The following is a 144,179-nucleotide window of genomic DNA, read 5'->3' on the forward strand; positions in this document are numbered from 1 at the left end:
GAGCCAAGAAGTATAAGAAATGAGAAAAACCTTTGAATTTAGCAGTTAAAAGATCATTATTAACCTTACAGAAATTTTGGATTATTAGTGGGGTTAGAAAATATTTTAAATATTTGAGAAGTGAGTAGGAAGTGATAAAGTGGAAGTAACTAATGTAGATAAATGGCTTTTTTTCCTATGAGTTTTTTCAGAAAATAAAAAAGAGTTTTAGAATGATAGCTTGACTGTGGTCAACAGTCAACCATGTTGTGATGGAATATTATTGTTATAAGAAATAAAAAGCACGATGCTTTCTTTCTTTTTTTAAAAATATTTTATTTTATTTAATAATAATTTTATATTGACAGAATCCATGCCAGGGCAATTTTTTTACAACATTATCCCTTGCACTCATTTCTGTTCCGATTTTTCCCCTCCCTCCCTCCACCCCATCCCATAGATGGCAAGCAGTCCTATTTATGTTAGATATGTTGCAGTATATCCTAGATACAATATATGTTTGCAGAACTGAACAGTTCTCTTGTTGCATAGGGAGAATTGGATTCAGAAGGTAAAAATAACCCAGGAAGAAAAACAAAAATGCAGATAGTTCACATTCATTTCCCAGTGTTCTTTCTTTGGGTGTAGCTGCTTCTGTCTATCATTTATCAATTGAAACTCAGTTAGGTCTCTTTGTCAAAGAAATCCACTTCCATCAGAATACATCCTCATATAATATCGTTGTCGAAGTGTATAATGATCTCCTGGTTCTGCTTATTTCACTTAGCATCAGTTCATGTAAGTCTCGCCAGTCCTCTCTGTATTCATCCAAAGCAGGATGCTTTCATAAAAACTTGGAAACACTTACATGAACTCATATAAAATAAAGTGAGCATAACCAGGAGAATGTTGTACATAGGGTTGTACATAGTAGCAGCAACATTGTATGATGAAGAATTGTAAATAACTTAGCTATTCTCAGCAATACAATGATCCAAGACAATTCCAAAGGACTCATGATGAAGTATGTTACCCATCTCCAGAGAAAAAACTGTTATTGTTTGCATGCAAACTGGAAGCATAATATTTCACTTTCTTATTTATTTCTATTTATTTTTTATTTCATGTTTGTTTTTATTTATTCTATTTGTTTATTTCCTTTTATTTTATTTGCTTTTATTTTATTTTTTATTATTTTTATTTTATTTATTTATTTATTTATTTTTTATTATTTTTATTTTATTTATTTCTTATATTTTTTCATTGTTCTATTTTATTTATTTTTTATTATTTTTATTTTATTTATTTCTTATATTTTTTCATTGTTCTATTTTATTTATTTATTTCTTATATTTTTTTCATTGTTCTATTTATTTATTTTTATTATTTTTATTTATTTATTGTACAAAATGACTTTTATATAATATTTTTTACATTAACAAAATATTTTATATAATTGCACATGTATAATTTATATTTGATTTCTTACCTTCTCAGGAGGGAAGGAAGGGAGGGAGAGAGGGAGGAGAGAGAGGAAAAGAAGGAGAATTTGGAACTCAGAAATTTTTTAAATGTTTAAAATTGTTTTTAACAAATAATTTGGGGGAAATAAAATGTTGTTTAAAAAAAGAATAATAGCTTAAGGGGACGGCAAAGAAAAGTGGTTTTGTTCTTTATTATTATTATTAAATAAGTAGAGATCTAAGGACCTGTATAGGTTTTAAGGATAGAAGAGCAGATAAAAAAGAGATTGAAGATGAGAAAGGCAAGTGGTAGTTAAAGGGGCAAACTTTTGGAGGAGTTGGAATAAGATGGAAACCAGGGCAAAAGTAGAATAGTTGTCCTTGGCAAAGAAAAAAAAAAACTTCTTCAGATTAGAGTGTATTGAATGATGAACAGATAAAGAGATGATAACAGAACTACCTGCTTAGTCAGTCCCAGTCCTAATAATAATATTAATATGATACTTTAAGGTTCTCAAGTATCCCTCTTCCCAATAAGTCTGTGATGTAATTTGTACAAGTATTACTATCACCATTTCATCAATGAGGAAATTGAGGCTCATGCCATTCAACCAACATATTCAAGTATTTTATAGCTTCTAATCTGCTGAACCTTTTTGATTAGCTGCTGAACAAAGAGAGTGGCTCCTAGGACCTAGGATGTATGCAAATGTTTGTTTGATGTTCCTGCTCAAAGAGAACCAGTGATATCAGAAGGATGATGTCTTGACTTGTTCTTGAATTGGATTTAAGTGAAGCAGTTTAATTTCTGATTTGGCTGCATTCAAGTGAGGAGGACAAACTGCTGTTGTTCTCTACATTCAATAGGGTCCCTTGGACTTTTCTCATCTATGACTTTGATCCCTGAGTACAAAGGTTTAATATTGTTTCACTCTCTGTTACGTCTATACCCAACAGAGGAAAGGATATTGTAGGGGGTTGCACTGTGTGAGATTTAGAATGTTGGGAGATCATCTAGATCAGGTCTTCCACTTGGTGATTTCTTATTGCCCCCCAAAATTTTACATGCCCCTAGGGAAAATAGGTATGTAAAATCAAACATTTACAGATAACAAATTGTAATTGTGCAACCACTACATTTTGAGACTCCTACTGGATCATGACCCACAGTTTAAGGAGCTTTGATCTAAAAGGACCAGGAACTGGTTCTACTAAGTTAATTATATCAGCAAAAATTTTAGGAGTGACCTATTTGACTCAGACCAACTGAATCCACTTGAAGAGGGGACTCCTGAACTTGGAAAATCCTGGAAGGAGAAAATCTTCAATTCTCTGTCTCAATAAGAGACTTTGCCCTATTTCTTTTTCCTTAAATGAATTTAAGTTCCAACTGCTTGAGGAGGGAATGATGCGGGAAAGCTTCCTTTCTAGATTCCCACCCTCTCCTAGTTAATAATGTAAATTGCTCTTTAACTCACACATCCTGGTCCTTTTGAATTCCAATAGAAGATTTGGCCTGTTCCCAGCCCCACCCGGATATAAGCCAACTTTGGGGCTACACCCGAAAGCCCCTCGAGCTAAGTCTCCTATTATAAAAAGGCCACGCTGGGAACCCCTCTTTGCAGAGATTCCAAACATGGCTACCATGTGAGGACCCTCTGTCCACTGGACCCTCTGTCCAGTGCCCTCCTTATCTCTACCTTCGCCTATACTTTACCTTTGCTTATCTAATAATAAACCTCTTTTATCAATCTAGCTCTCTGGGCCAATAAATGCTTTTATTGGGAACTCACGCCGCTATTAGACCCCCTTGCGTCGAATCTGTACCCCAAACCTGCCACTAGACCTTAACCCTAATTTCATTTAGGTACCCCAAAGCTAGACCTCAACACACTGATTAGTTACAGCAAAGGATAGTTTCTACCTATCATATTTGGAAATGAACTTATAGATCTCAGTCTACTATCGCCAAAGACCTAGGCAGTATATGGAAGGGTAAAACTCCCAGTTGAAGAAAACAGGGGAATAAAAGGAAGGAAAGGGGTATATTTGTATTTCTGTCCTTGTTATATCTTCTTGGTAAATATCCTTTTGTAAAAACTAATTGATGTTTGTTTATTGGTTAAATAGTACTGGGTCAATCAATAAAGGAAATACTAGCTGTAAATGATGATTGATATTAGTGAGGACAAACCAGAATGGGAGTTTGACCTGATACAATTGCAAGGTTATTCCCAATCCTTCAAAGATACATTTAGAATCCTGAAAGGGAGAGAGAACTAAATCTCTAGGGATCCTGACTCATCAATGCCACAGTGAGCTAATATCAGAGGCTATATAGTCAACTTGCCCATGGCCACACAACTAGTAATAGTTCACACAGCATTTCTTAAATCATGAATCAATTCACATAAATTTATTAGACACTTGTACCAGGTAGTGTGCTAGGTTTTGGAGAACCACATATAAAAATACAACTTCCTCTAATCTCAAAGAACTTTCATTCTTTTGGGAGAAACAATACATACATATATAAATACAAAATGTATGCAACATAAGTATGAGGCAATTTGGGGGGTGGGTGGGAAGCAAAGCACTAACAGTTGAGGGGTCAGTAAAGGCCAAATATAGCAGGTGGAATTTGAGCTGAGTTTTGAAGGAAGTTTTTTGTTGTTGTTGTTCCTTGTAGTAATGATTTAAAAAAAAAAAAAAGAAAAAGAAAAAAGAAAGAGAAAAGAGAGAAAAAAGATATAGAATAAAATTAACTAATATCTTAACCAAGTTTAAAAATGTATACAATGTATGATTCCCATAATCTCTCACTCTACAAAAATAGAAAAATGTACTTTCTCAACTCTTCCCTGGGGCTAAGCTGGGATATTATAATTGCACAATATTCAGAAACTAGAGATTCTTGGAGATAGAGGTGAAAAGGGAAAGAATTCCAGGCAAAGGAGATGATCGGCATTAAGATTTAAAAAACTAAGTATCCCAGAGGAACCCAGCTTGCTACCCACTCCATAGAGGCTTCCCTCTCATCATGACTTTACTTGGTTATGTATGTTGGTGGGGAAGAAATTGAGAGGATAGAGATAGCATTCTGGTTCTGGATTCCCAAATGCTTAGAAATAATAGTCCCAGAGCAAAGATTTAGGGTGTGGATTTATTGTGAGTAATAAAAAGATAAGGAAAAGGAAAGGATGACAGCCTCAATTTCTAATTCCCTCAATTACCCCAAATGACAAATTGCAATTAGAAGTTAAGGCCACTAGGGGCTCTCCCTGGGCTAGTCTTATAAATAGTAAAACTGAGGCTTAGTGAGATACGTGGTCCAGTCTCCTGCCACTTAAGAGTCTCAATTAGACACAGGGGGGGTTTATTCTTTTTCTGAAGATTCCTACAAGATTTTCAATAATCTTGATCTGTTTGTGTATTTTTTTATTGTGATGACCTCAGAATTATTTTTTATGTCCCAAAGTAGGCTCCCTTGCTTTCATTCAAACTAATGGGTTTCTTCATCTTTAAAATGGAGATAAGACCCAAAGTACCAAATCCATTGATTATCTGTGTTAGGTAAAGTCCTTTTTAAACTCTTTAAATACCACTTAAGCATCATTATTATTCTTGAGTCTTTAGGCAAAAGATTCCAAAAATTCCTCTGTCTGACTTCTCTTAAAGAATGTATTCATCCTTGATCCTGTATCAACAGTGCTGAGGTTGAATCAAGTCTATCTCTTAATAGAATCAGAGGTTGGAGTGAGATAATTCAAGGCAATTCCAATAAACTTGTGACGAAAAGAGCCATCCATATCCAAAGAGAACTATGGAGACTAAATATGGATCAAAGCATAATATTTTCACCTTTTGTCATTGTGTTGTTGTTTGTTTCCTTGATCTTTTTTTATTTTTCCTGTTTTTTTCCCTTTTGGTCTGATTTTTCTTGTATGGCATAATGAATATGGAAATATGTTTAGAAGAATTGCACATATTTAACCTATATTCACCTCTTGCTGTTTTGGGGAGGGAGGAAGGAAGGGAGAGAGGAAGAAAAATTTGGAACAGATTTTACAAAGATAAATATTGAAAACTCTCTTTGCATGTATTTGGAAAAATAAAATACTATTTAACAATTTAAATTAAATTTAAGAAAAGAATCAGAGGTTTGGAGATAGAAGGGATTTCAAAGGCCATCTTTGGTAAATTGAGTGACTTGGCTAAAGTCATACAGGAAGTGTCAGAGTCAGACTTTGAAGCCAAGTTCTCTAATTTCAAATCCAAGATCCTTCCCAATGCAGAGCTATGTTCTTGGGTGACCTCCCTTTACTGCAGTTCTCTCATTTGTAAAATGTAATAAGACAGTGTAGTAATCTTATTAGTACCTATTTCATGAAGTAGTCATGAAGAAAGGGCTTTAAAAGCTATAAAGGTTTCTTGTTCCAGAAGCTGAAATTTGGGGGTTACTATAGGTCTTGATGAATAACCCCCAAACTCCAACTTCTGAAATGAGAACTCACTATTTAACAAAAATTGCTGGGAACTGGAAAATAATGTCAGAAACTCTGCATAGAACTATATCTCATACCTCATACCAAAATAAGGTCAAAATGGGTACGTGATTTGGGCACAAAGGATGATGCCATAAACTAATTAGGAGAGCAAGGGATAACTTATTTATTGGATCTTTGGAGAAGGGAGAAATTTATGATCAAAGAAGAACTAGAGAACATTATGAAAGGCAAAATGAACTGCTTTCATTACATTAAATAAAAAAGTTTTTGCACAAACAAAACCATTAAACAAGATTAAAAGGGAAGTACAAAGCTGAGAAAAAAAAAAAAAAAACCTTTACAACCAGTATTTCTAATAAAGGACTCATTTCTAAAATATATAAAGAACTGTATGTCAAATTTGTAAGAACACAAATCATTCCCCAGTTGATAAATGGTCAAAGGACATGAACAGATAATTTTCAGATGATGAAATTAAAGCCATCTAAAGTTATATGAAAAAAAAATGCTCTAAATCACTATTGATTAGAGAAATGCAAATTTTAAAATTCTGAGGTAATACCTCACACCTCTCAGATAGGCAAAGATGATAGGAAAAGATAATGATAAATTTTGGAGGGGATGTGGGAAAACTGGGACACTAATACATGGTTGGTGGAGTTGTGAAATGATTCAATCATTCTGGAGATCAATTTGGAATTATGCCTAAAGGGCTATAAAACTGTGCATGCCCTTTGACCCAGCAGTTCCATTACTTGGTCTGTATCCCAAAAAAATCTTAAAAGAGGGAAAATGGCACAAAAATGTTTGTAGCAGCTCTTTTTGTTGTAGCAAAGAATTGGAAAATGAGTAGATGCCCATCAATTGGGGAATAGCTGAACAAATTGGTATAGGAAAATAATAAAATATTATTTTTCTATAAAAAATGATGAACAAGTTGATTTTAGAAAGGCCTGAAAAGATTTATATGAACTGATGTTGAGCAAAACAAGAAGAATCAGGAATCCATACAAAAAAACAGCAAGAATATTTGATGATCAACTTTGAAAGACTCAGTTATTCTTAGTGATTCAGTGACTCAAGGCAATCAAAATACACTTTGGACAGAAAATGCTATCTGCATCCCACAAAAGAATTAAGGAGATTGAATGTAAATCAATTATATCAATGAATGTTATCTTCACTTTTTTCTATTTTTTTTTTAATCTTTCCCATGGTTTTTCCCTTTTACTCTGATTTTTCTTTCCCAACATAATTCATAAAGTAATGTGTATTAAAAATAAATAAATTTATTAAGAAAAAACTATTTAATTTTTTATAGCTTTTTATTTACAAAATATATGCATGGGTAATTTTTCAGCATTGACCCTTACAAAACTTTCTGTTCCAATTTTTCCCCTCTCTCCACCCACCCCCTCCCGCAGATGGCAAGCAGACCAATACATGTTAAATATGTTAAAGTATATGTTAAATACAATATATGTATACATATCCATAGTTATTTTGTTGCACAAGAAGAATCGGATTTTGAAATAATGTAAAATTAACTGTGAAGGAAATAAAAAATATAAGCGGAAAAAAACAAAGGGATTAGAAATGCTATGTAGTGATTCACACTCATTTCCCAAAGTTTCTTCAATGGTTGTAGCTGGTTCTATTCATCATTGAACAAATGAAACTAATTTGGTTCATCTCATTTTGAAGAGAGCCACATCCATCAGAATTGATCATCATATAGTATTGTTGTTGAAGTGTATAATGATCTCCTGTTCCTGCTCATTTCACTCAGCATCAGTTCATGTAAGTGTCTCCAGGTCTTTCTGAAGTCCTCCTCCTGGTCATTTCTTACAGAACAATAATATTCTATAATATTCATATACCACAATTTATTCAGCCATTCTCCAATTGATGAGCATCCACTTAGTTTCCAGTTTCTGGCCACTACAAAGAGGGCTGACACACACATTTTTGCACACATAGGTCCCTTTCCCTTCTTTAAGATCTTTTTGGGATAATAAGCACAGCAAACTATTTAATTTTTAAAAATTCTTATGGTTTTTACTCTGAGTTTCTATCCTTTCAATCAGAAAAAAAAAAGTTTCAATTTCACTCCTGTTTTCAAAGATCTCCTTTAACAACCATTTCCTCATGCTCCCATGCTTTGGAGGGCACCAACTCAGCTTTTACACAACCTCTAGAGCTTTTACATCTATCTGCGTCTTTGAAAATTCCAATATCAAAAGAATGTGAGTTGAATTTTTTTTTTCCCTGAGGTTAATAGAAGGAAAGGCTGGCCCAGAGTAAACCATTAATCCTAACTCCGGAAACTGCCCAAACTTCTTTCCATCATCTCCAAAGCTCAGCATTAATGATTAATAGATTTCTTTTCTTCATCCAACCAATTAACAGACAAAGAAAATTTCCCTCCTTTGCTCTAAAGAAATTGATTCTCTCCAGTGATTTTTTATTCTTAGTAGGATCAGTCATTTTGTTTTGCTAAATGAAAATGCAGGTCTAGAGAACTTCGAGACAAAGCAGGAAGCTTGAAATCTCTTCCTAGGCTCCTATATTGTCACTCTTTCCTTTAGTCCTTCCCTATAGTTGTCCAAAGAATGCCTCCCTCCCTCTTCCACTCCCAACAGTTAAGAGTAAGACTACCTTAAAAACCACTTTCAAGATTTATTTTCTAATTCAGACCCACTACACTGCATGTAGGAACTTGTGGATGGGGAGGAACGTCTCGGGAGTCTTAAAGGATTGACTTTTTAACAGAATATTTTTGAACCAATTCCCTCTTGCCATTAGTAAAACAGAGACAGGATGGGAGAGACAGATAGACAGAAATAGAGACAGAGAGAGCAACAGAGGCAGAGAGACAGGGATCCAGGCACCCAAACACACACACACACACACACAGTCAGGCAGAGAGACATATACAGAGACAGAGACAGAGACAAAGAAACAGAGACAGGAACAGAAACTGAAAGACAGGGAGGGAGAAAGAAAAGAGAGAAGAAAAAGAAAGAAGAAAAGGGAAGAAAGGGGAATAAAGAAAAGAGGAGAGAGGAAGGAGGGAGGAAGCCAGAGGAAAGAAGAGAATGAGAGAGAGAAAGCAAGTGTGTGTGTGTGTGTGTGTGTGTGTGTGTGTGTGTGTGTGTGTGTGTTGGTTAAGAGTGGTCACTGATGCACAACAATGTCCAGGAATTCCAGACTGGAGGCCTGCTTATCAAGGAGAGGGGCAGAGGTCAGAGCCAGAGGTCTGGGTATTGGGAGGCCTGGGTACCGGGTTAAGCTTTGCTAAGGGATGTTGTTAAAGGTGGCCTGGCAACTGTGTAGATAAAACCTGATAAATGATGAGTTTCTTGAAGAAGGGATAAAAACAGTGGTAGCCAGCTAAATCCCAGACAAATCCAGTAAACTCTTTCAATCCCCAGACACAGGCAATTCAATTCAGTCTATATTTATCAAGTACCTCTTATCCCTCTGGGAGGAAATAGTGAGCTGGATCTGGAGACAGGTTAATTTAGGCTCCAATTCTCCGTCTGATGCTTATTAGATGTATAACCATGAGTAAGTCAATTAACTTCAACCTCAAAATTCTCTCAGATTTCTTTACTAAGTTAGTTAGTGACTTGTTCTTGAATTATTGAAAATAATTGCATTATTATCCATGAATCCTCATTAATGGATTCTTGAAGTACTGAGGGCACTTTATGCTGAACAACTGTAGTTGTTGTTCAGTCATATCCAACTCTTCCTAACTTTTCTTTCCAAAGATACTGGAGTGGTTTTCCATTTCCTTTTTGAGTTCATTTTTACAGATGAGGAATTGAGACAGAGTTAAATAATTTGCCCAGAGTAAACCTGCTAATATCTAAGGCCAGATTTGAACTCATGAGGAGTCTTCCTGATTCAAAGCCCAGTGTTCCATCCACTTGATTCCTAGCTACTCACAACTATAGTACTATATAGTGTACATTATTACAGATTGGTAGATGAGATTAAAAAAATAAGATCTCCCCTCCTTCCTCACCCCACCCACCTCTTCTCACCTTCATTGAACTTACAATCTAGTAGAATACAACATATGCCCAGTGGACATGGTATAATACACAGCTACAGTGCAAAATGAAACATCATCCTCATTCCCCTCCCACCAGAACCTGGACTCTGCCCCTGGGTCTCTGGGTTCTCCCTGGGAATTTTTACCACATCTTATCCAAAATCAGGCTTCCTCATCACTTTCCTGCCATTTCTAAGCCATGAGATCACCAGTATACCACTTATTGTCTCCTGTCTTTTGAGCTCCTTTTTTTGTGTTCTCATCCCTTATTAGAATAGAAACTCTTCAAAGGCAGAAGATACTTTCTTTGCTTGTTTATATTTTGTATTTTAAGTGCTTGGGATTATGATCAGCACAGAGTAAATGTTTAATAAGTGCTTTAAAGTTGGTTTAAAGGGGAGGTATGAAAAAAAATTATTATTTGGAAAATAAGGAAAAGATAATTTACTACTGACAAAATTATTAATATAAATTAATATAAGGACAGAAATTGTTAATGACATCCCTCAGTGTGCTAGGTTTGCTATCCTGTAATCTCAATTAAAGATGCTTTAATTCCAGAAATGGCCAGCAGGATGATTTCAGAAAGGCTTGGAAAGACTTACATGAACTGATGCTGAGTGAAATGAGCAGAACCAGGAGATCATTATATACTTCAACAACAATACTATATGATGATCAATTCTGATGGACGTGGCCCTCTTCAACAATGAGATGAACCAAATCAGTTCCACTAGAGCAGTAATGAATTGAATCAACTAAACCCAGCTAAAAACTCTGGGAAATGAGTGTGAATCACTACATAGAATTCTCATTCCCTCTATTTTTGTCCACCTGCATTTTTGATTTCCTTCACAGGTTAATTGTACACTATTTCAAAGTCCAATTCTTCGTGTGCAGCAAAATAACTGTGTGGACATGTATACATATATTGTATTTAACATATACTTTAACATATTTAACATGTATTGGTCAACCTGCCCATCTGGGGGAGGGGGAAGGGGGAAGAAGGGGAAAAATTGGAACAAAAGGTTTTGCAACTATCAATGCTGAAAAATCACCCATGCATATATCTTGTAAATAAAAAGTTATAATAAAAAAAATGCTTTATTCCTTGATTCATGTCTGTGATACATTTTAGGATTTGACCCATAAATTGGGGAATGCTTTCTAGAGGAAATGGCATTTAAACTGGGTTTATATTTTATTTGTACATGATTGTTTGCATATTGTCTTCCTCTCATTAGGCTGTTAGAGCAGGAACTGTCTTTTGCCTTTCCTTGAATTCCCATTGCCAAGTACAGTGCCTAGCATGTAGTATGTGATTAATAAATGCTTGTTAACTTGACTGGAAGGAGAGGAGAGATGGGAAAGGGTGTGTTGAGCAAAAGTTTAGAGGCAGAATGTGTATCTGTGGGTAGTGAGAGATGATAGGTCTTCAAGTAATCCATTTTGATTTTAAATATCACTTGTGAAGTGAAATAACATAAGATAAGGTTGGAAAGTTAAGATTGCACCAATCTGAGGCAAACCTTGAATTTTTTTTTTTTACAAGTAAATTGGCTTTTATTGTAATGATCTTCTCTAAAAATATAATGTTCTTTGTGGCCAGGTTTCTTGGGGGGTTTCTGGAGGCAGCTTTAGTTTCAGTTCAAAGTAATAATTACCTCAAATGCAGCCAGGAGTTAAAATCCAAATCCTTTATTTTCTCTTTCAAGTATTGTCTCCTTCCTTGGGATCAGTTAGCTTTCTTAGAGGCCTATCTCTCTCCTTGGTTCCAAGAGTCCTTGCCTCTAGTCCTTTGTCACCGCCAGCTTCAGCCTCTCTTCCTCCAAATCTCCAGCCAGCACAAAGGTAGAAATTGGAATGAATCTGACTCCACCTCCAAGAGTGGGCTTGTGGGCTTCTGTGTGTGGCCCAAAGAGCTTCTTGCTTATATGCTGTGCACTGAGTCCATTCATTACATCACTAGGAAACCATTATTTGTTGTAAGATTAAATCAATGCTAAATTAGATTTAACCATTGTCTCCTCAATTCCACTTAGTACCTTGTTTCAAGTTCTGGCCCATAACATCTCCTTGTAGAATCACCTTTGGGTTGAGGCTCCTAGCTTATATATGCTCTCTTAAAGGTATGAATCTTAAAGGTGTGAAAGGTGTGAATTCTAATAAGTACTAAGTTCATTAGTGAACTAGAGAACTGTTGAGTACCATGCTAAATTAGATAATTATTGTCTATCAATTCCAGTGACTTAGCACCTTATAAGAATTCTAACATCTCCTGCTTTCTTTTGATTTAGAATTTAGATGGTCATGACTTCCCTGACTTCTCAAGGAGGTGAGAACCCCCTCAAAAAAAGGTGATCATGCCTTCCCTGATTGCTCAAAAAAGAAGTGAAAGCACCATAAAAGGAGGTGATCATGTTCTTCCTGACATCTCAGGAAGGGAGATGAAAACACCAAAGGAAATGGGAAATCAAATCAGATTAGCAAGTTTCTGAAAGGGCTCACTTGAAACAGGTATACATAAATCCATTAATATGGGAAGTATTACACATAATTACATAAATTACATAAGCACATAGTAACATAACACAGGCTAGTAGTGATGTAACAAATAACATGAATCAACATGAGAAATTATACATGTCCGTAAGTCCTAGAAATAATCCAAAAGGAATCTATTTTCTATTACTTCATGTGTCAGGAATCCAATAATTCCTGCAAGCTTTGAAGTCCTGAAACAATCTCATCTTGTATTAGGAAATGCAATGATTCCTGCAAATTTTGTTCTTAGGTCTTCTTTGTTTCCATATTTTTCTCTTTTTTTGTCTCTCTCCAGGTGCTCGTTGCCACCCATCTGTTTCCTTCTCCATCTGTAGGAATACAAGCAAATCCTCTCTCCCAGACAGTTAACCTATCTAGTCCCTATCTAGTCTCTTCTATTTACCACTTTGGGGATTTCTCCTCATTACCTGGCAATTATATTGAAGCTGTTTGTATTGGACACTCCCCTGTTGGTTTAAAAAGCCTGCATTCTCCCCAATTGTAATCCCTTTCTGCTATTAGAGTCCTGACCTTCTAAAGATTCTCTGGGTGTAAATTCAGCTGCCACCATGCCCCACCTGTCTTTTGTATGATATCTTGGAGCTTGACCCTATCTCTCATTTCCCTGGATCAATTTATATTCTGAGGCCCAGTGGAAGCCCTTGTGACATTTTGGACATGGGGTTTGGGGTTTTATTCTCTCACCCTGTCCTCTCCCTTTATCTCCTTATCTACAGTGAGCTCTCAGATGTCCAACTTTTCCACATTGAAAGCATCGACAAGTTTCTCTAGAAGTCCCTTGCCAAGAGGGACCCTGTTTTCCCATGTTCATCATAGTTTGGGTATAATAAGCATTTGTGCCCACTGTGGCACAGTGTCTTATGATCTGCTCTAAAGGAACATCTTTGTGTAGTCCCCATATAATTCTTTTGCAAATCTCATTAGCATTTTCCTTAGCCAGATGTCTGGTCATTATTTCTTTGGCTGCATTTTCTCCAGTGGTTCTTGTTACAGCTGTTTGCAAACGTCCCACAAAATCTGCAAAGGGTTCATTGGGACCTTGCTCTATTTTTGTGATGGCTTCCCCTCAATCTTTTCCTGGAAGAGAGCTCCAAGGTTTTATAGCCACAGTTTCGATCTGCTCATAAGCTGTTGTGGGGTAATTAATCTGTTCTAAATTCTCTCCATACTGACTTTCACCTGCTAGTTGGTCAAAAGTGATTTGTATATTAACTCCTGTTTGCCTATTGCATCTGGCTTGAATCCTACATAATTCATGATACTCTGAAAGCCACAACAAGTTTTGTCCAGGTTCTAAACATGTCCTTGCTATGGATTTCCAGTCACCAGGGGTTAGGATTTCATAAGCCAAACTATTTAGTAACATCTTAACATAAGATAATGAAGCCCCATAAAGAGTACAATCTTTTTTCAAATCCTTAATTTTTTCCAAATCAAAAGGAGTGTATCTTCTCCTTTGTTGACCTGAAGAGTCAAGCTTTTCAATCACAGGGTATGCATTTATTTTTAAATCAGATATATCCTGTCCTTCTCTCTTAGCCTTAATCAAAGCCTTTTGTAATCTTGTCATAGGTTGCTTCATAGGAGATGCTGATTGTGTTTCTGCCTCTCCCCCTCCTCCTTGTCCCTCCATCCATGAAGGATTGAGGGAGGGAGATCAGGGGTTGGGAAATACTCTTGTTGTGAAGTGACACTCAGAATTGTACTTAACTCCATTCTTATCTGATTCTTCATCCTTTTCCCCTAGTTTATTTGGCACCTCTCCCTCCTGCTCTTTCTTTTTTTTCCTTATTCTATAACATATAATTTCCAAAGCCAGTTGTATTAAATTATATGTATTAAGTGTGTCTTTGGAAATTGAGTCAGGTCCATTTTTATTGTAGAATTGACAGAGTTGCTTTCCTACTAATTTTTCCACTCCTCTGGATCCAATTCTTTTTCCATAGAGAACCAAGGAGATATGCACTGCATAGTTTCTAAAAATTCAGTGATCTGCTCCCAAATTATAATCAAAGCTTGGCTTTTCATAAGCCTGACAATGCTCTCTACACATTTTCCTTGAACTGGAAAAGAAAGCTGTTTTCTAAACATCTGTCCCATTTTCGCTGAAATTCTACTTTAGCTCTTTAACAAAGTTTCCTTGTTGTACTTACCCTAATTTCTGTGTCACAGATGAAAGTTCTTGGTCCCACATTCAGGCACCAAAATGTAATGTTCTTCTCTAAAAATATAATGTTCTTTTGGAGCAGGTTTCTTAGGGGGCTTCTGGAGGCAGCCTTAGTTTCAGTTCAAAGTAATAATCACCTCAAATGCAGCCAGGGATTAAAGTCCAAATCCTTTATTGTCTCCATCCAAGTCTTGTCCTTCCTTGGGCCCAGTTAGCTTTCTTAGAGGCCTATCTCTCTTCTTGATTCCGAGAGCTCTTGCCTTTAGTCCTTTGTCTCTGCCAGCTTCAGCCTCTCTTCCTCCAAATCTCCAGCCAGCACAAAGTTGGAAGTTGGAATGAATCTGACACAAAGTTGGAAGTTGGAATGAATCTGACTCTGCCTCCGAGAGTGAGCTTGTGGGCTTCTGTGTCTGGCCCTGAGAGCTTTTTGCTTATATGCTGTGTACTGAGTATACTCCAATCATTACACCACTAGGAAACCATTATTTGTTGTAGGATTAAATCAATGCTAAATTAGATTTAATCATTGTCTCCTCAATTCCACTTAGTACCTTGTTTTAAGTTCTGGCCCATAACATTTCCTTATAGAATCACCTGGTTGAGGCTCCTAACTTATATATGCTCTCTTAAAGGTGTGAAAGGTGTGAATTCTAATAAGTACTAAGTTCATTAGTGAACTAGAAAACTGTTAAGTACCATGCTAAATTAGATAATTATTGTCTATCAATTCCAGTGACTTAGCACCTTGTAAGAATGCTAACATTTTATTGAGAGAATCATTGAAGGATTTTGAGTAGAGTGATATGACCACAGTGTGAACAATGGATTAGAAGAGGCTAGAAGATCAGTTAGAAGAGGGCTATAATATCTTCATTCCTAAAACAATTGATCTTTTGGTACTTGTCTCTATAGTTGAACTGTAATTGGTTGCATAATAATTCATAAGTTTCAGCAATATTTCTTTGTTATTTATCTTATCTCCTCTATTAGACTGAGCACTTCTCAGAAATCCTTTCCTAAATATCTCCAGCAGAATCAGGCACAAAGTTATGTACACAAGAGGTGATCAATAAAGAAAATTGACTGACTGGTGAGGTTCATTAAAGTTCCTCAATGCTATATTTTACCATATTTCGAATGGGGAAGACAGTTCCCTGTTCTCCTCATCCCCCCTCCATTTTCTGTTTTTGTTTTAGTGATAGCTTTTGTTTTTACATTATATTCATTTCCTAATTCATCTGGCTTCCTTTCCTGTATTTTGAGCCTACCCTAATAACAAAGATTTAACAAGAAAGAGGGGAAAAGCAGTTCAGTAAAAACAAACAAACAAAACAATTTAGTGAACAAGTCTTACAGTCTCTGAAATATTCCATGCCCATCATCCTCCAGCCCTTCAGTGAAATAAATACATTTTCTCAACCTGTAATTAGGTCAAAGTTTAGTCATTAAAATTACACAACCTTCAGTTTCATTTTAATGGTATTTCCATTTCCATTGTTGTAGTAATTGTGTACTTTCACTTTCTATCAATTCATTTCATGTAAATTTGGGGAAGATTGAGGCTCCATTTAGAATGAGATAGTTTATAATGAGTAGGCTTTAGAATGGAAAAGAACTTCCTCATTTTACAAATTAGAAACTGATGCCCAAAGTGGATAGAGTCTGAAACCTTAGGGTTCAATTAATACTACCAGTTAAACTATCAAACCACATTTATAAATGTCTGTATTCCTAGTCAAGCACTGAGATAACACTATATCTAACAATCTACTAGTTTCTCTAGTAGAAAGGAAAAAAGATAGGGAAGAAAGACAAGAAACAGAAATAGCAGGAAAGGATAAAAAAGAGAGGGGGGAAAGGTAAGGAAAGGAAGGAGAAAAAGAAAAAAAGGGAAGAAAGAGAAGGGGAAGGTAAAGATTCTCACACATGTATACCAATGGCAGTGTGGGGAACCTGTCATGATAAAATTTGTCTTCTCCTACCCCATAAAAACATTATGATAGGGAACCATAGATTTTATTGATAACTTTTGTTTTTACATTATCTACATTTTAGCTTCCTCAACTATAAACTAGAGATAATAATAACACTTACCTCCCGCAATACTTGTGAGAAAAAAATGAGATAATATTTATAAAGTGTTTAGCATAGTGTCTGGAACATAGTAGGTACTTAATAAATGCTTGTTTTCTTCCTTTTTATATTTCCCTATATCCTTCCTATCTCCTCTACCAGATAACTATCTCTTAAGTTGAAAAATGTTTGTAAAAGAAGAAAAGAGGGGAAAAAATTCATCAATAGCTCTCAACACACTGAAAAAAATCTGTCATTATTTGCAATGGAACCAAGGATTCTTAAAGCTGGAACAAATCCTGGAGTCTAACTCCCTTATTTTTTAGATGAGGAATCTGAAGTCCTGAGAATATATGTCTTCCCTAAAATCACACAACTAAGGCAAATTTGGGTCTCAAATCCAGATCTCATGAATCCTAGCCTAGTGAGTGTACAAGCCTTGGAGAAGTTGGGGGGGGGGGGGGAGAGGGAGAAGGAGAGAGTAATTATTAGTAGTTCATTACTTATTGTTGAGCTTAAGGCATGTTCAGAAAGCCCTTCTAGACAAATTCTTTCATCCCTACCCCTAGCCTATCAGATGCTTCAAATTCCATTAGTTTAGTTCTCTTGGGCTGAAAGATTGTCCAATGTTATTAGAAGAGTAATACATTTAAGCCCTTGTCAATCACTTATACCTTAGCATAAATATATTCCCAAGTCATTTTGGGAGTTGGTTTTCCTAAGGAAAGGAAGGGAAGTATATTAGAACTTTAGGCACCTGTGGTTGAAATGAAAACTATCACTGGGGAACAGACTATTACTGAAAGAGGGAAGTGTGGGGAACAGGAGAGACAGGCAAAGGAAGGTTTACTTCAGGTACCCCATAGAAATGAGTACAGCTGGAAGGCATCTTGGGCTTCTTGGAGAAACAATGTGGCACCATGGAGCCATAAAGAACTATGGTTGTATCATTTCTATCCCAGTGAAGTGAGAGAACAGAAATCTTCTGGAATTAATTTTGGTTTTCATTTCTAATGTCTTATTCCTCTAAGCTTGCAATGTGAAACTAGTGTAAAGATGGAAAATACCTTGATTTTCCCCTCTTTGTAATGGTCAAATGAATTCTGAACCTGGCTTTTAAATGAGAAATTTATTTATTTAGCTCCTAAACCCTGCCTCAGACTATTAGTAACTATGTGACCCTGGACAAATTAGCTAATCCCTGGCTACCTCCATTTCCTTATTTGCAAAATGGAGGTAATAACAACACCCACTTCAGAAGGTTATTATAATGATCAAATGAGAAAACATGTAATTTGCTTCATTAAAACACTATACAAATATTACGTAGGGAAATGAGTAGTAGCAGAAGTAGCAGCAGCACCAGAAGCAGCACCAGCACTAGCACAGAAGTAGCAGTAGTAGTGGTGGTGGTGGTGGTGGTGGTGGTAGTGGTAGTGGTGGTAGTAGTAGCAGCAGCAGCAATAGCAGTTGTAAAGTAGCAGCAGCAGTAGCAGTAGTAGTAGCAGCAGCAGCAGCAGCAACAGCAACAGTCATAGTAGCAGCAGCAACAGTAGCAATAGTAGCAGCAGCAGCAGCAACAGCAACAGTCATAGTAGCAGCAGCAACAGTAGCAATAGTAGCAGCAGCAGCAGCAACAGCAACAGTTATAGTAGCAGCAGTAACAGTAGCAATAGTAGCAGCAGCAATAACAGTTGTAAAGTAGCAGTAGCAGTAGCAGTAGCAGTAGCAGTAGTAGTAGCAGCAGCAGCAACAGCAACAGTCATAGTAGCAGCAGCAACAGTAGCAATAGTAGCAGCAGCAGCAGTCATAGTAGCAGCAGTAGTCATAGTACCACCATCAGCAGCAATAGTAATAGCAGTAGCAGCAGCAGCAGCAGCAGCAACAGCAATAGTCATAGGAGCAGCAGCAATAGCAGTTGTAATAGTAGCAGCAGCAATAATAGTAGCATCAGCAGCAGTAACAGTAGCAGCAGTAGCAATAGTAGCAGTAGCCATAGCAGCAACAGCAACAGTAATAGTAGCAGCAGCAGCAGTAATAGTAGCATCAGCAGCAGTAACAGTAGCAGCAGTAGCCATAGCAGCAACAGCAACAGTAATAGTAGCAGCAGCAACAGTAATAGTAGCAGCAGCAGCAGTAATAGTAGCAGCAGCAGCAGTAATAGTAGTGATAGTAGTGATGGTGGTAATGGCGGTGGTAGGTAGTGGGTGATGGTAGTGGTAGCAGTAGCAGTAGCATCAGCATCAGCAGCAGCAGCAAAGCAAGTATTTGAATCAAAATCTTTTCATTTCACTCCAGCGTTTGTTCTACTACACTATTTTTATGCCCTTGCCAGCACAATTTGGATCTCTTCCTTTCTCTTAGATCACTGCTGTTAAAAGTAATAACTAGGGCAGGCTGACTGGGCATTGCCCTAGGGCTTTGAATTTAGAAGGCACCGAAAACCTTATCAGACAGTTACTAGCTTAGAAACAGCAAAGGCCAGCACTTAGGGAAAATTAGGTTAAAAGAAGGCACAGAATAGTTTGCTTGTTTCTTCTCCCAGTACCCTAGTGCATCATTTTTTCCTTCATATTCCACTCTCCTCTCCCAACAAGGGCTTCTCTAAAATTGGGATTTTTTTCTATGAAGGTTGGTGGTTGTTGTTGTTGTTTGTCCTTCCTTCTCAAAAAGGACCAGGACAGCAGGAAGGTGATGTTATAACATACAAGTGAATTGAAGTGAGGAGGGTTGGGTAAAATTATCAGTCTTACTATCTTCTCCGGTGCCATCTGGATCCAATGCTAAAATATAGATTAGGATGACTGGAGATGGCCTGTGAGGATTGGCATCCTCAATTCAAAAGATGATTTAAGTGTATATTGTGTGCTGCTTGTCCCAGTTCAATTTAAGCTGCTTAGGTACAAAATAAATGGCAAGTTATGACTTTACCATACCATAATCAATTCCATGAGAAAAAGAAATGATTAGATCTTAATAGAGAGATAGCCCAGATCCAGAGTCAGTAGGGACTTAGGTAAGAATGTGCCATTTTCTAGTCATGTGTTGGTGGTATGATGTTTAACCTATGTAAATGAGTCTTCTTATTTATAGAACAGGGATTTTTTTATTATAGCTTTTTATTCACAAGATATATGCATGGGTAATTTTTCAGCATTGACAGTTGCAAATCCTTTTGTTCCAACTTTTTCCTTCTTTCCCCCTACCCCTTCCCCCAGATGGCAGGTTGACCAATACATGTTAAATATGTTAAAGTATAAGGTAAATACATTATATGTATACATGTCCAAACAGTTATTTTGCTGCATAAAAAGAGTCAGACTTTGAAATAGTATACACTTAGCCTGTGAAGGAATCAAAAATGCAGGCGGACAAAAATAGGGGGAATTGGGAATTCTATGTAGTGGTTCATAGTCATCTCCCAGTGTTCTTTGGGTGTAGCTGCTTCTGTTCATCGATTGAAACCGAGTTAGATCTTCTCTTTGTCAAAAAAAATCCACTTCCATCAGAATACATCCTCATACAGTATTGTTATTGAAGTATATAATGATCTCCTGGTCCTGCTCATTTCACTCAGCATCAGTTCATGTAAGTCTCTTCAGGCCTTGCTGAAATCATCCTGCTGGTCATTTCTTACAGAACAATAATATTCCATAATATTCATATACCACAATTTATTCAGCCATTCTCCAATTAATGGGTATCCACTCAGTTTCCAGTTCCTGGCCACCACAAAGAGGGCTTCCACAAACATTCTTGCCCATACAGGTCCCTTGCCTTCTTTAAAATCTCTTTGGAATATAAGCCCAGTAGTAACACTGCTGGGTCAAAGGGTATGCACAGTTTGATAGCTTTTTGAGCATAGTTCCAAATTGCTCTCCAGAATGGCTGGATGTATTCATAATTTCACCAACAATGTATCAGAGTCCCAGTTTTCCCACATCCCCTCCAGCATTCCTCATTATCTTTCCCTGTCATTCTAGCCAATCTGACAGGTTAGAATAGAGATTTTTTAAAAAAAGACTAGGGTAAGGAAAATATTCTGTAAACCTCATAAGAAATGAAGGATTATGACAGGGTTACAAATAAGAATTTTGTATTAATCAGGTTCATAGAAAAAGTTATTGAACATATTAAAATGAAGTAGAGGGTATGGACGATTTATCTCACTGAGATCTGCATTGTCCCACATGTCCCATGGCGATTATAACCTTAGTATGTGCCAGAATGGAAAATAATTCTTTGAGATATCATAGAAGGAAAGCTTATACTGAGTAAAAAACCAAAACTAGGGCAAGGAAATAAGGGTTTGTTCAAGGGCACCAAAATTTAGAAATCACTCCTGTAGTATAAAAGCAACTGACCTTAAAACCTAGTAAACAAAAATAATTAAAGAGGAAGACTACAAAGATGCTCTCTCCTTTTCCACAACCTCATGTTCCTGATCCATCTTGTTCTCCTGTTTTCAAACCAAATTGCCCTAGGTGTCAAAATTTCTGTGTTTCTGAATTACTTTGCACAGTATGTGAAACCAAAAAGAAAGAAATCACTCATAACTGCAAATTCTTTTTTTATTAAAATTTCAAAATATAACCAACAAGAATAAAAAACAAAACATTTTTTCATGCATTTGTTAAAAGTCTCCTTAAAAGATACACTAAATGGCCTCTATTTCTTCCCATCTCCTTAGTGATGACTGTTTCTTTCTCTCCTCACAACCTATTGTTATTCTGGGCAGTTTACTGATTAACTCTAGTTCTGTGACGTCTGAGCCTTGTCCAGTCACTGATACAGCCAGCTTTTTCTGATAGCCTAACACCCAACTCAAGAGGAAAAAAGTAAAGCAGATTTGCTTAAGACAAAAGTGAGGTTCCTTGATCCTTTAGGCAATGAACAGATTTTGAAAATACTGCTGGGCAACAGGAAACAGCAACAATATGATGCCTACATTACAAATGATGCACTAACCAGAAATCTCAGCCCAAAGTTAAGGGACTTGATGATAGAAACCTAGGGTTTAGAGCTGAAAAGGGCAGAATTGCTCCAACCCTTTCAAACCACATGAAGAGACTGGGACCTAGAGCTTAAGTGACATTTCTTGGGTCACTCAATAGACCAGTAGACCAACTCAGGTTCTGTGATACCATACCCTAGCCAAGATACAAGAATTCATTTAACCTTTCACAAAAGACTCTCCCAGCATCAATACCAATCAACAGTAATTTAATTTAATGACTGATTTAAATTTCTGGCTAAATGTTTTATACAAATGGGGGCCAAGAAGACTAACTGGGTTCTATTACCAAAGTATAAAATTGTTGGCTTGCCAGTGAACATGAGATGAGCACGTTTTTATTTGAGATGACTGGATTTCATTGAATCATGGGAAGAACTGAGCTGGAAGAGACCTTGAAAATCATATAGTCCAATCTCTTCATTTTACCAGTGGGGAAGCAAGGTAGTACAGTGGATAAAGCACCAGGCCTAGAACCAGGAAGACCTGAATTCAAATTTGCTGTCAATAGCTGTGTGATGCTAGGTTGATCACCTACCTTGCAGGGTTGTTATAAAAATCAAATGACACAATAATTTAAAATTCCCTAGCATATAGTAAGTACTACATAATTGTCAGCTATTATTATTATAAGGAAACTGAGTCTTCAGGAGCTAAACTGACTTATTTGAGATCACCTGGACTTTTAATGACAAAGCCAACATTACAAACTGGACATCCTTCCTCCCAAAAGTCTAATGACTTTTCCTTGCACCATGATGACAACCATCTTTTCCCTCTTTGTAAATCAATGTCCTTCCCTCCATTCTGGACACATTGAAATGCTTTTATCTATAAAAAATAAGATATCATGATACATCCAATTCAAGTATAGTAAGATGTTCTGTTCTAGAAGCCAAAATTTTAAAAATCTTTGATATGGTTGAAAAAGTTCACTCTTTAGGCACTATTGACTTGAGAGATGTTGGTAGTTGAAGTATCTCTTTGATTTGTAGATATATTGTATCTTTACTGCTAACAGAATTGCAGACTTTGAAGTAAATCATTTCTGGTAGTAGTGTTCCTTCAGAATAACGATGAGGGGAATTGACCAAATTAGAACATTCCAATAATTGAAACTAACACAACAAATGAAATGAAACTAACACAACACTTATGTTTATTATTCATTTTCAGTCATATGGTTTATTAGATTGACTGGTTAAGAATATTAGGATAAATAAGATAATATTCCTGTTACAGAAAACTGTAATGATAATATTGAATAAGTTTTAACAATCTGAGGATTTCACAGAAACATCAGAATTTTAACAGTTAGACAGTAACTGGGATACTTTTGACCAAGAGATCTACTCATAATTGCAAACATCCTGGGTTCAAATTTTTTTTTAAAAAAATTGATAATCAAAAAAAATGTATATTATTAATATCACTGTCACTAAATCCTAAATTTCATCAGGCTTTGAACAATGACTGCAGTCAGCAATGAGAAAAGGAAAAGAATATTTGACGGTTCCAGCCCTGGAAGTCACTCACAAGCTAAGTTAATAGCTGAGAAGTCTAATCCTTTGCAGGTTACATGGCTTTTTTTCAAATGTTTTTATAACCATCATAACTGGGTTCACACTAGACTTCTTTTAAATAATACCCATTAGCTTTGCTCATGGTATATTGTCTGTTCAGCAAGAAAAGGGCTTTCTCCTTTGGGGCAAAGCAGCAATCACAGGGCCACTGCCCATTGCGCTAAAATGCTAACTCAGTTACTGAGTGTTTTACAAGAAGATGAAGTTAGGGACAAGTGCCCAAACCCCTCATAATCCCGATCTGAGATGAGTCATAGGAAAATCTGCACAAGTGTTATGAAAAAAAGGGGAGGGGGGAGAAGAGGGAGTAAGTACAATGCTTAGGTTTGAAAACGAAGGCCTCCGAGTACAGTAATTCCTGTAACATATCAGCACATTTGGCTAGAAAGCATATCCCTGGCCACTGCAAAACACTGATAAACCCCACTGTAAGTCTGCTTTACCTATCAGCGGTCAATGGAGGGCAGGCTCAATCCCACCCCCACACCCAGACATACTGCTGACATCTATCACTGAAAGCCAGAGTTCGTATCATCAAAGACAAATACAGGTACTGGACACTAGCAGGACACTAACCCATCTGGAGGGCTTGTCTGCAGCTTCTAGGAACAGCAAAGATGTCAAGTCCTAAAGACCTAGAGTTGGGGGCCCAAGACTTTCTTCCCTTAGACCAAAAGCCAACTCCTTGGATTTGAGAAAGTCACAGCTTAGCTAACAATTCCTTGTGCTTAGCAAGGCCTCCTGGACAGCTCTTGGTTACTAGGATCCTAGAAGTGCAGAGAAAGTTAGATCTCCGATAGCTTCGGGTTTCTTGGTATAGAAGTGAAGTAAAGGAGGTTTCCTCAATCGCCTCCATATCGTGTCTGTTTAACTCTGCAATGTTCCTTCTTTTATCTGTTGGATAAAGAGATTCCTCTCATCTTCAGGTGTCCTCCCATTCTGAGCTCGGACAATACATGTTGGCCGATGGAGGTTGAGCATGTATATCAAATGCTGTTTCTCATTCTTGAGCTCTTCAATCTGGGCTTTCAGCTCAGCATTCACACTTTCCAGCTTTTCTGATTCCTGAGGGAAAGGCACAAATAATAAGGACTTATATTGAAGGCAACTGGCAAAAAGTCAAGTTCAGTGGTCCAGACTATGGACCCAAGCAGCAGTGTCCAGCTCCTCTTGGCCAACTTTGGAAGGAGCTTTATTTGCTTCCTCAATCAAGTTTAATGATTCTTGAACCTGAGACATATTTATTAGATATAGAAACCATGGGTCTTAGAACTTTGGGATCCTCCTCGGGACCTTCTATGGGAATCTCCATAATGGATGGGAGTCTAACCTTTCTGAAATGGAGCTAGTATTCTAGAATTATAACTAGGTTTAGTATTTTTAGGAGGTAGTAGACTCTACAAGGCTCTTTATAATCTTTATATACAGATTCTTAGGACTGTATCTAAGCCAAAGCAAAATGAGGACATGTATTTGGGATGGGGAAAGAAGAGAGAGAGGAAGCAGTAATAACTTAAATCAATAGATTCTTAACTTGGGGTTTGTGAACTCAGTTTTAAAAAAAATATATTTTGACAATTCTACTTCAAGTAAATGGTATCCTTTGTTATCCTATGCACTTATTTTATCATTTGAAAGCATTATTCTGAAAGGGTATTTATAGGTTTAGACAGCTGGCCAGAGATGTCCATGATACAAACAAGTTAAAAACCCCTCTCTTAGAAGGTCTACCTAGAAGCCTGACATCCCCCCAAAAAACAAAAAACAAAAAACAAACAAATAAAAAAAATGTCCAGCCTTGTTTTGGGGGCACTATATGGCTCTTCTCTGTTGAGAAGAAGCAAGAAAGAGGCTCAGACTATATTTGGGATACAAAAGAAATTGAGAGTAAAACACCTGAAAGAACACCCAACTGAGAAGAATTTATTTAATTTTTTTTTAGAAAAATAATTTATTGAGGGAATTTAATCAAAGGGTTACAAAAACATACCAAATTCAAGTTGGCAGATTTCTTTTCTAGGGAAACAACTTGAATGAAACTTCTCTATCTGTACTGACGTGCCAGGTAAGCTGGACGCTTCCAGACTTGTAGAGACTGGTTGGTACTGATTAGGATCAGCAGTGGGGAGAATGCCTTTTTCACTTCTCACACCTGCCTTTTTGGGTTTCCAGATGCATTTTCATTGCACTGACAGCATTATCTTTTCCTAACTCAGAAGCCAACATTTCTATTGTTCCTACAAGAAGCTTACCTAACCATTCTCCCTAGCATAAAGAGACTAATTGGGTTTTTAAATTGATAATATTATTCTGTGTTCTGAAGAAGAAGCATTCTGGGGAAAGGAAGATGAGAAGCCAAAGGCTAAAAGTCAATTACTCACTTTCTGCAAACATTCTGTCTTCTCCTTTTTCTTGTTTCTGCACTTTGCAGCTGCGATTTTATTTCTTTCCCTTCTTCTCTTTTTCCTTTCATCCTCTTCAGGAGCAAACTTAATAAAACCAAAAAATACATCCTTTATTACAAGAAACAAACATTTCTCTGCAAAATTACTACTACTTGAAAACAAAAAGAAAGAAAAATATTCTTAAACTTAATGTTCGAAATATACTTGGTTCTGGGAGTTGGGTGTGTGGGGACAGTCATAAAGGATGATGATGTGTTAAACTTGTGGTTTGGAAGATTGATGTGTGATCTTGAGCAAATCACTTAGTCATACTCAGCCTCAGTTTCCTGAGGGAATATAAGAGTACCTATGTCACCGGATTATTATGAGGATCGAATGGAATAACATATTTAAATGATTGTACATGTATAACCTATATCGGATTGTTTGCTGTCTTGGGGAAGTAGGAGGTAAGGTAAGGTAAGGAAGGGAGAAAAATTTGGAACGCTAATATCTTACCAAAAATGAATGTTGGAAACTATCTTTACATTTAATTGAGAAAATAAAATACTCTGGATTTTTTTTAAAAATGAAATAACGAATGAAATAACCTGCAATCTTTAAAGATTTTATGTATGTATGTATGCATATGTGTATATTCTTCATATCACTGGTGATTAATAATAGTCATACAAGCATTTTGGATAAAGTGGGAAGATCACTTTTGGGATAATTGTATAATCTTTCCGATCATGAGAGGGTGACCTTGAGCTGGGACAATGACATACAAATTGTTTATCCAAGACAAGATTTAAAGGCCACATATCCAGAGGAGTTTTCATTGTGAACAAATTCAACTTATCACAAAATAAGTACTCCTGTGCCATGGCAGAAAGAATTTTTGAGATATAAAAATATGTTTTTGTTTTGCTTTTTCTTCCATTCCTGTGGTTTTTCAATAGTGTAGGAAACTCTGGTTGTGTGAAAACTACTTCCACTGAGGCAGATTTGCTATTCAATCTGTTCCAGAGTCCCTAGGGGATGCTCAGACATTAAAAGATTTCCTAGGGTTACACAGCTAAGAAACTCAGTCTTCCTGTCTATTATTCACTATAACAAGCCGCCTCTATTGTACATTTCTTAACATTTTATATTAAGAAATGCCTTTTCTTGAACTTTGATATAGTGAAAAGGATAATGGATTTGGAATCAATTCAATTCAATGAGTATTTCTTAAGCACCTACTATGTACCAGGTTAATAGAAATATTCAGAGAATCTTGATTCACAACTTGGAAGTAATATTTATTACCAGTGTGACCTCAGGCAACCTGTCTAAGCCTTGGTTATTTCCCCTGAAAAATGAGTGGGTTGAATACTACATATAATTTCTAAGAATTTCATTCTACTTCTAAATCCTATAATCCTCCTATACTGTACCATATAAGGTGACTGCCTAATTTGCCTCCACCTGGCTTTGAGATGCCCAGACTAAATAAACCAAGGCGATTCTGACTCTCACTTAGCCTTACAACAGGGGACAACATTACTGTCCCCTTCTTCTAGAAGATCCCAAAGTCTATTAGAGGGATGTTATCAGGGGCTCCTGGGATAGGCAGCCAATTTCATACTGTGTTTTTATTAACTTCATAGAGATTGGCTTGTTACCTTTGGACCAGAAATCTTAAAGGCCCACAATCAAATTTTGTCCCTAATCTCTATTTAATGACCGCCACCACGGGACCTTATGAAGAAGTCAAGAGAAGTTCTATTAGAGAACTCTCTGGCCCCCTTCAGTTTCTGAACATAGGAAGGTTTCCACATGTAGGTAAAATCTCTTATTTATTATAACTCTTGCCCATTGTTTTAAGGCCTAACTTTATAATCACAGTCGAAAGCTGAGTGGGGCCAAGAGCTCTCCTAGTACAATTTCTCTTCATTTACAGTTGAGGAAATTCAGGTTTGTGTAGTTAAGTGACTTATCCAAGACTATCAAAAATAATATTTGAACCCAGGTTTAAGGACTCAAGAGCCAGTGATCTGCCTCCTGCCTCCTGTATGTGGCAAAGCTACTTGACAAGCACCGATTATGGAATGAATAAAAAACAAGTAAATGAAATGTGTCTTCAGGCAGGGCTCCAAACAAATGATCTTAAAGTCCCTTTCTGCTATTTCATTCAAGATTAAAAAATAAATAAATAATAAAATACCATATTCATATCCTGATATCACCTGAAAGATTTGATAGCAAATAATCCCTTCCTTTTCTTTCTTTCTTCCTTTCCTTTTTCTTTCTTTCTCTTATTTCCTTCTCTTTTTCTTTTCTTTTATTCTTTCTTTTTTCCTTTCTTCTATTTCTTTCTTTCCTTTTTTCCTTCCCATCATTCATTCTCTTTCTTTTATTCTTCCTTCCTTTTCTTTCTTTTCCTTCCCTTCCTTTCTTCCCTCTCTCCTTTCTTTTTTCTTCCTTCCTCCATCCCTCTTTTCCTTCCTTTCTTCCTTCTTCCCTCTCTCCCTTCCTTCCCTCTTTCCTTCCTTCCTTCTTTCCCCTTCTCCTCTCCCTCCTTCCTTCCTTCCAACTTATTTCACCCAGGCTTGAAGTATAAAAGCTACTCATGGATCCAATGAAACTGCTGATCAATCTATCTTTTTTTGGATAACCTGGTGTCCCCTATTACCAGGGACTCAGCGGTACAGTAGATAGAGCCATAATGACATGTCGGACTAAATTTGAGATCTCAGTTCAAATTTAGTCCGACATGTCATTAGTTTTATGACTCTGGGAAAGTCACTTCATCCTGTTTGCCTCAGTTTCCTCATCTGTAAGATAAACTGGAGCTGGAAATGACAAACCACTCCAGTATCTCTGCCAAAAAAAGCCCAAATGAGATCACAAAGAGTCAGACATGACTGAAAACTTAGCTTCAGTTTCCTTATTTGTAAAATGGAGATAACAACATCTCCCATTTAGGGTTATAAGGATCAAATGTTTGTAAAATGCTTTTTACAAGTCTTAAGACACTATATAAATGATGGTATTAATTAATGCTGAACTTAGTGTGAATACTTGATTGGCTTAGACCCCTGCATCTCAGAACTCCCAAGCTTGAGAGATCTATCTCTTTGCCAGCAAGGATGACAGGTGAAATCCATACTTTCATGGCATCCTTTAACTTTTTACATATTAACGAGCTTGGAAGGGAGACAGTGTCAGTGTTTATAGCTCAGAAGCTAAGTGCCTTGCCCAGGACTCTACCAAACTAGTGGTATCCCTGGTTTCAATTCAGAGTATTCTAAGAACAAGGTTCTTTCCACCATAGCCTGCTATCTATCAGAGAAACAGTAGCAGCAGAGGTTCCAGGCAAAGGTCTGGACCCTAAGTCTACACTTCAGAACAAAGGCTAATTGGGCTGAGTCAAGGATAACTGTAGGGCCACTTGCAGGCCATCAATCTGTCACCATTCCTCTAAAATATAGCTTTTGAAGGCTATGAGAAAAGGGGAAAACCATACAGTTTCAAACCAAGAATTCTTAAGCAGCTCTAAATTACATTCTGACTCCAATATAGCTCCAGTCTACCCTTCCAGCCTCATTATATATTTTTACCCTCCACAAACTCTACAGCCTGACCAAATAGGTCTTCTTGCTATTCTTCACACTGTATACTCCATCTCTGGGCCTTTTCCTTGATTGTTGCTCATGCCTGGAATGCAATCTACCTTTTCTTCTAACTCTTGGAATCTTTGAAGGTCAGTTCTAATAGTATCTACAGAGGCTTTTCCTTATGGCCTCCTTCCTAGATGTCTTATTTCTACTCCATTACCTTATTTATATCTTGTACTTACTTATTTTGTATTTATATGTATATATGTTATTTTTTCTATTATAATGTCAGTTCTCTGAAGGCAGGAACAGTTTCATTTTCATCTTTATATACCAAAACCTGGCATAGTGCCTGATCCATAAGTAAACACTTTAACTAAATGCTTGACTGATTGTTCTTTAGAGTTGGATCAAATTGACTTTCCCTCAAAAGAAATAAAATGCCCAGGAATGTCAGACTTAACAACAACAACAACAACAACAACAACAAAAAAAAAAAACTTTCACATAAATATAATTCACAATAAAAATATGATCCTATACCATATCTCAAAATTACATTAAAAGGATCTTCATCTAGAGAAAGGTACTTAAAGAGACTATTCCCAGAAAGAAGATTTCCTTCTCCATGTCATTCTCTCATCTTGTGGGGGAAAAATGGTAGCTAAGTTTTTGTAGGTATAGAAACCAAATGAGTATAGTATTATAACTAAGGAAGGTGCCAAATTGAATATTAATTCACGGAGACCTCAATTATCTGAAAATATTTAATCAGAAATCAAGACAACTATTTTGGCTTAGTCCTGGGTCCCTGCAGGTCAGGGCTTCATTCTTGACAGTAGCAACTATAAGAGGATATGGTAATTTTCTTGTATGATATTCTCAAAGATTTGGGATGGACCCTATATTTCTCTATCTCTCCTGTAATAACCTCCTAGGGCTCTACCAACTTGTAACTTGTTCTAAATTCTTCCAGAGCTCATGTATACTGGTTTTGAGCCTACTTCCTCAGCTAGAAGCCCTATGTATATCAGGGAACTCAAAAGAAAAGAGCCTTGGAATATAGAAGTACCTCTGCTTTCATGATGGACATCTCAATAGGCCTGTCGCTCACTGTGACGGACTCCAATGTAGCAGACATCCTGTGACAGAGATGCTTGTTTTGGATGGCAAACCTCAGCTCTTCCTTGACGAGGGGGGTAAGGGTTGTGAAATCTTCAAACGCCAGAGATGCAGCAGGTGACAGACAGGGAACAATGGCTGTTGCGCTGACTTCCGAGGCAGGGACCTGGCTTGGATGTTGAAGCATCATTTTGCTGAAAAAGACCAAGATCAAAGGAATGCCCTCAGGAAAGAGCCTAAGAACTTCCCCTTCCAAACTATACCAGAAGCTACTAGCATTATACTGGAAAATTTTATCCAGAGGACTTGGGGCTAAAAAAGACCTTAAGGATGATTTAATATACCTCCCTCATTTTTATAGATAAAGAAACTGAGGCCAGAAGAAACCAGCCTCTGAGACTGATTCCATTGCAGAGATTTTATTATAGTTAGCTGTTGCTGCTCTTAATGTTTCTTAACATACTCAGCATAGTAGATAATATAATAAAAATAACCACAACAATAAAAGTAATCATAACTAGAATTCACAAATTCACAAAAGAATGTCATTTTTTCCTCACATCAGTCCTGTAATGCGAATACAGTGATTAATATCCTCATTTTACAGATCAGAAAACTAAGGCGGAGAGAAGTCAAATGATTGGTTGTGTCACACAGCTAGGAAACATTTAAAGTTATATTTGAATTCAGATCTTCCTGATTCCGGGATGTTGCATCATCTAACTTGCAGCACTGATCAGGAGGATTAGAAACTGAAAACTAGGAGCATGGAAACCTGAGGTTGTGCTTCTTACGTTCAAAAGAGCCATCACATATGCACCCACTCTCCAGCGGTTTTTAAAGAGGTAATATATATTTTTCACAGCACAGTGGCCAAATACATAACTGCTTTCAGGATCCCTTTAAAAAAAAAAAAAAAAGAGCATCTGAAATCAAGGAAAACCTTTCAGTGGGTGAAAATAAAAGGGAAAGAATTGTGTGTGGATAGAGGGAGGAATAGGGGGAGGGGTGAAACTTTGGTTTCTTCACATTAAAATTTATAATACAGAATAAATAGCTGCTTAGTGATCTAAATTATTTCATTTCCCTATCTCTTATCTACTTCTTACTTATCTGCTGAGGCATTTCTAAAAGTTAGCCATTGAAACATTGTTACAATAAAGGGAAAATAAGAGGTATTTATTTTTGCTTCCCCAGGTTGGAGAAAAATGCCTGTTATGAGCAAGTTTTATACTTCTGGGAAGACATGCACAGGTTTGCTTAGCCTTAACAAAGAGCCAGACTATCAGGCGACACATCTCTGCCACTAATTCCCCCAATTATTTCACTTCCCTAGATCTCAGTTTCTTCAAATGAGAAAAAGAGGCTTAACCTAGATTCAAAAGTGTGCTGGAACCAGTCAAATTTTCAGTGTGAACATTTATATCTCAGAAATCAGAAAACATTACAAGTTGGTTCTACATTTCTTCTGCTGATGATCATTTAGATTTAGGAAAGTGATGGAAAAAATGTTACTAATAAAGATCACATTTAAATTTTTTTTCTCCAAAAAGATGTTTGTTAAAATATTTTGCTACCACAGTGCTGAAAAAATGAGTTACTTCTAAGATACTTTGCAACTCAAAAATTTATGATTCTATGGCTAAGGCACAAGAATGAAAAATGAGGGGCAAAGTATATAGAGAAATATAGACACAAAAAGGGTTAGAAGAATAAGCACAGAGCCAGAGATGGTAATTCAGGCCCCTCTCTGCCACCCACTTAACAAGATGATTCTTTAGACACAACAAAATGATCTCTAAGGTTCCTTTCAGCTCTAATACTTGATGGTTAGGGGAGGGGGGAAAAAGGCACAGCTAAAAAGAGAACCTAGAAAGAATGGCCAGGACTTAATTGAGAAATTTTCAATCCTAAATCTGACGCCCTGGCTGTTGTTTATCCTCCAAGTGATGCACCAGTGCCCTTGAAAGAATGAAGCCTTCGTTCACACATGCCTGCCCAGGCGTGACTTCCTCCCTGCTGCTGCCTGTGACATTTTGTGGGGATGACTGCAAGGTAACTTTTAGGCTAGGAAGTTACCCCCCTCTTTCAGTCTGGTCAATTGATGGGAGGAGGGGAGATGGTAGTTGAGGTAATTAGAGAAGGAAAATGAATTAAAATTTTGTTGTTCAGTCCTATCTGAGTCTTCATGACCCTTGTTATGGGTATTCTTGGCAAAGATAATGGAGTTTTTGCTATTTTGTACTCCAGCTCATTTTACAGATGGAGAAACTGAGGCATACAGGGTTATATGACTTGTACAAGGTTTTACCGATAATAGTCTGGCGCTCTATCCACTAAACTACATGGCTGTCCAGAGTAAAACCCAGAGACTTCTTTCCTTTGGGACATCCACTTATGTGAATTTAAATTCCCTCTTTTCATCCTTGCTTCATAAGGTCATCTTTTTATTATTATTTTTCTCTCTCTACTTTTTTGCTTTTTGTTGAATGGATTAAGAAAAGGCTGAGGGGTGGGGAAGAGGCAGGTAAGTGGTACAGTGGATAGAGCACCAACCCTGAAGCCAGGAGGACCTGAATTCAAACCTGGCCTCAGACACTTAACACTTCCTAACTGTGTGACCCTGGGCAAGTCACTTAACCCCAATTGCTTCGGGGGGGAGGGGGGAGGAGAGAGAGAGAAAGAGAGAGAGACAGAGAGACAGAGAGACAGAGAGAGACAGAGAGAGAATCCATAAAGAAAAAGAAAAGACTCAGTGGGCTGAACATTAAAAAAAATGTAGGTCTAGAGCTGGGAGGGATCTTAGAAATCATTGAATAATATAATGTTTAATAATGTCTGTTGAATAGCCAGCAATTAACTCAAGATTCCCATAGCTATAAATGTTTAATGGTAGGGGATCTGTTTGCTCTTCTGATAGACCTAAAAAATGTAAACAATTCTGCTCCTGAACCTGGTTTATGAATCAGAAGTGATGTACCTCTATCCTTTAATCCTATAATCTTAGAAAGCTAGAAGGATACTCCTTTCTGACAGGTTATAAACTTCCCTGAGAATCCAGTCTTCCAGAGTCACTATCTGAACATTCTCCCCTGCATTTTCCTTTTCTCCTCCCATCCCCAATGTTATTAAAAACCAAATAGTTCAGTGATGGAATCCAGAGACACCATCAGCTAACTCTTTGTTCCTAGGAATGGCTGCCTTCTAGCAGGGTAGCTCTGTATAATAAATTCTGCCAGATTTGAGAGGCGGTCCATTTTTCCACCCATCCAAGTTTATTAATGAGCACTCATGGCTGGTGGTCTGCCTATTTCAAGCCTTAAGCAAAGTTTCCTTTTTCTTTCTCAGTGGAAAAAGTTGGCATTCCTAATGGAAAAAGGTAAAGGATGTCAGTGTTATGGAATGTTTCAATCAAAAACATAGCTTTAAATGATTTAGGAGTTACAAAAATGTGAACATTGTTTCAAAGAATTCATCAATGAATACATTAGACCATATTTTGGATGTTGGAATGAGGAATTCTTAGGACACATCCAATCTCAGATATTTTTACTAGTTGTATGACCCTGAGTCACTTAATCTCAATGAACCTCAGTTTCTTCATCTAAAAAAAATAAAGATAAGAAATAGGTCTTACTTTACAAGATGATGTAAGAATCATTTGAGATATTGTATAAGTGATCTGTAAACTTTAAAGTACTATATAAATAAATGACTATTATTATTTCTCTTCAAATAGTCTCTTCTAGAAGCTTTTACTTTTTTCTCATAAACCATAATTGTCCTCAGATTTATTAGGCATGTAATCAAAGAGCAGAATAAAAGTTTATTTAATCATTCACATAATTCAGCCCAAGCAAATCAACCCCTTAAAATATCCTACTATAATAAACTTATTTAGGGGAACCATCACAGCACCAGACTATTAATTGAGTTGATAACTGTCCCAAGCTCCTCTTGCTAAGTCATCTTCACTTTGTTAGTAATCAGACTATCTGAAGTATTCTTTCCACCCAATCATAAATGGCATGACTTTCAGTTTCTTCATTTTAAAGAAAATGAAACTCCCCATGGTTTATTCCCTTAACAGATAAACATTTCTGGGAACCTGGCTCCCACATTTTACTTGTTTAGTGGCTACAGTTACACTGAATTTTCACTTTCAATTTTCATGTTTCCCCTATAAACCTTCCCCATGAAATATTATGCTTTATGAGATTATGAATCCAATGAAGGTATTTTATTAACCATTCATTCTACTTCCTTACTCCAGCTATCTTGAAGAAAGGCAAATAAAACCAGATTGGGACTCAGAAAATACGGATTCTAGCTCCAGTACTAAGCAGCTAAGATACCAAAAGCAGGGAGGTCTCAACATCTCTGCACTTCAATTCTTTGATTTATAAAATAAAATCATTAAATTGTGCCCTAAGAGTTGGTGTAGTATGATGTATGGAGAGCTGGCCTTCAGCAAATCCCAAAGTGATTCTCTAAGACTAAATTACACATAATCTGTGTGAGTAGAGAATCTGAAGGCAGTTTAGAAGGAGTTTTTCATACTAAGAGCTCCCTATATCAATAAAATCCTATCTCCAGGCTCTGTCCCTCCAAACTGATCATTGATTATGATCTGATTAATTTTTAACTCACTGGAAGTAAATACCCAAAGTGGGGACCACCTATTCATTTTACAAATGAGGAAACTGGGCCTCAGAAAGATAAGTTGTTTAAAGTTGCACTGCTAATAAGTGGTAATAAATGTAGAAAGCAAAGACATGGATCTCATGAGTTAAGAAACTGAGACAAACAGGGTAAGTGATTTGTCCAGGGGTCACCCAGCTAGCAAATAAATGTCTGAGATTGGATTTGAACTCAGGTCTTTCTGACTCCAAGCCCAGCACTTTCCCACTAGCAACCCTGAAGTGTTATACAAAGAAGCATTACTATAGAGATTGGGTGGCCCCATTTTTTTAGTTTCATATCTCAGGGATTCATTTTTCAGTTCTGTTGGGATTAATCAGAGATTATTCAGTCTGGGTGCTGATGTAATTAAGACCAATTAATTAGAAGTTAATTTTAACCACCAGGCATTCATCCAGGCTTTAAGTTTTTTCTGTACTTTCATTGACCTCTAGGCTTCCTCAACACACCCAATAAATTCTACCTTCACTATTTGCTGGCAGCAGTAATTCCCAACCAGAGTTATGAACTAGTTTCACATACAGGAAGCTGTTTCTCCCCTGAAAACTTTCTGTGGTGTACTCATTGTATCCTTCCTTATATTGATGGTTGGGCAACACTGAAAGCAAATGGCCATTACATAGCCAACATTAAAAAAGAAAAAAAAAAAAAAAAAAAAAAAGAATGTGAGAGAGGTATCCCACATGATGCTATCCTTCGTCTAAGAGGAGATAGAATCAAGGGTTCTTCCACTTCTGTTAATTATAATTTCCTTATTATGAGTCTCTAATCATAATTAACTTAGATGAGCTATTGGCAGCAACCTCAATTGCCCACTGGATCATCAAAGGTCCCAAGGGAAACATTGACAGACTTAGGTCAGAATAAAGAGGAAAATAAAGGGAAATGACCAAGTAGATGAAGATAAAAGGATAAGAGAGAAGCTTATGAGAGGAGGGGAATAGCTACCTCAATAAATTCAGAGTTCCAAGCTACAAGATATTTCCAATCACTGTCTCTTTTATACAAGTATCACAGGATAAATAGCAGGGCAGTTCGCTAGGTGCTACAACAGATAGACCTATGGATCTCTAATCAGAAAGAGCTGAGTTCAAATATGACTTCAGACACTTGCTGTGGGATCCTGTGCAAATTGAAGAACCTGTTTGCAAATTCGTAAAATGGAGATAGTAATGTCATCCCCATAATAATGTGAGGATCAAATGGAATAATAATTGTAAAGAGGTTGACACATAGTAAGCCCTATAGAAATATTAGCTATTATCACAATTTACACAGTGCTTTGGGCTTAACAAAACAGTTTCTTTGGTACAAAAATCCTGTGAGATAGGTAGCACAATTGTTATTTTCATCTTATAGTGGTGAAAGTTTGAGCTCAATTTTTCATCAGTCTTTTTGCTAATAAATCTCAGAGCTTTTTTTTGGACTGTAATTTTTAGATCCAGTAAATTGGATCCTTTTTGGGGTCTGTAATTTATTTGGTTAAGGAAAGTACCAGTGTGGAAATTCCCTCTACCAAAGCAAGCTAGTACATTATCTGACAGTTAAAGTCTTAGGGAGTTAACTAGAAGATTGAGCTATTAAGCAAATTGGCCAGAGCCACAAAATCAGTATATGTCAAAGGAAAGACTGGAACCCATTAGGATGGCACTCTCTCTGCTGGACCACTGCTGCGTTAATTGCTTAATATTTTGTCCCACTTCGTTTTATTTGATGCTATGACATATTTTCCATCTGGGAGGTAGAATGGGACCAAAATGTTTTCTTATTCATTTTATAGATCAAGGGAGATGGAGATCCAAATGAAAGACTATTCCAAAATTATGTAACTATTTGGGGATGGCAATGAAACTGGGATTTGAACCCTAATCATCTAGTTTCAAGCAGTGCCTTTTAAGCTTCCTTATCCCTCTAAACCAATGCAGAAATTAATCGATCTCCATAGGTATTACTGTAACAGAACAGAAGGAAAAGGAGCTAAACAGTAGATGAAGAAGTAGAGTGAAAAAGATGTGAAAAGAGGGGGAGACTAGAAAACAGGAGAAGAAAGGAGAGGAGACAAAGGAAGGAAAAAGAAAAGAGGAGAGGATTCCTTAAATAATTGCATTCGTTGCTAATCAGTGATAGCACTGCCTCAGTTTACCTCATGCCGATACAAATAATCTTTTGGGGCACTTTTTATAATAAAAATAATCAGTAATCACCTTTGTGAACATTTAGTCCAACCCTTTCCAGTTGTTAAAACCCCAAATAATGTCCACGGCTATTATCAAATTTTATCCTTTTGTGAGATAGGAAGGTATATAGTATTCATTTCCCTCTCCTGCTCCCTTCCCTTACTCGCCCCCCTCCCCTCCCCAGAGAATACTGTTGCCTCGGGAAACCAAAAGTATTACTTAAGGACACACCTATATAGCTAAAGTGGGGGGGATGAGGGGGGTGGGAGGAGAGGAAGAGGAGATAAGAATAGGGTAGATTCCACAAAAATAGAAGACTCTTTCATTAGCCTTCCCAACTCTTGATTTTTAGAATGATTACTCCAATTAAGAGACAAAGACTCTTTAGATGTATGAGAAAATAACAATATATTTTTTTAAAATGAGATAAGAAAAAAAGCGAATCAGCAAGAAGAAAAAGAAAAAGCACAGACGAGAAATGCGAGCCCAGACATTTTGCGGTGGCAGACACGACAATAATTTTAAAGGCTCCCTCCTCTTTCGTCCCCAGAGCCAGGAAACTGGTACTAAACTTCAAACTAAGTTTCGCTCCTCATCCCGAGAGGGCCCCCGCAGCCTCTGCGCTCCATTCTCTCCCAGGCACCCTGGGCGCCCCCCCGTGGGCGCGATTTCTCCTCCTGCAGTCCACCCGGTTCCCATTCATCCAAATCTAGTCTCCAGACGCCTGGGAGAGGAGGAATGGGGGGAGTTGCAGGGGGAAGGGAAAAAGAGAGGAGCTGGGGATCGTCCTAGGAGTGGGGAGGGCAGGGGAAGCTGACTTCTAGGAGAGGGCTTAGGAGCAGTCTGAGATACCCCTTTACTTTTCCCCTCCACCCGGCTCACGCTTCCCCACAGTCTCCTCCCAGCCCGGGCAAGTTAGCTAGAAGAAAGCGGAGAGTATCCCAGCTTGAGGGGGGCTGAAGGTGGGGACTCGTGCATCTGGGGGAGTCTCACCTCCTTTCGCACCCTCTCTCCTTCTGTCTTACACACAACACACAGAACTGGCTTCAGGAAACTTTCTAAACTGTTGAGAAATCTCCAGGACTGTGTGAACAAAGTTCCCATTAAGTTCTGTCAGCGCCGATAGGAGTCCTACGATCCCCGGCAGATGAAGGGTTCGAGCCGGGTGTGAATGGGGGAGCTGAACAGGGGGTAGCTGACAGGTATAAAGCCATTCCCCCTTCCCCGGCGCTCACCTACCTTCCTTTCTCTCCCCCCTGCCTCCTCGCTTTCTGACAGTCCGCGCAGGGCGCGGGGCTCGGGCTGTCGGGAGCTGAGAGAAGAAGGCGCCTCTCCCGGAGCTAAGGCTGGAGTTGGGGAGGTGATATCGGAGCCGGACGACTTGGAAGCGGAGGCGGCGCCTACCCTGCTGCTGCCGCTGTTGCTGCCCAGGCGAGCAAAGCTCCTCTCTCCGCCTCGTTGCTTGGGATTCTGACTAGTAGCGAGGTTGCATCACCCCTTTTTATATAGTGGGGAGTGCTGGTATTTACACTGGGTTGCCAGTCTCGGGCTGACGTAATGCTATTAATAGCTTCCCAGAGAGAACTAGCAAGACTGGGCTGGAGAAGAGGAGGACTGGGAGGGGCTAGAGAAAGGCGGGGGGGAGAGGGGGAGGGCGGTGATGCAAGGCCCCCAGGGCGGGGGGGGGTAAGAGGGGAGGAGCAAAGAAGAGAAGCCCTCTCAGGGACACACACACACACATACGCGCACACACGCACACCCTCTCCATAACAGGACTGTAAGTCGCCCGGGCTCGACGCCAGATTTGTTCTCTTTTGCAGCTTCGTGTCCCAGGCATGAGCCAATGATGCCCAAGCCAGCTGTATGACTGAAGAGCCCTGGCATCTCTCCCTCCTGCCGCTACCGCTGAGCTGAGAGGGCTGGGAGGGATGGAAGGCAGGGGGAGGGGAGTAAAGGGGGGGAGGGAGAGAGAGCCAGGGACCAGAGTTTGCTGTCCGGTACTAAGGGAAGAGGACAGGGAAGGACGGGAAGAGATGCGACCTTTATTTAAAATGCTTTGTCATTTTCTATACCTACAGGAAAATGTTCCCTCCTCCTCTCCCTTCCCACTCTCCTTCCTATTCGGGAACTAGTATTATTAAATAGGGGAGACGGTTGGGAGGGCTGTAAGGAGGGGGCTTCGGAAAGTCACAGATAGAATGATCTAAAGAGTTACAAACTCGCAAAAGCTGAAGAATATAAAGAAGTTTAGGCGTGCTAAGATAGAAAGATAAGACCAGAAGCCAGATCTCGTTCATAGAAATTCAGAAGTCTGGTCTACAGCTATTGTTTAAAGGGGCGCCCGGCGAATTCAGTAGATCCACTGGAACAGAGAGTATCTAGAGGTAATTTAGGAATCGGATTCAAAGACTACTAGGGCGAAAACTTGGCCACAACCGACCCAGACTATTCGAAATTCACACGGAAGTCCCAGAATGGGGTGGAGTGAGCAGAATGTTTGCAGAAAGATAAGATATTCTGAGAAATAAAAACTAAAGATGGCTAGAGCTGTGATTAGTTGATGAAACACACACACACACACACACACACACACACACACACAGACATTGAAATACCCCCACAAGGAACACAGATTAAACAAACATAGCTAGAATAAAAGAAGTAATCGACCCTTGAGCAATTTCTTTCAACTATTTGATATTTACAGAGTTGGAATAGGTGGTCGCCAACATCACTCTCCCCAGGAGGGTTGAAGCAGGCTGCTGTTAACCAGAAGCTTCCCAGGTTGGACTGATATCGACTACCACTACACAGGGGATGTCTTTCTCCTCCCCAACCGGACCCCAATAGAGCTCAGCTTTGGAAGCTGGGATTCCCACGGTATTCGCTCTCCCATCTCCCTGCCAAGGTGGGTTCTCTTGGGCTCCTCGGTTCCAGGGCGATCATTATATGAGGGACTTAGCAGAAGACATCTGTGACCTTAAACGCTTCCCTCATTGTCAGTCTATAGTTCCACTATTTGCTCACTGAGATCTACAGATCTAGATTTGTGTTTTATGGACGATTTATTAGGCTGCTGACGAGATTAGTACACATGATATACATATATTATAGACTACATTATTTACCCTGAACATACCAGATTGTTTAAGTACCGTGCAGGGACTGTGTGTAGGTGAGCATGTCAGCGCAAAGGATCCGACGGCTTTCATAAGTCTGTCTGTCTGTCTCTTTTTTTAGGGCAGTTAAATGTTGATTTTTCAAAAATCCCATTGCCCACATCTAATCTCCTATTCCCTATTCCTATGGCTTTGGTTTTGGGTGTCAAGTTGGTAGGAATAGCCGAAAATTCCAGGAATGGGTTGAAAACACATAAACACACACTTCTGTTCTCCTTTTCTTTTTTCCCTTCCTCTCCCCTCTCGAAAAACCAGATTCCCAGGTCCTCTGGAGAGCCGGACCGCATTATGCCATTGACTCTGGACCGATGGATATACCTTTTGCTGACCCCGCATCATAAGTGTGCGAAGTTCCTAGCAGGATTTATTAAGTCCCCGAGCATCTAGAACTGTAGCCGCGCCCGTGGAGAAACCTAGACCCGAAATTACAAAGGATCCAAGATTCTGGGAAGTTTCTCCCAGTTCTTAAAGCACCCTCCCTTACTTCCTTAGCTATTCACTTCCCCCCCAGGGTTGGGAGGCGGGGGAAAAAGCAGCAGTTTAGGTTCCTAATTTACAAAAACTGCTGAAAGTGAATTCTTATTTAGCCCAGACAATTCGTAGTGTGGCAGGTTGTTATTGTCGGTTTGCTTTTTACCTTGGTAACTGTCTTATCACGCCCACACACCCACACTCCCGCCCACTTGCAAAGTAGAGGCAGGTAAATAAAAGGTGTGTCTGCTTACTAGAATAGACAGAGATTCAGATCTCTAGGTTGCTTAAGATATGCAAAGTTAATTCGGGACACCTAAAACCTGGAATAACCAAACACTAAAATGAATAAAAGAGAAAGCTGGAGAAGGAGGCAGGAAGGAAGTAAGTTTGGCTTTCTATTTTTTTTTTCTTTTAGAAATAAGAGAACTTTTATCTAGTTTGTATGAAATGTGGTGTTCTAAATTAGATCCTAAACCACATAAACATAACAATGTTAACTTTCAATGCAAAACTGGGGAGATCTTGTCACAGTTTCTTAAGGAAAATTCCACTCATGAAAGTAAAAATGCATAGCTAAACTGTTACCAAAAACAATACAACATAGGTGTAGTAAAATATGAGGAATAAAATATACTCAGAAGAATTATATTTGCTATCCATTTGCTTTGTGTAAGTGACTATTTCATCTAAACTAGTCTTAGTCACACCTTAAAGCCTCATTTGAAGAGATATATTATACTCAGATGAAAGACATATCTTGCTGTTTCTGTCTCTACTACAGAAACCCCCAAAGTGTTTTAGATAGATAGTCCACCCCTATTTCAAAGTATAATAATTACATTTATATAGTGCTTTAAGGTTTTGCAAAGCATTTTCCTCAGCACACTCCAATGAAGTAGATAGCATTATCATTCCTAGGTTATAAGAGATTAAGTGATTTACCCAGAGTTCAGACAGCTAAAGAACCAGGAATAGAACTTTTAATACAGCACTTTTTTTTTTCTTTACTACCCCATTTGCCTTCTCCTCCAACCCCCTACATCTAGTCTCCTTCAAGGGAGAAAAAAAAAAAAAAAACAAAGAACCCTCTCTGTAAAGATCCAGCAACTGAAATATATTTTTAAAACCAGAAAATATTCAGTAATAACAGACATTTACATAGCTTTTTTTCTCATTTAATCTTCATTACCAGTCTGAGAGTTAGGGACTATTACCCCCATTTATGGAGATAAGGAAACTGAGGCTTTAAAAGATTGTCACACACTAAAATTGTCTGAGATGGGCTTTGAACCTTAGCTTCTTGATACCAATTCCAGCATACCCATCATTGTACCATACACTCTGCCAGATATATAGCTTATCAGTATGGGATCACAACAACCAAATGCCTGTGAGGCAGTAAACTTTCCAAGTAAGAAAAGATGAAATTCCATGGCTAAAATATAATGAGCCTGCCACATAAAAAGCAAGGGAGGAATCCCTGATTGAGTATTACTTGAGTGGAATGAGATTGGGAATAATCAGAAAAGGAAAAGGGGTCTAGCAGACACCAACTAGTGCTGAGATCCTACCCACTATAGATCTATCTGAAGAATCCACATTCAGATCAGCAGCTGGTATGTCTTGCTGAGGGAGATAAGATTTGGAGACTTCATGTCGAGGCATGAGCTAAAGGAAAAAAAAAAGGAGGAAATAAACTAAGCTATCTAAAAACAGCCTACTCGTGGCAACCAAATCTAAACACCCAAACATTACAGGAGTAAAAAATAAAAGCAAAAGATATTTAAATGTGTTTAGTGGTTTGTTCTTGTTTGTTCTTTGCTCCATTTTGTGATATTATTAGGAGGGAGGGAACCTCTCCATGGATTTGGGATCTGGAGTCCTGGGTCCAAATTCCAGCCTTGCCACTTGCTAGCTGTATCTCCTTATACTAACCATTTGTTTTCTCCTCGGTTTCTTTGTCGCCAAAAATGATGGGTTAGACTGGATCTTTTCAGCTCCCTTCCTCTACTCAGCTTTCCTTTTCCCTGATCCCAACACACACACACACACACACACACACACACACACACACAAACACACAAGTGTTTTGCTGTCTCCAAACAGCTCTAAGAGAAACCAACCACTTTCCATTCTTGACCATTAGAAAACTAATAACCTTTTTCAGATGCACTGAGACTCCTCAAATCTGACTTACAACTCTTGTTTTGGCTATACATTCCTCCTAAATTCAAGCTGAGACTTTACAATCCAATTCCTTACCTACCTTCTACTCTATCACAGGTTGAACTTGCTATTGACTAACTTAAAGGGTCTCCAAACTGTTAAGTCAGAAAATGATTTCCTGTTTTTACTCATTATTCCTGAAGTTCTATGCTAAATTTCCATGTGTGCCTTTATTAACATTCTTGAGTTAATGATGACGGTTAAGAAGAATTGAAGAAGAAATACAACAATCAATCAATTAGTAAACAAACACTTAGAAAGCAGTATGATACAATGGTAAAGTCCTGGATTTAGAGCCGGGAGACCTTGGTTTTAATTCTAGCTCTCTCCAGAGGAAAAAAATGAGACTAGAGACTTTGCACTGTCCTCCCTCACTTAGATTTAATTAATTCATTTGCAAATCACAGCATTACCTTCCTGGTATCATGGTTCTCTTGGAGAACAAAGGACAAACAACAATTCTGCCATTTACTAGATATGTGATCCTGGGCAATTACTTCATTTCTGAAACTTCACTTTCCTTATCTGTAAAATGGGGGATTTGAATTAGATTAATTATAAAGACTCTTCCAACCGTATCTATATTCCTAAGCACCTACCACGTGATAAGTACTGTGTTAGATATTGGGAATTCAAAGACAAAAAAAGAGAGAGAGAGAGAAGAAAGAAAAAAAGAAAAGAAATAGTCAGTGCCTTCAAAGAGAATACATTCTATTGATGGAGACATCTATATATGTGCATATACAAGAAATACAAATAAAATTCAAAAGGAGATGCTAGTAGTTGAGTGGAAGAATGAAAATATGGAAAAATCTCTGGTGTATCATGTGATGACAGTCTTTGAAGAATAATAATAATGAGAAATATTTAAACCACAGAAAGATAAGAGGTAGATATTGTGACAATGAAAATATATAAGAAAACTTCACTGGTCATGCAGTCATCATACCTAATTTCCAATTCTATCTCTGTTATTTATCAGCTACCTGAGTTAGGCAAGTATTTAACTTCTTTGTCTCTCAGTTTCCTCATGTGTAAAAGCAGGGAGTTGGATTAGATTATCCCTAAAATTCCTTCTAGCTCTAGATCTATAATCCTATGATCCTTGTTAACTATGCACACTAACCACATATTTTTGTGGTCCCCCACCTTCTTCATATACTGAATGGATATTCTGAACATTCTCTTGGGAATGGATGCCACTACCTGAAGGGACTGTGGCTTGGTATTTAAGAGATCTGGCTTCTGATTTAAACCATGTGCCAAATCAAATTTCCTTCTATAGGCTCCAGTTTTATCTGTAAAATGGAAGGGTTGAATGAGGTGAACATCAGGTCCTCTCCAGTTCTAATGTTTTATGATTTTTCTGCTGAATCAGACATCTCATCTTGACATTTTAATTTTAGTTCCACTGAGAGAAGACATTAAGACATTAAGTGGCTTCCAAACAGAACATTATATAAACCTCTTTCCATGAAAAACCAGGGTTAAAAATATGCTGCTGGACTTGATCTGAAACACAGCCTAGGGCTCCAGTAACCTGTCTGTATTTTCTCTCCATGAACATTTCCAAGAATTTTTATTGTCTGGACTTTGTGCACTGGCCAGAGAGCTGGTTGAGTTAAATACCCAGAGCTGTGGTTGCTTCTTTGGAGACATTCCTGTGTTTAGGGTCAATAATCAACAAAGCCCATTTGTTTCTTAGGAACAGTTAACCAGTTACCCAGGGAAAACCCCACCTTTGATGATAAGGGTAAATCCCAGGTAATAGCAGCCTCAGATTTGAGAGAAGCACTCCCAGGATCCATTGGGCATCAACAATATGTCCTCTGTTCCTCTGTTTGTATGTCAGTGTTGTGATTGGCGTAGGTAACCCTAGTGGAAAGGATGCTAAAATCAGATTTAGGATACCTTGATTCTGTTCTCTACTTTATCAGATGTGATATTCTCAAGAGGGAAAGAGTACTGATCCTGGAGTCCAAGAAGCTGAGTTTGATTTCTGTTTTGGTGCTTTGATACCTGTGTGGCTTTGGCCAAATAGTTTTATCACTTTCATCTTTCATTTCCTCAACTGGAAAATGACATAGCTGGACTAAAAGATCTCTAATATCCTCTATGCTCTAAAACTTCTATAAGCAAGTGGCTCGGATGCTCTATGCCTCAGTTTCCTCATTTGTAAAATGGGGTTAGTGATATCTAACATCACCTACTATGGGAAGCAAATGAAGAGAGAGAAGAAAAATAATTGGGGGAAGGGAACATTAAAACAACAAGCAAATTTAGTAATAAGCTCTTCATAGGTTTTTTTTTGGTTTGTTTGTTTTGTTTTTAGAAAGCACTTCCCTCCCTTTTAAGTAGGGGACAAATTTGACAGCACAGATTTACACAGTACTTTTAGGTCTACCAAGCACTGTCCCCATTAACAAACAAACAAAACTATAACACAGTAATTTTATGCCCATTTTCCATATGGGGATTTTCCATACGAGAAGATTGGAACTTAAAGAGTTAAAGTGAATTGCCTACAACCATATAGGCACTTATTGTGAAACAAACACTTAACCCCAAATCTTTCTGGCTCCAAAGCCAGCATCCTTTTCACTTGACATCTCACAAAATGGCCAAGGCTCAGTTAAAGTAAAATTTAATAAAAAATATTATTACAAAATATCAAGCTGCTTTTCCAAATGCAAAGTATTCATCATCATCATCATTATCTGAAGAAAAAGTGAATACTATATTCCCTGAATGTATTTTAGCAGAATCAAGAAGTTGTTTTTTTTTTTTTTCCAAGTGTTTTGGTTATGGTTGTATTTCCTAAACTGAGTAGAGATAATAGACTTTGGCTTCTTGAGCATTTCTCTTGGACTTACTCATATTTTGTACTGGGTAAACCCCTAAAGACACTTTTTATCCTGGTTCTGATTACTTTCTTCTACCCACTTCATTTTCTAAAACCATTCCTATTAGCACAAGAATTCAACATGTGGCTGTCTTTATAGACATGACTGCCAAATCCTAGCAGATCTGCCTCTCCCCTTCCTCTCTTTACTTGTTCACTGTGGTCCTTTGTGGTTGTTAGTGTAACAGTTCAGATTTGCACAGAGAGTCAAGGTTTGAAAAGGTTTGCATTATTCTTACCCCAAAACCTCCATTTTCAGAAGGACATCCTAGAAAGCAAAGGCTTTGTTCTTCTCAAAGCTGTAGTCCTGATTCAAATTTTTCTACAATGCTCTGGAGTTCCAGATACCTTGCTCTCCTTGACCTTCCTTTTTTCAGCTTACTTTTTTGGGCTGTCTTCTCTACTAAAATGTAAGCTTCTTTGGGGCAGATATGTTTTTGTTTTGAGGGTTTTTTTTTCTGTCCGTATTTGTATTACCAACGCTTAGCACAGTGCCTGGCACACAGTAAGTGCTTAATAACATCACAATTTCATTTGATTTTTACAATGAATTTGTGGAATTATTCTGTTATTACCCTCCTTTTATACATGTGAAGGAATTAAACCTCCATGGGATTAAATAACTTGCTTCAAGTCAACTAGCAAGTAAATGTCTTAGATAATATTTGAACACAGGTCTTCCTGATTCTTAGTTCTATGCTCTATTCTATTCACTCATTTGAAAACTGCCTTACGTCTAATTTTACTACTTACTATGGACAAAGCACTAACCCTAGTTTCCTCATTTGTAAAAATATCTTGTTCTAGGAAATTCATCTCAATTTGATTCAGTTCAATTCAATATGTGCAAAATAAAATACTATGTGCAAGGCAGTGGGCTGAGTGGTGGGGATACAGAAACAAAAAATGAGGGAAGAAAGAGAGAGAAACAGAGACAAAGAGATAGAGAGACTGAGAGAGACAGATAAATAAGGAAAAAAGGAAGAAAGAAAATGAAGAGAAAAAAAGAAAGAGGAAAGGAAAGAAGGAAGAGAGGGCGCAAGAAAGGAAAGGAGAGATGGAGAAAGAGTCCCTGCCTTAAAAGATTTTTTTATTTTAACTGGAGAATGTAACATTATAGATAAATGTTAGCTCAAAACAGCATCATGGGCAAAGTTCCTATTTTTATTTTAACTTTATGATGAAAGCTTGATTTGACCAGTGATCATTCAAACTTTGCACATGTCTTCTCCTGCTCCTAGAATATGCGCTCTCTCTCTCTCTCTCTCTCTCTCTCTCTCTCTCTCTCTCTCTCTCTTCCTCTCTCTTCCTCTCTCTCTCTCTTCCTCTCTCTCTCTCTCTCTCTCTCTCTCTCTCTCTCTCTCTCTCTTCCTCTCTCTCTCTCTCTCTCTCTCTCTCTCTCTCTCTCCTCTCTCTTCCTCTCTCTCTCTCTCTCTCTCTCTCTCTCTCTCTCTCTCTCTCTCTCTCTCTCTATCTCAACATCTTAAAATCCTAAGCTTCCTTCAAGAATGAATTTAGTTATCAATATCTATAGAAAGTCTTACATGATCTCCATATTTTTAGTATTTCTCCCCTCTTCAGATTATCTTGTACTTATTTGCCTATTTATAGGTCCAATCCCTAAGTGGAATGAATGATCTTTGAGGGTAGAGATTATTTTGATTGTTGTCTTTATTTCTTACTGCAAAGAAGATGAAGCAGATCATGTTATCATTAACAGAGAGCAAGTCTTAGAATTGAGATGATGGGTTCAAGTTTCACTTCTGACATATACTGGCTAAATGACCCTGGACAAGTCATTTTATCCCTTGATGACCCTCAGGCAACTCTGAAACTTGAATAATGGTTGAATAATTGTTGAAATCTACATAGATAGAGAGAGTTTTCTCATGTTGGAGTTTCCCTTCATCAATGAAACCACAGCCCATATAAAAACAAAAAAAAATTTCAGTCTCTAAAAATTAATACAGTACCTTGCATGTACCTTGCATATGGTAGACACTTTCTGATGAATGCTGAATGAAATAAAAGATTCTGGAATAGTTTCTGAAATGGCTCCAAATCAGAACATATTTCCCTGCACATAGAATGCAAAATACTATACTAGACTATGAAAGAATCAGCAGCACATATATGCCTGTCGCTCATTATAGAATCATCAGCGATTTTTTTTTCTTTTTTAAAGAACATTTTCTTTAATTTGACTTTCTTCATGTATTCTTATTTGGAAATGGGAAATTTCCACTGTGCCAAGATTTCAGTGACATTTGAATACCATCCTATTCTTCCCTGTCTCAAAAAAAAAAAATTGTTTTAAAAAAGATTATTTCATTTCAAAACTCCAAACTCATGAATTTCATAAAAAAAAACCTCTCAGCTTTGACAAATTCCAGATCCCATCACTCTCTGAGGTATTGTCCCCCCTGCCAAATCTGCAATTATTCCACAATCTGTCATAACCACAATTACAAAAGCCCTGCTATTGACTGAGCAAACAAAACAGAACTATGGGAACCTTTTTAATGTGTCCCAAAATACATTGATGATTTGGTGTCCTTGAAACTGTAATGTAATGATTGGGGGTGGGGGAACTTTGCAGGCAGGGATTGAGTCATCCAGGTGAGTTTATAGATGTCCATCAAAATATATCCTGAGACTCTCTTATGCATCAAGCTCTGCTGGCCTGTGATCTCTGAGATCACAAAAAAAGATCTCAAGTCCTATTGAATCTATCCTCTGAAATAGTAACTTTTCCTGTCCTTTACTTCCTGCTATGGCTCTGGTAGAGGTTCAGTTCCTTCTCACTTGGACTAACTCCCTTCCAACTGATCTTGTTGCTTCAATCTAGTATGCATCTTCTGTAGTCTATCCTTCACAAAACTGCCAAAATAAACCTTTTAACATGCAAGTCTGCCTTCTTCACTTCTGTGTTCAAAATCCTTCAGTGGTTCCCCAACCTAGAAAATGAAATACAAACTTCTTAAGTTTGGCATTCAACATTTTCCATAATCTGGTTCCAACCTACCTTTCCAGATTTATTTTATGGTAACTTCCCTTTATGAATCCTACATTCTATGCATGATGAACTTTTCATTCTTCCAAAATCTTGTCCTGACTTTTCCTATTTTATTTTTGGACCATATCCTGTTTTGAGAAAGATCTCTCTCTTTTCTTTATTCCAATGAGCTCTAGCTTCCGAAATCCTTTATTTCCTTCAAGATCCAATTCAGATGCCAACTCTTCCAGGAAGCTTTTTCAGATCCAAATTTTCCCCACATCATAAATGATATCTCCTTCATTTCTGTCAGGATATTCTGTCATTCTTTTGTCCCGAGGATAGGACCAATATAATACAATGGAGAAGACTGAGGAGCCTTCTTCTGGAAAGACATGATAATGTATAATAGAAGTGTTCTTTTCCTCAATTTGGAGTATGCACAGATGTTCTGTAGTTGATTCCAGTCTGCTAACTATGTGATGAGGCAATAGGCAGATGTGACAAAGATAAAGACAGATTGCACACGCAGAACTGGGATGCATTCAAAAGACACTATTCAGTCAAAGTGAGTCTCTTAGCTCTGGCTTTTTCCTGCCTGACATATTTAAGTTAGGAGACCAAATCTAAGCCCTCGACATGGAGAGAGAGCTCAGACTTTTAACTTTTCAGTGGGGCTGCTATGATGTAAGCTCATAACTTTGCTGTTGCCTCTGTCACTGTTGTATCTAGTCTTCCTCCTCTTCACTGAAGGAGATTGGGTATAATAGCTACAAACTTGAGGCTTTGAAACATCAGGAGAGTGAATCACAGAAATCTGGGTACCTGAGTCAGTGTATGGATGTGCCGAAGGCAGGTGGTGAGCAGTAAAGTCCTGAGTAACCTTCTTTGCTTTACCCAGTAGTAGCAGAGATACAGATTCAATCATCTATCAGCCACACCACATTTGAAGTGAAATCAGTGGAATGAATGGTGTTAAGTATGAGCCTGATTCATAGAGGGACTGTCAAGTGTTTTGCCCCACAGATATTAGAGAGAAATGTTAATAATTTGTTCCTGTTTGTCTTTGAAGTAAATATATTTCTTAAAAAGCTAACTATTCTGCTATATCTTTGAAGTAAAAATCCTTTTAAAACAGCTAATCATAATTGCTTAAGTGGAATTGGGATGCTAATCATTATGGTCTAACAGTGAGGAAAGAATTCATTGGAATGAGGGCTTGAGCTAATAGTATTAGAAAAATACTTTCTTAGTCCTTTAGGACTAATCCCAGAACACTGAAAAGTGGGGATATAGCTGGCTTCTTTTTTGGAAGCTGAATCCAGAGAGCATCACTATACACTTAAAAATTTTAATGTAATTAATCAATATAGCTAAATTGTTGGGTACAGACTATATATGTAGTGAGAGTTCAGCAAAGGGAGTGATTACAGAAGTTTGGAAGGACTAGGAAAAGTTTTTAGAGTCTGAACAATGGACAAGAGGTTGGGTAGATCAGGAAAATAGGGGAAGATATTTCAGATTAGAAACACAGGAATCTAATGTAGCCAGTTCCTAATTATTAAATATCCACCAATAGTTCTAGTTAGTAGGCATATTAATGGTTTTATTTCCTCACCCTCCACTTTTAAATAATTCTTTTTAAAAAAAATTCATACTTCTTCTGTTCACTCTTTTCACAAAGTTGCTACAGAACAATAAAACAGCCTATCATAATCCACAGAATCCACACAGGAAAGAAACTATGATTTTAGGATAGCTATAGACTGGTAAACCAGTCCCTAATTCCTGAAGAGTTGAGTAGAGTGGAGCAGGGGGAATTGTGGGAAGATTTTTGTTGTTGTTGTTGTGACTTTCAAGTACTATATTTCCATTTCATCCTTATCTCATTGTTAAAGAGTATTTAAATCTAAGACTCCATCCACAATGGTTTGAAGATATTAAAATGAAAAATAATAATTATTGACAATTAGAAATTTGAAAATTGAAAATTTAAATGACACTTTGAAATTAGTAAAGCTAAATAGCTACCACAGTTATTTTTATCTCAATTTTGAAGATGAGAAAAGAGAAAGGTTAAGGTATTTGGCAACACTGTAGTAGTTAAGTGATTTGGTCACACGAGTAGTAACATCAGCCAGAAGCAGGATTCAAACCAGGTCTTTCTGGCACTCTCCTCATTAGACTGTGAGCTCCTAGAGGCCAAGGACTATCTTTTGTCTTTTTTTGTAACCCAGAGCTTAGCACCATGTCTGGCACATAGTTGGTGCTTAATAAAACTTTATTTATGGACTGATTGATCTTGCTGAGTGTAATGGAGGAAAGTGGAAAGGAGGCGGGGGAGGTATGACTCTTCCATGATGAAACTAGAAATATGTGTTCACATGGTTCTCTTTCTGTTTTACCTGGAACTGATTGGTATCTGTCAATTGCATAGAAGCCCAAAATGTGCTTATTTATAATCTTCAGAGACTTCTTGCTGCCTTTATGACAAAATACAACCCCTTTATCATTTAAAGCCCTGAATGACTTGGATCCAGCCCATCTTTCCAGACTCATTACTCTCCAGCTCTAGCCAAAATGGACTCTTCACTGTTCCCTGTACATGACATTCCATCTCCTATTTCAGTGCCTTTGTACAATCTGTCCTCCATGACTGGAATGCTCTCCTTCTTCACCTCTAGCCCTTAGAGCCCCTAAATCCTGTCAAAACTTAGCTCGAGTTTCACCTTTTACATGAAGTCTTTCCTGATTCCTCTGTTTGTTAGTGCTCCTACCCCCACCCCTACCATTTTGTATTTTTCTTATATATATTCCATACTTACCTATAAACATCTTAAATCTTTTTAATAGAACGTAAGCTCCATAAAGGCAAAGCTATCCCAATTTTGAATTTATATTCCTAGTGATTAAAAAAGTGCCTGTAAATACTTAATAAACATATAGTACCAGATATATAGTAAATGGGACTTAATAATGCTGGTTGATTGTTACTGTTTTTCGTTGATGTTACTTTTTTTTACTTGTCCATTTGTATAAAAATTATCCCATCTCTTCCCTTATCCTTACCAGTTTTCAGGCAGAAATCTGGAAGAAACTTGGGCATTGGGGAATGATTGAATAAATTGTTGTATAGTAATGTCTAGCCTCTCCTCAGGACTACTTTCTCAAATATTCAAATTAGAGTGCTGGCTGCCCAGCACTACTTAGGTTCTAGCTAGGTTCTTCTAACCTAGAGCTCAAAAGCACCCAGGAAGGAGCTTTCCATTAAGAATCAACTAGTAGATACAATTAGCTCAAAGAAACAGCATTTACTAAAACAGCATAGTAAGAACAGTGAGTACAAAGCATTCTCCCTGAAAACTTGGGGTATATTTTTCCCAAGTTCTACACATCATAGAAAGAACAAACTTAGCATACAATGGTAGTAAGACATATGGTACAGTACAGGCCAAAAAATATTGGCATTGGAGTCAGAAGAGACAGGTTTAACTCCCACCCCTGCCACTTTTGGGGCAAACCACTTGATCTCTCTGGGTCTCAGTTTCCTCATATGTAATATGAGAGTATTAAATTAGTTGGTCTCTTAGGTCTTTTCTAGCTCTAAGTCTATGATATCAGAATTTCCTCCTATTAGGATCCAATTTTTATTGCTAATCAGAAATGCCCTGTTTCTTTTGAAAAGTTCTGGAGAGAATTTAAAAACTAGATCCTTGTTTGAGAGTTTACTCCAGAAGCTAAGAATCATTTCTCTTCCTTGTGACTTGGACCTACAATGTTCGTGAGAAGGAGAGGCTAGTGTTAATTAAGAGACCTTTAGTCCCCTTCCCTTTGTCTCTCTCATATTCCTTTCAGTGGGAACTTGGACTTCAGTGCTAACTCTTACAGTCTAGGACATGAAGAAACAAGAGGTAACCCAAAGTGAAAATGAAAGAAATATGGTATGTGAGTCATTGGTTGTGTTTCCAGTTTATCACCAAGGCAATATGTACCTCCCACACAATCAAGAGCTGTTCTATTTAGGTTCAGCTTTGTATACAAGGTAGGCTATTATTATAATAAAGTGAACAATTGGAAAATACATTCTTAGAAACATCTCGCTGATTCATAAATGTTTGAATGATGTGGTCACAGGGGCTGAACATTGCTAACATGTTAGTGATAGAGATCAGTAAACTATAATGAGGGAAAAAATTGGCTTCACTTATATTGTCTTTGTCTACAGTGGAAAAATGAGGTGGAAAATTGAGCAATTCTCTCCTAACAGTCAATATGAATAACCTAGACCTCTCTCCATCCCTCACAAAGCTCTTCTCTTTCTTCGTGGCATATTTTTAGCCCAAATTATCCATTTAACTGTCTAAATTTTCTGATCATTTGTTCTGCAGGACTGTCATTTTCTGCTTTGCCTTATGGGCAGATAGGGAGGTAATGGAGGCTGTGAGGAGAGCAAGAAGATTTCTCTGTTCCTTTATGTTGTCAGAGAATTCTAGAGGTACAAGAACCCTTATTGATCATGGAGCCAAATCCCTTTGTTTTATAAGGGAGATACTAAAGTTCCAAGATGTGAAGTGATTTGTCTGTCTGAAGTCAGACAAATGGCTGGAAAAGAAGCAGAATTATTCCCAATGGCACTGAGCCTCTCCTCGGAAACTAGCAGTCATTTACTCTAATCACCACAATAAACATTCATTTGACAAACATCTATTAGTTATTTACAATGAATTAAACTGAGAAAATAGAGGTCTAAGACATCAGGCCTGCTCTTGGGGAGGTTGTATACAAATATATACAAAGATAAATAATATGAGATGCCAACAATGCAAATGCTCAGTGCCAGCAAGAATAGGGTATTTTCCTGCAAGTACTCCTGATGCCTGTACTATTGGGGTTATGATGAAAAGAACATGGGATCTGGAAATGGAGGACCACATACTCCAATTTTATCTATGGAACGTGTCTGACCTTGATCAAATAAGGCATTCCCTTTCTTTGGTCTGTTAAAATGAAGGATTTGAATCAAATTTGATTCCTTCTCTAGGACCTATCTGTTATTTTATGAATAGAGAAGATGGAACATTAATGGGAACCTGGGGAGACTAGGGAAGACCTCCTAGAAAAAGTAAGATTTTTCACCTAGGAGGTTAATGAAAATGTAAAATATGAATTCATAAAGAGCAGGAAGAATAGAGGGAGCAAATGTACAGAGTTAGGAAAGTAGTGTGCTACTGTTATTACAGCTTCTATCAATATTTAATCTTCATTCAAGACTGTCTCCTTAGGTCCATAGTAGGGCAGCTAGGTGGAATCAGGAAGAACAGAGTTCAAATCCAGTCTCAGACACTTACTAGCTGTGTGACCCCATTTCTCAATTTCCTCATCTATAATATGAACTAGAGAAGGAAATGGTAACTTACTCCAGTAAATTTGCCAAGAAAGGCCCAAATGAGCCCACAGAGAATCAGACAACTAAAACAACAACAATAATACAAAGGTCCATAGAAGGAGAGGGAGAAGATCTAGTGGTAAACTGGTGGACATTTAATCAATGGTTTTGTGGAAAGGGGAGAGGGAATGTGTGTACTACATACTTTTCAAGTTTATCTGCATCATTAATTAATCAACTAATTAATTAATTAATTTTCTCTATTAAGAAAGTAAAAAGGCTTTTTTAAATCTAGACAATCAATAAAATAGTAAACCATGTCCTGGTTTGTAGCTAATTTCCAAGGTGTATAAGCTTACGCCGATCATCAAATAAGTGGCTCTTGTGAACCAGTACAAATTGACTTCATCACACCTCTGGAGATGGATAGAAAAACAAAGCTGTTCCTTCATGCAATTCAGTTTGATGCAAATTGGATAAATATTTGTTAAATATCAAAGCTCTGAAAGGTTCTAAATATTAACAGATAGACTTAGTGGTTAGAAGGACAAGAAAATATCTTCCCTATTCTTTTGGTTTAATGCACTATTTCCTCCTGATGGCCCCTCTTAAAATGCAAACTGACCTGAGGTATATAAAATATTAGCCCCTTAGCAGATGTTATCACAGTACTGTGGTTAGATTCAGGGAACATGAATTTGAATAGGTTCTGAGACTGTGGTACTTGTATAACTTCTATATTCCTTAATTTTCTCATCTGCAAAATGGGATTAATATTTGTATTAGCAAATACACAAAAAAAAGGTGCTCTATGGAAACACTTTCTAAATCTTAAAATCTATATAAATGTGACTTTGAACCATTGATTTAGAACTGGAATGGACCTGGGGGAGGAAGCCATCCAATTTTTTACTAATCAGGAGAACAGGACCCTGAGAGTTCAGTGACTTACATAATGACACACCCTGTGATAAGTGGTAGAACTTTCCATAGCACCACACATTATTATTGGCAGGGTTTAGTTGCTCGGGTTAGGGGAGCTAGGTAAGATAGTGTAGAGAGGGCTGAGTCTAAAGTCGGGAGGATATGAGTTCAAATTCAGCCTCAAATATGTACTGGCTGTGTGACTCTGGACAAGTCTCTTACTCTTGTTAGCCTCAGTTTCCTCATCTGTAAAAATGAACTGAAAAGCATTCCAGTCTCTTTGCCAAGAAATCCCCGAATGGGGTCATGAAAAGTCAGATACAACTAAATAACAAAATTAGGTAATAATAGCACTTATCTCATCAGTAGTTATGATTATATGAGATAACATATATAAAGCTCTTTACAAACTTTAAAGTGCCAATCCCTCTTAATTCCAGCATCTTTCCTTTGTTAATTATTTCCTATTTAGCATATATATAGCTTGCTATTATATTTGTTTTCATGTTGTCCTCCCATCATTAGATTGTAAATTCCTTGAAGGCAGGAGTTTTTTTTTTTTTTTTTTTTTTGGCCTCTTTTTGCATCATTAGAGTGTAAATTCCTTGAAGGCAGGAGTTTTGTTTCTTGGTTTTTTTTTTTTGTTTTGTTTTGTTTTGTTTTTTGCCTCTTTTTGCATCTCCTCCAGTACTTAGCACAATGGTTGGTATATAGTAGGCACTTAATAAATGTTTATTGAATTATTGTTGTTTTATTATAACTAAGTGGGAAAGGAGCTATCACTGGGATTACCCAGGAATGCTAGTTTAGTGTGAGATCCTTAATAATTTCTGGACACCAGGAAGAAACAAAAAAACCAAAGGCATGAAGGGTGGGATACCACTGTCAAAAAGACTCAGAAAAAAAGATGCTGAAAAAGGAAGAGGTGAAAAGCCACAGAATAAAACCTTATTATGTCATATTTCCTTATTTTAAATTTCCTCAGTTCCATTTTGGAAGAGAAGAAAACATAGTTGCTGCAAGTATAAAATGAAGGTTAGAGCCCAAAGCAAGTAGTTCCCAGATCAGCTATCTAAGTAAGAGAGGATGTGGACACAGTGCTGATGGACTTGGAAAATAAGGACCGAGGTTCAAAACTTACCTCCACCACTCACTGGGTGAGTAACTTTAGGCATCACTTTATTCTACAGGTCTCATCTCAGTTTCTTCATTTCTATAAAATGCTTATTGCCTATAAAAGGAGGTGATTGGACCAAGGACATTTCCAGCCCTAAAGCCTATGACACCATGAGTTGAGAGAATGTAGCATCAACGATGGTCTAGGGAGTTCAGGGAAAGCTTCATAAGAGAAAGATTTCATTGATGTAGAGAACCATGACTCTATTTCCAATCCTGTTTGACAACATGACACACAATTTGGGGACCTGTCTGAGTCACCAAGGAGATCTGATGATTTCACTGGCTTTTCCCTGCAACTGGCTCATCGGGGAAATAGGTCAGCATCTCCCCTCATAGAGTCTTTTGAGAATTCACTTGTTAGTCATCAGACACTTCTGGATATTCTGGTCTAGTGGATAGAGGGGATCTGGAATCCTTTCCTGGATGCTTATTAGCTGTGTGACCCTGACCACTAGTAATAGTAATAATCATATAATCTCTCTGTGCCTCAGTTGCCTGATCTGTAAAATAAGAATAATAATGGCTCTAATATTTGCTTCACTGGCTTATTGTAAGGATGAAATAAGATAATAGATAGAAAATACTTTTTAAATCTTAAGGCACCATATAAATGTGAGTTATTATTATGTTACTAGTATATTTGAACTCATAACAAATTTTAGAGAGGAAAGCTAATTGTAAGGACAAACTGGTTACACACATTTTAAAGCTAGATGCCCTTCATTATATTAATGAGTGTCCCTAAAGTCATATCAGACAGCTAGATGGCTCAGTGGATAACACTGGGCTTGGAATCAGGAAGATTCTTCTTTCTGAGTTTAAATCTACCTTCAGACACTTACTGGTTGAGCAAGTCACTTAACACTATCTGCTTTAGTTTTCTCACCTGTAAAATGAGCTAAAAAAGGAAATGGCAAATCAGTATCTTTGCCATGAAAACTCCAAATGGGGGTCACAAAGAGTTAAACAAGACAAAAAAAAAAAAACAATAACAACAACTGAACAACAACATCAATATGCAGTAAGAGTTTTTAACGATATATCAGGATATCTAAAAAGGCAACAATGCATAATTGAAGCTCCTTTTGGCCTGAGATAATTTCAATTTTGTTTTTGTTTCTCCATTGCCCAGCTTCTATTATTTCCCGCCCCCCTTCCTGTTCCTACTACTCTTATCATCAAAGGCTCTTATCATCTCTCACCTAGGTGACAGTAATAGCCTCCTAACTGTTTTCTCTTGCTTCTCTCCAGCTTGTCCCCTTTTCAAATGATCCTTCAAAGAGCTGCCAAAATTATCTTTCTCTTAGGCTCTGAACATATCACTCTTATGGTCAAATACCTTCAATGGCTACACATTGTCTGAAGGATAAAGAACAAGCTCCTTATCCCTGTACTCAAGGTTCCAAAATCTGGTTCCAATCTATCTTTCCAGCCATATTCCATAGTATAGCCAGTCCTGTTATAACATAATGTAAGCATTCCAAAAATTCACTCTACTGTGCAAGTGCATGCAAAAATGACCCAGGGCTTGTGGGAAAAATAGGATTAGGGGCAAAACTTCCAATCATAGACATTTCTTTTATTTGTATGGTATTGTCTCTGTTGATCCTCAATGTGGATTTCTTATGCACGTTGCTGGGAGATTATCATGTAGCCTCATTTTTTCAAATAAATTTATGCTTTCATGCTTCTCAATACTTAAAGCTTTTCTTTTGTTTGGACTGCTTGGTGTTTTTAAAATAGGATGCTCAGATATGTTTAGGATGTTGAATGAGTGTTTAAATACATATGTATCTAAGTATACATATATAAATTTACACTTATCTGTCCACAAAAGCAAAAGAATAGAAAAATACAACCTTACAGATCACACACAGAATGAATTGAGGCAGCTGTTAGATATTTGAGGTATGTGTGGGTGTATGTTTTGTACATCTCTGTGTGGCTCAGTTCAGCTGGGTGCAGTCTTTTGCATTTACCCATTTCTCACAGATGAAATCATGCATAAGCAAATGTGAAATTCACATTATGTCAAACTGTTCACGAACATATCAATCATTTTGAAACAAACTTTCATTTTCAAAACAAATGATATGGTAAATCTGACTATTTCCCTTTATGTATTCTATGCACTATTCAAACTGGGCTACTCAAATTTCTAAGAACTTGAATTCTTCTTCTCTGTCTTTTTTTTCCAGATTCTATGCCGAGCAAAATCTCTTTTTCTTCCTCTCAGCTCTACCCTTCCATTCATCTCTAGCATCCTTCACTGCTGGCTAGGGTACCACTTCTCTCATGAAGCATTCTCAGAATCCATCCCTTCTCCGTAAGCACCTAAAAATATATAAGACCACTCTGTTTGATCTCTCCTATGCATTTAGGTCTTCTTTTAAGATATTTTTATATGATCACATTGCACTATAAGCATTTTTGAGAACAAAACTATGCTATTTTTCATCTTAGTATGTTTGCCCAGGTCCTTAGCACAGTGCTTCAGAGTTAATTGAATTAAATTGGAGCTCACTAGATTCAGAAAATTTGAATTAGAGCAGAGTCATTAACAAACACATTTTTATACCCTAGGACAAACAAAGTAAATCTTCTGTTCATTTCTTTGAATATAGGGAAAGGAGGTGGGAGTTAAGAAAGCAGAGATTCCAGGGTACTTTGAGGTTGCTACTACCTGGTGAGGGTGTAGCAGGATGAGGCTGACCAAGAATTTTACACAGAATATGTGACTATCATCCAGTAGCTTCCTTATTTTAAACCAGCTTTCTTGCTGCCTAGATGCTAAACTCAATTGTTTCTACACTGTGAGAGACTGCAAATACTGGCAGTGACCCTCAATTTCAGCACCCTAGGGGAAAGTCCTGATTACCCCATCCTAGTTCTGGAATCTGAGTCCTTGCAGTTTCTTGTTGTGAAACTTTATTAGAGTTGAGAAAAGAAAGAAGAATAGTAATTTGTATTTTTCATTTTGAATATGCCCATTGATAAATTTAAAACAGATTGTGCCCCTTTAAATTAGTATTTACCAATAATAATTTTGTTATTATTATTATTATCATTATTATTGTCATTATTGATCAAATCACCAACAAACCATGATTCCAGATGACTTATAATGAAGCTTACTACTCATCTCTTAGAAGAAAGGATATCAACTCAAGATGCAGGATGAGACATAAATCGGGGGGCATGGCCAATATAGGAATTTGCTTTGGTTGACTCTGCATATCTGTTATAAGAGGTTTTCTTTTTGTTTCTTTTATCTAGAGACAGCTAGGTAGTTCAATGGATGGAGCATTGGGCCTGGAATAAGAAAGACCTGAGTTCAAATTCTGACTTCAACACTCGCTAATTAATTTCCTTAGCTCTAAAATGAGAATAATAATAGTATCTACCTCTCAGAGTGATTGGAAGGGTTGAATGAGATAACTTATTTTTTTAAATTATATTTCCACATCAGTCATGTTGTAAAAGAAGACTCAGAACAAAAGGGAAAAATTATGAGAAAAAAAACAAAAAGTGAAAATATTATGCTTTGATCTGTATTCAGACTCCATCAGTTCTTTCTTTGGTTGTGGATAACATTTTCTATCATCAGTCTTTTGGAACTGTCTTGGATTATTGTATTGCTAAGAAGAACTAAATCTGTCATAACTGATCATGGCACAATATTATTCTTATCCTGTGCAATATTTGAATGAGATAATATTTGTAAAGTTTTTTTGTGTAATGCTGAGCACAAAGTAAGTTTTTAATAATTGCTTGTTTTCTTCCTTATTCAATGAAAAGGTGGGAAACAGGAGGTGGGAGAAAGAGAAGATAAATGCTTGATAATTAAAAAAAAATTTAATTATTCATTCTAATAAGATAAAACATAGACAATAAATCACTACTTTATAAATTTGTGGGATTTAAAACTTCTGAGAAGACATGAATAAGAGCAGTTATTAACCAGTACATTTTTATCCCCAGAACAAGAGACACAAAACAAATGCTCCATTCTTTTGTATGAATGTAGGGTTCATAGGGTTTATAGAAATCCTAGGATTTAGAATTAGAAGGGAAATTTAGTATTGTTATAGAGGAGGAAGCTGGGGCTAAAAAAAGGTTTAACAAATTTCCCAAAATTACCCAGGTAAAATGAAATGCCTAATAATAGCAATAACATAATTGAATTTTATCTACTGTATTCAAATTTACAAGAAACTAGATATATGTTCTGCCATTTGATCACCATTCTCCTGCCCTGGGAAGAAGATATCATAGATAACATTTGGAGAAGCTGGCCTCCAAGGGGCTAAATTATTTGCCCAGATTCTTACAGGACAATCAAAAAACTGGACCACTGAGTTTTGTTTTGTTTTAAACAGTAGTGTGTACTTCTTTAGAGAAGGACTAAAAATTGTTAGCATTCAAACCAAAGCCTTTTTGCTTCAACTTGCCATGGGAAATCCCCCAGGGCATAATTCTTATAAATGGTAATATTAGAATGTGGTATTTACATTATCTGGTAAAGCTGTTTTAAAATAACTCAGAGGTCATATAGAAGAGGAACAATTATTATCAAGTACAGTGAGTTCATTTCCCGTTTGGACTAAGGAACTTATGTTTTTTGGGTTGAAAGACAGAAAAGTGTTTTTTCCCACCCTATCTGCTTCTTTAGTGCAGAATATCCTCTTTATCCAGGATAACTTCTTGTGAAAGGGAGAAAGACCCCACTGCCTCATTCTTTTGTTCTTCAACCCAGAGATTCCTTTGCCTTTGGGCCATGGAGCTACAAAGAACATATTTATCAGTGGGACTTTTGGAGAAATAAAAGTATGGTATAAGATTATGAATGCTGAATTTTGAACTGAGTTTGGAAAACCAGGATTTGTCACTTACCAACAGCATAACTTTAGGTATCTTTCTGAGACAGTTTCCTCATCTGAAAAATACTTGCACTATTTATTTCATAGAAAGGTATAGGGGTGTCAAATTAAAAAACTTTCAAATGTGGAAGGAACCAGATTAAAAAATATAATTAGGAAATGTTTAGCAAAATAAATAAATATACAGTAAACAGAGATACTGTTAGTCTTTAGTTTTCTAAGTCAATATGTGGTTCTCAGGGATCTGTTTCTATTTGGATATGACACTACTGGATTATAAAGGATAAAATGCTGAACTTGGAGCCTGAAAGACTTATTTCCTGTTCTATCTCTGACACTTACTAATTGTGTAACGTAGTCAAATCATTTCACCTCTCTGAGATTCAGGGAATTAAAGTTTTGTAATCTGTAGATGGCTGTATTCTGACCTCAGATTATTATGTGAAAATCAGAGATGCTTATATAAAATGCTATAGAAACATGGTCTGTGACTCTGGACTCCTCAAGACAATCTTGCTATTTATTGTTTAGTCATGTCTGATTCTTCTTGACCCTATTTGGGGTTTTCTTGGCAGATATAATAAAGTGATTTGCCATTTCCTTCCCTGGTTTTTTTATAGAGTAGGAAATTAAAGCAAATAGGGTTAAGCAACAATCACAAAGCTAGTAAGTGTCTAGGGGCAGAATTGAACTCAGGAAGATGAATCTTTTTGCCTTTAGGCCTAACACTATATCCACTCAGCCTATTTAAATAAATAAAAATGGGGTCCATTAAACCATAAAGAAGGAATCCTGCAGGTAGCATAATGACTTAGAAGAGCACATTAATATTAGCTATGTCCTATTGTACTTTTATTTGTTTGATTGAATTTTAGCCATTTACATTTTAATCTGTTTCCCTCCCCACTTGAGAATATAGAGTAGTGGGCCAAGGGGCCATGAGTATGGCATCTCATTCTAGCATATCACATTGTAATTATCACAGTTTTGTATGCTACCAGGATTAGAGGCAGACAATTTAGATAAGAATAATAAAATCTAACTTGAGTTTGAGTAAGAAATTCTGAGCCTCTTTTAACTGATTGGTCTGCTAGTGGGGCAACATTAACTTCTTCACCAAAATAAATACTATTTTATGGTGGGTGCTGTGGCTGGCTTTGGAATCAAATTGACTAGTGTTCAAGTTTTCCTTAGCACAACTAGGATATTAGTTGTATGTCCACTGCTGAGCTGTATTCTCAAGGAACTTAGCCAACTCTTTAAAGACTTTTTTTGTTGTCAGTCATTTCAGCTGTTTTGTGATCCCATTTGGAGTTTTCTTGTCAGTGATATTGGAGTCATTTGCCATTTCCTTCTCCAGCTTATTTTACAGGTGAGGAAACTGAGGCAAACTAAGTTTGGGCATTTAGTTTGGCACTAAGTGCCCAAGATCACCCAAGCTAGTAAAAATGTCTGAAGTTAGGTTTGAACTCGGGAAGGGGAGTTTTCTCTGACTCCAGGTCCCTTACTCTATCCACTTTGTCACTTATCAGAGCCCTTTAAGGCTCTAAGTTCAATCAACCAATCATGAGATATTTATTAAGTACCTATTAAAAAACAAGGAATGTGCAAAGTACTGGGATTTCAAAGATAAACATGAAATAGATCTGTATTGGTTTGATGAAATCATAGGTCCAGAAGAAAAAACAAAAATGCAGTTCATCTAATAATAATGATAACTTATGTTTATATGTATTTGATACATTTTAAAAGGATTTTATACTCATTTTCTTATTTGATTTTCACAATCATTTATATGATGAGAAAAGCATAAATTCTATTTCACAAAAAGGGAAACTGAAACCAACAGACCTTCAATCATGTCACAAAATCACATACTTGTATCTTGCCAGCCACCTACACCTGAATAAGACTTCCCTCTATAACTGCCTTACAAAGTGTTTGTCCAGATCTCAAGGGAGGGGACAACCATTACTTTTTTTTTTATTAAAGCTTTTTATTTTTCAAAACATATGTGTGAGCATTTCTTCAACATTAGCCCTTGCAAAATCTTTTGTTCCAATTCCCCCCCTTCCCCTATGCCCTCCCCTAGATGGCAGGTTAAATATGTTAAACATGGTAGAAATATATGTTAAATTCAATATAGGCATACATATTCATACAATTATTGGGGTGCACAAGAAAAATCATATCAAACTAGTAAAAAAAAAGAGAGAGAGAAGCAAAATAAAATGTAAGCAAACAATAACAAAAAGAATGAAAATGCCATGTTGTGATCCACACTCGTTCCCACAGTACTCTCTCTGGGTATAATTGACTCTCTTCATCACAAGATCATTGGAACTGGTCTGAATCATCTCATTGTTGAAAAGAGCCACGTCCATCAGAATTGATTATCATATAATCTTGTTGCCGTGTATAATGATCTCCTGGTTCTGCTCATTTCATTTAGCATCAGTTCATGTACATCTCTCCAGGCTTCTCTGTATCCATCCTGCTGGTCATTTCTTACAGAACAATAATATTCTATAATATTCATATACCATAATTTATTCAGCCATTCTCCAATAGGCATCCACTAATTTTCCAGTTTCTTGCTACTACAAAAAGGACTGCCACAAACATTTTGCACTTTCCGTCCTTTAAGATCTCTTTGGGGTATAAGCCCAGTAAAAACATTTCTGGATCAAAGGGTATGCACAGTTTGATAACTTTTTGAGCATAGTCCAAATCGTTCTCCAGAATGGCAACCAATGACTTTTTGAAGCTGCCCATTCCGCTTTGGCATATGTTTCCTTTTCAGAAGCTTTTATTTTTGTTGTCCTTCACTCTTTTTAGCCAGGAGCCTATTTGGGGTTTTCTTGGAGTATTTTGTTATTTCCTTCTCCAGTTCATTTTACAGAGGAGGAAACTGAGGCAAACAGGTTCAAGTGATTTATCCAGGGTCACACAACTAGTAAGTGTCTGAGGTTGGATTTGAACAGAAAGATGAGTCCTCCTGACTCCAGCCCCATAACTCTAATTGCTGTGCCACCTCACTGTCCAAAAGTTTTTATTTACATTTTGCCTAAGGGAAAACTTGTCCAGAATTATATAGTTAGTGGTGGGGCCAAGACTAGAATCCAGGTCTTTTCACTCTATCATTGCCTTTTTTTTTCTTTTTCAATATGCTCTTGTCTCTCTGCCTTCTAAACCTTTTCCTTTCTTTTTTCTCTCTCACCTTTTCAAGCCTCCTTACCCAGACAAAATACAGAAGGTCAAGGTTGACATACATGCCATTTTAAGTGTGACATTTGTGGGGTTTTACTTGTTTACCAGGGGTACAAAGTAAAAATAGTACTTCTTTTGAGTTCCTACATATGGTTTGCCTTTTTTCAATTTATGTCCTCTGAATACTTATATTAAATACCACAGATCTCATTGATGGGAATATTCTAACTCTTCTTATTCCTTTGTAGCATCATAGGATATGAGGTCTAGACCTGGAAAGATCCTAAGCTACCAGCTAGCCTATTTTACAGATGAAGACAATGAAACTGAAGGAGAGTCAGTGGTTGTTTAGGTTCATACAGAGAGTATTAGAGATGGCATTTGAACCAGACCCAGAAGTGAGACCCTTTTCACACTAGTAAACTGCCAGGACAGATGATATTTCATGAGTTGCTTGACCAAAAATTGTTATTCTTTGCATTTACATTTTTTACAAAATTCTAATGCAAATTAGCAATACTGGTCCCCAGACAAGAGACCCAAAGTCCTTTGTCCTAAGCTCTTAAAAATTGGTAGAGCCTTCAAAAACTTGTGCTTGACAGTCATAGTACAGTCAAAATTGTTTTACTTCAAGAACTCAGGGTCATCTCCCAGCCTTGGAGACAAACTTAGGTAGAGGCCTTCAACCACTGTTTCCTTTAATTTCTCTTGTATCCATTTTTAAATGAACAATAAGGAACTTTTTGGTTTAGGAAACTATGAAAATGCATATTCTTCACTTTGCCAGTCACTCATGAAATTCCGAACATATTTAAGCTATTTGAGATTTATCATAGTATCACACATCATCTATAGAATAAGTTATTTTTGAGCAGCGCTTCTTGATCTCTATCTCCACAGAGGCCAAACATGAAGAAATGGGTTATAACTGCAGAGAAGGGAACTGAAGTTAGACACAAGAAAGGCTTCCTTTTATAGTTACGAGGGATAGAAATGTCATTTCTGTGGCTAGTTCAGACTAAAATATGTGCCCATTTGGAGGACATATGTAGATATTTGTGAAAACAGTCCTGTTTGAAGCAGAGAGCTGTACTAACTGAAACACAACAGCCCAACAACCATTATGTGGTTGAGTCTATCACACACTCAGCATCCTAAGGAGCAGGGCAGAACTCTGCCCAGAAGACAACGTGTTACCTAAAAAAGGTCACAAGTAAATGGGGGATACAACAAACAAATCCCAAACATGACACTTGCAAAGAGACATAAACAACAGAAATCTGACATACAAATTCCTTATTTGGGTGCCAAATACACCTTAGCTCTCTGAAAACCTGAATCTCTGAGCCATGAATGATTCCATTATTGATTATGGATTAACCTGATATCATAGAATTTAGGACCATAAAAGTCACCTATTCCGATCTCATGTTACAAAGGATGAAATGGAGGCTTAGGCAGCTAGGTAGTACAATACCAAGCATGGAGTTAGGAAGACTTGAGTTCTTGAGGAAGAGCTTCAATGAACATAAGTGGACGCTAATTTTTTAAATCCACAAAGTATACATACTAACTGTAAGACCTGGCCAAGTCATTCCCCCTCTGTCTGCCTCAGTTTCCTCTAATGTTGGAAATAATAATAGTACCTTCCTCCCAAGATTGTAAGAGTCAAATGATATGATATTTGTAAAACACTTAGCACATCTTATGGCAACTGTTTCTGCCTCTTTGTTTCTCTTCTTGGCTTCCTGATATGGTGTAGCTATCTTTTAGCTAAAGCTTTTGTTGGCTACTGTGGCTACTTCTTCTTCCTCAAGGAATCAAGTGAGGGTTACAATGAGTCTGGCAATATTCCTTGGAACTAATTATACATTTGAAGGTATTCAAACTAGGTTCTACACTTGGGTCATTCAGACAATGTTCAAGACATTCCTAATTGAGTCAGGGCATTTTTTTTTTGCTCCTTCAAGGGATGTTGCTGGAATATCTTGGTACATAATAGATGTTTGTTTCTATCTCTAACTTTTTTGGGAGGTGTGTGTGTGTGTGTGTGTGTGTGAGAGAGAGAGAGAGAGAGAGAGAGAGAGAGAGAGAGAGAAAGAGAGAGAGAGAGAGAGAGAGAGAGAGAGAGAGAGTGCTGAGAGTGATTCTATTGCTTGATTTCCCTCCCTCTTTGTTATTTATTTTAATAAACTTTCTAAATTAAGTGCTTTGCTATTTGTGCATGGTTTATCAGTAAAGAATGCTCTAGAAAGGAGATAGAGATGTACTTTCATAATTATGGCAATCCTCAAAGACTCCATGAAGAACATATTATAGGCAAAAGTGATTCCAGAATTTAAGACCACTGTCACACTTATGTCATATACAGCCAGCAAAAACTTTTCCAAAGAAATCTTTAATTAACCAGAGATCAAAAAGTTCCCAGTGATCCATCACTGTCTGCCCCCTGAGGACTCTTAGAACAGAGTGTTCATTCAGTGGAATATCATGAAGTATTTTACATTATGCCTTCTATAGTGGGCTGCCATGACTCTGTGTTGAAATTTTCTCTGACAATTTTTAATTTTTCCCCCTTCTCATAAAGTCCCAACTTGACTTGAGTATATTGAGAACTTTAGCACTCCATATATTTCCTTCTCTGAATGGAAATTCCAGCTTGGTCTATAATAGCAGACACAATTTTTAAATTGGAGGGGGCAGGAATTGCAGAGCAAAGAACTTGTTCTCAGGAAGATTTTATGGTGGATGTTTTGTGGATTTAAAAATTGGCATCAAATTGTGTTCCCTGAAGCTCTGCACAGGAATAGCATTTGAGAAAAGATCCTTCATGTCAGCTTATAAACCCTTTAGCTGTCAACAAATGTGACTGTGCCATCCAATCTGTGCTTTTAAGTAAAGAAAGTTTGATGATTTTCTTCCACGTTCTTCTCTTCAAACTTGACCTCTCTGCCCTGTTAGTTTTGATTTAAGCCTTTTCTCTCCTAAAGCTGACATTTTCCTTTCAGGTTTTCTTATGATATACTTTTGGTATTTGGTATGATTTGAAGAAAGGCAATGTGGCACAGTGGAAATAGGACAAGATTTGTAATCAAAGAAGTTGGATTTAAACACTGTTCTTGACAATGACTGTTTGGTGACTCTGGGTTTCTGTTTGCCTCAGTATCCTCAACTGTAAAAAAAAAGGATAATAATAGCACTTACTTCCCAGGGTTCTTAAGAGGATCAAATGAGATGATGTTTATAAAGTAATTAAAACAGTGTCTGGAACATAGTTATTTTTCTTATTATTATTCTAAACTCCTGTTCCTGTGATTGATAGAAAGATGGACGGGATAGAGAAGAAGAAAGAGGTACCAGAAATATGATTAAATGGCTTAAGGAACTTTTTGAAAAGTATTAATAGGAACAGGGGTTATTTAACTTAGAGGAGAAAAAGCTAAAGCACAGAGGGGGACTTAATAATATTCTGTGGACATAGGAAAGGTTTTAATAAAATAAAAAATTTTAAAGAGTTTTAATAAAACATGGAGGAAAAAGATTGGCTATTTCCTGTTTTAAGGCTAAATACTCAAAGAAATTGACTTCAACTGCAAAGGGATTTAAGTGAAACAGAAAAAAAATTCCTGACACTGAGGATTTTAATAAAAACTAGGATGGGTGACTGAAGGAGGCTATAGAACTTTCTTCTTCATAAATCTTTAAAAATAAGGCTAGAAAGATCTTTGAAATCATGTGATCCAACCCTTTATTTGACTCTGAGGCCCAGAAAAGGGAATTAACTTGGTTGAGGTCACATGGGTAAAGATCAGACAGAAATAAATAGCCTGGAAAAGATTTGAATTCTGATTCTCCAAATCAAGAACCAAGGCCTTTTCCCCTTTACCATGTGAATTTCAGACCTTCACTGCTGTCTGGAATAATTTAGGAATGAATCTGGCGATGGCCTGGAGATAGGCAAATGACATTTTAACTTTTTTTTTCTGGAAGAATCTGTGTTTGGGGAGCATTTTTAGCACTATGCCTATCATTAGTGCTTATTAGAGATCACTTTAATTCCCGCTCTGGATGACTGAATTCAAGACTAATACATTGGAAGTCATTCAGGTTCTCCTTTAGACTTGAAAATAATTTTTCCTAGTTGTGCTAGGGCAAAGTTTAGGCTGTGCTCACATTACCTGGATACTTCATTGTTTTGCTGCTAATGTAAGCCTGTTTCAAAAGAAACAATTTATTTCATCTATCTCTGAGAAAGGGTCCCGAATCCCATTCCATACCTCAGTTTATGCTCAGTCCAATAAATGACTCCTTTCGGGTTCGGTTTTCTTTAAGAGATAAATAGGCTGCTCCTTAAATGGGCTCTAAGCTAAGCTCACTATCTTGTGACATGACTGAAGAAGAGTCTCATCACCCAGTAGGTTTTCTTTCCACTGCTAATGACAGTAGCTAAAATAAACTTTCTTGAATGAAGAGCTGGCCAAGACCTCATTCTTTAGAACCGTGAAGGCTCTACGGCTTAGAAAGGGTGGATCTAGGATTTTCAGCTATCTATCTAGTTAATGATTCTTGTTGCTTTCTCAGTCTCAAAATCAGTTACCTGGACTTAAAATTTTAAATAATTTAACCAAGGGCTGTCCAGAAGCATATCTTTACTTTGAATTGAGATAGAGCAAAATAATAGTGTGAATGAGCCTTTAAGAGGAAATGTCTTAAATTATATTTTAGAAAGAATCATTTGCTTACAAATTGAGGTGCTTTTTACAAACCAACTTTTCCTTTTCATTAAAGCAGATATTTTAAGATATCAATAAGGCAACATTTTTTTTGTCAGACTACTTACTTGAATGAAATTGTTTTTTCCTTTACAGACATAAAAAAAAACAATTTTTTTTCTGCAGGTTATCTACATGACAAGTTCATTTTTTGAAGTCATCTATGAGAATCAGGAAGGAAGAAAAAAATGCCTCAGCCGACAGTGGATATCATCAAATCTGTACTTTACAGCTAAAGAATTTCATCTGTTGATGAGATCTTTAAGCCTTTATTCTGAGTTTATTGACTCATTTTAAATACAATTTAATTAATATTTAGATACAATTCAAATAATTTTCACTTTTAGTTTCCTAATCAATAGCAGATGAAACAGCAAATAAAAATGGAATTTGATAGTACTCCAAAGATCTGAATTTAAATCTCTGCCCCAGATACTTGCTTTCTGTGTGACACTGAACAAGACCCTGTGCCTCCATGTCCTTTTCTGAAAAATTGGAGAGTTGACTCAATGACTCCTGAGGTTTTTTCCAGTTCTAAAACTATGATTCCATAAATAATAATAATAATAATGTGTCAGCTTCCATATTAAGTGCTTTATAATTATTATTTCATTTGATCCTCACAATAACCCTGGAAAGTAGATGCTGAGACAACTAAGACAGGCAGAGATTATGTGATATTCTAATTAAATTTGCATTTAATTTGTTGTTATTCATTCATTTTAACCATTTCTGACTCTTCCTAACTCCATTTCATGTTTTCTTGGCAGAGATACTGGAATAATTTGCCATTTCCTTGTTCAGTTCATTCTCCAGATGAAGAAACTGAGGCAAACAGAATTAAATGGCTTGTCCAGGGTCACACAGCTAGTATGAGAGGCTAGATTTAAGCTTAGGTCTTCTTGAACTCAGTACTCTGTGCCACCTAGTTGCCCCTTGTATTTAATAGAGAGCATTTAAAGAACTGTGGTCAAGATTTTTTTTTTAATTTATTTTTTAACCAGTTCCAATTGTTCAGTGATAATGAGAACCATCTACACCCAGAGAAAGGACTATGGGAACTGAGTGTGGTTCACTACATAGTATTTTCACTCTTTTTGTTGTTGTTTGCTTGCATTTTATTTTTCTTCTCTTTTTTTTCTTGTGTGGCACGATAATTGTATAAATATGTATGCATATACTGGATTTAACATATATTTCTACCATGTTTAACATATATTGGACTACTTGCCATCTAGGGGAGGGCATGGGGGAAGGGAGGGAAAATTGGGCTAATGTTGAAGAATTGTCCCTGCATATATTTTGAAAAATAAGAAGCTTTAATAAAAAATTTATTTTTAATACACATTGTTTTATGAATCATGTTGGAAGAGAACTATCAGAGCAAAAGGGAAAAGTCATGGGAGAGAAAAAATAGAAAAAAGAAGTGAACATTGTATATGTCGATTTACAGTCAATCTCCATATTTCTTTTTCTGGATGCATATGACATTTTCTGCAGGACATATCTTAATTATGACTCCAAGTACACATCATTGACATCTCAAATCTTCCCAATTCCATCACCAGTCATTATTCCAGTCTGCTAATTTGCCTACACAGCTAGTAAGTATCTGAGGCTAGTTTTTTCCTGACACCAGTCCTAATGCTCTATCCTCTGAATCATCTAGTTGCTTTGTAAGCCCAATAGTAAAGGAGACATAAAAATTAAACACAGAAGACATAATATAAAAAAATACACCAATATGGGACTGTTTAATAAAGGGCTAAAGAGACATATCCCAAATCCCCCAGGCCATTGGCATTATAGGTCAAGAGCATCAACAATATTAAAACATAATAAATAAGTGGGATGGTGGATCTAAAGTGCAGAATGAGACATATTTTTGAACATGATAAATGTATGAAATTATATATACTTATATCTATGTTTACTTCTTAAAAAGGTTGTGATTTTCTTTTCTTTTTTCATTTTCTTTTTTTTTTATTGGTGAGGATGTGAAATTAAGGGAGAAGAGAGCAAGTAATAGCATTGCCAAAAAAAGAAAAGAAGCAAAAGGAAAACATTAAAATATCTTATAAAATACATGGAAGAAAACAGAAAGAAGTTCAGAAGGAAACACAGATAAGTAGGACAGCTTTGAAAATAACATGTTGAATTTATTACATTCACATTTTTAAAAGCAAGCTATATATAGTAAAGAAATGAAGTTTCACATCTTGCCCCCACCATTCCCTTTTCTGTTCTATTTTGTATGTGGAAATGTTCTCTCTTTTTTGTTGTTCATCAAATCCAGAATGCAATTTTTTGAAATCACAATTATGAAAATTGCTGAAGTTTGACAAGGTCATAAAGATTATCTAATTCAACCTCCAGGTTTTCAAATGAAGAAAATAAACTCGAGAAGTATTTTATTGCTTGCATTAGGTCCCACAGCTAGTTAGTACTAAAGCTGAGACTCAACCTCAAGCTTTCTGGTTTTATATTCTTTCTGTTGGATGACAACTCTGACTAAACAAGAAAATGTAGCAAATACTGAACTTCTTTTTAAGAAGACAGGATAATTTGCAACACATTTTTATCCATTTTATTTTATGGTTAAATTTTTTTTTTAATTGCCACTTAAAAGAATAAGATAAAATTATCTGAGAATAAACTTAAAGAATATCACATCTTTTCTATACAGTATTGTATGAATTAACTGTTACTAAAATACAAGATATCTAGGAAAATATCCTACATAAAAATAACTACTAATATTATTTTAGCTAGCTACCTCTAACTACTTGTCTAGTTAGTCCAAAGTTTTAGTTATATAATTTTTGCTTTCATTATAAGTTTTCTATTACAATGAGTTAAATCAAAATGCCAGTCAAGAAACCTTAAATATTTCATGGTTGCAATACTCCATTTTTGACCATTGATTTTATGACACATATTTTCAAAATATATGCTTATTTAATTCTAAATGTCTTCTTGAAAGTCCTCTGATATCCTGTTGTTGAATAAATAGAAGGCTTAGTTCTCCAAGATGTGTCAGCAGAATGGAAAGTGCCACGTCTTACCAAGTTGGACAAGCTATGACAGACCTTTTAACAGTTTGACAACCGACTAGATTATAGTTTTGTAGGAGAAAAAATAACTATCAGTGTAGTAAAAATAGGGAGTATTCATATAGCACTTAAAGAATTCCAAGTTGTCCAGTTGTTTCATTTGTATCAAATTCTTCATGACCACATTTAGGGTTTTCTTGGCAAAGAATGGTTTATCATTTGCTTTTCCAGCTGATTTTATAGATGAGGAAATTGAGGCAAACAGATATAAGTAACTTGCTTAGAGTCACCCAGCTAGTGTCTAATGCCGTATTTGAACTCAGAAAGATGAATCTTCCTGATTCCAAGCCCTGTACTCTATCTACTGTTCCATCTTGCTGCCCTAATGTTTGTAAAGCACTTTATAAATCTTACCTCATTTTATCCTCAACAAAATCCTAAGAAGTAGATGCTATTATTAATCTCATTTTAATTTTTATTATTATTATGATTTGGCCACGGTCAAACAACTAGTAAGTATCTGAGATTGGATTTCCTGAGTCCGAATCCATTGGTACCATCTAACTGCTTATATAAATATGTTATTTTGTTAACTATAACACATTCAAAAACATTTGTGTGCCTATTACATAGAACTAAATCAGAGGTATTCCATATTTTTCTACTGTGGGCCATATGATCAAAATCCATACGAGTGAGGAATATTTTAATTTTTTATTATTATCAATGAAATGCATATCCTGTTAGGTGTGTGATTATGAGCAAATAACTTTTCTTCTTTGAGCCCCAGTTTCCTCATTTGTAAATGGGGATAATAACATTTGTACTTATTACTTCATACGATTGTTAAGAAGATATTTGTAAATCTTAAAGTTCTATAGAAATATGACTTATCAAAAACATAGATTTCTAAGGCAATAATACAAAAGCAGTTTTAAAAACCACCTAATCAATTTCATTTGAATAAAAAGTATATAGTTATGCACTTAGTGTTTTATATAGTATTTCATTCTGATTAATCAATGAGAACACTGAAATTCAATAGGATGAAGTATTCTGAAGAACTGTGGGACATATTTGGTCAGAGCAAATCTTAATGGTGACTCCAAGTGTACAACACTAGCAGCCCAGGTTTTCCCAACTCTAAGATCTTTAGTTATCATGCCACATTGTTTCTCACCTTGCTTATAGTAGGTGTTTAATAAATTCTTTTGAATTAAATTAAAATTAAATAACTTGCCCCAAATCATACAATTAGTAAAGGGAGATTGCAAACGCAAACCTAAGCTTTTAAAAGATATTTTCCTAGGAACTACACAGCATCAAGCCTTTGCAAGTCAGAATAGGATGTTCTAAACTAGTAAGGAGAAAATATTCCAAAATATTTGCACCTGTCATATGAAGGTATAAGTATTTCAATAAAAAGGATTTTAGGGATAGCTAGATGCTGTAATAGATGGAGCACTGATCCTAGAGTCAGGAGGACCCAAGTTCAAATGTAGCTTCAGACACTAGTCACTTACTAGCTATTTTATCCTGGGCAAGTTGCTTAACCGCAATTGCTTTGTTAAAAATAAAGAAGAATTGTAATAAAAATATAAACTTAATTTTTGAAAGATATTTATTTCAATATCAGATTGCAATTCAACCTGCCATTTTATGGAACTTTTCAAACTGCTAGTTGGCATCTGTGGTGCATCTCATGTAAGTGATCTAACTGCAACACTAGTTTAAAAAAAAAAAAGAAAGAAATTCATAGTGATCTAATCCCATTCCATCTTCGGAGAGCTAAACAATTTCTAGCATCATTAAAAGAATATCCATGGTCACCATTATTCAATATTGTACTGGATAGCAATAAGACAAGAAAAATAAATTGAAGGAATAAGAATAGGCAATAAGGGAACAAAATTATGACTTTTTGCAGATGATATGATGAAATTCTTAAAGAACCCAGATAATCAGCTTTTTAAAAACTAGTTGAAACAATTAACACATTTTAAATTAAGTTGTAGGCTATAAAATAAATCTACATAAATCATCAATATTTCTATATGTTACCAACAAAACCCAGAAGGAAGAGATGGAAATAAAATAACTGCAGACAGTATAAAATAATTTTGAAGGCTACCTATCAACATTTAAATAGGAACTATATGAACACAATTAAAAGTAATATACTTTACTCATAAGGAGTCAAAAATAGATGTCAATAATTCAATGCACTAAAGATCTTGCACATTATTAATAGGAGAATGTATTTATTCTCATTTTTCACACAGTTCTAACAATTTGTCTGTTTTTCAAGCCTATACCATTTAAAAGAGGTAAATCAGGAGGGGGAAGACTGAATGTTACAAGCAGATACATTGACAGCAGCTCAGAGTGCCAACTAATGGCTTGATAGAAAGAAAAGAAAGAGAACAACTATAAAAAGTGGATATAATAGCATTTAAAGAACTTCTGGTACTACTTAGCATAGACACAAACATTTCTTTAACCTTATTTTATGACAGAGTTATAGTTGATGATCAAGGAATATTTATTATTCCTTATGCATGCAATACATTTTATAAAGATCTCAAGCAAAATTATTTGAATTCATTGCTTAAAGGGATAAACCCACATCTCTTTAGAAAAAAGTTAGCTATCCAGAATTACAATTCTTAATAGCAGAAATTTTTTTAATCATAGTAAATACTCTTATTTAAGCTATCTGCATAGGAAAAATACAGGATTTTTATTAAAAATAAGTAAAATAAATTGGAAAAATGGATAAAGAATTGGCCTCCAACCATCTCCAATACACACTAGCTATGTCACTGGATTAATCAGCCTCTCATTGCCTTAGGCAGAAACTGAGATGCAGAATTGTTGGTGCCTCATAAAGGTACAGGGAGAATCACTTATCAATACCAATGAAAATCAGTGTGTGTGTGTGTGTGTGTGTGTGTGTGTGTGTACATATAAAAGTGTTTTAAATCTGAAGATGGGGAGAAACAAATTTCAGTGAAATTATCTGTTCATCTGTATACACATCTTCTCTGGTGAAAGAGTACATCTCTCTGGATGAAAACATATTAATGATTTAGATTTTTCATTTTCATTTCACCCTGTCTATACATATATAAGTTTAAGAAATTAAGATTGATTTTATAAAAACAATATAGATATATGTATAGAAGAGCAGTCTGAGTTTCAAAAAGGCAGAGGAACTAGAAACCAAATTGCTAATATTTGCAAGGGAATTAAAAAAAAAAATCTATTTCTGCTTCATTGACTACATTAAAGCCTTTGTGTGAAACTTAACAAAATGTGACAAGTTCTCAAAGAAATGGAAGTATCAGATCATCTTACTGAAGTCCTGAGGAACCTGTATTCCAGCTAAGAAGTAACAATTTAACAAGGAACAAATAATTGGTCTAAGACTGGAAAAGGAGTATGAATGACAAGGCATCTTACTTACTTAACTGATATACAGAGTAAGTCCATCATGTGAAATACTAGGCTGGATGAATCAAAAATTGAAATTAAGGTTGCAACAATTTCAGATATGTATGTGATACCACTATGATGGCAGAAAGTGAAAAAGAATTAAGCAGCCTCTTGATGAGGGTGAAAGAAGATAGATAATGTAAAATCTGGTTGGAAGCTTAGCTTAAAAAAAAAAAAATCCTAAGATCTTGGCAACTGATTCCATCACTTCCTGGCAAATAGAGGGAGAAGAAATGGAAGCAGTGTCTCATTTTATGTCCTTGGGCTCAAAGATCACTGCAGATGGTGACTGCAGCCATAAAATTTCCTTCCTTTTCTTGGAATAAAAGTTATGACAAATCTGGACTTCGCACAAAAAACAGATAGCTCCTTGCTCACAAAAATCCATATAGTCAAAGATATGTTTTTTTCACTAGCAGTGTATGGCTGTAAGAGTTGGACTATAAAGAAAGTTGAGAGCCACAGAATCAACACTTTCAAATTTTGGTGCTAAAGAAGACTTTTGAGAGTCCCTTGGAAGGAGGGAGACCAAATCAGTCAAAACTTAAATTGGGAGGGAAGTTGTTTTGTTTTGTTTTCTCCATGTAAACTTAATCTTCAAAGTACAAAAAAAAAAATTAATTCAGGCTGTTAACTGGAAGGTTAAACACTTTGATCATATAATGAGAAGACAAGACTCTGGAAAAGCCCCTGGTGTTGGGAAAGGTTGAAAGCAAAAGGAAAAGGAAAAGGGAATGACAGAAGATGAAATAGTATCATGGAAACAATGAATATGAACTTGGACTGACTTTGGGAGGTCGTGGAGAATAGAAGGACCTAGAGTGTTACGGTCAATGTAATAAAGAAGTGGACATGACTCAATGACTGAACAACAGGATTTTAAAGTTTATGAAACATTTTACATACATAATCCTACTTGTGCTTTCCAAAAATCCTCTAAGTTAGGTACCTCAGATATTATCCTCATTTTATGGATGTGGAAACTGAGGCTCAGCAAGATTACAGAACTTGTTCATTATACAGCTAACAAGTGTCAGAGGTAGGGTTTAAAACCAAGATTTGCTTATTTCAGACCTGATAATTTATCCACAATGCCATTTTGCCTGTGACATCAGAATATCAAAAATGCAACATTGTGTCAGAGTCATGTTCTACTTATCCCAAGATTATGTTTTGGTCCATCCAAGGACCAATGCATAATGTTCAAAAAATTGTAGTTATCTCCCATGACATCATCCTTAGAGATAATAAACCTATCTTCAATATCCCCAATTTCCCTTAATTTTCAAATATGGATTTATTATTTATGAACTTATTTCCCTACTTCTCAAATTTGCTCATATTTTTGACCTGAAAACCGCTTGAAGTAATCAAAACAATATACTGTCAGAGGAAAAAATCTATCAGACTGGTTGTTTGGCAGTAAATAAAGCTAAACTTATGATTATATAATTAGAGAGGATAGAAGAAAAGAAGGAAAATAGCAAGAAAAGATGAGATAAGAAGAAAAGAACATAAAGAGGAATGAAAAGAAAATAAAGGAAGGAGACAAAAAGGGGAAGTATGAAAACAAGATGAATGTAAAAGAAATTTGGGACAAGAATTAGGGTTAGAAAAGTAGGGGAGCAGAAAAGAAGCTGCTAGTAGAGGTAAAAGGGAAGAGAGGAGACCAAGGAATTAAAAGAGGCAGAGAAGGAAAACCAGAAATAGAAAAGGTGAAAGGCCAGGAGTACAGATGTGCAGAGAGGGGATTGAAAGCATAAACCCTCAGAGATCCACATTTACACATCAAAGCTTCTGTCATAGGGATAAGGACTGAACCTTTTTTTTTTTTTTTTTTAGTGTAGGGAACTTCCAGTGGAGGAAATTCCCTTTACCAATGCAGGCCTGAACCTTTTCGGCAACTTACAGTCTAGGAGAGTAGCCTAGAACACTGAGAGATTAAATGATTTTTTTTCCAAGTTATATAGTAATTTAAGTCAGAAGTTAGATTTGAATCCAGGCCTTCTAGTCATGGAAGCTACTACTACTACGTGCCCATGTCATTTATCAAGAATATATTTTGGGGGACAGCTAGATTGCACAGTAGATAGAATACCGGCCCTAGAGTCAGGAGAAGCTGAGTTCAAATTCGGCCTCAAGATTCCTAACATTCACTGAGCAAGTCATTTTACCTGAATTGTCTATGTACATATATTCTTGCATACAATCTCAATGTTCCTTTTTTCTTTTAATCCTACAATATATTCTTAACAATGGAATTTTTTTTCTTCTATCTGTCCCAGAGATGTAAAATGACTATTGTTACAAATCTCAAATAATGATTCCAGGCAAAGAACAGTGAGTAAAAGAGAGGTCAGTGGTTCTCATATTCCATAAAAGTCCTTTGCAATAATACTTTTAATTTATTTTTGAAAGTTCATTGTCATCTGTAGAAAGTATGGTTTTCTGGGCTGAATGAGTTGTTCTTTCCTTTTCTCTACCATTTAGTTCTTAAGGGCTTGTGCCATTATTTTCCCAATTAGAGCTAATATTTTAGACTGACATTTACCCAAATCCACTCAGCAAACATTTATCCTGCACCAGGCATCGTACTTTATAGATAAGGGCTAGAAAGATGAAATTCTTTAAATTTTTATTTCAAATAATCTAAGCATCATAAATATTCTCCTAATGTAAGGATATTCTTATTTACTGGAAATATGATTTTGAAAACTTTATCAGCAAGACTTTTCTTGAGTACAACCAAGAGCAAAGATATTATTATTAGACTTTTACCTAACAAGATCTTGATCAATATTTGTAAGCAGCAGTATAACAAATACATTTGGGGGGAAAAAACATGAAAATCTCTCTACCCTAATGAACTTACATTATGCTCAGAGGCTACAGCCAACAAATTAATTTTTAGGAGTTTTATTCATGCCTTTTTCCCTCCTGCCATCATCATTTCCTACGTTCGTTGCTGCTACGTTTCTCCAAAGAAAAAGAGTTAAACAAATATCTGACAGCTTTTGTAACATTCTTTACATGTTTTATAGAAAGGAAATAACTCAGGGTAATTTAAGATGGCAGAGAAAACTAACAAATGGAGCAAATCAGAAAAGGCTAAAGGAAAAAGAGAATGAGAAGGGAAAATACAAGATGGGGCAATAGAATTTAAAAGATTCCCTAGCTTTTGTTTCATTTATTCTTACAATATTTCTCTGTGGTGAGCAAGGTAGGTATTAGTAGCACTTTCATTATACAGATGTGGAAACTGAGGCAGAGAGGTGAAGGAAGTTAGAAGTAAAACCAGGACTCATTCTCATTCTTGGTCTAAGATTACATTCACTTAACAATTAAATTAAAATTTCTTTTTTATTTCTTAATTGATAATCACCAACATTTTAATATACAAAGAAGAAAGGCTTGCATCAAAAATTATAAATAATATAATATAATCATATTTTTATAGATGAATGACAAGCAATCAACAAACAAGGTGCTTAGTGGGTGCCAGGAACTCTCTTAGGTGTTAGAGATACAAAAATCAAATAAAACTGTTTTTGTCAAGGAGTTTATATGAACTAGTCACTGCTTACTTCCCTCTTCTACTTCATTTTAAAAAATAATCGACCAACAACTATGAGGTTAAAATGTGAGAAGGCATTTTGACATTTACAAAGGAAGGTACTATATATAAATTGAAATTGGCATTGTCGCTCTAAAATGGGAAGTTTAAAAATACTCTTTGGACCACTGAAACAATATTTTCTCATGAGTGGGCAAGAGAGAAATGAACTTCTACAAAGAGACCTTTGATGTAAAAGGACCTGGAATTTCATCTCACTGCTATTAATGCCCATCTTGATCCTCTCCACGAGATTTTAAATTGTGTCTGCCTCTCCTTGCAGGTATCAGATTGTTCCAAAGAAGGATAGTTTCTTTTTGCCTTTCACTCCTTCACTTATTGCAGCTGTTATCAGCAGTTGGTTCCGTCGGTGAGCAGATATTCCTCGTTGTCTTGTCAACATTCCCTCTATTACCCTGCATTACTCATAGTTTGAAAATCACTCGGACTCCGGTAAAGTAATTATGCTAATGTCAGATGAGTCACCGGGAGGAGAAATGGGGCTTCACTCTCAGAGCCGCTGCTGGCTCGTGTCAATTTCAAAATGCCCTGGGCATTACCAAAGAATCCTCCTGCAGGGGGAGGAGGAGGTATAAGGTTAATGCATCATCGGGCCGCTTCAAAGGGGTCTCCAAATTAGCTTGTTCTGAGACATAAAAGGTGATGGAGTAATATCACCAATCTGGGGTTAACGGATTTATTTACATGAAGGAGAAATAAATTGAAATTGAAAGAGTTTCCATGGAGGTTTTGTGATTTCCTAGGGGATCTGTCCGGACAAGTGATTTTGTTCATTACCATCACAATTAGTTATCTTTATGGGCTCTTCAAGAGCTGGAAAGGGAGAGAAATGGCAGCCAAAGAGAAGGCTAAGAAGGTTCCTGGAAGGTGTAAAAAGGTTCCAGTTTTTTTTTTTTTTTAACTTATAGTATTAATAGTAACAATAATGAGAAGAATTGTGGTAGAGAATCCCTTGGAGTTTGGGGAAGGTTTAAATTCAAGTCCTACTTTTGACCCATAATAATCTGTGATCATGGGGAAAGTCTTTAAACTCTCAGTGCCCCAAATAGATTATAGATTTGCATTAGTAGACAGCTTCCCTATCAGGATTACCTTTGTGAAGAAATCAAGTCCAGATTTAAAAAATAAAATAATTACCATACTATATGATCTTTCTCTCTCCTCATATTTCCCTGGATTATTCCCATCCCAATTGTTTCTTTGTTCCAGTCTGTCTTCCTCAAATATGTGACTCAGGGTAAAGAAGACTAAGCTTGGAATCTGGAAGACCTGAACTTTAAATGATTAGCCATGTGATCTTAGGTACTTAGGTCATTTACCTTCTCTGTCTGTTTTCTCAGGCAAAATGTAGATGTTGATTTCAGTGACTTCAAGATCTTTCTAAATCTGTAATTCTTCAATCTTTTTATATATCTGATCCTTCTAAACTGCACTTCCTTCACTTGAGGGTAGTGACTGTCAATTTTTTCTTCCTTGTATATCCCTAACATCGTGCTTTACATTTAGGTGACTAATTAATGAACAGGGATATTACATCTTTAAAGCCTGTAACAGTCTTTGTGAACAAAAGAGAAAATACTGTGTTGTACATCAAAGTTGGGCCTTCGAATCAGAAAGACCTCGCTGAGTGTGACACAGACAAGTTATGCTAAAATTAAAAAGATTTATCAGTGGAGGAAATTTTCACACAAAGAGATCCCTATATTGATGAAATCACCCTCCCCAACACACACACACACACACACACACCATTACAACCATCACCACCAAGAGCAAAAAACATTAACAAAGCCAGTAGTCTCATCCCCAATTTAGAGATGAGAAAACTGAAGCTAAGAGCAAGGTAAAATATTAATAATTCAATTTAGACCCAAGGTTTATATTTTGTTTTGTTTTACTCAAAGGCTGGTGCTCTTCTGATTACACTGTAACTCAAGCCTCATAGCCTATTGATGAGGGACTATCTTTATTGGTGGAGGGCAATACCTCATTGCTGGGTGAGGGGCAAACTGAGGCAGAATTGGTAAGAGCAGAAGAGAAGAGAATTCCCAGTTTCATCAGGCTCAGAAATCACTTTAGACATTTCTGGATTCCAGCTTTAAGGGAGAATATGGACAATATTAATCCCACTTCAGGATACTGAAGAGAGAATAAAATTCTGGGAAGAAGTAGACATAAGAGGAGCTAGCAGTCTGCATCATGCCCTCTTCCAGCTTGCTATATTAGATATTTAGTAGTTTCTCCTGGCAGTAGGTAAAGTTTTCTTTGGAAAAAAAGGGCAAGTAATAAGGGCTAAAGGGTCTTCTGCTTCCCTTTGAGCCACACAATGATACCCGCTCATGCTATATGGGAGAGCAGCCTCCCATATTTTCTCTCATAATTGGAGCTTGAAGGAGTTGCCAAACCTCAAGATTGTGAAGAGACTGAAACTGTTTTCTATTTGAATCTCCACAACTCTGTCCCGGTTCTCATACAGGCATAGGCTATTGATCTCCACCAACGAGGAGAGAGTCCCGTTCTGAGAGGCTATACTGCCTCTGTTATGGTTGAAATGATTTGAAAAAGTTTTTCTAATAGTGTTGAAATTATAAAGTTAGCAGGAGTTTGGCATATAAACATTACTTTCCTTGCTGGGTACTCCTTCCTAGACACATAGCAATGGTCTCTTATCCCCTTCTGGCAACAAAGCATAGTAAGGAGAAAAGCAGGGGACCTATTTTCCTCTTTCTAAGTCTGTTTTAAGGGTCATTTACAACCACTCAATAGCTTTAATTCTTTCCTTACTGCTGGGAAGTAAGCAAAAGGTCCTTAAAATTTTCTGGTACCATGACAGAATATATTACTTAACCTTGCTCTTCCTAACCCCTAGATACCATTTAACATACTTCCCATTCCCCTGTTCCCTTCTAACTCAGAGAACCGAGACTATAGAGTAGTATAGTGTTGTCCATCTTTAGAGAATCAAAGAATTTTGATGTAAAATAACCCCTTCCTTTTAAAAATAAGGAAACTGAAATGAAGATTGTTTCAGTGATTTGCCCAAAATCACAACAGCTATTTAGTGGAAGAGCCAAGATTGGAACCCAAGCATCCTGACTCATTTCAATGTTCTTTTTACTCTACCACCCTACTTGCTTTGTTCTTCCCAAATTACTGGGCACCAACAATCTTAGAAAGGTAACCAAAAAATCCCACATGATCTATGGATCATAACTTCAAAGCTAAAAGTGATCTTGGAGATCATCTAGTCTAATTCCCCCATTTTACAGATTAAAAAACTGAGACCCAGAAAAGTCAAACGCCTTGTTAAAGATCACAAATGTCACAAAAATTTAAACCAAGATCCTCTAATCCCTAATCAAACATTCTATTATACCACTCTTGCTGTCTCTAAGGAATATTGTAATTACCTAATCAATGTATATAAGTAATCCAAATTATTCTGTTGCCAAACCCCTGGTTCCCCAAAAGAAGTAGGTCAGTCTTCATTCAAATGACCATAATGAAAATGTTAACAAAATACATTACAACTCTATCATAAGATGGTTCATAATAACATAGACTTGTATATGACTACTGAAACTATAATTTCAATATAGTACAAGTTGCCATATTACAGATAACCCATTATTTGGGTTTTAGTCTATCCCCCAAAGCCAGAATAACATAGAAATCCCACTAAAGTTTATCTCCTTGGACTTTTCCAAGTCTAACTACTGTGGCTCTAGCCATTTAACACCCTAATCAATTCATTTTTTAAAAATTAAACTGTCTTCCTATAGACAAAGCTGAACAGCTGACCTATTGAAACGTTTACTTGGAAGTCATTGTGTTGATAAAATATATAGGCACAGCCTAAATATTTACTGTTCCCCTGAGAAGGGTTGCTTGGTAAAATACTTCTGTAATTTAACATTTCCCCACACCACCCCAGAGACATCTCAATAGACAGGACTCACATTTCCAAGAGTGGTAACAGTTAATCCTTAGGAAACTGTAGCACAGCCCACCCAGAGGAGTATTTTCCCTCTGGTCACAGATGCCCAACTGCTCCCTTTAAATTTATCCTCGAAGTACTGTTGATCACCTAAATCTTACCCCGCCTCCCCTCCTTCCCACCCCTCAAAGCCAACCAACTGCTGTTACTATATTAAGTGGCAATATGATGTCATGTCATAGGTGACTAAACAAACTAAGGTTTCTCAGAGAGCCATGATCTAAATATGACATCTCTCCATCATCTTGACCTTAACGTTCCAGTGTGAGTGAGTTGAATGAGGGGCTTAATTATAAAGTTCAGTGCCTCAATTCACAGATAACCTTCTATGACTAATATCTAAGCCTGAGAGTCTAAGAAGTTATGTGAATATAGATAGGAAGATAGGTAGATAAGTAGATAGGTAGATAGATAGATGAATAGGTAGGTAGATGGATAAATAACCTTTCAGAACATATTTACACATACATATATACACATACATTTATGTATATGTATATGTACATATATGTATATACATATATATACTTCTACATAAATTTGTGTGCATACTATATATTATACCTACTCCTACTATGGTTTTTTTTTTTTAATTCAGATGAGATAGCTTGCTGAATAGTATGAAATGTTCCTGAAGCATTTAAATTAAAAGGAATTAGAATGTTAATGTTCATAATCATGGCCAGTAATAATATGATGTGGTCTCTAAACAGATTTAAATATTCTATTTATAACATGGCCTGATTTAAATTATTTTTCACATATTTGATAGAAAACACTTATTCTTTTCCTTCTCTATCCCCGTAGAGAACTTAGCACAAGATTCTAATAATAGCTAACTATATAAAGACGCAAACATAAAGTTTGTGCTCGGTTTCTCCTTTAGGGAAATTTCAGTGTACATAACATAACATAACATAAACACACTTAACTTATATGTTAAGATTTGTAATTTTAAGAATGTCATGAATTCTCACCGTGGAAACTCTCTCTAGGAATATAGACAAGCAACTCATTTTTTTTTTTTTTTATGATTCTTTTGTATCCCTCAACACTTTGCATGGTACCTGGCACATTGTTGTTCAGATAGTTCAGTTCAGTCTGACTCTTCCTCACCCTATATGAGATATTCTTGGCTCAGATACTAGAGTGGTTTGCTATTTCTTTCTCCAGCATATTAATGCAAATAAAGTTGTGACTTGCTCAGTGTCACACTATTAGTGAGTATTGGAGGCCAGATTTAAATTCAAGGTCTTCCTGACCCAGTACTCTCTACCCACTGAACTACCTCTGTGCTAGCTGTCTCTGTGAGTGGTACATAGTTAGCATTAAATAAATGCTTGTTGATTGATTATGGCCATAGATAATTGTCTGGAGACACTGGGAAGATAAAGACTTCCATCTATGCTCATATAGCTGGCATTTGTCAGAGGCCAGACTTGAATTAGTCTTTCTGATTACAAAACCAAATCCCTATCCATTGTGCCATGATGCTCTCAAAAAAAAATTTTTTTTTTTTGCTTACATCAGTTGAACCTCTTACATTTTTTTGAGTTAGGTTTACAGGCACTATTATTCCTATTTTACAGATGAGGAAATGGAGGCCCAGAAAAAGAAAGTGATTTAATTGTTCAAAGAACCAAAGTCAGTATCAGCAACAGGATTTGAACTCATGTTTCTAGTGTCTCCATGTTGGCCAGCTATCTTTCTATAATTATTCCTTTAGTTTTTGAAATCCTTCTTCCTCTATGAAGAATTCTGGGATATATTTGAAGAATCAGACTAGATTTTATACTATTCTGAAGCCACTTTGCCTTTTATCTATCCCTCTTACAAACTTATCCTTGTGTTCTATTCCAAAAAAATTGTTCCTGAAATGTCTGTTTCCTTGGCTATTCATTCTTTTTGGGTTTAGATGGAGTTTGCCTAAGAATTCAAGGCCTTGAAGGACAGGAATTGTGCTTCTGAAGGTTTCTTTCTTCATAGCCAAACTGGGCAAAGTATAAGACTCCCCTCAATTCTTACTCTGATGACTCATCATGGTGTGGAGGTGACCCTGAGCTCTTTAAGGCTTGGCCAGCAAAGCACAAGCTCTGGCAGATGCTACGGAAAGTTTCTGACTACAGGCCCAATGAAGGACTCAGAAGCTGTCATCCAAGGACCAGTCTAGCTAATTTTGGAGAAGTTAATTATTAAAAGATTGGCTATCAGGTAAAGATTTTTTTTGTTGTTATTGTTGTTGGGGGTTTGTTTTTGTTTTTGTTTTTACACTTTAGACCAGGAACAGTAAGGAAGAATATGTAGAGACTATAGTACCTTAGTGGATAGAACCTTGAAAGAAGTGAGTAAGCTGAGTTTTGGGAACAACTAGTAGTCTGATCTAGCTGGAATAGACAGCATGGTAAAGCCTGATTACTAAGGACCTTAAATGTTAGGCTAAGGAAATGTGTAGTTTATTTTACAAGCAACAGGGAGCCATTGAACATTGAACAAGAAAATTATGTGGCCAGATATGTGCTTTAGGAAGATGACTTTGGCAATTTATAGAAAATATGAAGAGAGGAATGATGCCTTAAGGCAACAATGTATGTTTGCCTAGCAGGGGTAGGGAATTGGAGGGGAAAAAGAGGGAAGAGCCATTTGATATTTGTCAACCTAAGTAGTTAGTAACTCCTCTTATGTTGACTTTTCTATTTAGATGACTAAGAAGTTTTGTCAATAATTTGAGTTTGAGTCCTCTGGACTAGTAAATCTCAAGGACTATTTCATTACTTTTTAAAAGAAAAAAAAAACTTGTTTAGCCTTTATGGGTTAAATGATACTCTTATGATAGCCCTTATTTTTCTCCTGAATTTTAATTCCTGCCTATTGTTCTTTTTGGGGGGAAGGGGCTTAGTAATTTTTTATGGTAAATAGCATTTTATTTTTTCCAATTACATGTAAAGATACTTTTTTTCCCTGAGACAATTGGGGTTAAATGACATGTCCAGGGTCACATAGTTAGGATGTGTTAAGTGTCTGAGATCACATTTGAACTCAGATCCTCCTGACTCAACATTCATTTTTTTAAAATAAGAGTTTGAATTTCAAATTTTTTCCCTCCCTCCCATCTCTGCCAAATTCTGATATAATGCCTATTCTTAAAATAAACCATCTCTTAGTGGCAAGGTCCTAAAGGTCCTTGAGTAGAAGAGAGAGCAGAAGTGCCAAACATGAAGTCCATTCACTATTGAGGGTCAGATTAAAATTTATTTGGGAAAATTTTTTAAAAACACAATAGATTACAGATAATGTTAATGTGACTTTCTAAGTCAGTATTCGGCCTGCATGAATTTTTATGTACTATTTAGTGGTTCTCTTTTCTATCAAAGTTTGATACCACTGTTTTAGAGGATCTATCATTTAAATGTGCCTAGCATGTGGAAAAGGAAGATCACAGTGTAGATGATGCTACTTTCATCACAGTTACTAATCCTTATCATATGTCAAGTCATTTGAAAGTAATATAACTAAGAGGCCATATCCTCCTTTATAAAAAATCTATTCTAGTTTGGTCAATACTTTCCTCAGACTATCTTTAATTGATATTCTTTCATCTACCAGAAAAGGACTTTTCTGTCCCTAGAAATCCCATGATATCGAATTGTGTCCCTTAAGAATCTTCCACTGAAGGACTGTCCCACTTCTTTTTTCCCTATCAATATTTCTAAAGTACTTCATATAGGGTCCAGCACATAGTAAGTGCTTAATGCTTGTTCCTTTCCTCCATCTACAGAAATAGACAATTTCATCCCATTGCCATCATGGTTTTTGACATTGCCCATTCATCTCTTTGCCACTAAGATCCTACAAGGGCTTATTCTGCTGCTGTTAGGACCTTTGCCACTGCTGAGGACTAAGCCACTGCCTCTTGCCAATGGAGTTTGCAACACTGCCCACTGCTGTTGGAACACATGAGCGTTCCCGTTGCTTCTTTTGTGCCAGAGTTAAGCACTACTGCAGGAGCTACCAAATTTTCCACTCAGCTGGGAAGCAAGGATATTGCTGTCCACCTTCTGTAATAGGGTCTGAGAGTTATGACTGTGTTCAGGCAAAGAGCTGTACAACAGATTAGGATACAAGAGTCTCATCTAGGCCAATATTGCTAGGAAGTTCTAGCAGCCATTTGTAGAAAGTTTCCACTCTTTCCAGGGTTGATAAGAGTGTTCAGGGCTTATTGGGAACTACTGTGAAGATGTCTCTCAACTTACCTTTCATTAGAAGTCCCAGTGAGAAGGAGAATTGCTGTTGTGGAACAAGAATGAAAGTTGATTTTTTTAAAAATAGAGATAGATCCTACCTCACCCCCAGTAAATCAAAACAGGTACATTTGGCCTCATATCTCCCAACCACAAAATTGTGTAGGATTACAGAAACTTAAGCATTAGTTGTTTCAAGTGCCTCTTCCAGTGCCTTGCATTGAAGTCTTAAATAGGGGCAGTTAGATGGCACAGAGGATAAAGCATTAGTTTGGAGCCAGGAGGACCTGAATTCAAATTCAGCCTCAGACATTTAATACTTCCTAACTGTGTGATTCTGGGCAAGACACTTAACCTCTCCAAAAGAAAAGAAAGAAAGAAAGGAAGGAAGAAAGGAAGGAGGGAGGGAGGGAGGGAGGAAGAAAGGAAGGAAGGAAGGAAGGAAGGAAGGAAGGAAGGAAGGAAGGAAGGAAGGAAGGAAGGAAGGAAGGAAGGAAGGAAGGAAGAAAAGAGAAATAAAATCATAAAATCTGTGGAGGGAATTCTTCACCAATCTCAAAATTCCAGTATTTAGGAAGGTACCAGGCCTGAAATCACTATTTCCCCCTAATACAACAAATGACAGCTTATTATATTTATCATAGAATATTCATATCTATCTCTAATCAGTCTGTCAATTAGCTTTATTATCCTCCTCTAAGATGTCTGATGCTATGTTGAATGTTGGGCATACAAAAGCAAAAGACAGTTACTGCTCTCAAAGACACAGGCTAGGAGAAATAACACACAAACAATGTACAAACAAGACACAGAGAGGATAAATTAGGGAAAGTCTCAGAGGGAAGGCACTAAGATTAAGGAGGACAGAGGAAGACTCTTGCATAAGATGAGATTTTAGTTGCTAGTCATAGCTCTTATTGCTGAATGTCCTTATATAACTTACTAATAATCCCTCCCATATCAATGTGGGATGCCATGAGCACCAATGGAAACCCTGCCAGAACTAAAGCAGGCACAGAGTGCTCAGCTACTGTATCACCCATGGTCTCTCTCTTCTCCACATGGTTCTTCTTGGCAGCACACAGCTGTCAAATGAACATTCTTATAAAACACACTGATTGAAAGTCCCCTTGGTACCTCTTGCTCCATCCAAGGCTCAAGTCAATCCTTACAAAAAGCCCTTCCTGATCCCCATTCCTCACCCAAATTAGTAGTGTTTCTCCCCTTCCCAAATTACTTTGCATTTACTTTATAACTGGTATTTCCTTACTTGTTTATTTCTTAGTAAAATATAAGCCCTTGGAGAGCAGAGACTTCATATTTTAATCTTTTACTTTCCTGAGATTTACCATAGTGTCCAGAGGAGGTAGATACTTAATAATAAGTACTTAATAAATACTTGCGGTACTAAATTAACATTAAATCTGAGAGGTTATATAGGCCAAAATATATAAATAGTTTAAAAGGGGGCTGTATTGGTTAATAGAAAACAATTCCATAATGGATTATTAAAGCTATACTAAGGATACATTATAACTCATAAGGATGACAATAACAGGATCACTGTATGTTTAAAGTGAAAGAAGCTTTATAGATCATTTAGTGCAGGGATTTTGGGGGGCTTTTGGGGGGGTTAATCTAGAATTCACCTGAAGATCTATGGATAGATTTCAGGGGGTTGTGAACTTGAGGGGAAAAACATCTCTAATAAATCATTCCTTCTTGCCACAATCAGAAATAGACCACTGGACTGTATGGACCATAGAGCTGACTCAGTGTGACATTTCTGAGGTTTTTATGACATAATAGTAAGACCTTTTTAGCTTTTATTCTATATAGGGAACCAACTAACTGACTCAGTGACCCTTTTTTCCCCCCCATCCTCATCCTGCCTGGCCTCCCTTACATTTCTGTAAGGTTAGAAGGCTACATTTGTTACTCTATTCTTCCCTGACACACCCCCTCCCACCCCACTCAGTCACAGATGGAGAATCAGAGCGCCGTGAAAGTAACACTTACCCTGTGTCATCCAGTGAGTCACCGGCACAGTTGGGAATGCTCCCAAGATTCCAGCTTGTCTTGTCTAGTGCTATTTGCCCTAGATTACTGCCCTCCTATAGTAGAGTCTATTAACATTTAATTGGGCTTCTGGGACACGGGAAATGATGGAGGGGAAAGGCAGGAAGGTACATGCGGAAAATGTGGAACACTTGATCCTTAATAATGAGAGTTTAAAATGATGGCCAGACCATACTGTGATGTATCAACATAATTCTAGCCCCTACATCTTAAGATTACATTTGTTCGATGCCTAGTGTATGCAGAGCACTTTGCTAAGCAATATGGGGAAATACAAAAGTTAGCTAAAAAATCAATACCTTATGGACTTTATAATGTAGGACAGAGATTAGACAAAAACACTGATAGCTATAATATACAAATAATATGATAAGAATATTAAAGAGTTAGGAAACAAAGTATTTTTACGAAACCTAAGAAGGGATGTTGTTAGTACTTGAGAGCAGGTAGGTTAGGATCTGGGAAACTTTGTTGAGGTAGCACATGTCAGAAAATTCTCTCCCATTTTTCCCCTACCTTCAGCCATTACTAAAAGGACAGAAAATAGAAGCTAGAGAAAATTTTTGACATCTTTCAGATAATTGTTTTCAATTTCTCTATTATTCTCTCTGGTTGATTTGCTCCTTTTCCCTCCCCCTTTTCCCCATACACACTGTCATCCTCCTATCCCTTACCTTAATTCTTCCCTTGAGAAAATATCTTGCTCATAAGGGTATTCTGCCCCTCCATTGTGTTTTTATATTTTCCTCAAACTAAAATAATAAAGCTGTACAGTCAATGTGATAGCCAAAAGCCAGTCTCAGGTAAAAGAATATTGATTTGCATATCCTAATTTCTTTCTTTTTTCCTTCCAGAAAAAGAAAAAAAATATGCTGGATAGCCCTCACAGCTAACAGAGTGAAGTCAATGGTAATGATATCAATAAGGCAGAGCAAAAGACTTGGTAGAGAAGAGAAATCCTGGATTTGGGAAGGGCATTAGGTAGGAGGAATAGGCTTAATGACAAAAGATAAGAAGAAAGGATTCCAATTCACATTATTAAAAGATGGTAATAGAAAAAAGAAGCATTTATGAATGGAGTCCAAGGAGAAGTATTATGAAAGGGAGAGTACTCATTAATAGGACTGAAATCTATGAAGAGAGGAGATAGACCTGTAAAATATTATTCATTTGATTAATTCTAATTCCTCAAAAATATATAATGACAAAAGATTATCAAATTTATTCAATGGCAAAAGATGGTCCAGTTATTTCAGTCTTGATTGTACAGGTACCATTACTTTGGCTTAAACTTTGTCCTTTTATTGTTTTTTCATCTTTCTATTTGGCACAGACAGAAAGTTTTAACACGGAACTTTTGGCTATTCAAGTAAATGAGTAGATTGTGCTAAAAGAGGCAAAAGTTCATCTTTTGCTCCTCTCTTGAATAGAACTAGAGGTTATGATATCTAGAACTTCTGTCTTACAATTTTGGGTGAAAAAGTCTCTCTTATACACTAAGTTATACCTTCCCTAACCCCTCTTCATCTAAATTTCGAACTGTCAGAACCTGGAAGCAAGGCAACAGTGGAGGTCTTTAAGAATATTTGAGACATCAGGTTACAATACAATACAAGCACATAAGACTTTTAGAGAGTTCCATGTACCTTAGAATTCTCTTTTGCTTAAAACAGCATGAAACAACATAAGCATTTTTATTGTGACTGAATGAAACATTATTCAATAAACATTAAGAAATTACTATGTGTCAGGCACTATATCAAGCTCTGGAATTACAAAGAAGGGTTCTTGTTTTCAATCTTATAAATCAAATTTACAATCTAATGGGGGTTTGGTAATGGAATCCAAATAAACCAATCCTTGATCTTTTGAAGCCTTCATAGCATAGTGTAATGATGGACACTATATTTGAAGGCAGCAAATTGGTGACTGTTATTTAGTGTGAACAACTAATTATGCTAATAATAAAACTATTGGAAAGCTCATTACATTTGGAGTCCTGGATTTGAATTTTCACTTTGCTACTTATAACCTGAGAGTTCATTGGACCAGTACTGTTAAAATCAAGTAGAAATGTGTATCTGTGGATGACATATTAACTTTAAAAACTACAAAGGGACATTGTCTATGTTGTATTGTATTTTTATTTATTTTGTTACACATTTTCAATTACATTTTAAAGTCTTTGGGGAGTTTTGCAGGCTTGTGCTCATGCCGCAACTACTTTAATTTGACACCTGCATTGTACTATAAGCTCTTCCATTAGGCTGAGTTCTTCCATTAGACTAAGGACTCCTTGAAAGCAGTGATTATTTTGCTTTTTTTTTCATCCTAGGATTTGGCACAGTATGCCCTCCACATGTTGCTGTTCAATTATCTCAATTGTGTCTGACACTAGTAGTGACCCCACTTGAGGTTTTCTTGGCAGAGATAGTGGAGTAATTTGTCATTTCCTTCTCCATCTTATTTTACAGATAAAGAAACTAAGTCAAATAGGACTAAATGACAGCTAATAAGTGTTTGAGGCTGAATTTGAACAAAGAAAGATGAGTCTTTCGGATTCCAGTCCTGGCACTCTTAACCACTGTGTCACCTAGGCTGTAAATAAATGTTTGTTAACTGGACTGGGGCAAGACTCAGTTTCATTATTTGTAAAATTAGGGTTTGAATTAGATTTTCCCTTAAGATCCTTTCTAGTCAGAACAATCTCTATTTATATTTTTAAATCAACATGATACATCCAAGGATTACCACTTAGCAGCAGAGAAACAAACTGCTCAGAAGAGGTGGTGAGTGAAGGGGGTGAGAAAAGTGTCATGGAAAACTATTTGGATGAACTGGAGCCAGATTCAGCAGTCTTGTTTTATGTCTCATTTGATCTTTAGAACAACCCTATGAGATATGTGCTATTTTTGGCTTCCATTCTTACAGATGTGATAACCAGACTGAGAGAGGTCTGGAGCCAGATTGGTTCCCTGACTTTCCTAACTTCCCAAACTTCCCCTGTCTTTGGGGACTTTATTTCTAATTTCAATTTCAAGAAATAATTCCTTCCTTCCTTCTCTCTATTCTAATCATCACTATCTCTTCCTTCTCCATTTCCTCCATCTTCATCATCCCCATCTTCTCCATCATGTCTATCTATTTCATCATCTCCTTCTCCCTGATCCATCACCTCTATCATCTCCACATGCTTCATCATCTCCTTCTCCATCATCCCTTTCGTCTCTATCCTCTCCACCTGCTCCATCATCCCCATCTTCTCCATCATGTCTATTTCATCATCTCCTTCTCCCTGATCCATCACCTCTATCATCTCCACATGCTTCATCATCTCCTTCTCCATCATCCCTTCGTCTCTATCCTCTCCACCTGCTCCATCATCCCCATCTTCTCCATCATGTCTATTTCATCATCTCCTTCTCCTGATCCATCCCCTCTATCATCTCCACATGCTTCATCATCTCCTTCTCCATCATCCCTTTCGTCTCTATCCTCTCCACCTGCTCCATCATCCCCATCTTCTCCATCATGTCTATTTCATCATCTCCTTCTCCCTGATCCATCACCTCTATCATCTCCACCTGCTTCATCATCTCCTTCTCCATCATCCTTTCGTCTCTATCCTCTCCACCTGCTCCATCATCCCCATCTTCTCCATCATGTCTATTTCATCATCTCCTTCTCCCTGATCCATCACCTCTATCATCTCCACCTGCTTCATCATCTCCTTCTCCATCATCCCTTTCGTCTCTATCCTCTCCACCTGCTCCATCATCCCCATCTTCTCCATCATGTCTATTTCATCATCTCCTTCTCCCTGATCCATCACCTCTATCATCTCCACCTGCTTCATCATCTCCTTCTCCATCATCCCTTTCGTCTCTATCCTCTCCACCTGCTCCATCATCCCCATCTTTATCATCTCCATCTCCTTTTTTCTTTTTGAACTTGAGAGAAGCTAGTCCTCAGACAGAATCTTTTTCTTGGCATCGTAACTTATTTCACTGACGGGACCTTATCTGATCATCTTCTTAAAATAAAACACCCTTTCTTTAGCCTGAGCCCTATCCCTTTAAGGCATGGAAGCTCCGTGAACATTCCACGAGCTTCTCTTTCTCGCGCTCTCTCTCTCTTTCTCTATTCCCTACGGCGTGCTCACGTCATCCTTCCGGGAAGCGGCTGACGTCAGCCCGTTCTTGGCGAGGGGGGAATAGGGCTCGAGAGAAAAGACTAGGCCAGAGGGTGGGGCTGGGGAGGAGGTGGGACGTGAGCCGTGACTCACCCGCTCCCCCGCCGCTTTTTTTTCTGTCGTGAGCGCGCGCGCAGGCGTGCAAGCGTGCGGCGTGAGGTCAGCGCGCCCGGGAGCGCGCCTGTGATTCTAATTTTAGCCGCAGCTGGGGCTGCAGAACTTAGGTCGGCTGAGGTAATGGGGGCGGGTTGGAGAAGGGGGAGGACTTCTGAAGGTAATCCCCCTCTTCCCCCATTCCTCCTGGCCACCTTGTTTCCTTTCCTGCCTCCTGGGGTTGAGGAGACCGAGGTTGTGGGGCAGGAAGTAGTGCAGTGAGTCCTGGCCTAGTTGACTCCAGGGCAGGTGGGGAAGGGGCGGTGAGGGGGTGCTTTTCCCGGAGGCATCTGGGAGTTTGGGAGAAATTGACTTCCGGTGGGGGAGACTCGAGGTGGAGGGGTCTTGGGTCTCGCTGGGGTTGGGGGATGTTGGTCATGGGGGAAGGGAAGATTTTCAATTTAAAAGGGAGGCGAAGGATTTAGAACAGGAGTTCTTAACTTAGGGATCTTTGACCTTGGATTCTAAAATACCTACAGCTTTATTTTTTTACAGACCGCTAAAATTTAGCCCCTAAAAAAACAATGTTCTGAGAAGGGGCCCATAGAGGTCACCAAACCGTGGGGGGAGGGGAGGAGAGGGAAGGGTTCCCATAAAGGCTAAGAACCCCTGGTTTGGACGGAGACAAAGTTCGGGCATGTTGTCGGGGAGAGGCTCTGGAATTAATATGTGGATTTCATAATGAATAAATGAAACATTTATTAAATACCTACTATGTGCTATGCCCTGAGAATGCAAATAGAAAAGTCAGACAGCTAGGGATTCCTTCCCGCTTAACCGTTTTCCATACAAAAAAATTATATATACCACCATATAAAAATTATAAACCACAAAAATTATTGATAAGGAAGATAAATGAGGGATCATTTCAGCATCCTAGGAAAATTTCATCTGTTTGTCAGGTGAGAAAGTCCCGGAGTGCTAATGCCTTTGATACTGACGTGCTATTTGACAGTGCCTAGGATTTTGGGGTAGAGTCTTAGGGAGAAATATAGAGCTGTGACTGGGTATTTAAACTGAGATTAACTCCACAATGCTGGGCAGTAGAAAGTGGTGACCCCGGAAGGAAGAAAACCTGGAGTTGTAAGCTCCCTGAGGGCAGAATCAGATTTAGTTGATGATGTGATCAGGCCTTAGTTATTTTGGTTGGTTTTAAAATAAAAATGATTGCATTTAGAGTATCCAAAATGGTTAGGAATAAAACCAAATTTTGGTACCAAAAATCGAAATGAATTAACAGTTGATTGCCCTTCTCTGACCTTCCAGGAATGAGGTAAAAACATAATTATTTGAAGAATGCTGGGCTGCGACACCTTGGAAAACTGATACTTCCACTTAAAAATTTTTTTCTATCAAGATGCTCAGTCAGCATATGATGAATTTCAATTTTGACTTTGCTCTGTTGTCTGCCATGTCACAGTGACCTGCATTCTGTCGTTGATATGGTCTCCTCAAATTTCATAGTGACTGCCTTCTGGAGTGGCTTATAACAAAGTATATACTTAAACGCCTTTTACAAATGATAAACAATAAAAATTATTGATGATGAAATTAAAATGACAGGAAATACCAAGAAATATAATGAAATATTTTGTTCATTCTAGTGTTCTTTTTTCTTATGTTCTGGGAACAATCCATATTTCTAGTTTTTGAAATCTGACTTTGTCATTTTTCCTCAAAAGTTCCAAAAAAAATCAATGAGGGAAAAATATTTGCTGTGGAATGGAGGGTCCTTCTGTGGTTAATATTGATGACTAATGAAGGTCTGTAAATCTATATTGAAAACTTTTTTTCAAAATATAATGGTTATTATAAATGAGAGCTTTTTGTATTGGTTTCTTTACATATAGTACAATGCCTTGAACAGAGTCTAGACATAAATATTAGTTAAATTGAAGTAAGATAACTAGTTCTTAATTCACTGACTGTACAAAAAAGGTTAGAAATGAAAGTTTTAAATTGTTGAAAGCTTAATTTGTCCAGCATAGATGCTAACAGGATGATTCAAGTTTTTAAAAAATATTTTTTATTTTTCATTTTCAAATATTAATAGCTTAATGATGCTTGTAAGAATTAGAAATCTTAATATTTTAAAAACATAATCAGGATTCTCTTTGCTGTTAAAAAAAAGAAAAGAAAAGTTGTCTTTTTGTCTCATATTAGACAAATCCAACCATTATTTCTGGTCTAATGTTTACTTGGTGAGGACCCTATATTGATCAGATGTGAATGGTAAATCATGTTCTTAAAGTGAGCTAGTTTTATGTGGTTGTCTTTTTTATTGTATGTTGCACTTAGTAATCTTGAATTGATGATTTAAGTTTGTTATCCTTAAGAATTAATTTGTTTTGAAAAACATTTTTAAATTAACCTGTTTTAATAAAATTTAAATTTTAGTTTGCATGTTATTGTTAAATTTGCATATTACTTCAGAGATACTACTTGTGATGTTGGTTGTTGGAACTTCTGTCACAATCTCTCTATCACTTAGGAAAATGTCTTTGAAAGTCACTTTGGCAGAAAAATTAATCCATTTCCCTGCCACTAACTCAATAGTGAGCCTCTCTAAATTTAGCTAGTTTGGTTCTGAAACAAAGACATAGGCTGTCACCTGGCTATACTTGGGCTTTTTGTTTATTGACATAAACTTTCAGAACCCCAGGGTCACTTTCATTAGAGTCAGGCATTAATAGAGGATATTATCTATTTAGCATAAAGAATATAGATAATCATAAAAATCCATTATATTAAATTAATAAGCATTTACTTAATATTTGCCATCTGGAGTGCTAAGCACTGGGGATTCAAAGACCCAAAAAAAGTTTCTGCCTTACTTTGTAATGAGGGAGGCAGTATATATACGCATAAGTATATATATATATATATATATATATATATATATATATATATATATAACATATGGTACATAGAAGGTCGTTTTTGAATAAAGTACTCTAGCAGTTTAAGGGACTTGGAAAGCCTTCATAAAGAAAGTGGTACATGAAAGTGCTTACTAATCTTGAAGATTTCCAAGAAACAGAAATGAGGAGGGAATGGATTGCATTTTAGGCGTGGAAGCCAGCCTGTACAAAGGCACAGAGGTGGGAAATTAATGGTTTGTGTGTGGAACAGAGAGTAGGTCTAGGCTAGTGTAGTTAAATCTTGGTAGAAGAAGAATAAAGTCTAAAACAGGATGGGTTAAAAGGGCCAGAGTATGAAGAACTTTTAAGTGTCTAACAGGAGTTTCTATTTGATTCTTGAGGCAGTAGAGAACAACTGGAGTTTGTAAAGGGCACATAAAGGGCTGATAACCAGACCTGCTTCAGAAAATTATTTTGGTGGTTGAAGAGAAGATGGATTGTATTGGGAAAAGGCTTGAGGCAAGGAGATCAAAAAGACTTCCAGAAATGAGGAGAGCTTGATTTAAGGTGGTGGCTTTGTGAATAGATGGAAGAGATGTAGTGGTGATAAGACAATCTTTGACATTTGATTAGAGGGGAGGTGATCTAAGTTGAGAAATTGAAGATGATATCAAGTTTTAGCCTAATGGCTGGATGAATAATGGGTCCCTTGACAGTAATAGGGAAGATTGGAAAAGAAGTAGATTTGGGAGGGGACATAATAAGTTCTCTTTTGGACATAATGAATTCGAGTTTTTCCCAGGACCTCCAACTTGAAATGTCTAGTAACAATTGGTGGCGTGGGACTAGACTAAGGCTGAATATATAAATCTGGAAGTCATCTGCATAGAGATGATAGTTGAACCCAACTTCCTAAATATCCTCATCCAATAAATTCATTGAGCGAATTGTGTCTTTGAGAATTATTTGAACCTTTATACATTTTGGGAGATTTAGTGTCCGTCTTCGGTTATGGTGATTTAAGTCCTTGTTGGTAGTAAGTATAATATCTCAAACTATGAGAAAATGAGATTCCTAAGCCTGATCTGGTTTTCATTTAGACAGATATAATATGACAGTACTGCATTGTCTTGTGCTATAGACATTAGCTGTAATTTTTGTCAAGGTTTGGAGCCAAGTTCTCTAGTGCATTCCTGCATTTGGAGTCTGGAATCTGTGCTTTAAATCTGTGGTAAAGTTACTCACTATACAACTTAAACACATTAGTTTTGGCAGATTTTGTGGTTAAATTAAGTTTCCTTAGACTTTTCATTTTTAGAAGAAGGGGAATTTTGGAACCCCTACTTCCCCTGTTTAAATCCAGGAATTGTACATAAAAGGAGTAATCGTTGTATTCATGTGAAAAAGGGGAAAAACTGCTACTGCTACAGGTATTTTAGCTTCTGGGCTAAGAAATGTAAAAGTGCTTTCATTTCTTACCCTATTTAAAAAAAAAAAAAAAAAAAAAGAAGAGATAGTTTCTTCCCTTCCTAAGAAGTGGCTTTTGGGAATGGTTGGGGAGGAAGGGAAGAGAGGAAAGATCAAGTAGAAGCCCTGATTAACAGGAATTTTTTTTTATTCAGTTTTTTTTTTTAAGTGGGGCAATAATACCAATATGAATTGTGAGACTCAAATGGGATAAAAATATGGAACTTCTTGTAAGCTTTAAAATACTTTATTATTTGCTTCTATGTATTTTCTGATGTATCTCACCCCTGAACTTGCAGTCAAGAGAGAGCTAGCTAGGTTCATATCCAGCTTCAGATACCTTGTGACCCTGGACAAGTCACTTCTCTTTGTCTGTAAAATGAATGGAATGGATTCATGGCCTCTGAGGTCTTTTCCCAGTTGCATTGTCCTATATCCAGTCCCTACCTGAAACAGCTTACCCACAAAGACTGTTTAAACTGGAATATAGGATTGGATTTTGTTTCTCAAACATTTTCCTTTGTTTCCTGGCACTTGTGCCTATGTACACTCCATTCCCTATTCTTAAAATGCCTTACCCTCCCTTATCTTTACCTGCTGAATCTTACCTACTCTAAAGCCCAAATTCCACTGTACCTACTTCCTGAAGCCTTTTTTTCCCTCTTAAGATACAGATAGTTCTTCTGTACCTTTCTAATTCACTTATGTAATATTTTATATCCATAGTTATCTATATCTTTTTTCCCTTCTCCATGTCTTACCTAAAAATTTGTATCACTACTCTGAACGGTGTTCTGCTCTTGATAAATTAACAAAACATTTCATACAAACCTAAACCTACTCTAAAACAAAACCTACTCTTTTCTTCCCTATTTTCTTGTTTTCATTCCTTCTTCCTCCTCTGAAATCTTTCTTTTACATGCATCTTCAGTCTCCCTCTAGTCTCTCTCCCTTAGCCTCTTGTTATCTGCCTATTGGTCTTCCTAATTCTTAAAAAAAAAAAAAAAAAAAAAAAATGTTCTTTTATTCCTTCTATCCCTTTTAGCTATACTGTCCAATTTCTATCTTGATTACTAACTAACTAAAAAAAAAAAAAAAATCTCTTGCAACCTGGCTTTTGCTCCTAGCAGTCTACTGAAATTTCTTACTTTTAACATCTTTGATGATCTCCTAAATGCCAAATCCAGTGTCCTTCCCTTACCCCCGCCCTCACCCCCCCCCCCCCAACTTCTTTTACCTTCCTGTAGCTCTGGATTGCTCCTGACTACTGGGTACTTTAATCTTTAAGGACTTTAACATTTTCACTACTTATCTGACTTCTTTATCTCCTCAGCCTCTTCTTTAATGTGTTAAGTTACTGAAAGGTCTCTCTGAATCATTCTCTTTATGGGCTTTCCCTTAACCAGTGGAAAGAACACTGGATTTGAATCCTGAAAATCTAGCTCCAACTTTTACTAGCTGTGTGACTATGGTCAGGTTTCTAACTACTTTGTATCTAATTTTTCTCATGTATGAAATGAGAATAAATACATTTGCACAGCCTACCTCATTTGTTTTTTTGGGGGAAGTACTTTGTAAATCACAAAGTACTATAGAAATTGACCTGCTATTGCTGACAGTTTCATTTAATCACCATGTTCTTTCTTTTTTTAATTAAAGCTTTTTAATTTTCAAAATGTATGTGTGGACAATTCTAAAATATTAGCCTTTGGAAAACCCTGTGTTCCAGTTTTCCCCGCCTCCCCCCACATTCTCCCCTAGTTGACAAGTAGTTCAATATATGTTAAACATGGTAGAAACATACATTAAACCCAATATATGCATACATATTTATACAGTTATCGTGCCACACAAGAAAAAAAAAAGAAGTAAAATAAAACGCAAGCAAATAACAAAAAGAGTAAAAATGCTATGTTGTGAAACACACTCAGTTCCCACAGTCCTCTCTCTGGGTGTAGATGGCTCTCTTCATCACTAAACAATTGGAACTGATTTGAATCATTTCACCGTTGAAGAGAACCAGGTCCAGAAGTTCATGTAAGTCTCTGCAGGTCTCTCTGAAATCATCCTGTTGGTCATTTCTTATAGAACAATAATATTCATTAACATTATATACCACAATTTATTCAGCCATTCTCCAATTGATGGGCATCCATTCATTTTCCAGTTTCTAGCCACTACAAAAAGGGTTGCCACAAACATTTTTACACATGTGGGTCCCTTTCCCTCCTTGAAGATGTCTTTGGGCTATAAGCCCAGTAGTAACACTGCTGGGTCAAAGGGTATGCACACTTTTTGGGCATATTCTAGATTGCTCTCCAGAATGGTTGGGTCCATTCACAACTCCACCAACAATGCATCAGTGTCCCAATTTTCCCACATCCCCTCAAACACTAGTCATTATTTTTCCTGTCATCTTAGCCTATCTGAGAGGTGTGTAGTGATATCTCAGAGTTGTCTTAATTTGCATTTCTTTGATCAATAGTGATTTGGAGTATCTTTTCCTATGACTAGAAATGGTTTCAATTTCTTTATATGAAAATTGTCTGTTCATATCCTTTGACCATTTATCAGTTGGAGAATGGCATGAATTCACCTGAATATTCTGTTAACATTAAAATTTAGCAAATCCAAAACTGATAATTGCCCCTTAACTTTTGTAGTTGAGGGTGCTATTGTTCTCCTACTCACCTAAGTGACTAAAAATCCTTAGACTCTTTCTCCTCTCTATTCCATACATCATTTACCCAGGTCCTTTTTGGAGGTTTTGTCTCCATAATATCTTTCATATTCATCTTAGACAGCCACACTCACCCTGATGGCACTTTATCATGTACCCAGACAATAGTAATCCATGTTTCCAGTCTTGTCTCTCCATTCAACCTTTGCAAAGTACCAAAATCATTTTTTAAAGCATTACTAAGACATTTCTCTGCTATTTTTTTTTTAAATTAGTAACTGCCTATTTGTGTCTAGGAAAAGAATGCAAACTTCTTAGCCTGACACTTCCGGCCCTTTATAATATGGCTCCAACCTACTTTTACAATCTTGTTTAATTTTATTCCTTTTCAGTTTAGATGCTACTGTTTTTTGAAGCTTTTCTGATTTTCCAAGTTGTTGATGCCCTCATCTTCAACTTATCTTGCATTTATTTATATATACACACATTGTGTCTTCCATGTGGGAAATAAACTTCTCAAAAGCAGGGAATGTTTTGTCTTTGGATCCTTTGAGTCTTAACAAAATGATTTGCCAATAATAGGCATTTAATAATATCCTGCACTCCTGTGCCCTTTTACTATTAAAGGCACCACCTTCCTTTCCAGGCTCTGAGGCTCTCAACCTAGGTTTCATCGTTGATGCCCCTTATATCTCTCACCACACGTCTCCAAGCAGTTGACAAACCCTGTTGATTTCACCGTTGCCACATCTCTCATCTCTTGTCTTCTTCTCTGATACTGCCACCACCCTTGTGCAAGACCCCAGTCCCCTCCCCTAAATTATTTCCATCACAGGCTAGTTGTTTTCCCTGCCACAAAGTCTCTCCCTATTCCAGTACATTCTCCACATTGTTGCCAAAGTGATTTTCCTGAAGTGTTACACTGTCCTTATTACTTCCCTTTTCACCAAAGTCCAGTGGCACCCTTTTATCCCTAGGATAAAACATAGTCCTTTGACATATGAAACTCTTTATAATCTGGGTCCTTCCTAACTTTCCAATTCTTTTATGCTATACTGTCCTATATATATTTTGCAGTTGGTCTTACTAGCCTCCTTGTTGACTTTGTCTGCTATCTTTGTGCCTCTGTACTGACTTGTACTCCATGCCTGGAATGCTCTATCTTTTCACCTTTACCTCTTACACTACCTAGATTTTTTTTTTTTTCAGGGCATTTGGATCATCTGCTAGAACCTTTTCTTTCTTTCTTTCTTTCTTTCTTCTTCTTTTTTTTTTTTTGGCTGAGACAATTGGAGTTAAGTGACCTGCCCAGGGTCACACATCTAGGATGTGTCAGGAGGCCAAATAGCTGCCTACTGCTGGACCCTTTTCCCAATCTCTACTGGCTGTCAGATTTCCCCTCTTGAAGTTTCTTTCTCTCCATAGATATCTTGTGTTTACTTATTATGTATGTTTCCTCTTCCTCATTTGTATGTAAATTACTTGAGGGTTAGGACTGTTTTTGCCTTTGATAATAATCACTTCGAGATTCCCTTAGTGTTATACATATTATTACATTTGATGGTCACCACAATTTATGATGTAGTCACTCTTGTTAACCTTACTGAGGCCACGAGAGATAAGTGACTTGCTCAGGGTCATATAGTGTCTCCATTAGAATTTGAATACATGTTTCACTGACCCTTAACTCTACTAATCTAACAATTCTACTGTACCAACTAGCCACCTTTGTCTCCTCAGGACTTAGCATAATGCTTGGCACAACATAAGTCCTTAATAAATGCTTATTGATTCATTTATATACCTGCTCAGATGAGCTATCTAGTTTCCCTTTAGAATAACTTCCTGTTGGGACAAAGCATTCCTTTCCTTCTCCTCTGACTTCATCATTTCAAAAACCCCTTAAAGAAGATGCTACTCCAAAGGACATATTCTCCTTCACTTTAGATTACTGTGCTCAAAAATGAGAGTGAATTCCTTTGGGGAACGAGGGAGGGAGAAGTATGGAATGATACTAGTGGCTTATGTACTTTATGAATCATCAGTAATGTAATTTATTGAGTTTACCTGATTACAGTTCTGGAAAGAGACCAAAAATTCTGACAGCCATTGTTATCAAATTGGCCCTGTTCACTCTTGTTTTTTTCTCAAGTGTCAAATATAAGAACTTTTGCAACTTGGAGGACTCACTTCCCCTGGAAAACTTTTAAATTATTACTCCTGCTATATAACATAAGCATTACTTTATGAAGTTCTTCATCTTTTTTTAAATTAGTACTTTAGTAGTCTTTTAGGAGCAAAAATTATTTGTTTCCATCAGAGAGGAAAATGGTTTATTCATAAAGTTTTTAAAAAAATTCTGCCCTTTTGGATTCTATAACTAGATGTTTGTTTATTACAAAAGTAAAGATTGAATAAACCTAAGGAAATCAAAGAATGATGTATTTAAAAAGCACAAGATTTTGTTGGTATTCAGAAATTAATACTTTTCTAAATCTTTAAATTATTTTTAGGAAATAGGCTTAATTTAATAGAAAATTAAAGATAATTTTTGTCACACTTTAAAATGCTAGTTTTTGCCCTCTATAGAATTAAATTTCAAAGTGTATTAGTTTGAAAGATAAACATAGTTGTTAAGAATACAAGCACAATTATTAACCTTTTACATAAAATTTATTCTTTTAACAATTTGTTCATTTATGAGGAAATAAACTCTTATGTCTTTTGTCTTTCTGAAAGGCAATTGGGGTTAAGTGACTTGACCAGGTTCACCCACCTAGTAAATATTAAATATCTGAGGCCAGATTTGAACTGAGATCCCCCTGACTCCCAAGCAAATACTTTATCCACTGTGCCAGCTAGCTGTCCCAAACTCATAATTTTTTAATACTGATTGTAGCATTTGTTATAGTTGTCCTGTGTGAAATTTTTGTGCTTTGAACAGTTTATTTTTTTGATATTTTTTAAAATCATGAAAAAAATTTTAGTTACATGTAGTTAAAAGATTTCCAATTATACATTTTTTAAAATTTCCTTTATTTCTGCTAGTACTTAGAAATCACAATACTTGTCATTTATATTTCGGTTGACTTAACTGTCTAGATAAGCTAGTAAACAAAACTTATTACCAGGTGGTAAAATAGAGATGATTGAGAATTAAATTGTAAAGGTTCACATCTAATTCTGAGCTCTTTATGCAAATCAAACTCCAAGGGAAGCCAGAAGTGCTTTTGTCTTTTAAAGCGATTATGAAATGGAATCCTTTATAAATTGTTTCTTCAGTGTATTTATTTCTACTGAAAGTTAATAAAGAGAGGACATCATTTAATTACCCCCTCTGTGTTTTTAATAAAGAAAGGCCATCATTTACTTACCCCTCTCTGTGTCCTTAATAAAGCCTGAATTTTTTTTTTTTTTTGGTTTAGGTTTATTGAAAATAATCATTTTTTTTTCTTTGACCTTTTTAAAAGCTGAGTTACCATAAACACACTTTTATGAAGTAAACATCTTTTCATATGGAGCTAGTTGAATATTTCCTTATTCTTAATATTTTTAAACAAGAATTTTGTGTACCTCTGCAATATTGTAAGAGCATTAGTTATTAGCATATTACCCATTTAAATCACTTATATTATCTTTACTTTTTGAATTTTTCTCTTGTAGATATTTGTAATTCTAATATTCCTTTACAGTTTTTAGAGTAAAAGGTAGAATTCAAACAATTCCACTATTATATTGTAAGCTTCTCAAGGCTAGGAACTGTATTTACATCTTTTTGTATCCCTAGCATTAGAGCAATGTCTAGGACAAAGTAGGCACTTAATAAATATTTATTGATCAACTGACTCAATGACTGTTTGGATATGAAGTGTAAGTAAAAGGAAAGAGAGATAACCCATTGTTATAAATTTGAGAGTGAGATGTTTTCCTTGTCACTTACCAGCTTTTTTTTATCATAGATTACAAGAGACTTCTTATCTCTTATATTATTTGAGCAGTCTAGTTCTGAGGCCTGAACTAGCATTGGACAATTCAGTCCTAACTTTGCACTGTTGAGGATGGACTTCATTACCCTCAAAGTAAAAACAGCTCCTCAGAGCATGTATGTGTTTTATCCAAAACATGAGTCTTAAGATGTCATATTTTCGGTCCTGGATTTGTAATAACCTAATGTTCTTTCCCTTGTAGCTGGGCTTAATTAAGAGTGCATGCAGGTTTTAGCCAATAACTTAAGTCTAATTGGCTAAATATATACTGAAGCTGACTATAGCTTCATTAATACCATGCTCAACCCAGTTGTTAAAATATCCTGTTTATCAATAAAGTTTGGATCGTAGATTGGATGCCCAACAGCGTTTATATTAAAATTCTCAAAATTTATGTTCAAGTAATATTTGAATAGAAATACTGAACTCCAGGCTTATATTGCCACCTGACTGCTAGACATCATCTGGATAAGAACCTCATATTCTACATCGGAAGTGGGGAACTTTTTTTTTTCCTGTCAAGGGCCATTTGGATATTTCTAACATTATTTGTGGGCCATACAAAATTATCAACTTATAGGATAAGAGGCTGTTGCTCCTGACTTTCAGCTCATCATTGCCTCCAGTTGCTTTAGCAAATGATAAGTTTTATGGACAGTATGTTCCCCATCTATGTTCTACAAGTAGTAAACAACTTATACTTTCCCCAAAACCCTTTCTTCTCTTAGACTTCCCTACTTCTTTGGAGCTTACCACCATTTTTGGAGACCCCCAGATTCAACATGTCTGTCACTGTCATAATCATCACACATCATCTTCATTTGCCATATCTATTAAGTTGCTAAGTCTTATCAGTTCTCCTTAGAGATTCTACTTATTTTCTCATTATTGCAAAAGCCTTCTACTTGGTTTCCCTGATTCTACCCTCTACATACCAAAGTTGATTTTTTGGGGGGGCGGGGGGAGGGGGGAGGGGAGGAATGCAATTGGCATTAAATGACTGATCCAATGTCACCCAGCTAGTAAATGTCTGAGGCTGAATTTGAACTCAGATCTTCCCGACTCCAGGACTAGTCCTCTATCCTCTGTGCCTCCCAGATATCCCCCAAGTCAATTTTTAAAAACAGATATGACCATGTTACTCTAGGACTCAAAAGTCTTCCATGATTCTCTAATGCACTAAGAATAAAATTAAAAAATTTCTGGCATTTAGTCAAACAAACATATTAAATGCTTACTATGTACTGGACATAGTGCTCTCATTGTGATATTTACAAGGTGGTATGGTAAAGACAGTTGGTAAAAAACTTCCTCCAAAAAGTGTGTGATGATCTTTTGCAAGTACATTTGTATGGACAAAGTCTAGGAAAGAGTACATGTGTCCATATAGCGTCTAAAGAAAACTTTTTGTAGAACACATGTGGCAAAAGGTTGGCTTTACAACTCCTGCTTGCTGGAAGAATTTTTTTTTCTCCTATTTGGAGAGGGTTTTTCAGAAGTTCTCCTTAAGTGTTATGAATTTATATTCAGTCTGTGTGTTCCTATTGGGGACACTAATGCTAGTCACTGCAGTTCTAGTGGAACTAAAGGAACTCCAAAATTCTCCAGACCTTTAAAGCTCTCAAAATCCTCCCGCCAAAACCAAAAAGAGGGGACTTGAGGCCTGGCCAGGACTGAATTAAAAATCTCTCCTTCCCAGATTGACTATCTGGTAACATTTCATTTCATTCAGTGGCTTTCAAAAACTTCATCGTTTGAAATATATTGAATGATTATTAAATGGGGAGGAAAAGGATTGACTTTCAATCAACCCCACATTTATATATGCAATAAATTTATTTCAACAAGTGTCAGACACCGTGTTGAAGGCACTTGTGTCTATGTTGTCCCTTTGTCATCAGGAATTTAGTACAAATCCAAGTTTTAGGTTGAAATTGATGAGGGTGAAAGAAACTATGATATTACTCATAGTAAATTATAATCATTGGCAATATGTGTAGCACATTCATTGTATGTGTATATGTTTATCTTATCAAGTAGATTAGAGACTGTTTGTTTTAACTTTCTTACAGTTACCACCATAAATCACCTCACACTGTCCTGAACTATTATAGCAGGTTGTCAGTTAATAGCAGTTATTTAAAGGAATACTTTATAGAACTATGCTTGTAGAGCTGAAAGGGACTTCAAATCTGGGTCATCTCGTCCAACCCCATCATTTTATAGATGAAGAAACTTAAGGACCAAAGAGTTAAAGTGACTCGTCACAGGTAGTAGCAGAGCCAGAAGTTTTTTAAATTTCAACTTTATTTTTTCAAATTCCCCACACATTGAGAAATCAAAAAACACAAAATCTATTACGGATCCAAAGTCATGCAAAACAAATTCACACATTAGCCATGTTCCTCCAAAAATGAAAGGGGAAGAAAAGCTTCAGTCTGAAGCCATTAGTTCACTATCTGGAGGTTGATAGCATTTTTCATCATGAGTACTTTGAAATTGTAGTGGATCATTGTGTGGATCAGAGTTCTTTTATAGTTGATTATCTTTTCAATATTGCTGTTACTATATGAATTGTTCTGGTTTTGCTTACTTCATTTTGTATCAATTCATATGTTTTCCCAGGTTTTTCCAAAACTATTCCCTTCAATATTTTAAATAATATTTAACAGCATTTCCCCATTGGATGGGCATTCTTCAATTTCCAGTTCTTTTCTACTGCAAAAAAAGGTGCTGTATTTTTGTACATGAGTCCTTTCCCCCTTTCTTTGACCTCTTTGAAATATAGATCTAATAGTGATATAGCTGAGTCAAAGATAAGCAGTTTTAGTAACTTTTGGGATAAAGTTCCACATTACTTTCCCAAATAGTTAAACTAGTTCACAAGTGTGACAAAAATACATTAGCATAACTTTTTCCATAATCCTTCATACATTTACAATTTTCCTTTTCTGTCATCTTAGCCAATCTGATAGGTGTGATGTCCCTGGGAGATGTTTTAACTTGCATTTATCTATTAGTGATTTAGAACATTTTTTTTCATATTACTATCGATAGCTTTGATTTCTTCCTTTGAAAATTGCTTGTTCACATCCTTTGATCATTTATCAGTTGGGTAATGGTCCACAATCATTCATCTTGATTTTAAATCTAGTGCTGAAGAGCCACTTGGTCTCAGTTTCCTCATCTGTAAAATGAGAGAATTCAACTAAAGAATCTTTAAAGTTTCAATCTCTTCCCCCAGAGTTTTGTGGTATATTTTTATATTAAAAGAATTGAAAAGTTCATTTTAAAAAATTTATTTAACATTTTTATTTTCCTCAGTTTATTCCTCAATATAAATTTTTTACTTTTCTTTTTAAAACTTTGGATTTCAGATTCTGTCCCTTTTTCCTCACCCTCCCTCCATTGAGAAAGTACATGTGAAATTATTTTCATAAAAGTCAAAAAGCTTAGAGCTCCTGTTCCCCCACCCACCCAAAAAAAAAAAAACCTTCAAGAAAAAAATTTTTTTTTTAAAAGTGTGCTTCAGTCTGTCAGTCTGGATAGTCTATCATTGTATTGCTGAAAACAGCAAAGTCACTCAAAGATAATCATCCAAAAACATTGCTATTACTTTGTACTTAATACATTTCATTTTACTTGAATTCGTGAAGGATTTTCCATATTTTTCTGAGAGCATCTTGCTCATCATTTCCATAAAACAGTAATATTTCATTGTAATATTCTTCTCTAAAATATAATGTTCTCTGGGAGCAGATTTCTTGGGGGGCTTCTGGAGGCAGCCTTCCTTTCAGTTCAATAATCACAATAATCCAGGGATTAAAGCCCAAATCCTTTATTGTTTCCTTCAAAGTCTTGTCTCTTTTCCTGGGGCCCAGTTAGCTTTCTTAGAGGCCTATCTTTCTTCTTGGTTCTGAGAGCTCCTGCTGTTAGTCCTTTGCCTCTGCCAGCTTCAGCCTCCAGCCAGCACAAATGTGGAAGATGGAATGAATCTGTCTCCTCCTCCTCCGAGAGCTTCTAGTGGGCTTGTGTGTCTGGTCCTGAGAGCTTGCTTATGTGCTGTACATTGAGTACACACCAATCAATATATTACTAGGAAACCATTATTTGTTGTAGGATTAAATCAATGCTAAACTAGATTTAATCACTGTCTCTTCAATTCCACTTAGTACCTTGTTTCAAGTTCTGGCCCATAATATCTCCTTGTAGGATCAGATCAATCATACTTAACCATTCTAAATTGGATAATTATTGTTTCTATCAATTCCAGTGACTTCGCACTTTGTAAGAATCCTAACATTTCATCATAACCAAATACCACAATTTATTTGTCTATTTCCCAATTGATAGTCATTCTTTCAATTTTTAGTTCTTTCCCCTGAGAAAAGAGCTGCTATAAATATTTCTGTCTGTATAGTTCCTTTTCCTTTTTTTTTAAATCTCTTTTGGGATTCATGCCTAGTAGTAGTATTATTAGGTCAAAGGATATTAATGATTTTATATCCCTTTGGGCATAATCCATATCTTTTGATCATTTATCAATTAGGGAATGTCTTTTATTGTTTATAAATTTCATTTGTTTCCCTATACATTTGAGAAATGAGGTCTTCCTCAGAGAAACTAGCTTCAAAATTCTTTTCATAATTACTGTTGCTATTTCCCCTATATATTCTACTCCTTTCACCCTGTCCCTCCTCAAAAGTGTTTTATTTCAACCACTTCCCCTAGTATGCTCTCCCTTCTATCATCCTCCCCTTTTCTCATTCCCCTTTTTCCTGCTATTTTCCTGTAATGTAAGATAGATTTCTAAAACCATATTGGCTGTGTATGTTTATTTCCTCTTTGAGCCAATTCTGATGAGAATAAAGTTTACTCACGCCTCCTTTCTTTTTCCTCTTCACTGTAAAAGCTATTTCTTGCCTCTTTTATAGCAGATAATTTTGTGACATTGTATTTTTGACATTCTTTGCCCCTTTTTAATGGGAAAAGTAGAAAATAAATTGGTAAAGATATAGTCAAAAAAAACAACTTTAAGAATATCATATAATAAAGCTTCACTTCACTTCTATATCTTTGACTTAAAATATTTAAAATGTACTAATATTTAAGGTGTTTCAAATCATTTATTTCTTAAAGTATTTAAAATTTACTAATATTTGAGGTGTTTCAGATCATTTATTTCCTTCTGGATCATTAAAGAAAATGTCATATTTAAGATAATGTTAAATATATGTATTATCACCTAATTCTTTGAAAATAAGTATTACTTTTGTATAGTTACTTCATTGGGACTCTTCATTTCACAGTTATTTGTGGTAGTTTATTGTCTTGTCTTTTTAATCACTGAAACCTGAGTTTCAGTGCCTTCTTGCTAATGTTTAAAGCCTAGAAGACTTAACAGTTTCTGGGTTGGCTTTCCATCATGCCTGCCTCTTTTCCACACATTTGTTTGTATGATACCTTTCTGTTTTTTTAACATTAATTTTTCTTATCCATGTCTTTGTGAAGAATAGGATACAAATTTTTACCTTGCCCCACCATCTACAACCCTAGAATAACTATCCTAATGATTTTTTACTATAGAAAGAGAAAAAAAAAATTTACTGACCAAATAAGTAGACTTTTTTTTAAAAAATCTACAACAGTTTACAGAGTCTTGGCCTTTATGGAACTATAAATGGAACAAGATTGGATCTTTCATTGATCTTTCTCTCTTTTGCTGATTTATATTTTGATTTCTTGACCTGGTACTCCATCCTGAAAGTATCTTTCTTTTCCCAAGGTTATTGATTTTGGGATATGTCTCTTTGCAAAAGAAAAATCTATTCTTCTTTCAAAACTTTTCTCACATTTATACAGGGTTATGTTTATATAGGCATTAATAATGGGCACATGGAATTCTAAGAATTATACTTATTTATATTTCAGACTGAAACCCCAGATTTTTACTTCATTTACATTTCAGACAGAAATAATAAATTGTTTTTTCTCTAGAAATATTGCCTTAGATAACTTTTTCTTTATCTAGATATTTAAATATGAGTTTTAGGCTCTCATAACTCCTGGTTTCTCTTTTTCCTCGAGCCAAGTTATCTTGGGTCTTTAAGCATCACCTAATGTCCAGCAATGAGAACTCTTTGAATCAATGTCTTCTCTACTTCCTCCTCCCTATTAGAAGATTGTATATTTATCACAAACTCTTCTTTTTCTTTCTTTTATAGCTCAGCAAATTGGGTCTCAGGCAATTTATTTTTCAAATGGAAAACAACATTGTACAATGGAAAAGACACTGGACTAGGACTTGAGATTTTGAGTCAAGTCCCAGTTTTCCTACTAATTTGATATGGAAAAGGCAAATTTATCACTGGAGTCAATGTGGTATAATGGAAGAAATGCTGGATGTGGAGCCATTGAATCTGGGTTCAAATTTCATCTCTACTACTTAGAACCTATATAAGTTTGGATAAGCCACTTAACCTCCAAGAGCTTTATTTTTCTTATCTATAAAACGAGGCTTTTGCTAATATTAGATAATTCAGTGTCCTTCCCAATATTAAATCTATATATGATCAATTCCTAACCCTTTTAGTTTTAAGTTGTGTTGTTAATAACAGAATGGGTAATGGAAAATCAATCTGATACAATCTTTCTAAGCCACTATTTGTGTGTGGCTGAAGTTAACCTGTAGTTCATTGATAATTGGATAAGTAATGGGAAAGGAATATGTTTTAGAAGTATCTATTGAGCTAACCTTTTGGAAGATAAATTTTGTGCCAGTAGCAATTTTTGGTCTAGTAGAACATGGTCATTTGCACACATAGAAGCAAGTCACTCTGTCATATATTAAAAATAGTTCTTAAAGTGAATTGTGTTTGTACTGTTCCTAGTAATATATTAATGATTTTTTTTAATAAAAATGGGTTGCCTTTCACTAATCATGTAAAACTAGCAGTATTTCACTTCTTTGTAGAGTAAACTTTATAAAATGTTCAAATTGCAAACAATAAAATATCTTATTAGCCCTGAAAATTTTTGAATTAAATTTTCAATGTAGTTTGAAAAAGTAACACATAAAATGAGGATTCAGAAAAAATGCTACCAGTGTTTATTTTAAAACTAAAATGCCAGACACTTGCTTTCAAATCAGAAATACCTCTGTAGAAATGGGACTAGGAATAGGACTTATTTCCTGACTGTGATTAGTTTTAAAGCTTTTTTGGGGTAGGAAAACATTGCTTGCATTTAAAAATACATCTTAATATATTAAACATTCACAGCTCTGAATCAATGAATAATATACTCCCTTAAATATAACTCCCATTCATATTTAGAAATAATATTTTGAAAGTGAAAATATGCCCAGATTTTTAAAAATTTGTCAAATTAAGTTGGCTTGACGGATATTATAAGTATATAAGTGACAGTGTTTAATGTTTTACAAAGTTATGTGGGTGTGGGAGTATTTTGCCCTCCTCCTTCCAACTCAGCTGACATAATTAATTGCAAGCAGAGACAGAAAATACAAGTCATGGAAATAAACATTTTATGAAGTACAAAGATATTGCTACATATTCCTCATTATGCCTTTAAGAAATATTAAAAAAAAAAACCCTCCTCTGATTGCATTGAAAGGGCAGCATGGCAATAGCCCACCAACCCCTGGAAATGGTAGAATAATGAAGGTATTAGAGACAAGAAGTAATTTCATGTAGTATAACCCTGGTACCTCTACTAGAATGTGGGAGTGGGGTGGGGTGGGTTGGGGATTGAAGGAAGAGAGGTTTTTCTCTTCCCCTCTCCACATCCTCCTATTGTCTGAGCTTTGATGCCTTGGGAAGACCAATAAACCACTATGACATGTATACTCTCCTATCATGCCTCGAGAGAGGCAGCAATCGAGCAGCAAGCATACTCAATGACCATGATTTATGGTAATAGAGAACAGAGCCATTGGAACGTCAGAGAGTTAGTTCTAGTAATCATGAGTCAAGCTTCACAGAGGACCAGACTTAGGGATTCCCGTTGTGTACCTGTCCAGCAAAGATGTTGTGCTCAGGGGCAAGCAGCATGAGGACACAGAATAAAAAGGATATCAGGACTCTGAAGAATTAGAGGTTTGGCCACGAGTATCCCCTACATGCGTACCTTCTATTAGTGTACTCTAAGCTTGTGTTCATTCATCATACTGACACTATATATTTATGGAAGGAAAAATTTCAATTTATGAGGAAAATACTGTGTTTTAGCTGCTAATACTATATAGTTTTGGTTTGCAGTTGAGCTAATTGCGTAACAAAAATAAATTCACTGGTTGGGGCTTGTTTGAAACCTGTGAAAGTCATCACTCTCTTCAGGATCTAACCTGCTATCCTGAAAGTGCTAAGTTAGGAAGGTAACAAAGGAACGAAATATCAAAAAACAGTGATTCCAAGAGGTAGTGTATAAAATGAGTATTGAATTGAAACAATACTGTAGTCATTGTATAAACAGAAATAAGTGGTACTTTTGTATGGGACCAAGTCAAAGAAATAATTTTAAAAGTACTTTTTAAAAAATTAGCCATTTTATTAAGAAATTGGATAGTTTACCTTCTTCCCCATCATTGATTTTTTAAAAGCTTTTTATTTACAAAACATATGCATGTGTAATTTTACAACATTGAAAACAACATTAAACAACATTAAAGTTCTTACAAAGCCTTGTGTTCCAAATTATCCCTTCCTTCCCTCCATCTCCTCTCCTAGATGGCAAGTAGTCCGTCTAGTACATGTTAAATATGTTAAAAAATATATGTTAAATCTAATATATACACACACACACACATACACACATACATATTTATACAGTTATCTTGCTGCACAAAAAAAATTGGATCAAGAAGGAAAAAAATTGGGAAAGAAAACAAAATGCAAGCAAACAATAACAGAAAGAGTGAAAATGCTATGTTGTGGTCCACACTCAGCTCCCATGGGCCTTTCTTTGGTGTAGATGGCTCTCTTCATCACTGAACAATTGGAATTAGTTTGAATCATATCACTGTTGAAGAGAACCACATCAGATGGCTTATCTTTCAAAAGTTTAATCTACTGATCACAAATTATTCAGAGATTTGTTGGCCACCTGATGAATTTTCCAAAGGGGATTCCTTGCATTAAGTAGAAAGTTGAATATTTGGTCATTAGAAGCCAGTTAGACTCTCTAACTACTTCTATAAATGCTTAATACTTTTTATGGTTACAGAATTATAAGCAAAGTCTTTGTGCATTAGTAGGCAAATGACTAAAATTGAAATACATGGATGTAATGGAATTTTACTGTATTGAATGATGAATATTAAAAATTCAGAAAAGAATGAGAACACTTAGATGAGTTGTTCCAGAGTAGAGTAAGAAAAACAAGAAAGACAGCCCAGTTTCTATAGCATTTAATTGGAAAGGCCTTCTCCTCCCTATGCCCTTCCCCAAGAAACCAAATAGTTGTAAAATTCTTATCATACTGCCTAGTACATAGTAGGGGTTTAAAATTCTTTTTGTTTCCTTCCCCTATATGCCCTTGATTCAGTCCTCTTCTATCTTCTCCAGCAGAATACAAACTTAATTATATTTTTGTTCTTTCCATAATCCTCAAACTCTCCTTATCTATTGGTTTCTTTCCTACCAACTTCACACAGGACCTAAGTTAACCTCCATCCTTAAAACTGTCGTTATATAGTGTTGTCACCTCAAGCTGTTCTCTATGTCTCCTACCTTTCTTAATCAAACTCCTAAAAAATGCTATGTTCATTGCTTTTATTTCCTGTCCTTTCAGCTTTCTGCAGTCTGACTTCTAACTTTGCCTCCACCTGAAGTTGCTTTTCCCAAAGTTAAAATCTTTAACTAATTTTAATTAAATTTAATTAAGAGTTGATGTTCTTTCCCAGTCTTCATCCATTCCAGCTTCTCTGCTTCGTTTAATTGTTAATCTATTTGGGGTGGTCCTTCTACCTTCCCGGATCTTTTCCTACCTAACTATCACTCTTCTATCTCCTTTGCTGGCTTGTGAAATATTATGCTTCTCAATTGTAAGTACTTCCCGGACTCTGCTCTGGACTCTTTTTTCTTTTATGCTAGGTTTTAATCTTTTTTAAGTCATAGACCGTTTGACAACTTTGGACCTCTTTTCAGAATGTTTTTACATACATAACATGAAATACATAGGATTACAAAGGAAGCCATGCATATTAAAATAATTTTTCCTATTCAATTGACCCCACTCACAAATTCTTGGATCTAAGGTTAAACCCCTCTGTTCTACCCTGTCACTCTTAGTGACCTCAGCAGCTTTCATGGCTTTAATTATGATCTATGCAGTTAACTCACAGATCTGCATATCCACTCCCAGTCACCTTTGAGATGCATCACCAATTGCCTATTGGATATTTCAATCTGGATTCCCTAAAAACATTTCAAAACTCAACATGTCCAAAACAGAAATCATTTTCTTTCTTCTTCAAACCCACTATTCTTCCAAATGTTTTGCTTTCTATTGAAGATATGGTTTTTCTAGTCTCTCGGGTTTCTAAACTTGGTGTTATCTTCAACTTCTTATCTAAACAGTTGCCAAATCTTGCCATTTATTTCTACCTCCACACCATCACAGATACCTGACCTTTTCTTTCTACTACAGCAATCCCCCTAGTTTAGACTCTCACCACTTCTGGTCTAGATTATGGCAAAGGCTTCCACATTGTTCTTCTCTACCTCATATTAGTCCCCATAACCTTAACACACACAGTACTGACAATGAGATTTCCCATAAATGCAGATATTGCTTCTAACATAAAATATACATTCCTTCATTTAGCTTTTAAAGCCCTTCATAGCTTATCCCCAATCTCTTTTTCCAGGCTTATGATCATTTCCTCTATTCTTCACACATGATACTTCATAGTTTGTCTCCGTCTCATGCCCCCATGTCTGCAATGTTCCTTGACACCCCCACCCCCACCCCATTCCAGAATCTTATTCAAAGTTCAATCCAAGCACTTGTACCTACATGTAGTGTTTCCTATTCCTCACAATTGCTAGGACTCTCTCCCTAATTACTTTATACATATTTGTATATATTTTTTGTATCGTCTTTATATGCTTACTTGTGTTTTTATTGTGTCCTCCATAGAGAAAGTATACTTGTAAATAAATATATTAGTAAGTATACTAATAACCACTTGTTTATTGATTTGAGTTATCCTTTTGTCTTGAGGCAAGACAATATTTATAACTTTCTCCCCAATCTTTCTTTTAAAAACTATTTTTTTAATATATTCTTGAAAACATAGCCCTTTCACAGCCATTGCAGTCAGGTTTTTTTCTAATGTCTATCCCAAATCCGTAGGATTTATTGATAGCTGACATTTCTATAGCACTTTATAATTTTAAGATACTTTGTGTATATTTGTTTATTTGAGTTGCAAAAACATCTCTGTGAAGTAGATTAGTCCAGGTATTATTATCCACATGGATTTATAGTCAACAGCTCTGCTGTTTCATAGTGGTGTTACCTTTGGAGGTTACTTCATGTTTGGGGGCCTCAATTTCCTCATGTGTAAAATGAGGGAGTTGGACCTAATGATCTGTAAAGGCCCTTCCATTTTTAAAGTCTATAATCCTATGATGAGGAAAATGAGAAACAAAAGTGAATTGGTGACATAGTAGATACAGAGTTGGATCTATAGTTAGGAAGACCAAATTTAAATCAAAACAAATCACTTAACCTCCTTCTGCCTCAGTTTCCTCATCATAAAACTTGGATAATAATGGCATCTAGCTTTCAGGATCATTGTGAGAATCGAAATAATGTTTTTTAAATGCTATGAAAATCTTAAAGTACTATATAAATCCTAGCTAACTAGCTAACAAAATTTGCTCTAAAACCATCTCAACCATATCTTCTGTCTCCAAATAGAACAGACCAGAAGAATGTCTATTCTTTAGTAAAGCAATACTAAGGACATAAGAAGAAATGGGAATTGTAGGGGATAACAACTTTTAAAACAGATTTTATAAGGAACTGAAACAACTAGAAAAATACCACACCACAATTGGAACTTAGGTCAGATCCCTTAAAAAGAGAATAAAGTTAGCATGATAATGAGAGCTTATAGGGAAGGGATAAGATCAGAAAAGCCAAAACAGGAAATGAGTCAAGTGACAAAAGACAATTTTTTTGGGGGGGGAAGGGGGAGGTTGGCGAAGCCGGACAACAGTGAGGAACCTTTATATAAGAAATAAAAACTTTTGCCTTTTTAGGTAGTGAAGGAAAATTGATAGTTAATGGTACCAAATTTTTTGTTGTTGTTGTTTAACTTCAATCTTTGCTAAAACCTAATTTTTTTTTTAACCTGGAAATACAAAATATCCAAAGATTAGAATCATACTATATTAGGAAGAGGGGAAAAATTAGGCTTCCACATGAGAAAGGACTTAGATAACTAACCAAAAAATCAAATTTACACTCTATCAAGGTGGTGTTTGTGTATGTGTGTGTAATCATATGGTATTTATTAAGCATTCACTATTTTCAGGACATTGGGCTAATTGTTAGAGATACAAAGATGAAGCAATTCTTGTCTTCATGAAGCTTATGGAAATAAGAAAATAATAGAAAATAATTTTGCATTTGTCCAGTTTTTTTTTTTTTAATTTGTCCTGGATCAATTAATTGTTCATATAAGAACAATAATAAAATATTGAATATTCTGATAAAAGACAAAAAGGTATATTTTACATTTAAGCAGTACTTGATAATTTATCAGTACTTTCTCAGGTATTTTGTCAATTTTCTTTTCCTAACTAGTATATTATTTTTTCAATTGCATGCAAAGATAGTTTTCAACATTCATTTTTGTAAAATTTTGAATTCCAAATCTTTTCCCCCTCCCCAAGACAGCATGTAATCTGATATAGATTATATATGTACTATTTTTTTAAACATATTTCCATGTTTGTCATATTGTCTCACTTTGTTTCTGACAGAAATTCTATAGAGTTATGTAGAGTGAATGTAATCCTTATTTTGTATTTGAGAAAACAAGTTTAGATAGAGCTAATAATTTGCTAAAAGTTGTTAATATATGTAGTGAGTGGTAAAACCAGGGCTAGAACTCTAGTTGTCTTTTGCTTAGTCTTAGCACTCTTTCCACAATGCCACACTGCCTCTCTAAGCTAAAGACAAACACAGATTCATAGTCTGAGAGCTGAAAATGACCATCCTACTTAAAGGTCATTTACTAAATGATCTCTTTCAGTCCTGGTCCCTTTCTATTGTAAATCTATTTTTCTATAATCTTATGAACCTCCTACACAATGTAGGCATTCCTTCTATGGTATCATTGATGATTTAAATTCAGTACTGCTAACAATTAAAAGACCTCTAGTAACTTTTTTGGTATATTCTGTACTTAGGGTTCAAATTCCATCTCTGTTCATACAATGTATTCACAGAAGGGCCCAACACATACATTAGATCACACAATCAAAAGTGTAAACTAGATGTGAATTAGCTTTAACTCAGTTTGGAAGGATTACCAACTTTGACTTTTGTATAAAGACAAGTGTAGGAAATAGCTTGTGAATGGCAGAATAAAATCAATTATAATCCTAGCCATATGAATAAAAATAGCAGTTAGCTAAATTTGTGAATCAGTCAACCTGTAAACCAGTCTACTCTTGGAATAATCTCCACTTCAAAGTACTCCTATTGAGAGGGTTGAGGTGAAGTCCCAGAGAAGTGATTACTCCTAGAGGAAATAAAAATAATTTAATTCAAGAAAGATGAGAAGGAAGTTTCATTGTAGGCATAAAGGAGAATTTTCATAGAAGTAGAGGGAGGGAAGGATTAATTTGGAGAGAGATGTAGGAAAATTTGACTATATGGTAGACAAGTGGGTACTAAGGTTGGAATGACAAGTTGGAGCCAGATTTTGGAGAGTTTTTTAATTATCAGACTAAAAGGTTTATATATCCTGTAGATAGTAAGGGGCTGCTAAAGGTTTTGCTGCACAGGTATAGTTAGATTGGTTAGATCTCATGGTTATATTTCAGCCATGATATTGGATTATTTTATCAGTTATATGAAGGATGAATTGGTGAAAAGAGAGATTAGAAAGCAGAGAGATCAAGTTGAAAAATTTCAATATTTCAAGCTAGATATATGATAGCCTTAACTAGGGTGTAGAATTGTAAATGGAGAGCTGCTAATATATTTAACATGTATTGGTCATCCTGCCATGTAGGGGAGGGGTTGGGGGAAAGGAGGGGAAAAATTAGAACAAAAGGTTTGGCAATTGTCAATGCTGTAAAATTACCCATGCATATAGCTTGTAAATAAAAAGCTATCAAAATAAAAATAAATAAATAAATGGAGAGCTGTAGGACCTAGTATTTCATAGGTAAAATCTAAAATACGTGGTAACTGTTTGGATGTGGTAGTTAAGTCAAAGATGACTTCAAAATTTTGAGTCTGAGTAACTGGGAGAAGCTTAAATACTTTGACCATATAATGAGAAAATGGAGTTTGTTGGAAAAGATCTTAATGTTGGAAAAGATTGAAAGGAAGAGGACAGCAAAGGATGTTATGTATAGATTGTTTCCATAGATATGGAAACAGTGAATATGAGTTTGGACAGACTTTGAGAGAACAGAAGGATCTGGTGACCATAGTCTATGGAGTCACGAGTAATTGAACTATTGAACAAGATTGGGAGAATGATTGTGCTCTTAAAAACAATTTATTAGGAAGAGAAGCTGGTTTTAAGGAATGTTGATGAGCTTAGTTTCAAATAGAGCAAAACTTTCAATTAAAGACTTTAGATTAAAGGCTGAATAATCTTTGAATGAATGAGAATGACTTAACGGGAAGAGTGTTCCAGTGGCTAAAGAAAATTGGTCATGCCTTATAGGTCCATGAAAAATAAAAAACAATTCTGAACCCATGAGAACTGAACACTATTGGAAGAGAGACTATGAGGATCTGGCTCTGGAAAATAACCAGCAGATACATCCAGAACTAGTCAGGGACCAGCAGCAAAGGAAAAAGAAAGTTGAATTGAGACCCACCAGCCTCAGAGACACTGCCACCAGCTGTTCTCACCTCCTCAAAAACCAGGAGTCATTCTGAAAGACTGCTCTTCCTCCTACTTCTCTTATCAATTCACTAGTAGACACTGTAGTTCTTTATCCAAATATTTCTAGCAAACTAAATTTTGACAGAACCACAAAGAGGCTAGGATTTAATTGGAGATTAAAATAGATGTAAGTTAAGAGAAAACTAAATAGCCTTGTTTTTTTTTTTTTTTTTGTATTTGCATGATTTTGAATTTGAATGATTTTTATTGTACTCATAACTTTTTTAGAATCTAATATAAAGCAGTGGAGGAAGCAACCATAGTCCTTAGGCTTAAAGGATACTAGTTAATATAAAAGGTATTACTCAGGTATTTAATACTGTGTGATGATTTGAAACCTAATATAAGCATGGTGAAGTCCAAATTAAGAACTTATATTTCATAATACATTAATATATTAATAATCTTTGATTTTGTGGGTGTGAGATTTCAGGTCCTAATTACTCTGTATCTTACTAGTTATGTCTTAAAGAGAATTGCCTGAGGCTCAGAAAGGTTCTGTGACAAGGCCCATACTTGACCCTAGTCCTTGCTGACTCTTACTTCATTAGTCTTTGTAATGATTATAATAACAATAATAACTAATATTTACATAGTGCTTACTATAGTACCAGTAACTGCTAAGTACTTCACAATTATTATCATATTTGATCCCCAACCCTGGGAGGTAGATGCTTTTATCATGCCCTCTTATAGGTGGGGAAACAGGCAGAAGTTAAGTGACTTGCTCAGGATCACACAATTATCATCTGAGATTATATTTGAAGTCTCTTCCTGATTCTAGGCCAGGCACTATATCCATTATGCAACCTAGATGATTCATCATGCTAATATTGCCTCTCATGCTGACTGCACAATTAAAGAATAAATAGGAATAGAGACTAGACTTCTAATTTCATTGTTTAGGGAACTTCCAGATAATATCTATTCCAGGCTTTTATTTAAAAATATAATATGTTTATGTTGAACTCATTGAATGTTTTTGTATATTTTGCTGCTAATTTTTTCATAGTTTTAAGTAAATCTCCTTACTCTTTTTAAATAAATTTGGGATAGTAATATATCATAGCATTACTTTCAGAGGGAAAGTAATGAGAATAAATGTAACAGTACTTTAAAAGTTTAATTTTCTGTTTTTGGTATGATAGTCAAATATTGTTTAGTAAGAAGTACATACTCTAGTGAAGGGGACAACATGTAAACAACTATGTGCAAACAAGCTATATACAGGATAAATTTGAGATAATCTACAAAGGAATGATTTTGGAATTAAGGTAAAGGTTCTTGAGTCCATGTCTTAATAGGATACAATGAAGGAAATCAGGGGGCATTTATTTTATAGAAGACTCAAGGAAGATAGGATAGTTACCTTCAGGTATTTGTGGAGAGGGATTATGTTTCTCTGTTTGGTCTCAACAAGAAGAAGCGGTATCAATAGGAGTAGAAATTATAAAGATGTAATTGTAGACCTGATATCAGGAAGAATTTCCCAACAATTAGTGCTGTTCAAAAGTGGAATGAACAGCTTTGAGAGGTGGTGGGTTCCCCCTTCTTGGGTTTGTTTGACTTAAGCTGACCACTTGCTGGATCTGTTCCAACTGAGATTTCTCTTGTGTATTACTGAATGACCTCTGAGTTCCCTCCAATTCTTACCATCCTCATAGTCTTTCCAGTGTGGAACAACTTGCTAAAGGTCATACTCTGCTGGCTTAGTTTTTGATAACCCAGCCAGGGTCATCTTTGTGCCATGATGAGGCATCAGAATAAGATTTTTATGTATTAGAATATTTATTTATAATTTTAAACTGCTTTACTTAATCTCAGTTGTGGTGATGGCATCTCAACTCTTTTCTTTATTGTTGGATTTCGTACATCAGCCTGTACTAGAAGGGCTAATGCAAGAAAAGCAGACATTTCTTTTCTCCTAGTAAAATTATATAACTATAAATTATAGAATACCATAATCCAAATTATAGTTAAGCAAAGGGCAGTAGAAAAATGCATGGTGGATTGAAGTGTGCTGCAGCATATTCCTATTTAATTAATAACACCTGATAAATTCTGAGCCTTCATGAGAAGTAATTCTTGAATTCAAGGAACTGGGGAATAGAATGCATATATAGATCAGCAAATGCAAGTGACTTTGAAGAGAAAGAGTATGGACAACAGTTTAGGGAATTAAGAAATCATAACAGATAGCTTCTAAGCTTCACCCTGAAAGAAGTTCAGATTCTAAGAGGGGGCTGTGAGGACAAGGTGCATTCCAAGAATGGGAGATAGTTTCTGTAATAGGATACTGAGTTTAGAAAGCAGCAAATAAGCTAATTTGGGTGAAAAATAGACTTCTTGAAGCAGAATAATGACTTGAATGTGAGAAATGCTAGACATGTGCCATCTGCAAAGGAGGTGGCCCAGTTATGTAGCAAAAATAAGGCACAACAAATGGATAAGCCTGAGTGTTCCATTTACAAAGTATTAAAACACTTCCAGCCCATTGGATGGATCTTCCTTGGACTTTTTACTGAAAGATATAGATAAGAATCACCTGTTGAAAAAAGGTGACTATTTGTTGTGATCTACACTGGTAGGTACCCATCCTGAGGAGATTTCAGATCTATTAAAATATTCAAGTAATTCCTGTGCTAGGCTGATTCATTACTACATATTATTCACAAATATGCAATGGAGAGGGTATGGTTAAATAAGTTATTCTGAAAAATACTGGCACTTAGCAGATTTACTGTTCTAGTCCTGAATTTCTGGATTTGAGTTCTCTAGATAGCAAAGTTAGCTAGCAAGAGGAAATAATATAAATAGGCCAAGAGATTTTCATCCATCTACAGCAACCAGATTAAATCAATTTCTTTGACCCATAACTAGTGATTATCTCCTTTTCACTGTCCCTTTTAAAATAAACAATCTCATTAGAGTGAGAGTGGTCAGTACCAAAATATTTTTGAGGAGGTACAGGGTGAAAGGAGAGAGAGAAAATAAATGGAAGGAAATACAAATAGCAATAGTAATTGTAAAAAGAATTACAAAGCAAGTTTGTCTGATAAGGCCTTATTTCTAAACACAGAGGGAACTGAGTCAAATTTATAAAATAAAGAAATAAGAGCCGTGCCCCAATTGACAAATGATCAGAAGATATGATTTGTGCCCAAAGGGCTATAAATTCATTATAACAACACTATTGTCATGAATACCAAAAGGGATTTGGGGGGGGGGAAGGAAAATGACCTATTGGTACAAAAAATATTTATAGCAATTTTTCCTATCAATTGAAGAATGATTTAATTAAACTATGGTATGTGTTTATGATGGAATATTATTGTTCTATGGAAAATGATGAGCAGAGTCTCTCAGAAAAAAAAAAAAAAAAAACCTAAAAAATCCTCCATGAACTCAAGCAAAGTGAAATGTACTATATACAAAGTAATAGCAATATTCTGGGATGACCAGTTGTGAATGACATTACTATTCTCAATAGTACAATCATTCATGACTACTCTGAAAGATTTATGATGAAAAATCCTATCCAAGGATAGGAAGGAAATGACTGTGTCTGAATACAGATTGAAGCATTCACTTTTTCTCTCTCTCTCTTTTTTAAACTTAATTTTTCTTGAGGGGTTTTATTTTTATTAAAGTGGGAAATCTATGTTTTCCCCCCACAACTTGACTTTTATGTAAATGTTCTGCAAAGCTTCACTAGTGCTTTCTTAATTGTGGGTGTGGATAAGGGAGAGAATCTAGAACTCAACAATTTTTAAAACAAATGGAAAATTATTTTTGTTTTGAATGAAGCTGGGGAAAAATTAAATAAACAAAATAGAATAAAATAAAAAAATAAAATCAACAATTTCCAATCCTAGAAATATTTAGAAATGTGTACCTTATTGCCCCCAATCCAAAGGCCAAATCCCCTTATAATAAATACAGTTGCAACCAAAGTTATAGATAAACATTCCCCAAGTCTAATTAAATGATACTTATTTTAAGCAACATTCAATACTGCAATATTATTGCATATTGCAATAATAATATTCAATACCTTTATAACAAAAGGCATGGAGAATGCAGTCTCTTATAGTTATTATTAGCAAGATTCAACCACATACTATGGCACTATTATCCTTTCATAAAGGAAAGCAGTCCTAACTTCTGACCAGCTTTTTGCTACTATAAAGTATTACTTTGACTAGAGAACTCTGCTGGCTCCTAAGACCACAACAATAGTCAACTAGTTACAACAGAGCAAAAATAGTCCCATAAGCTAAACTAAGAAAGATGTGGGTGACCACTAATCTTTCAAAAGTCCAGTTCCCACGTACTTTATTTTTAACTGGTTTTAGTAAGCCTTAGTAAATACTTCATTTACAGATCCTTCTCTCTGAGTAACACTATAAGGAAAGGAACTGAAGCATGTGATTTCCTTAAGTGTACCATGAACATTATTATAAGCATTATGGATGATGTGATCTATCAACTCTGGAAAGTCCATAGTTGATTGGTGAGGATGACTTGTATTTTTGAATTGCCTAATCTGATAGAAAGCTATTGACTAACAGTTTATTGCATAAATTTCACTTAGGGGTGCATTTATCATTCTAAAATTTTTGTTTCCATTTCACAGTAATAAGATACAAGAATGAGAATATTGGCAGGAAGAAGACTGCAGAAAGGAAATAGTACATTTCATAACAAAAGTAGAAATCTTTGTTGTCTTTCTCAAATTGATTCCCTATCCATTTAAATTAATTTTGAAAAAAATGCAATCTATATCATAATTATATCAGCAAAAACATTTATTTAATCACGTGGTAATTTTCTTTTAACATTAAAAATTTCTACATGAGCCTCTACAAATAAAAATCAGCATTTTTGCCCAATGTTTCATCTTTAGCAGGTATAGAGTCTATATTTGTATTGACCAGGATATTGTAAAAATATACCTACTGTTTTGATCATTTGATCAGTAAAGACTACCAAATCAAATTGTAATTTAGATTTAAAGGGATTTCTTTGGAGGTTCATATTATCTGACTTGGCCATATGTCTCGATTACTTAAACTGGATTCTTTCCAGATTTCCATTTCATTTGAGTGATATGACTATATAGTCTGAAAAGGCAGCTTGCTGGCCAAGATAAAAAGCTGCAAAGAAATATTAGGAGAGGCATAACTTTCAGGAATAGGGAGGTGATAGATGCACTATTCTCTGCCCTCATCAGACTTCATCTATTGATATAAGAACAAAAAAGAAACTACAAGAGTTTTATTGGAGCTAATGTATCAGCTGCTACCACTATTTCTCTGATATCTAAACATAACATCAACCAAAAACTCAAATAAAAGAATTTATTGCTTACTATCCTCATGCATGAAGGCAGCTAGGCAATATAGTAGATAAAGCATCGAGCCTGGAATTGGAAAGACTCATTTTCCTGAGTTTAAATCTAGCTTCAACCATTTTCTAATTCTTTGATCCCGTGCAAGTCCTTTAACCCTTTTTGTCTCCTTTTCCTTGTTTGTAAGTAAACTGGAGAAGGAAATGGCTAGATACTTCAGTATCTGGGCCAAGAAAGCCCCAAATGGGCCACAGAGCATCAGACACTACTGGAATGAATGAACAACAATGGCCTTATAAAATGCCGTAATAGCACTTTACTAAAACCATTGGAGAAAAGCAAAGGAATTAGCTCAGTATTTGTGGATTACTGTGCCATAGATTTGCTTTAAAATCTGGTTGGAGAAAGGAAGAGAGACTGACTAAAGCACTTGAATCTAATTAGATTATACAATAAAGAAAAACGTTGGTCAGGGGAGTTACCTCATCACTTTGGTGAGATTATTGTGTCTGACTCTTCAAGGCCCTATTTGGAATTTTCTTGACACAGCTATCAAAGTGGTTGGCCATTTCCTTCTCTACCTATTTTTACAGACAAGGAAAAGGAGGCAAACAAGGTTAAAGAACTTGCTCAGGATCATACAGCTAGTGAGTGTAAATGCTTACACTGAAATTTAATAATTGGCTTTTGAGAGCTGATATATCAATTTTTAGTAGACTATGATGAGTATTTTTGAACATCTAGGTGGCATAGTAAACAGAGTACCAGGACTGGAGTCAGGAGCACTCATCTTCCTTCTAGCTGTGTGATCTTGGGCAACTCTCAGATTTCCTCAGTTTCCTAATCTGTAAAATGAACTGGAGAAGGAAATGGCAAACCACTTCAGTATCTTTGCAAGAAAATTCCAAAGGGGGTCATGAAGAGTCAGATGTCACTGAGCCAATTGCACAATATGAGTCCTTTATGGTTTGCTCCATCTTCTATATAAAATAAGATTGTCCTACATTGGATATTTATTGTTACCTTGAGCCCTTATATGAGAGCTGAGAACACTTTTACCCCCATCTTTAAAAACCTAGACTTGAGCTACCTTTGAGACTACATTCCGAGATGTCCCAAAGAAAACTTGTATAAGGCAAAAATGAATCAGGGACTATGGTTTGGAGAACCTCGTTCACATAAGCTTTTGGAGTTTGGGTTTTAGGGCACAGGTAACTTATAATGCAAGACTGTTCCTTTTAAGGAAAGGAGAGGGGGGAAGGAGGGGAAAAGAAAGGGAAAGAAAAAGAGAAGGAACGAGATCATATCTCATGATCATATCAGGGAAGTTTCATGAAAGAGCTGTTATTTGAATAGGATTGTAAAGGATGCATAGCTTTTAGATAAGAGATAAAGGATATAATATAAATGAAAGTGGGGAAAAAAAAAAAGCATGAAGCAGCATTTGAAAACAAGTTGGGGCCACAGTATAGAGGGCCTTGAATTATAAGATGAAAAGTTTGGGCTTTGACAGAAGAAACTTGTCCCTTTGAGTGGTATCTTTATCCAGGCCACCTGCTGATTTTGGTTGTCCTATCTTAGGTTCTTTCCTCTTCTGCCTCTACTCTGTCCTTTGGTGATTTCACAATTCCCTTGGGCTTAATTATCATATCTATGTAGATAATTCACAGATTTATATAATTAGTCTCTCTCTTGAACCATAGTCCCATGTTGCCATTTGCCTTTTTGGAAATCTTGAACTGGCTATCCTTTAAGTATCTCAAACTTAGTTTGTCCCAAAACAACTCCTAGTTCTTCCTTAATTCTTATTCTTTTTGATTTCTCTACAACTTTTGAAACTCTCCATCATTATTTTAATAGTCTCTTTTCTCTATGTTTTTTTGAATTTACTCTCTTCTGCTTCTCCTCTTATTTATCTAATTAATCCTCTTAGTCTCCATTGATGAATTGGATGAAATATTCATCTGGTTATACCCACTAGCCATGGGGGTCCCATATGGTTCTATTCTGGGCCCTCTTCTCCCTCTACAATACTTCACTTAGTAATCTCATCAGATGCTTCTTAAATCTATTTTTCTATCCCTCATCTCTCCTAACATTTATCTGGTCTAATATTTTCAACTGCCTTTCAGACATCTGGAACTAGATGCCTGTAGACAGACATCTTAAACTCAGCATATCCCAAACTGAATTCATTATCTTTTCCCCTAAGCCCTCCCTACTTCAAACTTCCCTATAACTAGATGATGAGGATACCATCATCTTTCCAGTTCCCCAGACTTCTAACCTAGATGTTATCCTTGACTACTTATTGCCCACTATCAAGTCCTTTTTGCTGCCAAGGTCAATAGATTTCACCTTTGCAATATCCTTTAAATATACTTCCTTTTTTCCTCTGATATGGCCACTACTCTGGTGCAAACTCATCTCCTCAAGCCTGAGGTATTTTTGCATTTGCCTGTTAGTTGGGCTATCTGCCCCAAGTCTTTCGCCACTCTAATCTGTCATCCATATAACTAACATGATTTTCCTAAAGTGTAGGTCTTGAGCATGTCACTTTCCTACTCAGAAAAATTCAGTGGCATCCTATTATCTCCAGGATCAAATACAAAATCCTCTGTTTGACATTCAAAACCCTTCATACCCAGCCCTGCCCCCATCTTTCTGGTCTTATTACATCCTACCCCTCTCCCTTTTCCCCAGTGACATTGATCTTTTTGCTGTTCATCAAAACACTCCATCTCCTGATTCTGCATTTTCACTGCCTATCTGCCATATATGGAATGCTCTCTTATCTCAGCCTCCTCGATTCTCTATAGTTCTTCAAATCCCAACTAAAATCCCATCTTCTACAGAGAGATTTTCCCAATTCCTCTTAATTACATAGTTCCTTTTCTGTTGATGATTATGAACTGATCCAACCATTCTGTAGAGCAATTTGCAACTGCCCAAAGGATTATAAAACTGCAAACCCTTTGATCCAACAGTATCACTGCTAAATCTGTATCTCAAAGACATCCAAAAAAGGGAAAAGTACCTATTTGAACAAAAATATTTATATGGCAGCTCTTTTTTGTGGTGGCTAAGAATTGAAAATCCCAGGGATTCCCATCAACCTGGGAATGGCTAAACAAGTTGTAGCATGTGATTGTAATGGAATATTATTGTGCTATAAGAAATGACAAACAGGATGATTTCAGAAAAACCTGGACAGACTTAAATGAATTGATCCATAATGAAATGAACAGAACCAGGAGAATGTTGTACACAGTAATAGCAATATTGTTTGTTGAAGAATTGTGAATAAGTTAGCTATTCTCAGTAATACAATGGTCCAAGAAAATCCCAAGGGATAATGATAAAGCATACTATCTGCCTCCAAAGAAAGAACTGATATTGATTGAATACAGACTGAAGCATACTATTTTTCATTTTCTTTCATTTTTTCTTTTATTCAAATTTTGTACAAAATGACTAATATGGAAATATTTTACATAATTCCACATATATAACTTATATCTGTTTTCTTACCATTTCGGGGAGGGTATGAGGAGGGAGGAAGAGAGGGACAGAATTTGGAACTGAAATAAAAATGTTTAAAAATTGAGGGAGGAGAAGAAAGCAACAGTGAAAATGTTAGTATTTTAAACAATTCTAGTACTTCCCTCTTATTTTCTTTTTATCTTGTATATAGTTTGTTCACAGTAGTTTATATATTGTCTCCTCAGAGGGCAAGCAATTTGAAGCCAGGAACTATCTTTTTTCTTCTCTGTACCCCTAGCACCTATCAAAGTGCCTGGCAGATAGACTATATGATTGCATATTGACTGAGTGACTAACAATTGTATTCCTCCCTTTCCCCAACTCCTCCCTCTTTTCAACTCTCCTATTACTGCCAAGACCACTATTATTCTCTGGAGTCACTTAAGCCTTGATATTATCTTTAACTCCTCACTCATACCACCCTTTTGTCAAATTTGGTCATTTCTGACTTCATTAGATCCGTGTGTATACATATACATACATATGCGTGTCTACACACACACACACACACACATACACATCCGCACCTCAAACTTTATAAGCCAACTATATTGTCCTATTTATTGTTCTTTGGCCACAACACTCAATCTCCCAATGCTGGGCCTCTTCTGTTGAGTGCCCTTCAAACCTGGAATGTTCTTCCTCCTCACCTCTATTTCTTAGCTTTCCTAACCTCCTTCAAAATTCAATTTAAATCTCACTTGCTGAAGAAGACTTTCTCATCCCCACACTCCTATTTGATGAGATAAAATGGCCTTCCATTTACTCCTGAATTTATATGTTGTTACCTCATTATAATATGAGCAATTTGGGCATGGGAACAAATCTTTGTATCCCCAGATCTTATTAGAGTTATTGAGCACATAAGTAGTGCTTAATAAATCATTATTGACTGGAAAGCTGGAGGTTGACATGATGAAAACTGTGTTTTAAGAAAATTTATCAAAGCATATGGGATAAAAGATGGTTTGATTGGGGGGAGGACTTATCAGGGGGCTACATTACTCTAGTCCAGGCAAAAGAATAGCCTCTTTTTCCTAGTCAAAAAAAGAAAAATCAACTTGGGAAGGGAAGATCTTCCAGGTTTCTGGCCAAAACAGAAACAATTGCTATTTATACTGGGCCCAAATAATGGCAAAATGAGGCTTGTTGGCCAATCAATGAAAAGTCCAAGTGATTTGAGTTTTTAAGGCATGGTCCTTAAAAAAGAAACCTAGCCTGTGAATCCCAAGATAGCTTGCAAAGTTTCAGTGATCAAAGTTTATATTTCTTTGGGTAGAGCACTTGCAGGTAAGAATGATACTCTCTGTGGACAGAGGGAGGAAGAGAAGAAAGGAAGGAAGGGAGGAAGGAAGAAAGGGAAGAAAGAAGAAAGGAAGGGAAGAAAAAAAGAAGGGAGGGAGGGAAGAAGAAAGCAGGAAGAAATTGCATTGCCTAATAGGAACTGGCTAATTGAGTCTACAGTGGAGTAGCTACCACTCTCACAAATTGTCTTTTATTCTAGAAGAGGACCATGACATCAGGAAGGTGATGGCATGATTTGCAAGTAAGTTGCAGTGCACAAAATCCTCCCTCATTGAAATAGAATAGTAGTAAGAATGAAAATGACAGAGAACGACTCTGTGGGGAAAGTGGAACTTGAACTGAATCTTGCAGAATTTGTATAGGTAGAGAGGAGAGGCATTCCAGGTAAAGGAGATCAGTCAAAGCAGAGGAAGTGCTAAGGGATTGGATACATTCAGGAAAGTGTAGGAGAATTGGCTTATGGGAGAGAATGTTGGTCAGAGAGAATGGGAGAGAATGTTAGGGTGAGGCCAGAGTTTTCAGAGGCTTAAAATCAATTTCACTTCCCTGCCTGGGTGTCTGCACAGAAGCCTAGACTTATAGTATTTGAAATAGGAAGTCATTGAACTACTTGTTAATCAGGTCTTTAGCAGAAACCCACATTTTGTTTGTTTCCTCCCACACTGTTTCAGTGAGCAGGGAAGTGAAATATACTTACTAAATGTGTCAGTGTCATACTACTAATCAGGAAAAATGCTTTCCACCAAAATGGAAATCTCTTTTTGAAAAAAGCCAACTCAGAACAAAGATACTATTACTTATGGTGCTGATGTGAGGACTTGCTTTAAGACCATTTTATTTCCACCAATCTTTTGGGGTTTGGAAGATGGAAAACATAAATTGATGTGTTTATTTGAATCGCCTTTAGCCTACCCTGTACAGGAGTGGTGCAAAACCTCTCCAGATATACTACCATCTTGTGTCATCTTTATTATAGGACTCAGGTCTGCATGCCCAAAATTTCCCTGTGACTTGAGGACCCTTTCCTATCATTAAGTCTCCATCATTACACTTGAAGTATTGCAAAAGGAAAATAGTGTTTTGCTAAATTGTGGGCTCAAGTAATCATTTTAAGGACCATTATTTTTGCATATCACATATGCTCCTGAGCTTAGAAGGCTATCAAGGACAATCAGGCTTGAACTTAAAATATTGGAATTGAGTAAATGGATGAACTTACTTAGAGAATGTTTTAATTTTTTAGTCCCTATAAGGAAAAACTAAAGGATCGAGGTTAGCTAAATCGGAAGAGTTTCAGGGAAAAGTAAACTTGACATGGAAGAGGCTATCCTTTTATAGAATCCTATGAGTAGCTATTATATTGAAGATGGTGCCCTAGTGTTTTTCTATCACAATTCAAGATAAAATCAGGGAAGATAAGAATAAGGAAATAAGAGCTTCTGAAAGTGAAAGTAACTAAAATCTGGAATATGAGGTAGTGAGGAACTTCATCTCCACAAGTTTTTAAATTAAAGAGATTCTTGTCTATGATTTACAAATAGTCCCTGCCTACATTATTGTTGATTGATTGGGGTGGCCAGGGTAGAGTTGGGGGGAGGGAAAAATAGGGGCAGTGGGACAAGAATGGAGTAGACCCATCCTAGAATTCAGCGATGGAATTATGTTTTATAACATTTATTTCAACCCCTTCGTTTTATAGATCATAAAGCTGATGTTTATATAGTGCTTCAACATTTGCATGTCACTTTATATACACACCTCACTTAATCCAGATGAGGAAACTGGTCTAGAGAAGCACTGGCACAAATACTTATTAAGGGCCTACTATGTACCAGGTAGTGTGCTTGGCACAGGAAACACAAATATAAGGAATGAAAAAAAAAATTCCTACTACCTAGAAGCTTACTAATGGAGAAGACAACAAATAAATTTATAAATACATACAGAATAAAATAAATACAAGTAAATTGCAAGATCTCTTAGGAAGGAGGGCACTAACAATTGTGGGAGAGAAGAGGAATCAGGAAAGGCTTTATGTATCTAGTTGCTTACTTAAGCTATGCTTTGAAGAAATAAATGTTCGGTGTTCTTTTTAATCCCAGCACTTTATCAATATGATTCTATGGTGACTGTCACTTAAAGAATCTGATAGAACATTTACAAACACAAACAGTCCCATTTCTAATCAACAACTGAGTTCTTAGGAAACTAAGGAATTAATCAGTTATTTGCCTAAGCATAGCAGAGATGGCCCTAAAACAGAGTGTTTTTTAACTTAAAAGTTTTCTATCTTATCTATAAAATGGAAAACATCATTGGTGGGAATTAATGGCTATAAATGTGAAAATTATCTCTATCAGGGATTATAATCTTACTTATCATTTATAATCAATAAGTATGATAGTTACAGCCAAGTTATAAAAATTAGCAAGTTTTCTTGGGTTTCCAGTCTAATGGGCTTAAAGTTGTCTTTGTGATAAACTCTGCAAAACACAGTGATGAACATAAATATAAATATTCAATAATCAAAAATCTCTTTTGGGCTTCTGAATTGCATGTAGATGATGCCCCACCCCAGATACACACACATACACACACACACACACACACACACACACACACACACACACACACAGAGACTCAAATGAGATAGAGCTTAACAGTGCCTGGCATATGATAGTCAATTAATAAATACTTATTCCCTTTTCTTCTCATCTGAGAGAGAGACATATGTATATGTGTGTAGAGGAATCTAGTTATCTGTCTCTTCATATCTATCTTTCTATTTATTGCTATGCACACATATATCATCCCTAATGGGAAAGGTAGTAATGATTTTATTATTCCCCTTTTATATATGAGAAAATTGGGGCTCAATGGGGTCAAAGTCAAATGACTTAAAATCTCATGACTATATAGCAGAAACAAGGAGCAGAATGACTTTTCACCTAGGTTCAAATGTCAATATGAGGATTCAAATCCAGGTCCAAATCCAGTGTTCTTTCCTTTGCTTCAAAAGGAGTTGAAGTATATAATGGAGCATGTGCAAGTGATAAGTCACTTCCTCTTGTTTATAATTTAACTGTCATGGAATCAAGAATATACAATAGGGTACTATGGTAATAAGCACCATGGAGATGAATACATAGCTAGAAAGATTTCCCTTTCTTGGCATCAGGTGCTTTTGTCAGTCATAAGCTCATCACTCTGGTATGCAGGTCACCAAGAATGAATTGCATCAACTCTTCTTGATTAAAGAGAAAACCTAGATATAGGGATGACATATTGGGACTGCTCTTATGCAGGGCCTACATACTCTTAATAGCAGAGACTGGTAGAGCAGGAATTCTCCCTTACAATGCATAATGTAGAATATTAAGGTTTCCTAAAATTTATACCTTCTGGACATGTGAAACAATATATTTGAGGGCTGCTTAGAGCCATTCATAGGATGCCAAAATTCAAGGTTATATTATCCATCTCCCCCACTCTCTACTTTGAGAAGTTCTTAGAAAACTAATGCTTTATCAATCAAAACTTCACCTTGATGGGGTAAAGGAAAGGGAATGGAGAAGAGGCTTTGCTAATTGTTGCTAAAAGCAAAAAAGGTATGTGTGGGTGTGTGTGTGAGGCCAGAAATGGCAAAACTTTCCATATATAGTCTTTCTTTAACACTATCACTATCGTAGGGATATTAAGACAAAGTAGTAGGATTGTCAGTTCACCTTTACTACTTTTCCTCTCAGACAGACCCGCATTGAGATCTTTTCCCTTTAAAGCTTATCTTGATATTCATTTTATTAACAATACATAATGCCTTACATATTCAATCCTAACAAGGTAGATGGGATACAAATTTTCTTTCTTTTTCTGTCTCCTTCCTTTCCTTCTCTCCTTCCTTCTTTCCCCTACCCCTCTCTCTCTCTCTCCCCTCCTTCCCTCCCTTCCTCCTCTATCCTTTTTCCCCTTCCCCCTCCTTCCTTTCCTTCCCCCATCCTTCCCTCCCTCCCTCTTTTCTTCCTTCCCTCCCTCCCTCTTTTCTTCCTTCCCTCCCTCCCTTCTTCCTCCTTCTCTTCCTCCTTTCCTTCCTTCTTTCCCTTCCTTCCTTCCTTTCTTTCTCCCTCCCTCCCTCCCTCCCTTCTTCCTTCCTTCCTTCTTCCTTCCTTCCTTCCTTCCTTCCTCCCTCCCTCCCTCCCTCCCTCCCTCCCTCTCATTTCTTCACTTTGTTCAATCATTTATTGACTAATCCCCCTATTGAAGGTCATGGGAGCTGTTGCCTGAGCCACTTTGTCCTTGTTTAAACATCCTGGTACCCTCTCTGTTCTCCCCTGACTTGAGGGTTCACCATATGCCTAATACTCAATTGGCTTAGCACACTGCAGTTCAGAACTATAAAAATCAATCATTCCTTCAAACTCAACCTCCTAATAATAGAGATCCAAGGTAGGAGCTAGTACAGATAGAGGTAGGACTTGAATCCACTTTTTAAAATTCCAAAATCAGGGCATTACAACCAATTTGAGAGGTTGGGCTGCCAACAATTTCATGGGTTCTACAACCATATATAAAGCTGAAATTTGGTATGTTGGAAAGAGCCTTTAGGAGATATGAGTTTGTCAATAGCTATGTAACCATCAAGATCATTTAAAAGTTCTTGGGCAAGTCATTTAACTTTTCTGAATATCAGTTTAATCGTTTGTAGTGAGAGGGGTGGTTCAGTGAGTCTCTTGTTCAAAGTGAAGTATTCCCCCAATCAACCTGATGAAATTACAGATTATTACAATTAAGTGTCTTATAAAATAGATGAATTCCCCCATTAAAATTAAATTGACATAGGGAATCCTGGTGATTAACTAACTGAAAAATCAATTGTCCCTTTTCATGGGGTCTATTTAACTCTGGTTTTCAGCTCTTGAAACTATTCCTTTTTTTCCTCTTCTTTCTTCCAAGGTACAGCAAGGAATGGAGAGGGATTTTTTTTTTTCTCCTTCCCACCTCCTACTCCCTATTACCAAGTAGTGATGACTTAAAACAGAATTACATGGCAGTGAGAGACAAGTACTTAAAACATACTGTTTCTAGATCCTAACTTCCTCTTAGAGAAGAGGGGATTTTGAATACCTTAGGCAGCATGAATCCTGGAATCTTGCCTACTTTGCTGCTTTGAGGATTGCCTTGTGGGGTAACTCCAAGTTGTAGAGTTCCTAGCTTTGAAAGTTCAAGCCTTTGACCTTCTACAGAGATTTTTATTAATGTATTCTGTTTCTCAGAGAAAAAAGATTAAGTCCATGTGGTTCCTCTATGGTGTTCTATTTGGAAATCAGAATCAAAGAGTTATTCAACAGCACAATCCAATAAGAAGGGGGTTGTTTATTCATTAAGTTCAAAGCATCTTCACTGGGAGAGGACAGGTGATCAAAGTCATAGAGCAGTGGTACTACCAGCCTTGAGAGATAATGTGGGTATCTATAGGTAGGTAGGGACTTGCCAAAATGGCAGAAGGTTGCCTTGATGATATGCCCAAATACAATTCCCTGCTGGGGGAGATTTTTTTCCATGTACTACTCTGAGTCTTCAGTATCTCGTGCATTTTTGGCAAGGTGACATAAGAACTATCCATAACCAATAATTTTATATTATATTCAGTGCTTTGAAAAATTCAGGGACACTTAAGAAATAATTGTAGCAGAAGTTTTATCGTGCAAAATTTTCAGATTTAAACTAGATGAAAGCAACAAGCCAAAAGTTGAAATATGGAGTCGATTCCTTGGATGCTCTTGGGTCAAAGGTTACACAGATACAAAATGGAAGGATTTCTATGATCTTTTCCCAGTACTAGCATTTCATGATTCTAAATAATTCTAAATAACTTAGCGCCAATAAGTGGCAGAACTTGGCCAAGGTCAGACAGCTTCAGCTTAAACTCAGCATCTCTGACATTCCACTACATACTGCCTTCTTATTACACTGCATTCCTGCCTTAAGTCTACCTCCATAAAAGTGTTGGGGAAACATTAAGTCCACACAATAACTACATTCCTGCCCTAAGACTACCTCCATAAAAGTGTTGGGGAAACATGAGTCCACACAATATAATTTGTCCAGGCCTAAACCTCCCTGCTTCTGGTTATGAGAATAAAAAAATGTTATCCATTTGCCAGTTACTCAATAGACATTTATTTAAATACTTCCTAAGTGCCAGGCACTGTGCTAAGCACAAAAGATATGAAAAGAGGCAAAAGATAATCCTTGCACTCAGAGAGCTCATAATCTACTAGGGGAGACAATATGCAAACAAATATATATGAAGCAAATTATGTATATATGTACATATACATATTATGAATAAAGAATATATTAAATACCTATTCTTTTACATATTGATACATAAATACATATTACATAAATAAATTACATATTACATAAAATATATGCTAAAAAGAAAATACTTAAGGTATCAAAATTAAGAGGAGTTGAGAAAGGTTTCTTATAGGAGATTTGGTTTTAGTTGGGAAGCCAGTAATTAGAGATGCAAAAATTTAAAGACTGGCCATCTTAACCCAAGAAGTTGGATGGATTTTGCATTCCAACCATTGGAAGTTGTATTGGAGTATGAAGCCATGTAACAAGTATGGGGATGGGCCTTTAGGGAGCTTTACCTGTGCTTTAATTGAGCATTGAGATGGTGCAGTAGATAGAGCACCAGGGCCTGCTTGGAGTCAAGAAATCTCATCTTAAATTCAAATGTGGTCTCAGACATTTACTAGTTTTGTGACTTTGGGCAAGTCATTTAATCCTGTTTGCCTCAGTTTCCTCCTCTGTAAAATGATCTGAAGAAAGAAATGGCAAGTCATTCCAGTGTCTCTCCTTCCCCCAAAAAATATCCAAAATAGGATCATGAAGAGTTGGACAATACTGAAAAACAACTGAACAAAACTCTGCTGTCCTGATAACTTTTGGGCACATGTGGTTCAATGCTAAATGTAGTGATATTTGGGAAGGAGAAAACAATTCTTGGTCTAGTGACTGTGTCTAATGGAGGTCTGCAGTCAAGAGAAGATTGAGCACTAAGCTAGGAAGAGCTACCCACTTAGTAGACGTTTATAGGGGGCACAGTTCCTGCATTCCTTCTCTTTTTCTAGAATATGTGTCAAGTAACCCTCTCTCCCTGAATTTCCAGTAAAGAGCAAGGGGAAGTGCAATCATTCTTTCCCCCATCCTAACAAATACAAATCTCTTCATACATGGCAGCCAACAATCCACGTTTCCCAAAGTGAGCTGAAGAATGTATTACAAAGCCGTAGTCATTTCTTTTGCTTTATGTTTATTTTCTGAACATAAATGACTGAACAGAAATCTATAAGTAAATGTTTCTAGCAACTCCACATGAGTTTACAAGTCTAGGGGTTCCTGGGTCCCCTGTTAGTTCCAATACGCTTTGATAGTAACCTAGTACTTGGCGGGGGAGACCACTAATTTAGACCCAGAGAGATTCGTTTGTCAGAGCTATGTCAGAGATATAATGCTGATTTAGCAATTCCACAAAATGTCTCATGTTCTGATGTTTTAAATCCCAGTCTTTTAGGAGAGTAAGTAGTAGTAGAGAGTATGGTAGTAATGTGCCAGGTAAGTCCCACCATTGTGGCAACCACATATCCTCCCCCTCACCTGGAGAGGCTTCAAAATAACTGTTCCTTTCAAATCACCAGACTTACTTCCAGCCTGACCCTTATTGACATCATTAAAGGGAAAAATCATGGAAAAGGGACCTGCCTTCCTTATCACTACAAGGAATAACTGATCACTGAAGGCAGGCAACAGACAGATGGACACAAAAGCCTGGAGAGTGGCAACTACCTACTCATCCCCAATGACCACACTATCAGTCCTGCTTTTTGCTATGTGGAGTCCTCACAGGGAAGAAGGAGATACTCATTTTCATAATGTTTTCTATGTCCCAGGCACTGTGCTAAATGTTTTCAAATTATTCACAATTTTACCGCTGTTATCCCATTTGATCCTTACAACAACTCTATGAGTTGGATGTATTATCCCCATTTTCTAGCTGAGAAAATTAAGATAGTTTTTTTTTTTTCCTTCTCATTCTTCTAGTCATTTCTTGGTTTTAAATTTAGTGTTGAGCTCTGCTCATTTCTAGGGTGGAGTATGTCTGGCCTGGTCTTTTGCAGCTTTCATAGCTCACTCTGGAGCCTACACATTTTCAGTGCTTTCAAAGAGGTGTGATCCAGGTTGCTTCACTGCCCTCCTGGTTTGAGCTTTGAAAATTTCTGACCCAAGTTTGAGTCTCTTGATTAATATATAGTTTGTTTCAATAGACTATAGCTGGATTGAGTCAGTGTTTACCTGTTAAAAGTTTCCTACAGATCCAGAACCACCAAACTACTGGCTTTCCTTTGGTCTTGGTTTACTGCTTAAAGCATATTTTGTCTCCCCGACTACAACATGAAGCTTTTGAGAACAGGAGCTGTCTATATATATATATATAAATTTTTTTTTGTATCATCAGTATTTAGTCTGGTGTTTTTCACATGTGAGCACTTAACAAATGCTTTTTCATTTATTCATTCAGTTTTTGCTAAGTCCTATGAACTGCTTATTTGTCTTTTGTGTGGAGAAAATAAACAGCTGTTCTATATATGAGTTTCATTGTAAAGAGAGAATCAACATCTCAGTCCCTGCTGGGCCCAGCAATTGGTCTGTATGTGCTTGCTATACCCAGAAGTCAACAAAGATGAGAAAGTCAATGGATTTGTCCTGAGTAAAGCTTTTTCCTATCCTTTCTAATAGAAGATGTTATAAGGGATAGTCAAGCTCACCTAGAGCAAACCAAAGATTTAGAAATAAGAGTCAAGCCTTAGAAAAGAGCCACAATCTTTACACTGTCCCCCTAATTCTCCACTCAGATACTTTCTTTGCTTGCTCAGTCTATAGCCAACATCTTTCATGAAGATCATTCCATGGTGCTCACCATAATGTTGCTTCTCACTATTCTGTCATTGAACTTTTCATATAATTCAGAATATGAGATCTTTCATCTAGGCGCTTCTGTATTTTCCAATTATTACCTAACACTGTACAGAAATGACTATGTGAATGTCAGCTACATTGCATGCCCATATTTTACCTTAGAGTGGTTCTATATTTCCTTACAGTGTTTAATATTGCGTTACCTGTTCTTTGCTCATTCCAGATATGTTAATCTTGTCTTCCCAGTTAGATTTTTTTGAGGTGATCATACACAAGAATCAAGAGTTTTATACTTCTTATTTATCCACTACAATTCTGGGCCCATAATATATTTTAGCCAGTGGATAGATATGGTAAGATTTAAAAATGAATGTCTTTTTTTACGTTTGGATTTGATTTACCAATGTACCCATGGTCCTTGCCAAATTGGTAGATAGAAACACATGAGACTCTCTTGATTTATATGAGTTTTGACTCTCCAGAGAAATGCCTTAGAGGCTGTAATCACAGCTGTAGCACATTGCCTCAGAATTACGAGGCGTGTGGTTAATGGGAAATGACTTCACTATACTGCATCTTCTAGTAACTCCGCGATGCCATCATCAAACCAAAAGCACATGACTATTTGTAAGCTCAGTGTGCTTGAAAAAGAAATTTGATTCGACTATAGCAGCGAGTGCTGGAAAACTAATCACCCTGATCCAATAAAGGGCCGCAGTAGAATGGCATCATCAGGGATAGTGAGCCAGCCAGCTAGTACAGAGGCGGACTGGAGCACTATTCTTCCATCATTCTATCCAATGAAAATTTAATGAGAAGATGTATTACTGCCAATATCTAATACCACTACCAGGTCACAAGTTTGATTGGAACCAATCAATAGAATTCATCATCCTAAAAGTAACTAGTGATTGCATGTTTATGAGAACTTAAATGTTTTCCCAATCCAAGGCCAGTTTCTGAAGCTTAGCATATGTCAGCTTCTAGGATATAGAATTTATTTGAAAATGTAACTGAAACCTTTAAAGGGCAAGGACTGGGAAAGGGAAGGAAAGGAGCGAAGGGAGAGGAAGGTATTTTTTAATTCAGAAGAGAAAGTAACTGATTTTTTTGTTTGTTTGTTTCTTTTCAAAGTCTCTATATTTTCTAGATTTAAAAATTGCAGCAGCCTTTTAAAAAAAAAAATACTATGTTTAAAAGGATCCCAAAACTCTAAACCTCCTTAAAGGACAAATTCTCCTTGAATCCTGCCACTGTGGGGACCCCGCCGGAGGACAAGCAGCTTCATTCTGTTGTCTGGGTGGGGCTGGTTGAGTTGGAGCTGGAGATACCAATCCTATTGAATTAGAGAAATACCCTATTCAACTGAAGATTTTCTATTCAATTCCAGCTCAAGCTAAAAACCCAGCCCCCATGGAGCAGGCCTGGCTTGTAGCCAACGTTTCTATTATAAATGATCCCATTTTAAACCATCTCTTTGCAGAGGACCTAACATGCCAGGCCGTGCCAAGGAAACCTCTGCCCGCTGAGATGATATTCTCTTCCAGCTTTCCCCTCTCTTTATCCTCACTTATTTGCCTAATAAGACTTTATATCTCTCTGTTGGGGTTTCTCTACTAGAACTTTACTTCCCTGCTGGGACTATGCCACCGAGGAATTCAGCCTTTCTATTCATGCATAGCAAAGGCTGACTTCCCAATTCCTATAATAAACTTTTTTTATTAGTCTAGCTTTTCGGGTTCATAAATTCCTTTACAAAGGATCTCTGAGATGCCAGAAGAGGGATTCCGAAAACTCCCTACCCATGCATTGAATCCCAAGGGAATTGGGGGAGCCAAACCTCTTCATTTGGTTCCCTGAACCTGAACCTGCCACTAACCTCATCATCTAACTCCCTGACCACCAGGAACCCTAATGTCCTCATTTGGCCCCCTGAATCTAATCTCATCATTTGGTTCCTTGACAACCCTAAATCTAGACCTCATCAGGTTTATCTGTCTTTTAAAGTAAGCTATAATGGATTTAAAAAGATTTAATATCTTTCCAACTCTTCTTGAGTCCAAATTGAACTATATAAGATAATAAATTTTGCAAGGATGGGTGGAGGTGAAGGAAATTAAAGTATTTCTCATTATTCATTACCAGCGATTCATTTTCTTTTAATGGTAGAAAGTGAATTTAAAGGACATAAATTTTTCAGGTTGAACTATTTACATTTTGAACAAGCATTTGTATAAGGGTTTTTTGATTTGGTTTGGTTTGTTTTGGGTTTTTTGTGGCAGAGGTAAGATTTGAGAGTTATTTTTCAGAAGATAAGAGGGAAATTCAAGGGGAAACCACCAACTGACCCTGGTTGGCTGGTGAAAGGACGTGGGTTTTTAAGAGAATGTACCAGACATATAGCCCTTGATGGGAGAGGATGGGAAAAGATCACCTGTGTTTCACTTCCCCCTCTATTCATACAAGCCTAGCATTTTTATCTAGGTGAAAAAAAATTAGAAAAAATTTTTTAAAACATCTGAGACTTTGTTGTTGTTGTTGTAGGGAACAATCTCATTTTTTGCCTTAGTGGAAGGAGGAAGGGCTGGAGCTATGCAAATGATAATCACATTTTTTTTGTGTGTGTTTTGTTTTTGTTTTTAGCACCAGCCAATTAAATAATTTGGGGTAATGGATTAAGTACTGGACTGGAAGTCTGCAATACCTGACTTTGAATCATAACACAAACACTTTATGACAGTATGGTTCTGGGAAAATGACTTAACTCTTTTAAAGTGCCTCATTCCCTTCATCTGTAAAATGGGGATAATAATAGTTCTTATCTTACTTGATTGTAGTGAGGATACAAAGAGGTAAATAAGTAAATTGAGTTTTACAATTATTATATTTATCTAATAATAGCTATTCAGAAGCAGGAAAACAATTTATACAATAACAATATTGCAAAGCCAAACAACTTTGAAAGATTTAACAATTCTCATAAAAACAATGACCATCCATAATTCCAGAGGACTCATGAGGAAACAGGCTACCAATTTTTAAAAAATTTTTTTCGATATAAGTAATGCAGGAATTTGTTTTGTATAACTATACATATTTGTAATAAGGATTTTGTTTTCTTTCTCAGTAGGAATGGATTGAGGGAGAAGGATGAGAAGAGAAAGAAGGAGCTTATTTAACAATTTTTAAAAATTATTGACAGTTTTATTAGCCATTTATTATTTTTATTCATTCTTTATGTTATGTTCTATTTATGTTACATATCTGTGTTACTATTTATACTTATTTATTATTAGCTAGGAAGAGATGGAGAATGAGGATGTAGGGATAACATTGAAAAAGATGGGGGCTAAAGCAACAATTAGCCTTTCTGTAGTGTTCTCTTCTTTAATATAATATGATTCTCTCTGGGAGCAGGTTTCTTGGTGAGGTTTTCTAGAGGCAGCCTTAGTTTCAGTTCAGAGTAATAATCACCTCGCATACAGCCAGCTGATAAAATCCAAACGTTTATTTTCTCCTTCAGAGTCTTGTCTCCTTGCCTGGGGCTGGGCAGCTTTCTGGAGAGCCTTTCAGACAGCCTTGGTCTCAGTGGGGGAAGTGCAGGAGGCCAGCCACCACGGTGGTGTGAGATGAAGTGAATGAATCTGGCTGCACCTCCGATAGTGGGTTTCTTCTGAATTGACACTCCTCCACTCTGAATCTTTTCAACTGAACTTCTGACTGAGCCTCTGTCAGCTTTTTTTATATGATCTTTCAAAGGTTGACTCCTCCTTTGAGAGAGTGGGATTATGGGATCTGAGAGTGGGATTATGGGTTTCTGATTTATGAATCTCATACTGAATAGTAATTTGTGAATCTCCCAGAAGTGTGGACTCCAATGAGTACTTAAATACATTAGTGAGCTAGAGAATTTGCTAAGTACCATGCTAAATTAGGCAAACTGATTTATCACTTTGTAATCTAACACCTTTCCATACCTTAGGGATAGCCCTTGATAACCTCATTAATTCCTATCAAGTATCTACTTGCATAAGAAAAGATCTAAGTCCAGAAAGGGTCTTTTTTTCAAATTTTTGCTTGGAGATATAGAATTTAAATTAAATTTAAATATATTTTTCCCAGACTATAAATATGAGAGAAGTTTGGAGCAGCTAAACAGATAAACAGAAGATAGAAGTGTTTTTTTTTTTTCCCCTCTGAAATAAAGTTAAAAGGAGATGATCTCAGGATCAGAAGCTAATGAATTTATTAACAGTCTCAGGCTGCCTAAATTCTGTAGGATAGAATATAGGCCACTGAATCTTTAGACACCTTCCTGAAGAAGAGTTTAACTAATCTTTACCTCTTTGTTGCATTTCTGAATGCCATTGGGACAGAAGTAAGCACTACATATTTATAAAGGGATAATGGGATCCTAATCACACAAAGGTGCTTGGTTGTTTTTATGGGTCCAGCATTATA

General features: G+C 36.4%; 1 protein-coding gene and 2 long non-coding RNA genes across 4 annotated transcripts; 2 read left to right on the top strand and 1 right to left on the bottom strand.

The window, feature by feature from the left end:
• Positions 1–21,374: 21,374 nt before the first annotated feature.
• Positions 21,375–83,759, bottom strand: ATF3 (activating transcription factor 3). Of its 2 annotated transcripts, none has more exons than XM_051998415.1 (4): positions 83,673–83,759; positions 30,477–30,720; positions 25,800–25,907; positions 21,375–24,483 (listed from the first exon to the last, which is right to left on the bottom strand). In XM_051998415.1, exons 2-4 carry the CDS (start codon positions 30,714–30,716, stop codon positions 24,286–24,288), a joined length of 546 nt encoding a protein of 181 aa, XP_051854375.1. In that variant the 5' UTR covers positions 30,717–30,720; positions 83,673–83,759; the 3' UTR covers positions 21,375–24,285. The 2 variants fall into 2 exon arrangements, with proteins under 2 accessions (XP_051854375.1, XP_051854374.1); XM_051998414.1 differs by lacking the exon at positions 83,673–83,759 and adding an exon at positions 38,644–38,899.
• LOC127562572 (uncharacterized) lies at positions 40,089–58,093 on the top strand. Its single transcript, XR_007953709.1, has 3 exons — positions 40,089–40,312; positions 40,839–41,438; positions 56,476–58,093. It is a non-coding gene; the product is annotated as an uncharacterized LOC127562572 (long non-coding RNA).
• A 10,613-nt stretch (positions 83,760–94,372) lies between the features above and the next one.
• Positions 94,373–96,775, top strand: LOC127562573 (uncharacterized). Its single transcript, XR_007953710.1, has 2 exons — positions 94,373–94,453; positions 95,639–96,775. It is a non-coding gene; the product is annotated as an uncharacterized LOC127562573 (long non-coding RNA).
• The last annotated feature ends 47,404 nt before the right edge of the window (positions 96,776–144,179 follow it).

This window comes from Antechinus flavipes, chromosome 4 (assembly GCF_016432865.1).
Source record: "Antechinus flavipes isolate AdamAnt ecotype Samford, QLD, Australia chromosome 4, AdamAnt_v2, whole genome shotgun sequence".
Classification (NCBI taxonomy): domain Eukaryota; kingdom Metazoa; phylum Chordata; class Mammalia; order Dasyuromorphia; family Dasyuridae; genus Antechinus; species Antechinus flavipes.

Bases quoted from the DNA above. Each gene is read 5' to 3' on its own strand.
- ATF3 (XM_051998415.1), bottom strand. From the start codon at position 30,716: ATGATGCTTCAACATCCAAGCCAGGTCCCTGCCTCGGAAGTCAGCGCA. The intron at 25,908-30,476 runs GTACTTCTATAT...GGTTTTATTAAG, and splicing joins TGTCCATCATGAAAGCAGAG to TTTGCTCCTGAAGAGGATGA. The intron at 24,484-25,799 runs GTGAGTAATTGA...CCTTTCCCTCAG, and splicing joins AGACAGAATGTTTGCAGAAA to GAATCAGAAAAGCTGGAAAG.